Below are 144,179 nucleotides of genomic sequence, written 5' to 3'. Positions count from 1 at the left end.
CTTAACAGCGTGATTTGCCAAGGCAAGAAACTCTGAGCGTTTCAGAAATCCAGAAATCTGGCAGTGGCTTCTGAATAAATTCAATTTTCACCGAACCGCTTTTTGCAAATTCAATGATACTGTATACTTCTGGCCCCTCCTTGGTCACTGTGCTATCTAACCTCCAAACAAGCTTCAATGCCATCCTTCCGTAGCCTCCAACTGCTCTTAAACGCTAGTAAAACCAAATGCATGCTTTTCAACCGTTCGCTGCCTGCACCCGCACGCCCGACTAGCATCACCACCCTGGATGGTTCCGACCTAGAATATGTGGACATCTATAAGTACCTAGGTGTCTGGCTAGACTGTAAACTCTCCTTCCAGACTCATATCAAACATCTCCAATCTAAAATCAAATATAGAGTCGGCTTTCTATTCCGCAACAAAGCCTCCTTCACTCACGCCGCCAAACTTACCCTCGTAAAACTGACTATACTATAGCTTTCAATACTCTACTCAGCAAACTGGATGCAGTTTATCACAGTGCCATCCATTTTGTTACTAAAGCACCTTATACCACCCACCACTGCGACCTGTATGCTCTAGTCGGCCGGCGCTCGCTACATATTCGTCGCCAGACCCACTGGTTCCAGGTCATCTACAAGTCCATGCTAGGTAAAGCTCCGCCTTATCTCAGTTCACTGGTCACGATGGCAACACCCACCCGTAGCACGCGCTCCAGCAGGTGTATCTCACTGATCATCCCTAAAGCCAACACCTCATTTGGCCGCCTTTCGTTCCAGTTCTCTGCTGCCTGTGACTGGAACGAATTGTAAAAATCGCTGAAGTTGGAAACTTTTATCTCCCTCACCAACTTTAAACATTTGCTATCTGAGCAGCTAACCGATCGCTGCAGCTGTACATCGTCTATCGGTATAAATAGCCCACCCAATTTACCTACCTCATCCCCATACTGTTTATATTTATTTACTTTTCTGCTCTTTTGCACACCAGTATCTCTACCTGTACATCACCATCTGATCATTTATCACTCCAGTGTTAATCTGCAAAATTGTAATTATTCGCCTACCTCCTCATGCCTTTTGCACACAATGTATATAGACTCTTTTCTTTTTTCTACTGTGTTATTGACTTGATAATTGTTTACTCCATGTGTAACTCTGTGTTGTTGTCTGTTCACACTGCTATGCTTTATCTTGGCCAGGTCGCAGTTGTAAATGAGAACTTGTTCTCAACTAGCCTACCTGGTTAAATAAAGGTGGTAAAAAATAAAACATTAAAAATGAGGCTCTCTTGTTCAGAAATCAGTCAGTGGACTGGAGGCAGGGCATGAAAGGGATAACGAATCCAGTTGTTTGTGTCCTTCAGGAAAGTAATTGCGCACCCAGCTCACTCCGGTGCTTCGCTATATCACATTTGACATTGTCCGTGGGCTTTAGTTCATTTGCACACAAAACATCATAAAATGATGGAAATACCTGTGCGTTGTCTTTGTTAATGCAGACAGAAAAGAGCTCCAACTTATACTAATCCAGCAGAGGGAGCAGCCCCCTATTAACATCGACGGGACAGTAGTGGAGAAGGTGGAAAGTTTTAAGTTCCTCGGCATACACATCACAGACAAACTGAAATGGTCCACCCACACAGACAGCGTAGTGAAGAAGGCGCAACAGCGCCTTTTCAACCTCAGGAGGCTGAAGAAATTTGGCTTGTCACCGAAACACTCTCAAACCTTTACAGATGCACAATCGAGTGCATCCTGTCGGGCTATACGGCAACTGCTCCGCCCACAACCGTAAGGCTCTCCAGAGAGTAGTGAGGTCTGCACAACGCATCACCGGGGGCAAACTACCTGCCCTCCAGGACACCTACAGCACTCAATGACACAGGAAGGCCAAAAAGATAATCAAGGACAACTACCACCCGAGCCGCTACCTGTTCACCCCGCTATCATCCAGAAGGCGAGGTCAGTACAGTTGCATCAAAGCTGGGACCTTGTTGTATTCGGCGCATGTGACAAGTACAAATGTATTTGATTTGAAATGTGGTGGTGGATCTTTGATGTCATAGGACTATTTTGCTTCCACTGGTCCTGGGGCCAGTTAAGGTCAACAACATCATGAACTTTACCCAGTGCCAGGACATTTTAGCCGGGTTGCCTCTGCCAGGAGCCTGAAACTTGGCCGCAAGTGGATCTTCCAATAAGACAATAAGCACATCAAAAGCCACATAGAAAGGTTTAATTGACCACAAAATCGACATTTTGCTATGACCAACTCAGTCTCTGGACTTGAACCCTATTGAAAACCTGTGGTTGAAGAGGGCAGTCCATAAGCTCAGACAAAGGATATCAAGGATCTGGAATAATTCTGTATGGAGGAATCATCTAAGATCCCTCCCAATGTGATCTCCAATCTCATATTTTTTTTTTAGGAAAAGGCTCAGTGCCATTATTGCAAGATGAGGTATTGATCTATCTTTTTGAGAAAAAAAGATTACTTGTTAAACAAAATCTCTTTCTCTGAGAAATGTTATTAATATATATATATATATATTTTTGGAGCATAAAATAGCTTAGTTTTATTTTCTACAGTATTTTTTGCTCATCTTTATCAAGGGTGCCAATAATTCTGGACTTGAAGCAACATTGTTTCTGCGTCATTTCAATCCCCCAAATTATACATGTTGACGTTGAATCAATGTGGAACACTGATTGGATTTGTATAAAGTCATCAACGTAAGGGAAGTACGTGTTTTTATCACCCAACTCTTAAACAAAATCCAATGACGTTAACTTTTTGCTCGATTCCACGTTGAAGTCCGGTTAGTTGACAACTCAAACAAATGTAAATCAAAACTACACTTTTGAATGACGTCTGTGCCCAGTGGGGTGGTACCTCTCCTCATGTTGCAGTCCTCAGTGTCTCCTTTCTCTGGAAGTTTGACAATCATGTAACCAGTCTGTGAGAATCTTCCCTGTTCTTCAGATCCCCTTGAAGAGTGGATAGCAAGTTGGTCTGGGTGGCAGTGTTTGCCGTGAGCAGTTCTTCGGCAATGTTGTCGATGGGTTTGATATTTACATTTTTTTGGTACCTTTTATGGCTGTCTTGATTTCTGAAGAGCTTGGCAAGAGCCTAGGTGAGTTTCTTTCGGCTTCTTTGTAAAAGGTGAGGTATTTCTAAAATGCCTAAACCTGTTGTAGAAGTTAGTCTCCACTGTCTTGTTCTTGGCAGGTTTTGATGGTTGTAAGTGTTTTCAACCAGTACCTTCCGTAGCATGGGTGGAATTATTACCCCAAGAGTTTCTGTGTGGGAGACAGGGAGTGCCAGCTTTTACTCCAGCCAAGCAACAAGACACATTTTCCTGATAATCGAATCCTAATCTTCATTCATCTCTTCTCATTCTTAAATACTAATCATTTGCAAACCATTGGCCAATGTGTTGTGAAATGGTCTCAAAGTATCCCATTATGTAGTTTTAAGAGTTGTTTTGTGTGCACACAGATTGCCTATTCGTCAATGTTAGGAACAAATGTTTTTATTTTCTCAAGTTGTCTGAAATACGCACTCATTGGAATTAACCAGTGTCAGCACAGGTATCTCCATCATTGTCCATTAGGGCCACATTGTGAAGAGAAGGGTATATCTTGGTCCCTTTTAGTCAGGCCTTCCCCTGATTGCCAGGCCTCTCATTCCAGCGGGGTGCAGAACCTTTCCTCCCTGATTAATGAAGTGGCAGCTCAAGTTTGTTTAATTGATAGCTCATCCACTATTTCCTTCTCCTTTTCAAAAGTTCAATTCTACTCATACAAAGCAATCCATCATTTAAATGAAGTTGACTGCAGAGGTAAATTAAATGTGCCAATTTAAATTAAGACTTCGCAATCTTTGGAAATAGGATCAGGCTGTTGCAAGGCGCAAGAACATGGTTGATTTGAAAGCGCTCTTTCCTATATTATACGACTGAAATCATATAACTTTAACTTTAACCATGGTATGTACTCACCTGTCCTTATAATTTGGTTTTAACAGCCTGACTGATTTGGTGACAATGTGATGCACCCATTGCTAGCCCAAGCAACAAATATCTGGGGTTGATTTTAAAATGCTCTTACAGTCAATTTGATTCCACTAATTGGTATTCATAGCTATGTGAAAGGAGGAGGAGAGATAATGCTGGCAGGCGGGTAATGGAGTGAACCTTCTCATCTTTCTTGTGTCTCTACAACATGTTATAATTATCTGACAATCACAACGGAAATAGCTCAAGCTACCTCCCCCACCCAGCAGAGAGTACATTTTGTGACAGCCTCAAATAAGAGACGGTCAGATTCTCAGACTCGAGACTCAGACTCAGACTGAGATTTAACTTGATACTGTACATTTGTGTAATAATTGGGATAGAGTTAGGTCCATAATTATCGGCACCATTTATTAAGAGGAGCAAAAAAGACTGTAAAAGAAAGAAATAAAGCAAATACTGAGCCATATTGTTATGCAAAAAAAAAAACATTTTAGTTATATAATTGCTCAGAGAAAGATATTTTAACAAGTAATGGCACTTCTGTTTTCAGTATTCTAGCTCCCTTCCCTTGCGAGGATAACGCACTGATCAGATTACATGAAAATAGAGCTCTTTGACCACGCACACCAGTGGTGGGTCTGGCGTCAAAAAATGGAAGCATGTGCAGAAAAGTACTTCATAAAGGATCTACGGTAAAATATGGTGGTGGGTCTTATGTCATAGGGTTATTTTGCTTCCACTGGTCAATTCAAATTGTATTTGTCACATGCGCCAAATTCGACAGTGAAATGCTTACTTACAAAACCATAACCAACAACGCATCTTTTAGAAAAATAATTGTTAGGTAAAAAATAGATAAGTTACAAAAAATTAAAGAGCAGCAATAAAATAACAGTAGTGAGATGATATACAGCGGGTACCGGGGGCGGAGGCACAGGTTAGTTGAGGTAATGTGTCCATATAGATAGAGTTAAAGTGACTATGCATAGATAATAAGTAGAGAATAGCAGCATTGTAAAAGAGGGGGTGAAGGCAATGCAAATAGTCTGGTTAGCCATTTGATTAGCTGTTCAGGAGTCATATCGCTTGGGGGTAGAAGCTGTTAAGAATCCTTTTGGACCTAGACTTGACGCTCCGGTACCGCTTGCCATGCGGTAGCAGAGAGAACGTTCTATGACTAGGGTGGCTGGAGTCATTGACAATTTTTAGGACCTTCCTCTGATGCCGCCTGGTATAGAGGTCCTGGATGGCAGGAAGCTTGGCCCCAGCGATGTACTGGGCCGTATGCACTACCCTCTGTAGAGCCTTGTGGTCGGAGGCTGAGCAGTTGCCATACCAGGCAGTGACGCAACCAGTCAGGATACTCTAGAGGGTGCAGCTGTAGAACATTTTGAGGATCTGAGGACCCATGCCAAATCTTTTCAGTCTCCTGAGGGGGAATAGGCTTTGTTGTGCCCTCTTCACACTGTCTTGGTGTGTTTGGACCATGATAGTTTGTTGGTGATGTGGACACCAAGGAACTTGAAGCTCTCAACTTGCTCCACTACAACCCTGTCGATGAGAATGGGGGTGTGCTCGGTCCTCCTTTTCCTGTAGTCCACAATCATCTCCTTTGTCTTGATCACATTTAGGGAGAGATTGTTATCCTGGCACCACACGGCCAGGTTTCTGACCTCTTCCTTAGGCTGTCTCATCGTTGTCGGTGATCAGGCCTACCACTGTTGTGTCGTCGGCAAACTTGATGATGCTGTTGGATCCGTGCCTGGACATGCAATCATGGGTGAACAGGGAGTACAGCAGGGGACTTAGCACGCACCCCTGAGGGGCCACTGTGTTGAGAATCAGCATGGCAGATGTGTAGGTACCTACCCTTATCATCTGGGGGAGGCCCATCAGGAAGTCCAGGATCCAGTTGCAGACGGAGGCGTTTAGTCCCTGGGTCATTTGATTAGTGATGCGCTTTGAGGACACTATGGTGTTGAATGCTGAGCTGTAGTCAATGAATAGCATTCTCATGAAGGTGTTTCTTTTTTCCAGGTGGGAAGGGCAGTGTGGAGTGCAATAGAGATTGCATCATCTGTGGATCTGTTTGGGTGTTATGCAAATTGGAGTGGGTCTAGAGTTTCTGGGATAATGGTGTTGATGTGAGCCATGACCAGCCTTTCAAACCACTTTATGGTTACAGACATGAGTGCTACGGGTTGGTAGTCATTTAGGCAGGTTACCTTAGTGTTCTTGGGCACAGGAACTATGGTGATCTGCTTGAAGCATGTTATTACAGACAGGGTCAGGGACAGGTTGAATATGTCAGTGAAGACACTTGCCAGTTGGTCAGCACATGCTCGGAGTACACGTACTGGTAAGCCTTCTGAATGTTGACCTGTTTAAAGGTTTTACTCACATCGGCTACGGAGAGCGTGATCACACAGTCGTCCGGAAGCGCCGATGCTCTCATTCATGCTTCAGTGTTTCTTACCTCGACGTGAGCGTAGGAGTAATTTAGCTTGTCACTCACTGGGCAGCTCGTGGCTGTGCTTCCCTTTGTAGTCTGTAATAGTTTGCAAGCCCTGCCACATCCTACGGGCGTTGAAGCCAGTGTAGTATGACATTTGTTTTGTCCTGTATTGATGCTTTGCCTGTTTGGTGGTTAGTCTGAGGGCATAGCGGGATTCTTATGAACGTCCAGGTTAGAGTCCCGCTTCTGGTTGGGGTATGTATGTACGATCACTGGGGACAACGTCATCGATGCACTTATTGATGAGGCCAGTGACTGATGTGGTGTACTCCCCAATGCCATGGGATGAATCCCGGAACATATTCCAGTGTGTGCTAGCAAAACAGTCCTGTAGCTTAGCATCTGCATCATCTGACCACTTCTTTATTGACCGAGTTACTGGTGCTTCCTGCTTTAGTTTTTGCTTGGCAGCAGGAATCAGGAGGATATAATTAGGGTCAGACTTGCCAAATGGAGGGCGAGGGAGAGCTTTGTATGCTTCTCTGTGTGGAGTAAAGGTGGTCGAGTTTAAAAAATAATAATAATAATCTTCCTCTGGTTGGACATTTAACATGTTGGTAGAAATGATGTTAAACAGATTTAAGTTTCCCTGCCTTAAAGTCCCTAGGCACGAGGAGCGCTGCCTCTGGATGACCATTTTCCTGTTTGCTTAATACAGCTCATTGAGTGGGGACTTAGTGTCAGCATTAGTTTGTGGTGGTAAATCGATAGCTACAAAAAATATAGATGACAACTTTCTTGGTAAATAGTGGTAAATAGCTTATCGTGAGATATTCTACCTCAGGCACGCAAACCTCGAGACTTCCTTAATATTAGATTTTCTGCACCAGCTGTTGTTTACAAAGACACACAGACTGCACGTCTTATCTTACAGCAGCTGTTCTATCTTGCCGATGCAGCATCAATCCCACCAGCTGTATTTTATCCATGTCGGCATTCAGCCACGACTCTGTGAAACATAAGATATTACAGTTTTTAATGTCCCGTTTGTAGGATATTCGTGATCGTAGCTTGTCTATTTTGTTATCCAATGATTGTATATTGGCTAATAGGACTGATGTTAGAGGAAGAATTCATTTGGACCACTTTTTTTGTATTTTTATTTTTAATTGCTTGTTCAACAAAATCGTTCTCTGAGCAATTGTATTAGTATAAAATTAGACATTTTAAAATGTTTTCATTGCATGGCATATAGCTCGGTATTTGTATTTATTTTATTCAGTATTTTATTCTCAGCTTTATCAAGGTTGCCAATAATTATGGACCTGACTGTATGTATATTTGTGCACACAATAGTTTAGCAGAGTATAAAAGACATACTGATGGTTTTGATTCAAAGCAATAAACGTTAACTATGTTTATCCACCCACAGTGGTAGCCTAGTGATCAAGAGTTGGGCCAGTGACCAAAAGGTTGCTGGTTCGCATCCCTAAGACGGCTAAGTGGACAAAATCTGCAGTTCTTCCCTTGAGCAAGGCAGAGAACAACAACTGCTCCTTGGGTGCCATTGATGTCCATTACGGCAGCCACTCTGATTCAGAGGTGTTGGGTTAAATGTGGAAGACACACTTTGGTTGAATGTGTTCAGTTGTGCAAATGACTAGGTATCCCATTTCCCTGCGAATCAAATTTTAGTTCTAAGTATTTAGTACAACTCAGAACTGAAGCCTGACATTACATGCCAAACATGTTTTTATCCATAATATATAACAAATCAATTTGCAAGTATGATGATTGCTGTGCCTACGGGGAAGTTTTGTCTTCCTCATATTACTCTGTCAGACTACACCTCTTGAGCATTCTGTGCATATTGAATTAGTTCCTATTAAACAAAGGCAAGTATGGTTGACAAAGGTATTGACACGCCTTGGTCATTGTATTTTGTGTTTTCGTTATATATTTGGTCAGGCCAGGGTGTGACATGGGTTTATGTTGTTGTATTTCGTATTGGGGTTTTTGTATTATTGGGATTCAGGCTGAGTAGGGGTGTTGTATAGGCTTGGCTGCCTGAGGCGGTTCTCAATCAGAGTCAGGTGATTCTCGTTGTCTCTGATTGGGAACCGTATTTAGGTAGCCTGGGTTTCGCTTTGGATTTTGTGGGTGATTGTTCCTGTCTCTGTGTAGTTTCACCAGATAGGCTGTAATAGGTTTCACGTTCCGTTTGTTGTTTTCGTATTTGTATAGTTATTTCATGTATCACTTTTTTCCTTTCATTAAAGACATGAGTAACCACTACGCTGCATTTCGGTCCAACTCTCTTTCCACAAACGAAGAACGCTGTTACAGGTATATTGTATCCTGTCTTTCATGTGCAAAGCATTGCATAGCAGTTTTTATTTTAAAAAATAGTTTTCAATAAAACAAGATACCTAGACAGACAAGGCACATGTGTATGTTACACTACCTAATATAAACTTTGAACCTGTTCAACCATTCAGGTTCTATTCCAGTTATAGACATATAATTGATGTGGACCTTAGTAGGGTATGCAGATAATGAGACAATCAAAGAAGACACATATCAATCAAATGTATTTATAAAGCCCTTCTTACACCAGCTGATGTCACAAAGTGCTGTACAGAAACCCAGCCTAAAACCCAAACCACAAGCAATGCAGGTGTAGAAGCACGGTGGCTTGGAAAACTTGCTTGAAAGGCCAAAACCTAGAAAGAAACCGAGAGAGGAACCAGGCTATGAGGGGTGGCCAGTCCTCTTCTGGCTGTGCCGGGTAGAGATTACAACATAACATGGCCATGATGTTCAAATGTTCATAGATGACCAGCAGGGTCAAATAATAATAATTACAGTGGTTGGCGAGGGTGAAACAGGTCAGCATCTCAGGAGTAAAAGTCAGTTGGCTTTTCATAGCCGATCATTCAGAGTATCTCTACCACTCCTGCTGTCTCTAGAAAGTTGAAAACAGCAGGTGTGGGACAGGTAGCACATCCGGTGAACAGGTCAGGGTTCCATAGCCGCAGGCAGAACAGTTGAAACTGGAGCAGCAGCACGACCAGGTGGACTGGGGACAGTAAGGAGTCATCAGGCCAGGTAGTCCTGAGGCATGGTCCTAGGGCTCAGGTCATTCGAGAGAGAGATGGGAAGAAAGAGACAAAAATATAGAGAGCATACTTAAATTCACACAGGACACCAGATAAGACAGGAGAAATACTCCAGATATAACTGACTGACCCTAGCCCCCCGACACAAACTACTGCAGCATAATAATGGAGGCTGACACAGGAGTGGTCGGGAGACACTGTGGCCCCGTTCGACGATACCCTCGGACAGAGCCAAACAGGCAGGATTTAACCCCACCCACTTTGCCAAAGCACTGTCCCCACACCACTAGAGGGATATCTTCAACCACCAACTTACCAACCTGAGACAAGGCCGAGTATAGCCCACAAAGATCTCTGGCACGGCACAACCCAAGAGAGGTCACCAACCTGGACAGGAAGATCACGTCAGTGACTCAACATACTCAAGTCACGCACCCCTCCTAGGGACGGCATGGAAGAGCACCAGTAAGCCAGTGACTCAGCCCCTGTAATAGGGTTAGAGGCAGAAAATCCCAGTGGAGAGAGGGGAACCGGCCAGGCAGAGACAGTAAGGGCGGTTCGTTACTCCAGTGCCTTTCCATTCACCTTCACACTCCTGGGCCAGACTACGCTCAGTCATAGAACCTATTGAAGAGATGAGTCTTCAATAAAGACATAAAGGTTGAGACCGAGTCTGCGTCTCTCACATGGATAGGCAGACCATTCCATAAAATTTGAGCCCTATAGGAGAAAGCCCTCCCTCCAGCTGTTTGCTTAGAAATTCTAGGGACAGTAGGGAGGCCTGCGTCTTGTGACTATAGTGTACGTGTAGGTATGTACGGCAGGACCAAATCGGAAAGATAGGTAAGCCCATGTAATGCTTTGTAGGTTAGCAGTAAAACCTTGAAATCAGCTCTTTCCTTAACAGGAAGCCAGAGGCTAGCACTGGAGTAATATGATCAAATTGTTTGGTTCTAGTCAAGATTCTAGCAGCCGTGTTTAGCACTAACTGAAGTTTATTAGCCGGAAATTAGAGCATTGCAGTTGTCTAACCTAGAAGTGACAAAAGCATGAATACATTTTTCTGCATCATTTTTGGACAGAATGTTTCAGATTGTTTTTCTTGAAACAGTCTTGATTTTTTATTATTGTATTTTTATTTCACCTTTATTTAACCAGGTAGGCTAGTTGAGAACAGGTTCTCATTTGCAACTGCGACCTGGCCAAGATAAAGCATAGCAGTGTGAACAGACAACACAGAGTTACACATGGAGTAAACAATTAACAAGTCAATAACACAGTAGATAAAAAAGGGGAGTCTATATACATTGTGTGCAAAAGGCATGAGGAGGTAGGTGAATAATTACAATTTTGCAGATTAACACTGGAGTGATAAATGATCAGATGGTCATGTACAGGTAGAGATATTGGTGTGCAAAAGGTTTGTCAAAAGAGAGATCAGGGTCCAGAGTAACGCCAAGGTCCTTCAGTTTTATTTGAGACGACTGTACAACCGTCAAGATTAATTGTGATATTCAACAGAAGATCTCTTTTTTTCTTGGGACCTAGAACAAGCATCACTGTTTTGAATTTTAAAGTAGAAAATTTGCCGCCATCCACTTCCTTATGTCTGAAACACAGGCTTCCAGGGAGGGCAATTTTGGGGCTTCACCATGTTTCAACGAAATGTACAGCTGTGTATCATCCACATAGCAGTGAAAGTTAACATTCTGTTTCCCAATGACATCACCAAGAGGTAAAGCATATTGTGAAAACAATAGTGGTCCCAAAACGGAGCCATGAGGAACACTGGAATTTACAGTTGATTTGTCAGAGGACAAACCATCCACAGAGGCAAACTGATACCTTTCTGACAGACAAGATCTAAACCAGGCCAGAACTTGTCCCTGTAGACCAATTTGGAGAGAATTTGGAGAGATTTGATGTAAAATAAGGGTTACAGTTCGCAAGCCCTTCAAAATATAATTGGCTACTTATCCATATAACTGTAAATAATGACACAATTCTGTCTTTGGGATGTGGTTAGCAAAACCTCCTCAGCTCAGCCAGCAGAACAGGGCCATCTGTTAAGTGAAATCAAGGAAGCAAATGCATAGGCGAACTGTTGCATAGCATGTATAACATATACAATTAAGATTCACAATGAAAGATCTGTTCATATAAAATGCATTAAATAGGAAAAGGATCAGTTGATGCTTAATGGAAAAGCGATTAATCTAGACTTCTCCTCCTCCCTCAGACAGAAGTCTATTAGGACACTTCAAATTAGTATTTGTATGAACATGCAAGGAACAACTCCACCCATTTTGCCCCATCAGCACCTTGTATCATGACATGCCTACTAAATTGCTCTAAAGCTGTATGTTTTCATAAGACTACTGACCATGAGTTCCTGGAAGTTGTACCTAGAATGTACAGTTGAAGTCGAAAGTTTACATACACCTTAGCCAAATACATTTAAACTCAGTTTTTCACAATTGCTGACATTTCTTAGGTCAGTTATGATCACCACTTTATTGTAAGAATGTGAAATGTCAGAATAATAGTAGAGAGAATTATTTATTTCAGTTTGTATTTCTTTCATCACATTCCAGGTTGGAAGTTTACATACACTCAATTAGTATTTGATAGCATTGTCTTTAAATTGTTTAACTTGGGTCAAACATGTAGGGTAGCCTTCCACAAGCTTCCCACAATAAGTTGGTTGAATTTTGTACCATTCCACCTGACAGAGCTGATGTAACTGAGTCAGGTTTGTAGGCCTCCTTGCTCGCACACGCTTTTTCAGTTCTGCTCACACATTTTCAAGAGGACTGAGGTCAGGGCACCCCAACAACATGATGCTGCCACCCCGTGCTTCACAGTTGGGATGTTCTTCGGCCATCAATACTTTTTCCTCCAAACATAATGATGGTCATTATGGCCAAGCAGTTTCATCAGACCAGAGGACATTTCTGTAAACTTCTGATCCACTAGAATTGTGATACAGTGAGTTATAAGTTAAATAATCTGTTTGTAAACAATTGTTGGAAAAATTACTTGTGTCATGCACAACGTAGATGTCCTAACCGACTTGCCAAACCTATAATTTCTTAACAAGACATTTGTGGAGTGGTTGAAAAACTAGTTTTAATGACTGAAACCTAAGTGTATGTAACTTTCGACTTCAACTGTGTCTCAGGGAACCAGTTAGATTATACAATGAATGCAGAGAATGCATTTGCAGAAAAGTGTATTTGCAATGAAGACAGTCAAATGGCAAAATATACTGTATGTTTAAATTAAACTATTTTTCTGCATATGGCAAATTGTCATGGGCGTTTCAACCAATCAGAGTAATTCATTAAAGATCAAAGGGAGTGTGAAACAGGTAGCTGATGTTACAACAGCCCTAGATGACATGACCGATGTTGAGACACCATTACCCAGCTAATGAGCCCAGATACAGGCAGGTTTTATGGGGAGAGGAGAACGACAGCACAGCTGAGATATACCCATTTCAAAGTAATCCTGTGTGGCTATGACTGGCAGCTGCCCTGGTGCTCGACATGTGGGTAGATGCAGAGAGGCAAGAGCAAGTGATTATGCAAATGAGCAGCCCCTCTTGCTGAAAGATTAAACAGGCCACTGATTGCTTTTAGAGAATCTTCACTGACACAGAGAAGGCTGCTTTTTGCTCCTGTCTGGCTGCAACCACCCAACACCTCTCCTTTTTATTTCAGCGTCAACAGCGCGCACAACGTCTTTTCGTCCGCTCCCTTCTGCATCTTAATATAGCAGCCACAGCATTCAGATTTGTCATCAGACATGCTACAAAACATGAGGGGTCACTGTTCTTGATCAAACAGGTTCATGTGGTTCTTGTCAGTATGTCAAGCTCACCAAAAGAAACAGCATGAAGGAGCTCTGTAAAAGGTGCTGCATGTTATTGACCTCACTAGATATCTTTTCAAGTGGGTAAAAGAACCAAAAGGATCTTTATGGCATTTTATTTTACTCTCCACAAAGAAGCAATCAATCATTTTTTTATATATTGTGTGAGGGACAGCCGTTTCCAGCAGATGTCATAAGAGCATATTGATATTCCTTTCTGGCTAAATTTCATGCTTGAGTTACTGCTTGATATTCTGCTTGTGCATGTTCTACTTTACTAAACACCTTTCTTTGTGGTAATTTGTTTCTCAGGATAACCTAGAATGGGATTATATGCTTTTTTTGTTCATTGTAGATTAGAATCCGCATTTCACTTTGGACCTGCCTGGGTTGATTGACTACAGTGGTTAAGTGGAAAAACCAAGTAAAGCTGTGTAACTTTCTTATTTAGTATCATATAACTACCTTCATAAGACATTTTATGAAACCCAATTCTGGATTGAAGAGGCAATCTAGTTGTCGTTCCCCATATGCATAAATAGTGTCGTTGGATCTAACTCACGTTTAATACAGTAAGGTTTGACAAGACAAAACTGTTAATAGGTATGGTGCTGTCAAGTGATAATGAAATACAAATACTATGAATGGCTCTGTGTACATATTAGACATATTATGCAGTGGTCTGGTGCCAAGTTCAGGGGCAAGCTAATGGCAGCTGTCAGTCATGTGTCACACGTTAGATGACAATTTGTAAACCTTAATATGTTGGATTTTTTCAGTAACTACAAGATATTATACGTATTCTTATCTATCAATATTGTATTCATAGACGTGTCATTTTCATTCAAGCAACAGTTTTTACGACTTTATTTAATTACATTATTTGGTGGCATACCAGGCCTAGTTGAAATGGGGAAAACCATGGAAAGTATTTGAGTTTGTAAGAATTTGGAATGAAGATGTTCTTTGTCATGAATTCATGAAGCCTTTCTATACTTCCTCTATTATTGCTGTATGTTTTTTGGATACAGTGGCATGTAATTCTCATAAATGGCTGGGGGTTGTCTGGTAATTCTTTCTCCTCCCTTCGTTATCTGTAAAAACAGTCAGAAAGCTAGTCTTCCATATAAAATGTCACATTTATGGCATGAGCAGACTGGAGAGGATGAATATTGGCTTTTGTGCATTTCACCCAAGGACAGCCATGAACACAATGCCATGCACATATGTTTTCTCATGGGATCATGCAGAATTTCCGTGTTTACTGGAGTGTCACTTTATGATTAAACTTCATCAGGGTCTCAACATTGTTGGAATCCCAATTGCCCCAGACAAAATGAATTGTAATTATCAAGCCCATGAACCTCTGTAATGAAATATAAATGGCGGAATCTATTGTGGAAGAGGTGAGATGATTTTAATACATGTTAATTCCATAATGAATAAACATATGTGTACTCGCAGTAGCTAAATCGGTACTTAATTTCTATCACAGTGTATTAGGTATTCATTAAGAGTTGTGGAATTGAACCATTGGCTATGAAATTAGCACCATTGGACTGTCTATGTTATTTTGTTCAGAGTATGACCAGGAATAGGCTAAATATATATATAATCTGCCTGCCAAACTGAAAAATCAGCTGGTTATAGGGAACATGACATCAACAGTCATTTTCTGAAAGTGGTGTCATTGAAACATTTTTTAAATTAGTTTAGTTTTTCAAATTATTAGTGTGTATAGCAATGCACATGCAAAACAAAATGAACAGAGTTTGTCTTACACATTCTATCATGTCAGAGTCCTCCAACCATTCTTAGCCAATACAGTTATAGCCGCCCCCTCATAACTATCAATAGGCCTGCATGACAGACAGTATAATTCTAGCCATGCTCTATGTTCTATTCTATAACAAACTGGTATATTGATTACACATAAGCATTCAGTAAATTCAAGCATTCATCCAAATGGACTGTCAAATATACTGTAAACACAGTGTTACATTTTATTATACTGTTGATGTGACAATGAATTACAGTTAGCTAGGGAGATGTCAGTCTGGGTTTGCTCTGCAGTATTCATTTAATTGTGAGAACATATGGCTCGAAGATGATAATGCTATAATTAGGGGTTTTCAATTAACTCTGCAACTCTTCCAACTATTTACTTTTTTCACAACTGTTACCAGTTTGATGCCAAAACATTGACAACAAGTACAGTACACATTGACCTAGTACAGTAAATACAAGTGTGTGTGTGTGTGTGTGTGAACAAATATATAAAGGATATTTCATGCTGAAATCCTCATATTCAACATGGTATTCACTAAGGTGATGGTTTATATTTAGGATAATATTTTACAGCTTTGTCATTAAATGTTTTGTTTTATTTACTATATTTGACATGTGATAAGGCCACAGAGGACCAGAGATTATTACAGACACTTGTGATAATCTAAAGTACCCAAAAGGGACACAAGATAAAATCCTTGAAAGATACCACAATTCTGGTAGTTTACTGGTAAACTTATAAAGTGTCCAGAAATATACATTCCCTTTGCAACTATGCTAGCAGCCATATTTGCTGCTAAGAGGCAGGCAAACTACCTATAAGCTACCTATGATATGTTTTATGGACATACAATGATTCAAAAACTCAATGAGAGACAACTGTCCATGGCTGGACTGATATTCTGCTGGTTGGCGGTGATTCAAAACCAGGTGTTTTTTGGTGTACTGTATGTTTTAGTTTTTTTTTACCCTTATACTGTCACACCCTGATCTGTTTCACCTGTCTTTGTGCTTGTCTCCACCCCTCTCCACGTGTTGCCCATTTTCCCCATTATCCACAGTGTATTTATACCTGTGTTCTCTGTTTGTCTCTTGCTAAGTGTGTTTTGTTCGTCAAGCCTACCAGCGTTTTCCCCTTGCTCCTGTCTTTATCTAGTTTTCCCGGTTTTGACCATTCTGCCTGCCCTGATCCCGAGACTGAATGCCGTTTTGTACTTTATGGACTCTGATCTGGATTACTGACCTCTGCCTGCCCTTGACCTGTTGTTTTGTTTGTCCCCTGTTCTAGTAATACATTTTTGTTACTTTGACGTTGTCTGCATCTGGGTCTTCTCCTGAAACGTTATAGTACGAACTGGCCATGACTGACCCAGCAGACTTGGATCAGCTCCGCAACGCCACCTCCTACCAAGGAGTCACTATTGGAAGGCATGAGGAGTTGCTTTGTGGTCTTATGGAAGGGGTCCAGACCTTGGCCGAACACCATGACCGAGTGATGAACACATTGCTGGAGCAATTCCCGGGTTGTCTGTTAGGCAGACGACCACGACATTAACTTCCTAGCCCCTCAATAACCCGGCTGTTAGCAGCGCCGCCTCCCCGGACACCCTGATTTCCCGGGAACCCGCTTACCTCCACCGGAACACTTCGATGGAGAGTCGGGCATTTCTCACTCAGTGTTCCCTTATCATTGAGCTGTAGCCCTCCTCCTTCCCCTCGGACCGCTCTAAGATAGAGTACCTCATCATGCGGATGTCCGGGAGGGCTCTCGCCTGGGCTACGGCAGTCTGGGAACAACAGTCTGGAGGAGTTTATGACGGTGGTGAAGAAAGTTTTCGATGTTCCATTGTCTGGGAGAGAGGCTGCCCGGAAGTTACTCCAACTTCGGCAAGACTCCCACAGTGTGGCAGACTATGCAGTGGATTTCCACACGTTGGCAGCTGAGAGTACCTGGAACCCGGAAGCGCAGTTTGACATGTTTCTGCACGGAGTATCGGAGGAAGTAAAGGATGAGCTTGCAGCACGGGAACTACCGACTGATCTTAACTTGATCATCACCTTGAACATTCAGATCGATTGACGACTACGGGAGCGAAGAAAGGAGAGGAGGTTTGTTTTCTCTCACCCGCCCAAGGCTTCCACTTTGCCTCCGAGACATCCCGGAAGTCCCCAAAGGCTCCGTTGACGAGAGAATCCGAGGCTACCCGAGTTCCACCGAGAGTCTCCGAAGTCTGCCAACTCACCTCTTCCTGAGCCGATGCAACTAGGCAGAGCTAGGCTGTCCCCAGCCAAACTGCTATACAGGCTACACACAAAGAGTTGCCGGTATTGTGGGACTACTGGTCATTTCGTGGCCACCTGTCCACTAAAAAGACCAGGCTCACTGGTAGAAGCGAGTACTCTAGTGGGCCATACTGAGAACTTTACCTCTTCCCTTACTCGCACCCCTTTTCATGCCATCTTAATGTGAGGGAAACAGTCTAAATCTCTTAGGATACTCTGGGGCCAATGAGAGCTTTATGAAAGCACCCTGGAGTCTGAGCTGGGCATCCCCACTCAGCCCTTCTCCATTTCCATGGATGTTAAGTGCTGGACGGGAGCTCCATAGGCTGGGTCACCCACAATACCACCCCCATCAACCTAAGTGTGTCAGGGAACCACAGCGAGACGATCCAATTCCTGCATGCATGCTTAGTAAGTCTCATCAGGTTCCTGTAGTATTGGGATTCTCTTAGCTCCAGCGGCCCAATCCCCTTATTTACTGGTCTGCTGGTACCATCATGGGCTGGAACACGTTCTGCCATGCTCATTGCCTGAAGTCAGAGCAGCCTGCCCCGGGATGTCTTCCTGGGGGCTTGGAAGTTGCCCCGGACCTCTTCCCCTTACCAATGCCCCTGCTGTGTTCCAGGCTTTGGTGAATGAAGTTCTCTGCGATATGTTGAACCGGTTCGTCTATCTATCTCGACGAGATCCTCGTTTCCTCCCACTCCGCCCAAGAACACGTGCTCCACGTCCGACAGGTTCTCCAATGCCTCCTGTCGAACCCGCTTTTTGTGAAAGCAGAGAAGTGTGAATTCCATCGCTCGACCATCCCCTTCCTGGGTTACATCATCGCTGCAGGGAGTGTACATAGTGTCCTGTCCCAGCATTCTGCCCTGGATCTCAAGTTACATCCCTGCACCGCCTTCTCCCATCGCCTCAAGGCCAAGGAGAGGAACTACGATTTGTGGAATAATGATCTTCTCGCGCTGAAGAAGTGTTGTAGGAGTGGAGGCACTGGCTGGAGGGGCCAGAACATCCATTCATTATGTGGACAGACCACAAGATCCTGGAATATCTCCGCTCCGCCAATCGTCTCAATTCCAGGCAAGTTCCTTGGGCCCTGCCTTTCACCCGGTTCAATTTCTCCCTCTCATACCGACCGGGATCCAGGAATGTCAACCCAGATGAGCTGTCACGCCGCTATAGCCCCGCGGCTACACCCCCGGAACCCTAGACCATCCTTCCCACCTTATGCGTGGTGACGGCACTCGGCAGGGGAATAGGGAAGCAGGTTTGTGAGGTGCAGCACTCCCTCTGGGGGGGGTAGATTAACTGGATGTTTTTTCATGATGCTGTCCTCTCCTCGGTCCTGGCGTGGGCCCTCTCCTCCAAGCTTGCCTGTCACCCGGGCTCTCGTCGGACCCTGGCCTTTGTGCGACAATGCTTTTGGTGGCCTACCAAGGTTCCTGACATCTCCGCGTTCGTCACCGCCTGCACTATCTGTGTGCAGAACAAGACTTCCCTGCAAGCTCCGGCTCGTCTCCTTCAACCTCTGCCTGTTCCTCACTGTCCCTGGTCTCACATATCCTTGGATTTGTCACGGGTCTCCCCGCGTCTGATGGCAACACCGCCATCCTGACAGTAGTGGAATGGTTTTCCAAAGCTGCCCACTTCATTCCTCTCCCAAAGCTACCCTCTGCCAAAGAGACGGCCCAGCTCATGGTGCAGCACATCTTCCGGATCCATGGACTCCCAGTGGACATGGTCAACAACTGGGGTCTTCAGTTCTCGTCCTGGTTCTGGAAGGCGTTCTGCACACTCATTGGGTTGTCGGCCAGCCTGTCCTCTGGGTTTTTGTCAACGATCTTACACAAAATACTCTGTAATGTCATTGTTGAACAAGAATAATAATTCTAAAAACATCAGGAAACCCTAAAGCAGGTTTTTCTCTAGGATTTTGCCTCTGCTTAGCTTCATCCCGTTTCTTTTCATCCTTAAAAACTCCACAGTCTTTGCTGATGTCAAGCATACCCATACCATGACGCAGCCACCAACATGCTTGAAACTAAGGAGGCAGTTACTCAGTGATGTGTTGTTTGATTTGCCCCAAACACAAGGCCAAAACATGTATTCCTTTACTTTAGTGCCTTGTTGCACACACATGCATGTTTTGAATATTTTAATTCTGTATATTTGTATTCTTTTCACTCTGTCATTTAGGTCATTATCGTGGAGTCACTACAATGTTGTTAATCCATCCTCAGTTTTCTATCATTACAGCCATTGAACTCCAGCTGTTTTAAAATCACCAGAGGACACATGGTAACATCCCTAAGCAGTTTCCTTCCTATCCTGCAGCTCAGTTCAGAAGGACAACTGCATCTTTGATGTGTCTGGGTGGATTAGTACATCATCCACAGCATAATTACTAACTTGACCATGCTTAAAAAAGACATTACATGTCTGATTTGTTATTGTTACCCATATACCAATCACCTCCCTTCCTTATGAGGCTTTTGAAAACCTCCCTGGTCTTTGTAGTTGAATCAGTGCTTGAAATTCAATACTTGTATGAGGGAACTTAAAAGTGTTGTATGTATGGGGAACAGAGGAAGGTGTGGTCATTCAAAATTCATGTCAACCCTTATTATTTCGCACAGTCCATATAACTTATGTGATTTGTTAAGCCAAAGTTCACTTCTGAACTAATTTAGGCTTGCTACAACAAAGGTGGTTAATAGTTATGAAACAACTATTTTATTTATTACATTTTTATTCATTATTAGTACAAATTTGGAGAATGTTCTTTTCACTTTGAAATATGTTTGTTTTGTTGTTGTAGATCAATGAAAAAAAATACAATTTAATTTATTTTAATCCACTTTAACTCAACAAACTGCGGAAAAAAGTTCAAGGTTGTGTACACTTTCTAAAGGCACTGTAACCCCTAACCTTAACCACGCAGTAGCATGTCTAAACTAAATCTTACTCTGACCAGATAAAGCCTACATTTCTCAATGTTTAATTTAAAAAAAAATCAAGTTGGTCCATGGACAGAGGTGGTGTAGGAATAACGTTGTCACCATTGCATTCTGCCCTTAAAATGTTCTGGAATCTGCAGTTTTTTCCCTTAATTTTTCACTGCACTTGCATGTTCTGTTGAAAGCATTTGTGAATGAAGGTTAGTCTTATGTAATATGATTCCCGTACATTTGCTGAGCGCTAGCTTTATGGGAGCTGGTTGAGGCCTTCCGTACCGCAGGCCTCTGGGTAGCAATATACAGTACACACATTTTGATGGATTGGATGAAATATATAAGAAACACATTATTGTAGCAGCTCAGATCAGAATTGTTGATTGATTGTTCATGCCTGACTGACTCCGACTGATGTGGTAGGCTATAGACCGGGTAGATGAGTCATGATTCATGGTAAACATTATTAAACAGAGCCAAGGCAGTCCCTTGTCCTTCAGTTTTTGTTTTAGTGTGTGTTTCATAGGAAAACCCTAACTTGGACACTTCAAAGTCATGCTAGTTATAAGTAATATGTCTGTCATGGCACTCATTTTCATACCACAGAGAAACAAATGATGATTGTCCAGTACAGCAGATCATGCAACGTTTTGTACACCTAAAATACAGTTTCCAGATTTCTGTTCTCAAAAATACTTCAACAGATGTCCTGTCAGACAAAATATTTAAGCAGCTTTCCAAGCTGAAAGCACAAGGCCGGATGCTCTGGGTGTAAATTCCTTTTGAAACATAAATATTCTCTATTTACACTCTGTTGTCAATTAAATGCATTGGTTGATATCTGCTTCAGGGCCCAGGCTGCTCGACTTCTACATTGGAGAATGCAAATTCAAGAGCTCTCTTTTTGGTTGTCATTAGATTTGCAATGTGTTCCATTGTGCAATTCCTAGATGTCATAGTGACACCTAGTGTTATGGCAGATAAATTACAGCCTCCCTCAAGGTCACCACAAATCAGTGATTTTGAACAGCATCAGTTTATCATAGTTTTAATGAGAGAGACAGCTAGCGATTCAAAAACATTTGGAATAATTGTTTATTGGGTGTAGTTAATAATTCAGAACTTTAAATCAAATGTGATGAATTAAAATGTCTCCATCATTACAGTCTATGTAAGTCTGCCATGTAAGATGACTTAGATTTCATTATTGATAAAGGTACTGTTTGGGAACATTTAAGAATGATAATGAAGAATGTTTAGTAATCGTGCAATCCTGTACTGTATTCTGGGAGTTTGTGTCTCTCCCCAGTGTGAGTGAAACAGTGTTTTAGTTGAACAGGTCTGAGATCAGCGATTTAATGAGAATAAATGAGTCACACATCTCTACTGCTAATGAAGTCCCGGTCTACTGTGTCTAAAGCATGTCGGTCGAATGAGTTTGGCATTAAAACTCCCAGGCTTTAATTTGCTATTGGTGTCACTATGTTTTGAGGTTTGCCTCATGATGGTGTAGAGGTATTTAAAAATGATACATTTATTTACTTTGTTTATAGATCATTTGTAAATTAGTACAGAACAGTTTGAATTGCTTAAAGTTTTGAGGTCATTTGGGAAAATTGTACTGCTACAGTAATGACAGGTGGGGGGAGGGGTGTTATCCTCAATTAGGTTGACCCTCAATTTACAGCATAAACATTGAGAAATAAATCTTTAGATATGATTTCAATTGCAGATACACCCAATGATTTGAGGCCAATGAGCTTTTCGTTGAATACACTTCTGAAATTGATATCTGTGAATGAATACTTCATAATGGGGAATGTGGCACATAACACTGGTCAATGTTGTTCCTGCTTAGTTGAAGTGACTAATGACCATTTCTATTAATGGAAATAAATGGCTGAACCAGCGCCATAATTCAAAACATTATGAGTGTATCATTTAAGTGCGCCATTTTCCATTATGCCAATGTTAATTATATTTGTCCTCACTCTATTACAATCTAATATGATATATCAAGCTTGAGAAAACATTACACCCACTTAAATGGCTTCAGTGACATTTAAGGTTTTAACAAACTTGTTATCAATATTTGTATCCAAATTCTAATACACAATTAGGATGGCAAGACATTGATTCATGAGTATGAGCCTCAGATTGGCATCAACTGAATTACAGGATGCAAATTATTTGCAATAGTTCCAAATTGAATTAAAACTCGAGCAAGCTCAAATCCGACAACCATTTGTCACGCCTTGGTCTTAGTATTTTGTGTTTTCTTTAATTATTTGGTCAGGCCAGGGTGTGACATGGGTTTATGTTGTTGTATTTCGTATTGGGGTTTTTGTATTATTGGGATTGCGGCTGAGTAGGGGTGTTGTATGGGCTTGGCTGCCTGAGGCGGTTCTCAATCAGAGTCAGGTGATTCTCGTTGTCTCTGATTGGGAACCGTATTTAGGTAGCCTGGTTTCGCTTTGTATTTCGTGGGTGATTGTTCCTGTCTCTGTGTAGTTTCACCAGATAGGCTGTAATTAGATTTCACGTTCCGTTTGTTGTTTTGTATTTTGTAATAGTTATTTCTTGTATCGTTCCGTTTTCCTTCATTAAAGATCATGAGTAACAACCACTACGCTGCATTTCGGTCCGACTCTTTTTCGACAAACGAAGAACGCCGTTACACCATTGCTAAATCATTACCTTTTATTAGTATTTGTCATGTATGTGCTTAGAACACTAGCTTTTCCTAATGAGGATATTACTAACTTGAATTTGCCATTTTCTCCACTAATATGTTTGGCAATACAGTGGCTTGCGAAAGTATTCACCCCACCTTGCCATTTTTCCTATTTTGATGCCTTACAACCTGGAATTAAAATGCATTTTTGGGGGAGTTTGTATCATTTGACTTACACAACATGCCTTCCACTTTGAAAATGCAAAATATGTTTTATTGTGAAACAAGCAAGAAATAAGACAAAAAAAACAACTTGAGCGTGCATACTGTAACCATAAACCCCCCCCAAAGACAATACTTTGTACAGCCACCTTTTGCAGAAATTACAACTACAAGTCTCTTGGGGTATGTCCCTATAAGCTTGGCACATCTATCCACTGGGATTTTTGCCCATTCTTCAGGGCAGAACTTCTCCAGCTCCTTCAAGTTGGATGAGTTCCGCTGGTGTACAGCAATCTGTAAGGCATATCACATATTCTCAATTGGATTGAGTTCTGGGCTTTGACATTTAAATGTTTCCTCTTAAACCACTCAAGTGTTGCTTTAACAGTATGCTTAGGATCATTGTCCTGCTGGAAGGTGAACCTCTGGTCCAGTCTCAAATCTCTAGAAGAGGCCTTCCATACCGCAGCCTCTGGTTTCCCTCCAGAATTTCCCTGTATTTAGCGCCATCCATCATTCCTTCACTTCTGACCAGTTTCCCAGTCCCTGCTGATGAAAAACATCCCCACGGCATGATGCTGCCACCATCATGCTTCACTGTGGGGATTGTTTTCTCTGGGTGATGAGAGGTGTTGGGTTTGTGCCAGAAAAAGCTCAATTTTAGTCTCATCTAACCAGAGTACCTTCGTCTATATGTTTGGGGAGTCTCCCACGTGCCTTTTGGTGAATACTTTAAGCAATGGCTTTTTTTCTGGCCACTCTTCTGTAAAGCCCAGCTCTGTGGAGTGTATGATTTAAAGTGGTCCTATGGACAGATACTCCAATCTCCACTGTGGAGCTTTGCAGCTCCTTCATGGTTATCCTTGGTCTATTTGTTGCCTCTCTGATTAATGCTCTCCTTGCCTGGTCTGTGAGTGTTTGGTGGGTGGCCCTTTCTTGGCAAGATTGTTGTGGTGCCATATCCTTTCCATTTTTAAATAATGAATTTAATGGTGCTCTGTGGAATGTTCAAAGTTTCTGTTATTGTTTTATCACCCAACCCTGATCTGTACTTCTCCACAACTTTGTCCCTGACCTGTTTGGCGAGCTCATTTTTCATCATGGTGCCTCTTGCTTGGTGACGCCCCTTGCTTAGTGGTGTTGCAGACTCTGGGGCCTTTCAGAACAGGTGTGTATATATACTAGGATCATGTGACAGATCATGTGACACTTAGATTGCAAACAGGTGGACTTTATTTCACTAATTATGTGACTTCTGAATTGAATTGGTTGCACCAGTTCTTATTTAGGGGCTTCATAGCAAAGGGGGTGAATTACATATGCACTTTTCCATTTTTTATTTTTTCGAAACACTTTTCATTTCACTTCACCTCACCAATTTGGACTACCAATTTGGACAATTTGGACTACCAATTTGGACTATTCTGTGTATGCCCATTACACAACAAAAATCACTTTAAATTACAGGTTGTAATGCAACAAAATAGGAAATACGCCAAGTGGGATGAATACTTTTTCTGAAACAAGATATATTTTACACTGTGTTGAAGGTTCTTGGGCTGTTTTTGAAAGAAAGTTTGGGTTGTATTTCAGATAAAGTTATGCTTTTTTTATGAAGCTTGGAGTCTTCTGCTTGATCCTATTCTGTTACCATTTCAGATTTTAAGAAACATTGTTTCACATTCAGGTTCTTAGAAACCTGAGCTTGATGCACTGAAACCCTCTGTATAGCCTGGTGTACTACAGCGCTCAAGGCCACATGTAGTGATCTCAGGCCACCATGAGATGGCAGTGTTGATGCACCTTGGTTCTTTGAGTAGGAATCGTCAAGCAGCTCTGATGAATTACTGTGCTATTGCTTTATGTACAGTAGGCAAATGGAAGTATATATTCAGAAGCTTTTCTGCATATTTTTGAAGTACAATCAAACTTGGAATAAGATGCTGTACTGTATGTGCCTTCAGGAACAAGGACATAAATAATCAAACAGACTAGAATAGTCAGAGCGATTGTAACTTATTTCAAGGTTATTTGTCTTCTGCTAAGGCCTGTTCAGACGGCACTGTGAATTGATAAGGTCTGAATGTGAGTCTGGCGCTAGTATGTTTTGCCCTATGGAATCAAATTTCAACTGTGGGGACTCTGGTGTAACCATGTGGCCAGAGGTCAAATAGATTTTGGAGCAAAATGCTGCACAGTTCCACAGTTGCTCCCTGACAACTGTGATGCTTTGTGGGGGGCATATGTTCAATCATAAGGGTGTTTTTGATTGACCCAATATTTATGGACTGAAACAGAAACAGACGTAGCTACTGCGAGTTCAAGTCTGTAGTGATTTATAGTCAGTGTGATTATCCAAAGTCCTTTCATATATTGATTTTTCCAAAATACAGTTGGAGGGTGTAGTGTACGAATGATGTGGAGGTACAGAGGAGACATTTTCTCATTCTAAGGAAGAACTTTAAAACATACGAAAATGGCAGCCATTTTGAACTGACATGTTGATATGTCCATCTTAATAGACAAGGCAAAGTCATGAAGCATCACTTTAGACCAATGATTAGGGTTTTCGCTTCAAATAAGCCCATGCAACCCTGTAGTGAGAGACAGGTCCACTCCATCTTGTGTTTGTTCCTTGCTGTGTGTTGTCAGAAAGAAAGAATCCACCTCAGTGTACCTTAACCAGACCAGATTATGTACAAACAAACTCCCATGGATGATGCTGGCGCATGCATATAATATAACTTACGATGGATTTGCTTCAGTTCAATAACAAATAAATTAACAGAATGCAGTGCCAACATGCCAATGCTATGATTCTAGATGCTTTTGAGTAGAGCGAATCAATGTCTGGCTCCAACAGACTATATTTTATGTACTTAATTTGTACAGAACATGTTTTTGTATATGAATCTTACTCAAGTTCCTATTTAAATTTTTGCTATTCATTTGCATTATTATTCATTGTGCATCCCAACACCAGTCCCAACATTCACAAAATGTTCTGTGCATCTACGATCGCATCTACTAACCCCTTGCCTCATGCAGATCATTTTCATTTTCCTTAATTCCCTCAAAAACCCTGCTCCTCATTGTTTTCACCCACTTAAAGCTGATAATGAAATGTAGGCACTGCCGACACGAGCGATTAATCAGAGCAGATGTGTATCTAGGTGAGTGCCAGAGCCAGGCCTCTGGAGCACAGCCATGCTGCTCGCTCCACTCAGTCTGGCTTCAGGAAAATCTTTGAGTGAGAGGAGCCTGAGCGCAAAGTAGTGCTTCTCACCCACCGCTGTCACCAACACACGCGCCAGGCTCATTACAATTAATTAGCCGCCGCCGAAAGGTCCTCACACTTCAAAAGCCATCACATCTCATCTCACCCAATGCAATAAGCCGCCACCGGGCTGTTGTCACATTTGCTTGCCTGGTAAATCCAGGCAAGCAAATTTCCCAAATTTCCCTGTTTTGGTAGCCTCCATTGAAAAACAGCTTTGGTCTGGTGTGTTCTAGTTGACTTTGCTTGCCTTCTAATACAGGCTAAAACTAAATGTGTAGGCCTAGCACTAGACAAGGGTAGTCTTACTGATGATGATGAGACAGCCTTTAGGGAGGAGGTCAGAGACCTGGCAGTGTGATGCCACGACAACAACCTTTTTCTCAACATCAGCAAGACGAAGGAGCTGGTGGTGGACTACAGGAAACGGAGGGCCGAGCACACCCTCATTCACATCGACAGGGCTGTAGTGGAGTGGGTCAAGAGCTTCAAGTTCCTCGGTGTCACATCACTCAGGATATATGCTGGTCCACACTCATCAACACAGTCATGAAAAGGGCACGACAATGCCTCTTCCCCCTCAGGAGGCTGAAAAGACTTGGCATGGGCCCTCAGATCCTCAAAAAGTTATACAGCTGCATAATTGAGAGCATCTTAAAGTGGCTGCATCGACGCTTGGTATGGCAACTGCTTGGAATCCGACTGCAAGGCGCTACAGAGGGTAATGCGTATGGACCAGTGCATCACTGGGGCTGAGCTCCCTGCCAACCAGGATCTCTATATGAGGCGATGTTAGAGTAAGGCACTAAAAATCAACAAAGACTCCAGCCACCAAAAACATAGACAGTTCTCTATGCTAACACACGGCAAGCGGTACCGATGTACAAAGTCTGAAACAAAAAGGACACAGCTTCTAACCCCAAGCAACAATACTGCTAAATAGTTTGTTAAATAGTTAACCAATTAGAGTTGAATTCGGAAGTTTAAATACACTTAGGTTGGAGTCATTAAAACTTGTTTTTCAACCACTCCACAAGTTTCTTGTTAATAAGGAAGCTGCGAATTTTCGTGCAACATTTCAAAGTCCTGCTACTCATGATGGAATATAGTATATGCAAATGATAAGTATGTGTGTATAGACAACACTCTGAAGTCTCTAAAACTGGTTAAATCGTGTCTGTGGCTATAACACAACGTGTTTAGCAGTAAAAATCCCTCGAAAAACTGTTCTCCAAAAACACCAAAAATATATTACTCCGCCAGCCAATGTATTGTTGAAGACGAACGCAAATACATGAAGCAGCAATGTAAACGCCTACAGCTTCCACGCGATGTCGCCAGTGCTGGCATTTTGAGCAGACTTAATCCTTGGTTCTATTACGTTTTACCCTTTCCTGTTTCAGTTTGTCAACAGGAAGTTATTAAAATGGGAAAGATGGCCGTTGATTTCCAGACTAGCTGCTATCGAATACAAATCGCCCGTGATAAATTGTATAGCTAATTAACGTTTATTACTACCTAAAGTTGGTTTAGAAAGTAGTTTGAAGTGTTTTGTGAAAGTATATAGGCACCTTTTGTCATTTTAAAAAGTGACGTTGCGTCTTGGAAAACGGAATATTCCTGGATCAGACCGGTCTTCAGAAAATGACATTTTGGCTATACAATGACGGATTTAATCGGGAAAAAGACCCAACTGGGATGTTTATGGGATATATAGGAGTGCCAAGAAAGAAGCTCGTCAATGGTAATGAATGTTTTATATTTTATTTCAGCGATTTGGGTAGCGCCGGGCTATCACAAAATCTGTCGTTAGGTGACGTTGAAGTATTTTGGGGGATACATGCTATCAGATAATAGCTTCTCGTGCTTTCGCCGAAAAGCATTTTACAAATCTGACTCGGTGGATAGATTCACAACGAGTGTAGCTTTAATTCAGTACCTTGTATGTGCATTTTAATGAAAGTGTGAGTTTTATCAAAAACTATACGTGGCGCACTTGAAATTTCCGCTGATTGATGTTCCCACAGCGGGAGCACTTCCCCAACAAGTTAAAAAACTATAAATTTATGTCATTTACATTTATGTCATTTAGCAGACGCTCTTATCCAGAGCGACTTACAAATTGGTGCATTCACCTTATGACATCCAGTGGAACAGCCACTTTACAATAGTGCATCTAAATCTTTTAGGGGGGTGAGAAGGATTACTTATCCTGTCCTAGGTATTCCTTAAAGAGGTGGGGTTTCAGGTGTCTCCGGAAGGTGGTGATTGACTCCGCTGTCCTGGCGTAGTGAGTGAGTTTGTTCCACCATTGGGGGCCAGAGCAGCGAACAGTTTTGACTGGGCTGAGCGGGAACTGTACTTCCTCAGTGGTAGGGAGGCGAGCAGGCCTGAGGTGGATGAACGCAGTGCCCTTGTTTGGGTGTAGGGCCTGATCAGAGCCTGGAGGTACTGAGGTGCCGTTCCCCTCACAGCTCCGTAGGCAAGCACCATGGTCTTGTAGCGGATGCGAGCTTCAACTGGAAGCCAGTGGAGAGAGCGGAGGAGCGGGGTGACGTGAGAGAACTTGGGAAGGTTGAACACCAGACGGGCTGCGGCGTTCTGGATGAGTTGTAGGGGTTTAATGGCACAGGCAGGGAGCCCAGCCAACAGCGAGTTGCAGTAATCCAGACGGGAGATGACAAGTGCCTGGATTAGGATCTGCGCCGCTTCCTGTGTGAGGCAGGGTCGTACTCTGCGGATGTTGTAGAGCATGAACCTACAGGAACGGGCCACCGCCTTGATGTTAGTTGAGAACGACAGGGTGTTGTCCAGGATCACGCCAAGGTTCTTAGCGCTCTGGGAGGAGGACACAATGGAGTTGTCAACCGTGATGGCGAGATCATGGAGCGGGCAGTCCTTCCCCGGGAGGAAGAGCAGCTCCGTCTTGCCGAGGTTCAGCTTGAGGTGGTGATCCGTCATCCACACTGATATGTCTGCCAGACATGCAGAGATGCGATTCGCCACCTGGTCATCAGAAGGGGGAAAGGAGAAGATTAATTGTGTGTCGTCTGCATAGCAATGATAGGAGAGACCATGTGAGGTTATGACAGAGCCAAGTGACTTGGTGTATAGCGAGAATAGGAGAGGGCCTAGAACAGAGCCCTGGGGGACACCAGTGGTGAGAGCGCGTGGCGAGGAGACAGATTCTCGCCACGCCACCTGGTAGGAGCGACCTGTCAGGTAGGACGCAATCCAAGCGTGGGCCGCGCCGGAGATGCCCAACTCGGAGAGGGTGGAGAGGAGGATCTGATGGTTCACAGTATCGAAGGCAGCCGATAGGTCTAGAAGGATGAGAGCAGAGGAGAGAGAGTTAGCTTTAGCAGTGCGGAGCGCCTCCGTGATGCAGAGAAGAGCAGTCTCAGTTGAATGACTAGTCTTGAAACCTGACTGATTTGGATCAAGAAGGTCATTCTGAGAGAGATAGCGGTAGAGCTGGCCAAGGACGGCACGTTCAAGAGTTTTGGAGAGAAAAGAAAGAAGGGATACTGGTCTGTAGTTGTTGACATCGGAGGGATCCAGTGTAGGTTTTTTTCAGAAGGGGTGCAACTCTCGCTCTCTTGAGGACGGAAGGGACGTAGCCAGCGGTCAGGGATGAGTTGATGAGCGAGGTGAGGTAAGGGAGAAGGTCTCCGGAAATGGTCTGGAGAAGAGAGGAGGGGATAGGGTCAGCGGGCAGGTTGTTGGGCGGCCGGCCGTCACAAGACGCGAGATTTAATCTGGAGAGAGAGGGGAGAAAGAGGTCAGAGCACAGGGTAGGGCAGTGTGAGCAGAACCAGCGGTGTCGTTTGACTTAGCAAACGAGGATCGGATGTCGTCGACCTTCTTTTCAAAATGGTTGACGAAGTCATCTGCAGAGAGGGAGGAGGGGGGATTCTGGAGGGAGGAGAAGGTGGCAAAGAGCTTCCTAGGGTTAGAGGCAGATGCTTGGAATTTAGAGTGGTAGAAAGTGGCTTTAGCAGCAGAGACAGAGGAGGAAAATGTAGAGAAGAGGGAGTGAAAGGATGCCAGGTCCGCAGGGAGGCGAGTTTTCCTCCATTTCCGCTCGGCTGCCCGGAGTCCTGTTCTGTGAGCTCGCAATGAGTCGTCGAGCCACGGAGCGGGAGGGGAGGACCGAGCCGGCCTGGAGGATAGGGGACATAGAGAGTAGGAGGAGGCAGAATCAGGAGATAGGTTGGAGAAGGTTTGAGCAGAGGGAAGAGATGAGAGGATGGAAGAGGAGAGAGTAGCGGGGGAGAGAGAGCGAAGGTAGTTTTGGCAAGTCGGTTAGAACATCTACTTTGTGCATGACACAAGTAATATTTCCAACAATTGTTTCCAGACTTATAACTTATAATTCACTGTTTCACAATTCCAATGGGTTAGAAGTTTAGACACTAAGTTGACTAAGCCTTTAAACAGCTTGGAAAATTCCAGAAAATGATGTCATGGCTTTAGAAGCTTCTGATAGGCTAATTGACATAATTTGAGTCAATTGTAGGTGTACCTGTGGATGTATTTCAAGGCCTACCTTCAAACAGTGCCTCTTTGCTTGACATCATGGGAAAATCTAAAGAAATCAGCCAAAACCTCAGAAAAAAATTGTAGACCTCCACAAGTCTGGTTCATCTGGTGAACAATTTGCAAATGCCTGACGGTACCACATTCATCTGTACAAACAATAGTACGCAAGTATAAACACCATGGGACCACGCAGCCGTCATACCACTCAGGAAGGAGACGTGTTCTGTCTCCTAGAGATGAACGTACTTTGGTGAGAAAAGTGCAAATAAATCCCAGAACAACAGCAAAGGACCTTGTGAAGATGCTGGAGGATTCAGGTACAAAAGTATCTATATCCACAGTAAAACGGGCCCTATATCGACATAACCTGAAAGGCCGCTCAGCAAGGAAGAAGCCACTGCTCTAAAACCGCCATAAAATACGGTTTGCAACTGCACATGGGGACAAAGATCATACTTTTTGGAGAAATGTCCTCTGGTCTGATGAAACAAAAATAGAACTGTTTGGCCATAATGACCATCGTTATGTTCGGAGGAAAAAGGGGGAGGCTTGCAAGCCGAAGATCACCATCCCAACCGTGAAGCACGGGGTGGCAGCATCATGTTGTAGGGTGCTTTGCTGCAGGAGGGACTGGTGCACTTCACAAAATAGATGGCATCATGAGGTTGGAAAACTATGTGGATATATTGAAGCAACATCTCAAGACATCAGTCTTGGTCGCAAATGGGTCTTCCAAATGGACAATGACCTTCCAAAGTTGTGGTAAAAAGGCTTAACCTCTTCAACCTATGGGGGCACTATGTCATTATTGGATAAAAAAAGATGTGCCCGTTTTAAGCGCAATATTTTGTCACGAAAAGATGCTCGACTATGCATGGAATTGACAGCCTTGGAAAGACAAAACTCTGATGTTTCCAAAACTGCAAATATATTATCTGTGAGTGCCCCAGAACTAATGCTACAGGCGAAACCAAGATGAAGTTTCATACAGGAAATGCCCCAGATTCTGAAGGCGCTGTGTTCCAATGTCTCCTTATATGGCTGTGAATGCGCCAGGAATGAGCATGCCCTTTCTGTCGTTTCCCCAAGGTGTCGGCAGCATTGTGACGTGTTTGTAGGCATATCATTGGAAGATTGACCATAAGAGACTACATTTACCTGGTGTCCCGCCTGGTGTCCTGTGTCGAAATTATTGCGTAATCTGTAGGTCCATGCACGTTCCATTTCTTCAGAAGAGAAAGTCAACTGCCACGATGTATTTTATCTTCGATAGATATGTGAAAAACACCTTGAGGATTGATTCTAAACATCGGTTTGCCATGTTTCTGTCGATATTATGGAGTTAATTTGGAAAAAAGTTCGCGTTTTAATGACTTAATATTTTTTTATTTTTTTTTCCCAAACGTGATGAACAAAACGGAACGATTAGTCGACACAAATAATATTTTTTGTAAAAACAGAACATTTGCTATCTAACTGAGAGTCTCCTCATTGAAAACATCTGAAGTTCTTCAAAGGTAAATGATTTTATTTGAATTATTTTCTGGTTTTTGTGAAAATGTTGCATGCTGAAAGAGAGGCATAATCCTATGCTAGGCTATCAATACTGTTACACAAATTCTTGTTTAGCTATGGTTCAAAAGCATATTTTGAAAATCTGAGATGAGTGTTGTTAACAAAAGGCTAAGCTTGAGAGCAAATAGATTAATTTCATTTCATTCGCGATTTTCATGAATAGTTAACGTTGTGTTATGCTAATGAGCTTGCAAATAGATTTACACAATCCTGGATACAGGTTTTTTTCCGTAGCTAAACGTGACGCAGAAAACGGAACGATTTGTCCTAAACAAATAATCTTTCAGGAAAAACTGAACATTTGCTATCTGAGAGTCTCCTCATTGAAAACATCCGAAGTTCTTCAAAGGTAAATGATTTTATTTGAATGCTTTTCTGTTTTTTGTGAAAATGTTGCCTGCTGAATGCTAACGCTAAATGCTACGTTAGCTATCAATACTGTTACACAAATGCTTGTTTTGCAATGGTTGAGAAGCATATTTTGAAAATCTGAGATGACAGTGTTGTTAACAAAAGGCTAAGCTTGAGAGCAAATAGATTAATTTCATTTCATTTGCGATTTTCATGAATAGTTAACGTTGCGTTATGGTAATGAGCTTGAGGCTGTATTCACGATCCCGGATGGCTCGACGCAAGAAGTTAAGCACAACAAAGTCAAGGTATTGGAGTGGCCATCACAAAGCCCTGACCTCAAGCCTCAAGCCTACATTTGTGGGCAGAACTGAAAAGGAGGCCTACAAACCTGACTCAGTTACAACAGCTCTGTCTGGGGCCAAAATTCACCCAACATATTGTGGGAAGCTTGTGGAAGGATACATGAAACGTTTGACCCAAGTTAAACAATTTGAAAGACAATGCCACCAAATACTAATTGAGTGTATGTAAACTTATGACCCACTGGGTATGTGATGAAAGAAATAAAAGCTGAAATAAATAATTCTCGCTGCTATTATTCTGAAATTTCACATTCTTAAACTAAAGTGGTGATCGTACCTGACCTAAGACTGAAAATGTATTTGGCTAAGGTGTATGTAAACCTTCAACTGTATGTACCTCAATTACCTCGTACCCCTGCACATCGACTCGGTACTGGTACCCCATGTATAGCCAAGTTATCGTTACTCATTGTTTATTTATTCACTTTTATTATTACATGTTATTGATTTCTATTATTTCTCTATTTTCTTTCTCTCTGCATTGTTGGGTCGGGTCCGTAAGTAAGCATTTCATTATTAGTCTACACCTGTTGTTGACAAAGCATGTGATGAATAACATTGTATTTTATTTGAAGGTTATTTAACCCCTGTAAGTCTAAGCCATGGGTGATCATTTATACTATGGATCATTTAGCTATTTGATTTTTAACCTTTTTGTATGTATGTATGTATGTATGTATGTATGTATGTATGTATGTATGTATGTATGTATGTATGTATGTATGTATGTATGTATGTATGTATGTATGTATGTATGTATGTGTGTGTGTGTGTGTGTGTGTGTGTGTGTGTGTGTGTGTGTGTGTCTGTGTGTGTGATGTATATATGTATATACAGTGGTGCAAAAAGTATTTAGTCAGCCACCAATTGTGCAAGCTCTCCCACTTAAAAGATGAGAGAGGCCTGTAATTTTCATCATAGGTACACTTCAACTATGACAGACAAAATGAGAGAATAAAATCAAAAAATCACATTGTAGGATTTTTTATTAATTTATTTGCAAATTATGGTGGAAAATAAGTTTTTTTAATTTTTTTATATAAGTATACAAGCAAGATTTCTGTCTGCCTGAGGCAGATTCCTAATTGGAGTCAGCTGATTCTCGTTGTCTTTGGGAACCGAGGCAGCCTCTGTCCTCCATTTCGTGGGTGATTTTACCTGTCTTAGTGTTAGTCACCAGATAGGCTGTATTAGTTTCAACTTGTTGTTTTTGTATTTTCAGTTATTTCATGTACCACATTATTCTTCATTAAAAGTCATGAGTAACCTACACGCTGCATTTGGTCTGACTCTCTACAAACAACAGACGAAGTTCATTACAGAATCACCAGAACCACCATTCACAGACCGAGCAGCGTGGGAACTGGCAGAATCTGAAGGTGGACGTTATGGACAACAGAAGCAAGGAATGTCGACTGTGGGAGGAAGAAATCGAAGGTGGGCGGCATACCAAGACCACTGATAATCTCCCTTGATCTGGGATTCCCTACAGCAGTGCGAAGAAGGCTACAGGGGAATCGAGTCAAAGATCAAAAGACACGGGGCAAAAACGGAGAAGCGCGGGGGGGGGTTTAAACAGGCAGACAGCTGGGAGCAAAGGGAGAATGAATTATTTGGAGAATGGACATGGGAAGACTTGTTGGATGGTAAAGGTTGTTACACATGAGGAGATATTCCCAAAGATCACCTCCCATGGGAACAGGTGGAGACACTAAGGAGAGCAGAGGTCCGGGAGATAGGAGCCGAAGATACGAGGGAACACGGTTGGCAAGGAAACCGGAAAAGCAGCCCAAAAAAATTTTGGGGGAGCTAGAAGGGAGAATAGTTATGCCAGGTAGGAGACCCCAAAACATCCCTGCTCACCGTTCTAGAGAGACCGGGCAGGCACCGTGTTATGCAATGGGCGCACTGTGTTTTCAGTGCGGGAGCATACCTTGTGCGGACTTACCAGCTCTTCCTATTTGCCGGGCAGAGGGGCATCGAGCCAGGTAAACTTGGGCAGGCTCGGTGCCAAAGCTCCAGTGCGCCTGCACGGTCCGGTCTATCCAGAGCTACCTCTACACACCAGTCCTCCGGTGAGCTCCCTGCACCAGGCTTCCTTTGTCGTGTCCTAGCGCCAGTACCACCAGTTCCAGCACCACGCACCAGGCTTTCCAGTGCGCCTCGCCTGTTCAGCACAGCCAGTGCTTTTCTCCCCTCCTGTGCTATCGGAGTCTCCAGCCTGTTCAGCGCAGCCAGAGCCTTTCTCCTCTCCTGCGCTGCCATAAAGAGTCTCCTGTCTGTCCAGCGCCGCCAGTGCTCCCAGTCGGCCCAGCGCGTCCAGTGCGCCTCGCCTGTTTAGCGCAGCCAGAGCTTTTCTAACCTCTCCTGCGCTGCCGGAGTCTCCTGTCTGCCCAGCGCCGCCAGTCGGCCCAGCGTCACCAGTCTGCCAGGATCCACCAGAAGTGCCAGTCTGCCAGGATCCGCCAGAAGTGCCAGTCTGCCCAGCGCCGCCAGTGCCGCCAGTCTGCCCAGCGCGCCAGTGCCGCCAGTGTGCCCAGCGCCGCCAGTGCTCCCAGTCTGCCCAGCACCGCCAGTGCTCCCAGTCTGCCCAGCGCCGCCAGTGCTCCCAGTCTGTATAGCAAACCGCCAGTACCGAAAATCTGCCCACAATAGTGCCGCCAGTCCTCCCAGCGCAATCAGACAACCAGTCTCTTCCAGATCTGCCAGACAACCAGTCTCTTCCAGATCTGCCAGATGACAGTCTCTTCCAGATCTGCCAGACAACCAGTCTCTTCCAGATCTGCCAGACAATATGCAGTCTCTTCCAGATCTGCCAGACAACCAGTCTCTTCCAGATCTCAGACAACCAGTCTCTTCCAGATCTGCCAGACAACCAGTCTCTTCCAGATCTGCCAGATAACCAGTCTCTTCCAGATCTGCCCGACAACCAGTCTCTTCCAGATCTGCCCGACAACCAGTCTCTTCCAGATCTGCCCGACAACCAGTCTCTTCCAGATCTGCCCGACAACCAGTCTCTTCCAGATCTGCCCGACAACCAGTCTCTTCCAGATCTGCCCGTCAACCTAGATCTTCTAGATCGGCCAGACAACCTGAATCATCCAGGTCCACCAGCCAGCCAGGATTTACCGGAGCCTACTACCTGCCTGAGCTTCCTCTCAGTACTGAGCTTCCTTTCAGTACTAGGCTTCCTCTGTACTGGGCTCCCTCTCAGTACCGGGCTTCCCCTCAGTACTGGGCTGCTTTCGGTCCTGGGCTGCTCCTCTGTCCCAGGCTGCCCCTCTGTCCTGAGCTGCCCTGCTGTCCTGAGCTGCCCTCTATCCTGAGTTGCCCCTCTGTCCTTAAAGCTGCCCCTCTGTCCTAAGCTGCCCCTCTGTCCCAGAAGCTGCCCCTCTGTATGAGCTGCCCCTCTGTGCAAAACAATTCCAGCTGCCCCTCTGTCCCAAGCTGCCCCTCTGTCCCGAGCTGTCCCTCGGTCCCAAAGCTGCCCCTCGGTCCCGAGCTGCCTCTCAGTTATGTGGGGATCAGGGTGAGGACTATTAGGCCATGGTCGGCGGAGAAGGTGGATTATCCTAGGACGCGAAGGGGAGGAACTAGGACATTTATGGAGTGGGGTCCACGTCCCGAGCCAGAACCGCCACCATGGACAGACGCCCACCCGGACCCTCCCTATGCTCTTGAGGTGCGTTTGGGAGTCCGCACCTTAGGGGGGTTCTGCTTTCACGCCTTGGTCATTGTATCTTGTGTTTTTGTTATATGTTTGGGTAGGCCAGGGTGTGACATGGGTTTATATGTTGTATTTCATATTGGGGTTTGTATTAATTGGGAGTGTGTATTATTAGGGGTGTGTCTAGTTAGGCTTGGCTGCCTGAGGCGATTCCTAATTGGAGTCAGCTGATTCTCGTTGTCTCGGGTATTTAGGCAGCCTGAGTGCGCGTTGTATTTCGTGGGTGATTGTACCTGTCTTAGTGTTAGTCACCAGATAGGCTGTATTAGTTTCACTCGTTTGTTGTTTTTGTATTTTCAGTTATTTCATGTACCGCATTATTCTTCATTAAAAGTCATGAGTAACCTACACGCTGCATTTCGGTCTGACTCTCTACAAACAACAGACGAAGTTCATTACAGCACCTGCACTGTGATAGTCTCAGAGGTCCGTTAAAAGCGCAGAGAGCATCATGAAGAACAAGGAACACACCAGGCAGGTCCGAGATACTGTTGTGAAGAAGTTTAAAGCCGGATTTGGATACAAAAAGATTTCCCAAGCTTTAAACATCCCAAGGAGCACTGTGCAAGCGATAATATTGAAATTGAAGGAGTATCAGACCACTGCAAATCGACCAAGACCTGGCCGTCCCCTCTAAACTTTCAGCTCATACAAGGAGAAGACTGATCAGAGATGCAGCCAAGAGGCCCATGATCACTCTGGATGAACTGCAGAGATCTACAGCTGAGGTGGGAGACTCTGTCCATAGGACAACAATCAGTCGTATATTGCACAAATCTGGCCTTTATGGAAGAGTGGCAAGAAGAAAGCCATTTCTTAAAGATATCCATAAAAATTGTCGTTTAAAGTTTGCCACAAGCCACCTGGGAGACACACCAAACATGTGGAAGAAGGTGCTCTGGTCAGATGAAACCAAAATTGAACTTTTTGGCAACAATGCAAAACGTTATATTTGGCGTAAAAGCAACACAGCGCATCACCCTGAACACACCATCCCCACTGTCAAACATGGTGGTGGCAGCATCATGGTTTGGGCCTGCTTTTCTTCAGCAGGGACAGGGAAGATGGTTAAAATTGATGGGAAGATGGATGGAGCCAAATACAGGACCGTTCTGGAAGAAAACCTGATGGAGTCTGCAAAAGACCTGAGACTGGGACGGAGATTTGTCTTCCAACAAGACAATGATCCAAAACATAAAGCAAAATCTACAATGGAATGGTTAAAAAAAAACATATCCAGGCGTTAGAATGGCCAAGTCAAAGTCCAGACCTGAATCCCATCGAGAGTCTGTGGAAAGAACTGAAAACTGCTGTTCACAAATGTTCTCCATCCAACCTCACTGAGCTCGAGCTGTTTTGCAAGGAAGAATGGGAAAAAAATTCAGTCTCTCGATGTGCAAAACTGATAGAGACATACCCCAAGCGACTTACAGCTGTAATCGCAGCAAAAGGTGGCGCTACAAAGTATTAACTTAAGGGGGCTGAATAATTTTGCACGCCCAATTCTTCAGTTTTTGATTTGTTAAAAAAGTTTGAAATATCCAATAAATGTTGTTCCACTTCATGATTGTGTCCCACTTGTTGTTGATTCTTCACAGAAAAATACAGTTTTATATCTTTATGTTTGAAGCCTGAAATGTGGCAAAAGGTTCGCAAAGTTCAAGGGGGCCGAATACTTTCGCAAGGCACTGTATATTATATCAAATATAGAATTTGGCCTTTACTACTGCAGCCCATAGAAACACATTGAATAACACATTCATAAATGGCAAAAAATACGGTCAAAATTTAAATCATAAGGAACAAGGTTTTGAAGTGTCTGTCCTTTATCTTGCACATACAAGACAGCCCAGGAAATATTATGAGACAAAAAAAATAAACGATTTACCCCTTTTTTTGGTATGCACAAAACTACATCCATACTTCCATTACATTTTTCATAACCAGTACTCGTTACCTTCAGACGAGTCCTGTGACACTTGTGGGGGTCGTAGAGCAAAAGGGAAAACACCATCGCTTCGTGAGAATCTCCCCTTTCCGCAATAGTTTGTGGGCCAAACCATTAGGATGCTACAGATGTTTTTGTGAGAAGACTGATTTTCGGTGGTCTCATGGTCTGACAAACACTGCTGTATCTCGGTCACCTTCCACCTCAGCCCACGCTAAAACAGCTTAGACTGATTAATTTTGATTGGGTTTTTAAAAAATGATGTTACTTAGATTGATGCACCAGTGCGTCAATAGACTCTATGGTTTTTTAATATGTATGAAAATGGAGGGGTACCACAGTTTACAAGCACTTTATGTTGAATAACCGTTCATTTTAGTTTGATATCCAGATAAATTAGCTTATCTAAACGGAATCCGTCAACCCCCTTCCCACTGGGCACAGACATCATTTCAACATCTAGTTTTGATTTGGTTGAGTTTTCAACTAAAGTGAAATCAACAAAACCTTTCACCATGTCATTGGATTTATGTTAAAAGTTGGCTGAAAAATACATAATTCCTTGTTGTTGATGTTGATTCAATGTCATTATATATACTTTTTTGTTGTTGAAATTATGTGGAAACAATGTCGATTCAACCCACTTTTGCCCAGTGGGATGTTTGTCATTGCCTTACCATGTAGAATGCTATATACTGTATACTATGGCACACCCAGCAACAACAGGCCAGGTTATTATATATTCATTCCCATTCCTCCCAAGTAACACCCCCTGTGCCCTGACTTGGGATGCTCCCCACAATGAAAGAAGATTCCCCAGTGAGGTTGGAAAGATGGATGGTCTCAGGGCTGGGAGTTGTCATGAAAGGTAAGATCAAAAACACAATAGACCCGCACCCACCTCTCTGCCCAAAGAACTGGGCGGGAGTGGTTGATCTTTGTGGGGGAAAAGCTGACAGGTTTCATTTGTCTGACCATCGAGCTCTGCCAATGGTGTCACATCATATCTCCACATCATCCTGTCACCTCACCAGGCAGACAGCAGGCAGAGTGTGTTAGTGCCATCCATGTTGTTGACTCCATCACATAGTTACCCATGCACACACACACGCGCACACACATGTAACTGATGTGAAAATGGCTAGCAAGTAAACAGTGAGCTAGCAGTGTTGTCGGTGACGTCACGTGCTCTAAAACCTTGAAGTCGTTGTTTTTCTTGCTCTAATAGAACCGCTGCATTTGTGGAGTGATAGGTAACCGTACTTGATGGGTGACTGGTTCGAGCCCATGTTGGGGCAAGGGGAGGGATAGAAGCAACACTGTTACACACACACAGATTACATTGAGTATAGGGATGTGTTTGTGCTGGGTAAGATTGATGTCTGTCTACTGATGTTAAGGATGATATTTTACTTGCCCAACCATTGAATCAAGTTGTTATTCAAGAAAGGTATAGTTATCTAGGTCTATCTGTCACAGATGAAAGGGATGGAGTGTGTGAATGAAAGTGCTGTGACTCATGCTCTCGTGTGTTGAAAGCCCCTTTCTATTATTGTAATGCCTAACCAAGCTCAAAAGGGGTTCTTCTCTCTCTCTATACAATTTCATGTTGGAATGAAAGTCAAAGCTATTGTGGTGTAAAGGCAGTCGGTTACATGGAGCATTCTAAGGTAGTAACTGGCGCACTGGTCCTTAGTTTTGCATGTCTCGTCAAACCTCAGGACCTGTCCACAGTCGTTATAAAATAAATCACTCCAACGCTGTCAAAGCAGTTATTAATGGGGGTATGTATTACTCTCCTAATCAGCTGTGACAATGAACACTTCAGCTGGATCAAGATTAAATGCATGACAAACACTACAGTCTGATAAGTAGATGCCACTAAGACACTTTGTTTTGGCCAGAACTAAATCACAGATTTTATATTTAAAAATTATACATGTTTTCTCCACTTATTCATTTTATTGTCTGGGATAATCTCTTGATTAAGTTTATCATATGTTCGGTCAAGGTTACATTTCATTGGAAATTTGCTATTATTCTGGAGGCAGCAGTCATGTATCTATTTCTTCATTTTTCTTGAATAAACACACTGAAAAGGCACATTGCTTTACCCTGCCAAAAGTATATGTATTACTGTCCATTGTGTGAAATCCCTCAGCTCCGAGGCTAAAACAGATCACTGAAACCCTTTGGGCTCTATTGATGCTCAGCCGATATGCATTGAACACTGATGCATCTGACTATAGAATCAGTTAAATGAAAGTTGATGGTTTTAGAAAGCCACCAAGTGTGAGTAGCATGTACATGGTGCCCTACATTCTCAGTACATCACCTTCTCTGTCACTTTACAGGGCACGCTTACCTGGTAGGGCTGAGTTAACAGATACAAGCACTAACTATCCTATGTGAAGCCTGCTCAGTGGATTTTTGTCACGTTTAAAATTCTAATCATTTACTGAAATGTCAGAACAAGAGAGAAGCTTAATATAAAACCCAAATCCCATTAGAGATGGACCCAGAGAAATGAGGGGAGACATTATGTCGTCTTAGCACAAGACACGAGGAGAGGACTGTTTGATGGGGGTCAGAAATGATGTCCCACAACGTGCACATTTTTCTTTCTGCATCTCTGCCCATCACCTGAAAATCGCCTAAAGTGAAATGTATCATTATAGGATCTCTGTCCACAGAGGAGTGAGGCTAGAAGGAGCAAGTGACTTATCTGCCTCCGACGGTCGTCTTTAGGGTAATATAGCATGCATGAGAAGCTGTTCCCACCTTTTGAATGGGGGTACGTGTCATTCAGTCCCTCTGTAGCCTGCAGACTCTCTGAAGCTGTGGCATAGCAGAGGCAGATAATTAGTCTCCCGCTCCATGTTGGATGTGTTCTATTAGAGTACCTTGATGGCTTTACCACTTTGTCTATCTCTCTCTGTCTTTCTCTCTCACTCTCTCTCTCTCTCTCTCTCTCTGATTAACTCTATTTGTTTCTTTCTCTCGCTCTCCCTCTCCTAGTCATTGACCTTCACCTGCAGAGGGCAAGAACAGATGTGCTCTACATGGTGTGTAATTGGGATGGTACACTCCAAGCTGAGTTTCGAATACTCTATAGTGATTGCACCGCGTGCAATGCATTTGCACGCTGTTTACTTAAAAGCCTTGTTAAATAAGAGACACATCCTCCCTAGCCTCAATGCCCCACCATAGCATATTGTAGTCACAGAATACCGGTACGCTTTCCTCATTCAATTAAGAAATAAATGACAGTGGCATGGGAGGGGGCAAAGTGGTTTTGCTTGCCTGCCTCGTTAAAGAAAGGATTAATTAGAGGACATACACCAATATATCAGGAGAACATGTCAGCTTGGAATATGTGGAGTGATTACCAATCGCAAACCAGCAGTCTTACAGTTAGACGTTATTACTGCCCTCAAAGTAAATTGCTGTAGTTTTATAGATTCTGCGATTTCCCTTACGACATAAACTAATTGATGAATGTGAGTTTATTAAAATGTTCAACCTTCCGTCAGGAAAAAGTCAATTGAAAAGATAACTGTAGCATACATTGGAAGTTCCTGCCAAGTACTCCAATAAGAGCTCCGTTCTACCTCATTGATCAGAACCATTGCTCTACAGCTCATCAAGAGTGTGCACATACATGTTTAGCTGTGACTGTTTATGCTAATCATACATAATACAACTTTTCCATTTTCAAATTCCTCCATAAAATGTAAAGTGGCATATGATGAAATGATTATAAACATTTATCAATTCAATTGATCTTTTTCACATTTACTTTCAATAATCTACATGGTGCATCTGTAAAAACAAACAAAAAATCATTTTAAGGTTTTACACAAGTGCTAACGGTTCCTTTCCTGAACTTATTAAATGTATTTAATGTACAGAGTCCTATCTTACTTTTTAATTAATTCCATAAATCATTATTAATAACCTTTAAAGCTCCCCATCTGCATGCCTGTAATCACCATAGTCAATCTTTGGTGTCAGTTTTGATTGCCAATCCATGTCCTCCTTTAATTGACCTTGTCCACCGAGGAAAGAGCGTACAATATTGCCTTTCCCTTTGGTAGTCCATTCATTTCTGCTCCAAATTAAGAGTGCAGAGAGTTTGTTCAGGAGATTGAATTCAATCACTGTACTTTTTATGGCTGACATAACCAGAGCAATTTCATCGCATTGAACGTATGGGAACTGAGCTATGGTAGAAGTAATACGAGTGTAATATGAAGCTGTCTATTCATGAAGAATGTGTTTAACTGATTATGCAGCTAACCATTATGTTCATCTGCTCACTCTGTTGATAGAAAAAGTTGGAGACAAGCCATTAGGATAGTACTTCAACCCATGGTGAAGCCTGCATCTGGCATGCTACGTAGTTACAGCGAGGCCGATGGTTTTGCGTGGACTCCCTTGGACTCCTTCAGTGTTCTTCGAAATGAATGTTGAAGTGTACCACCTGTGAACCCCAGTGGTTCTGCAGTTGAGCTTTGAGTTCAGGTTAGGCCAATGGAGACTCCTGTCATTGCTGTAACTGTGCTGGGCTGAGTGGAGAACAGGATGTGAGCTGTGTGATTGATTTAAGGAGAAAGGCTCCGATTCTTAAAATGCCATTTAGTGGAAATGGCAGCCGGTAATAAATCCTCGTCAAACCTGGTGCATCCTGTTGGCTCGACTCTGTATCGCGACAGATTTTTAATAAGCACTATGTGGTCTTCTATGTGTGGATCACACACCCCTCTATCTACCCATGCAAATGATGTAAGCAGGCTGTATGTGTATAGAATGAGAATGTGTAGCCATATCATGTCCACTATTCAAGGTGTAAGGTAATTGTTGCTGTAATTTATTTATATTAAGTGCAAATACTGTTTTAGTTGTATAGAAATAATATAGCATTTCAGGTACAGGGAGAGTTCTCCTCACTTCCTGCTGAAGTCACATACTCTAGGGGAAACTCCTTTGTCGCAGTTTGCTGTTTTACTGAATCTGTCAGCAAAAATTAATTGGTGTCCATTTTACCTCCCCTGGAGCTTTGATTTCTGTTAGCAGAAAGATACCCAGGCAAAATTAGATGGTGTAAATAACATTTGCTCCATAATTGCTTCAATAAAGATTAATCACCTATTTTCCATTGTCCTTATGTGAAGGTACAGTGAGGCCAACACATTGGAGACTGGCAAAGGGAAAACAAGTACTGTAGACTTGACCAGTCTCTCTCTCTCTCTCTCTCTCTCTCTCTCTCTCTCTCTCTCTCTCTCTCTCTCTCTCTCTCTCTCTCTCTCTCTCTCTCTCTCTCTCTCTCTCTCTCTCTCTCTCTCTCTCTCTCTCTCTCTCTCTCTCTCTCTCTCTCTCTCTCTCTCTCTCTCTCTCTCTCTCTCTCTCTCTCTCTCTCTCTCTCTCTCTCTCTCTCTCTCTCTCTCTCGTGTCTGGAGGAACTTTGATTGGCAGACAAATTTTATTGGCAGAAAAAACAAGTTTGTTAGGCATGTGAACACCCTGAATAAACTAGTTTCTCACAGTAGCCGGTATAATGATACTGTTCACTGCTTGCCACTGATTTGCACACATATTGTTCATTTACTTTTTTAATTGATTGCCATCTCTCTTTTTAATGTATACTTATTTGTAGTTTTTTTTGCACAGCTCTTTGAGCTGCAAGTTTATCACTTCACTGTCTTGTCATTGCCATTTTAAGAGGTTAGTGTTGTTTTCATGTGTTTTCCATCTCCTTTCCAAACAAACATGCAGTATTCTTTTGCCGGGTGAATTTGGGGTTGAACCCCTCCCTCCCTCCTTGTATTAATAGCTCCTCTGGAGAGGACCTGTACGTCTGGGTGTATCTCAGGAGGAGAAGAGTAAAGCTAAATGAAGCCTGAACTTGAGAACAGGCCTACCTAGCCTCCTTAAGGGGATGTTTGGAGCACATTAAGTGAAACCTCAGTAATGTGAAAAACAAATGGAGGGATGTGAAAACCCCCAGTGACTTTCACCGCCAGCTATGCTCAGCTCCTGCCATAAATCTCACAACCCCTATGCACACTAGTATCTAGACTAAGAAAAGAGATTAAGCAGTAGCAGGATTCCTCCTGCTGGTTTTCTACTGAGTAGAAGGACACTAACATCAGAATGAAATGTCTCATTTGAGCATTTAGCTCTGGCTTAGGCTTGTTGTCCCAGAGCCAAGTGGCTTTTTCATACCTTCAGCTAACTTAGGTGCTATTATCCAGTTATTATGTTCTACAGAGTATTGTAATCCTGTATTCAATGACAGTAGATTGGGTTTGAACATTTGGATAAAGCACAGGAGTGATCCATTTGGAGTAATGAAGATGCATCACTGTAAGACAATTAACAAAACTCCTTGGCATGGTATCCTACCAGGGACTGCTGGGTAAGTAGGGTGCCAGCAGTGTTTCCAAAACAAGCCTTAAATTGCTCCCTTGAAACTAGTAATATAAAAAACTGTAAATCCCAATGTTCTGTCTTAGTAAATCAGACCAGGTTGAGTGACAGACTCTCTTTATTCAGCTAACTCAGTTATCATCTGAAATCCATCATATCACCTGGAGCTGTCCTTCTCTGATCTTCACACTGGTCTTCCAAACTTGATAGGCTGTATTTCTTTCCCTACATTCTAATAAATATCACACACACACACACACTGGCATTGGTGAGTCATTGTTATTTAACCCACTGGAACAAATAAAAATCAACATATTATGAATTGAAGAGCTGTCCACATTGCTTATCCAAAATAGTCAGAAATAAAATTAATATATATAGAGATTTGATATTACACCTTTGCATACACAAATCATTGGCAGTTACAACGTCACATGCCATTTGTCTGCTCAATAAAGTTGACTGAGCAGTTTGCAGATTGTGTATGAATTACCATTTTACTTCTCCCCTGTGGCCGTTGCCTACGCCGATTGGTCAGAGTGGTTTGACTGGCCTCATTTGCTTGTTAATTGCATTTTAGAGTTGAGCTAAAGACCTGTCATCTGTTTCTGTGGTTTCATTTATCTTACAAATAACCGAGAGAAGGTGGATTAAAGTGGCCTACCTGCTGAGGCCAAACACGTTTTTTTTTGTGTGCATGCCATACATACAGGTAGTAAAACTATACACTTCAGTTTTCCTTATTTTGTTGGCCACAAAAAAAAAACACATTATGTAAAATGTGCCAATTCAATACTTTTTTTATTTGTATATACTGTGTGAGATGGTAGAAAAACATGATATTTTAGAGTTGAAATCAATCTGTCCCTAGAGCACGATCTCATACAGAAGTAAAGCACATAAACTCCACATTGAATCTTTGATATGTAGAACATGCTGATACCGTTTTGCCACCAACGAAGAATTGATCTATCAATGAGCTGCGTTTTTGTACAGTGCAAAATAGCATTCTGCAGGCATGTCTGTCTGTCTGTCTGTCTGTCTGTCTGTCTGTCTGTCTGTCTGTCTGTCTGTCTGTCTGTCTGTCTGTCTGTCTGTCTGTCTGTCTGTCTGTATAATCCTTTGCCTTCCATTTTTCAAGTGTTAAGAACTGGTGTCTCTCTCTTTTCACAGCCTATACATAGTGTGCCGTATTATATTTCAATACAAAAGCTCCGAACTCCTCCAAATATGTACTGTACAAACAGCCTATGGAATGTTTTTCTCTTGTTCCAGACAGTGTATCGTCCTACTGTGCACACTGTCCCATTCCTTGTAATTATGTAAATGACACATTAATGAGGTGTAATTGTGAATTCATAAAACAGCAGGGATAATCTGTAAAAAGACGCCACATCTTAATAAAGGGGAATGGGAGCTTCATCATTGAGGGGCCGCAGTGCTAATTGTTTACCCACCACTGTTCCTTAAACACAACACATTCATTTGCAGGTCAGGGGTGTATTTATGACTCTTTGTATCATTTAATGAACTAGGTTAAATGCTTACCATGGTGAGCGTTATTTATATTGGACTTTTTAAAAAGACATTAGGCAACCACAGTGGAGTAGCTGGGTGCTAAATGGCCAATACAGCAACCAGTGATTTAATTAACATGGTCATAGAGAGTACACTTTTTCGTTTTTACCGAATGATCCTTTTGAGCTTCACCGCACTTGGTCACAGTGATTCAAAGTTCTAACCATGAGCAAAATCTGTAACCTGTAACCTGTAAATGTATATTAATAGAGTTGCCATTGTATTGGAAGTATTGTTAGTACTTATTTAATAAACATGTAACCTACTGTAATGCAAAGCTTCGTTTGGGCCACACCGACGATACAGTATAAACACAACAAGCTAGAACGGGTAACATATCTGTAGGTGCCCCTCAATCGATGAAAAAACACACATTTTGTGCCCGTTGTTTACCCTCATCTGTATTCACCAAGAAACATAGATAACTGACGCCAAGTGACTGGCAGGCAGGGTGTGTTTCTGCATTCTTGACACATACAGATGTCTAAAATCAACTACACACGTCATGGCTTTAATTACTTTTGACACTAAATCGATGGGGGCTGATTAATAAGATAGAGGCGGGTGCTAAGGTTGAACCGGGTTACTGAAACGAGAGCTTGCTTAAGGAGACAAACTAATTGTATGAATTATTGAGCAAGCCGTCTGTCTTGAGCAATGATTCAATAGGATTTTACCATACAGCTCGTGGCCTTTAATTGACGTTTTCTTGATCTTTACACCAATGAAAGAAAAATAACCATGCCTGAAGAGTTACACGAAGGATAACTACATAACAGATGTTAATAACAGTATAATACTATTACTAGGCTAATTAGGTCGTCATATGTATACAAGTATACACATCTTAATGTAATGCATGCGTAGGCTACAATATGTACCATTTTCCCATGTGCTGCCTATACATAATGATAAATGGACATTAGTGGGCAAACGCTTCCACTGTCACAATTTTTATACACTTCACTTCTTTAATCAATTACAGGTATGTTTTAATTTGTCATTGTATAAAAGCAGTCCTTTAATAGTCCTGTCTTCCTGCGATGACTTTAGACTCTAATTAGACAGGGTTAACAAAAGGAGAATGACCCATACTCTTCACCCCTCCAAAGGATGTTTTCACTAGCTGGCTTAATGGCCATTCTCTCATTTGATTAATGTGTCCATGTCCATGGGTAATTTTGGCAGGGTCTTGTCTAACATGTCATGAAAGTTCAATTGTATTCATGGCAAGCGGCATTTAATTTAAATGAGCACATTACAATTGCAAATGGTACAGCTATTTTAGAAGTTCATAGTCCAAGAACAGTGTGTTATTAAGATATCCTTAGAAAAAAGAAAGGTGTGTGTGTGTGTGTGTGTGTGTGTGTGTGTGTGTGTGTGTGTGTGTGTGTGTGTGTGTGTGTGTGTGTGTGTGTGTGTGTGTGTGTGTGTGTGTGTGTGAGAGAGAGAGAGGGGGCAATGTTACATTTTCTAATAAACAACATGCATTACTCAGGTTTTCAGGACCCTGTCTTTCAAAGATAATTCGTAAAAATCCAAATAACTTCACAGATCTTCATTGTAAAGGGTTCCAACACTGTTTCCCATGCTTGTTCAATGGACCATAAACAATAAATGAACATGCACCTGTGGAACGGTCGTTAAGACATTAACAGCTTACAGAAGGCAGGCAATTAAGGTCACAGTTATGAACACTTAGGACACTAAGAGTCTAATGACTCTGAAAAACATCAAAAGAAAGATTCCCAGGGTCCCTGCTCATCTGTGTGAACGTGCCTTAGGCATGCTGCAAGGAGGCATGAGGAAGGCAGATGTGTCCAGGGCAATACATTGCAACGTCCTTATTGTGAGACGCCTAAGACTGCGCTTACAGGAAGACAGGACGGACAGCTGATCGTTCTCGCAGTGGCAGACCACGTGTAACAACACCTGCACGGGATTGGTACATCCGAACATCACACCTGCGGGACAGGTACAGGATGGCAACAACAACTGCCCGACTTAAACCAGGAACGCACAATCCCTCCATTAGTGCTCAGACTGTCCGCAATAGGCGGCCACAATGTTGCCTATGGGCACAAACCCACCGTCGCTGGACCAGATAGGACTGGCAAAAAGTGCTCTCCACTGATGAGTCGCGGTTTTGTCTCACAGGGGGTAATGGTCGGATTTACGTTTATCGTCGAAGGAATGAGCATTACACCGAGGCCTGTTCTCTGGAGTGGGATCGATTTGAAGGTGGAGGGTCGGTCATGGTATGGGGCGGTGTGTCACAGCATCATCGGACTGAGCTTGTTGTCATTGCAGGCAATCTCAATGCTGTGCGTTACAGGGAAGACATCCTTCTCCCTCATATGGTAGCCTTCCTGCAGGCTCATCCTGGCATGACCCTCCAGCATGACAATGCCATCTGCCATACTGCTCGTTCTGTGCGTGATTTCCTGCAAGACAGGAATGTCAGTGTTCTGCCATGGTCAGCGGAGAGCCCGGATCTCAATCCCATTGAGCATGTCTGGGACCTGTTGGATTGGAGGGTGAGGGCTAGGGCCATTCCACCCAGAAATGTCCGGGAACTTGCAGGTGCCTCGGTGGAAGAGTGGGGTAACATCTCACAGCAATAACTAAATCTGTGCAGTCCATGAGGAGGAGCTGCACTGCAGCACTTAGTATCTGGTGTGGCCAGCAGCTGCATTGACTGTTACTTTTGACCCCCCATCCTTTGTTCAGGGACACATTGTTCCATTTCTGTTAGTCACATGTCTGTGGAACTTGTTCAGTTTATGTCTCAGTTGTTGAATATTGTTATGTTCATACAAATATTTACACATGTTAAGTTTTCTGAAAATAAACGCAGTTGACAGTGAGAGGACGTTTATTTTTTTGTTGAGTTTATGTAGACCTTCATGTGGAAGCTGCCTTTTTTGTAGTTTTACTGTTCTGCAAGAAGATTATATTATAACCATGTCGAGTGGTTGATATTGAAGTCACATTTTATTCTAGATATTGGCATGACTGTATACAGGGCTTTGCAAAAGTATTCATCCCCTTGGGGTTTTTCCTATTTTGTTGCATTAATGGATGGACATACAATGGACATACACAAAATAGTCCAAATTGGTGAAGTGAAACTTTAAAAATTACTTGTTGTCAAAAAATTACCTAAAATAAAAAACTGAAAAGTGGTACATGCATACCGTATGTATTCACCCCCTTTGCTATAAAGCCCCTAAATAAGATCTGGTGCAACCAATTACCTTCAGGTGTCACATAATTACTTAGATTGCACACAGGTGGAATTTACTTAAGTGTCACATGATCTCAGTATATATACACTTGAAAGGCCCCAGAGTCTGCAACACCACTAAGCAAGGGCCACCACCAAGCAAGCGGAACCATGAAGACCAAACAGGTCAGGGACAAAGTTGTGGAGAAGTACAGATCAGGGTTAAGTTATAAAAAAAATACAAGAAACTTTGAACATCCCACAGAGCACCATTAAATCCATTATATAAAAAATTGAAAGAATATGGCATCACAAGAAACCTGACAAGAGAGGGCCACCGACCAAACACTCACAGACCAGGCGAGGGGGGCATTAATTGGAGGGGCAACAAAGAGACCAAGGATAACCCTGAAGGAGCTGCAAAGCTCCACAGTGGAGATTGGAGTGTCTGTCCATGAGAACACTTTAAGCCATACACTCCGCAGAGCTGGGCTTTACAGAAGAGTGGCCAGAAAAACGCCATTCCTTAAAGAAAAAATTAAGCCAACACATTTGGTGTTCGCCAGAAGGCATGTGGGAGACTCCCCAAACATATGGAAGAAGATACTCTTGTCAGATGAGACTAAAATGTAGCTTTTTTGGACATGAAAGAAAACGCTATGTCTGGCACAAACCCAACACCTCTCATCACCCTGAGAACACAATCCCCATAGTGAAGCATGTTGGTGGCAGCATCATGGATGTTTGTCATCGGCAGGGACTGGGACACTGGTCAGAATTGAAGGAATGATGGATGGCGCTAAATACAGGGAAATTCTTGAGGGAAACCTGTTTCAGTCTTCCAGAGATTTGAGACTGGGACGGAGATTCACCTTCCAGCAGGACAATGACCCTAAGCATATGGCTCAAGCAACACTCGAGTGGTTTAAGGGGAAACATTTAAATGTCTTGGAATGGCCCAGTCAAAGCCCAGGCCTCTATCCAATTGAGAATCTGTGGTATGACTTACAGATTGCTGTACACCAGCGGAACCCATCCAATTTGAAGGAGCTGGAGCAGTTTTGCCCTGAAGAATGGGCAAAAATCCCAGTGGCTAGATTTGCCAAGATTATAGAGACATACCCCAAGAGACTTGCAGCTGTAATTGCTGCACAAGGTTGCTCTACAAAGTATTGACTTGGGGGGGTGAATAGTTTTGCATGCTCAAGTTTTCATTTTTTTGTTATTTCTTGTTTGTTTCACAATAAAAACATATTTTGCAGCTTCAAAGTGGTAGGCATGTTGTGTAAATCAAATGATACAACCCCCCCAAGAATCTATTTTAATTCCAGGTTGTAAGGCAACAAAATAAGAACAATGCCAAGGTGGGTGAATACTTGCAAGCCGCTGTAGGTATGAACAGGTGAATATCAAAATGCATAAAACTTCAAACTAATAGTCATTTTAAATTATTGTACCATTCAGTTCACCTGTAACTTAAGGCATGCACTTTATCTGCTATGTCTAATTTGAAGTGTACTTAACTGTGATATTTATCATAGAAATAGTCGCTTTCAGTGTAGATTGCCTGTTAATCACTTTGGCATTTTTCTCCCTATGCGTCAAATATTTCTTAGTGTTTAGAACTTTCATTTGCATGTTAATGAAGGTTAAGGGCAGAAGCCACTAATTACAATCCAGTAAAGTCCTGCCTAATGGTCCACTAAAGACATAGCATGGCTCCCATAATTCCATTATGCAAATGCTTTTCAGGAGTGAAAACCCATGAAAGACCAAAGCATACCAGACTGTTGCTAGAATCTTGCCATTGGGTAAGTGTACAATGCTAGCAAGCAGGACTCTAACATCTATTAGCCTCAACAGAGAACCAAGCCACCACAAATTAGCTCTTCATAGCATGAACGCATCTAAACATTATTTTGGGGGCAGGTTATCAGCATTCCACCAAGTATTCTCTATTCAGCTCCAAAGCCAAATGTGTCCAATCACATCATTTGTGGAGTGGATGGCTGGTGTTGCATCACTGCGCAACTTATGTTTCTTTGTTGTTGTTGGTCAAATGACTTCAGCTACATAATATAAGGTGGCGCTGCCAGGGACGGATGGCAATGCCTCAACAGTCAAAAAGGCCACACATTAACCCTGCACATCTGCCTTTAGCGAAAGAGGAAAACAATAAAACAGATGAACAAGTCCATCTGGCCAATTATAAATTAAATCCTTGGTGAATTCAACTTGTATTATTTTGATACCTCTTACTATGAGGAACAAATCATCTCTGCGTAAAGGACATCTGCTCCACGGGAAGTGAAATCCTACAATATCTGGAGAATTGTTGCCCTCACTGATCAAGACAACTTTTCCAACTGTAAATATTAAAGCTTTAACCTTGCCAATAGGGGCTATGAGTGGTAAAATTGCCTTTTGGCTTGATGAGAGCTACTGTTGCAATGCGTTATGACTGAATAACCTTATTGTCAAATGTGATCCCTTTGGGTGATTTAAATAGCAGCTTCTTGATATTATCAAATGGTCCTTTAGTATTGGCATAGAGAACAGGACCCAGCAGCTAATGTTCGCTCATTCCTTCCGAAAACAAGCAACCAACTTAGTACTGCTGTTGTGTTGCATGTTGTTCACACTGCCTATTGTATTTGAACAACTCAAAGGGATACAAAGGACAGTTTGTTTTACTTCGAAACTTTCCCTGGTATATTGTTAATTTTGGATTTATAAGACCAAACTTTATAAGAATAAATGTAGTACTTGCTTAGTTTAATGGATGATACGTCCCAGTCCATGTCACCACAGAGCTAAAGAAGAGAGATTGTTAACTTCTCTCTCCTCTCCTTTGCAGTCTAACCTGAAATGCTGTGGGTCTCAACTTGTTCAATCTGAAATGCGATGCTGTGTGCAGAGCAATGGCCTTACCTTTAGAAAGTGCTGCCGTCTATCATTTTGCTCAGTCCTTCTTCATTATCATAGAGGTGGAGAGGCTCATCCTCTCACTTATTTCTTTGTCTCGTTTAGGTCTGTCAAATCGTTTTTTTTGCTTGTTTTTTTGTTCATTTATTTTTAAATATTTTTTGTAATACTTTTGTGCTAAGTGTGTCCAGTTCCTTCATAATAGCAATGAGTCCTTTAATCAATTATTATTTGGAACATTAGATTGAAAAAAAATAGGCCTAGTGTTAATCTTTTGCCAGCTGACCCTTGGAAGAGCTTACATTTAGCATGTTCTACAGCTAGGTTTGTAAAGCTACCGGCAATTTACCAAAGTTACCTGAATCTTCAGTAGTTTTGGTAATTAACAGAAAACATATGGAAATCTACCATACGTTTGGTAATATATACTTGGATAACTGTAAATATATGCATATAATGTAGTATACATTTATTATATATGTGTCCATATTGTCCATGAGTTTCTAATAAATAGACCGTATGGTTAGAGAGAAAATAGCCTATTTAATGAAAAAGTCTTCAAACAATTTACTTTTTTCACAACTGCCAACAGTTTGATGCCAAAACATTAACAAAAAATACATATTAACATAGTCAAATAAATAAAATTTTGCAAAAAGTTTAAAGCATATTTCATGCTGAAACCTGCATAATAAACACCAATGGTAGACACAAAGTAGATCATTTATATATTTAACAGTTCTGTCATATTTTATTCATCTTATTAAATTATCATATATTTTACATGTGATAAGGCCCGAGATAATTACAGGCGCCTGTGATAATCGGAAGTACCCAAAAGGTCCACTGCATGTCTTGTGATAGATTGCTTAAAATGTTAAATACACAGAAATTCTGGTAGTTTACTGGTCAACTGGTCAACTGGAAAGTTTCTAGTAATATACCCTCCCTTTGCAACCCTTCCTACAGCAATGCGTGCTTGATGCAACCCTAAAACAAATCAACAAGTCAATAAACAAGTATACTGTCAGCCATCCCACACACCTTCTCTTGCCCAGATGGACAGCATCCATCAATGAGAGCTGTAGCATTTCTCAGTTGAATGCTTCTTGTTCGGACCACAATGTCTACTTGAAAGTATTATTTACGGTGTCTCAGATTACTTGAGACTAATATGCTGATGTCATGGAATTAACTGATCCGCTGCTTTAGGCTATTCTTGCGTTATGATTTTCACATGGCATGTGCTGACATTCTGTCTGCTTCTACACAGCTCTCACAGTACTCAAGTGGTTACCAAAGCAACCATAACATATAACATACATGGATGGGCACAACCCACCTGTAGATATAAAATAATATTCATATTTTACAGTTAGAAATGGATCTGTGGAGTTTCTGTTATTGTTTGATAACTGAAACCGTGAAGAGATTAAAGGCTTTGGGCTGACACAGGTTGGATTAGACCACGGTTGAACTGCCTCTTGAGTGTCTAAATGTCTTATTCAAATTCCATACTCAGCACCTGAAATGGTTGAAAATGTATTTATTGCTTTCTTCTGTTATATACAGTACAAGACTGTATTTTCAAAGCTTGACAAAGTTTGTTAAATGGTATTCGTTTTCGACATTGGGAAACCAGCGTGCTATTCGGTGGGAACAACTGAACAGACAGTAATTAAGCTTTTTGAGTTTGACTACCAGGTCCAACTTTAAGCGGGAAACCAATGCCATTTTGTAAGACAATAGTGAATGTCATCCAACTATCAAGCACGCCAACTCCCCCAAGCTCAAATTGTAATACAATACAAAGGAACCACTAGGTTGGGTAGCAGTGCTGATGAGAATCAGCTTAAACAGCTGTTGTGTGGCCATGGGTGAGCGACAGCCACTCAGTGTCTGACACTCTCCAACCTCAGTGACGGCTTAATGGTGTCAACAAGAGAGAAAGGGTCCAGACTGCTGTATCTTAACAAAATCTTAGACCCATCACACTCAGTAATTGCAGAAGTGGCTTTGGCAGTATGGAAGCTCAGCTTCACTCCACTTGACCGAACGGGTCAACGGAAATAAATTACTTTCCCCAGACCAGGCATGGATCTGCCTCGTCTTCTGTGTCACTGCCATATCCGTTGGTCAAGGACAGGGAGGCTCACTCTGCAGCGCTGAAACACAGATAAAACAGACTGTTGTTAAAACCACCTTTTTACTCTGTCTCTCAACCCAGCTGTCTTATCTACTAGCAGCCATCCATCTGTGCTCCCCCACCCACCACACATAAAGTATATGCAGTGATTAGCATAGCTGTGAAAACACGGGGTGAAGTGCTAGTCCTATCAGTCATAGGGTTTGTTTACAGGTGCAACAATGTTATTCTTACACAGTTCTCTGCACATCTGGCAATATAAATGTTGAGATACATCTAAGGGGTATTTGCTTGGGTGTGTAGTGTTCACACCACACTATAAAGAGCCACTCCACTTCCCACCCGAGAAATAGAAAGCAGGCGGAGGTGCTGGCACAAGCAGACATGGCAAGTGGCACAGCAGATGGCCTTCCGCTTACCACCATTTCCTTTCCCATAATGCTTCGGGTGCGCAACACACACACATAGCAACGTCCCTTGGGAGGAAGTAGCTACAGGAGACTCATGTATATGGACTGAACAAGGCCCAAACACTACAGAGAGCCTAATTATTTACCAAAATACCCAGATCTGGTGCCCCATAGATTTTTGAGAGCCGACACAGGACAAGTTGGAATAAAAAACACTGAGTGAGTAGACCGGTGCGATGATGCCTTCTTCCTGCCGCCACCTGCCTCGTTATCCGCCTTGCCCTGTGCCAGGGAACCGGACGACATATCCAGTTTGAGCTTTTCATGATGTTCCCCTTCTCTCTGGCTCCCACAATCCCTGTTCTTTTCATGAGCTGCCCGAGCGGCAGATGGAACACTTCATTTCTGCTCCACCTAGCCTCTGTTTTTCCTTTTGAACAGGTAGAGCGTGACCTGGTTTTACCACTCTGGCCAACTCCGAATGTATTCAGTGACTAGCGAACTTAGCTGGATTGTAGAGATTGGCAGAAATGAGTATCTACAATGTGTTAGGGATTTTCTACGAGTTGTCTGAGTATATTTAGAATTTTCACAATGGTATTTCTGTTATTAATCTGTTTATCACACTGAACCGACTCCATGCATGTCCCGGCTGCCACCACAGTCAGATTGTCTCCAGATGGTGGTCATCTGCTAGTGCTACTCTCATTCATCTGCTGTTCCACTTCTAATGAATCCATTGAAGGCCAGCAGTGTGTCTGTGAATTTCCATTTTAATGCATTCATACATAGCCTACACATGCATCTCATGAAAGGTATTGATGTAAAATATCAAACATTTAAGACATCCTTTTCTTGTAGAATGTTTGTATATGTTCATACTATTTGAACTGGAATAAAATGGAACTGTTTAGGCCTGTACTCAATCCGTAGTGTCCAAGATCAGCATTGTAGCGAGGATGAAATTTACAGGCAATTTTCGATCGAGCCGACATATATGCAGTCTCCGCCAATGTGGAAATATTGCCTTTAAATTTCAATTAACCTACAATGCTGATCCTCTGCGCTACATAGTGAATCCAGCCCTTTGTGTTTGGAACCATTATTTCCCCTCAGTGATTGACTTTATAATTATAAATCCTCTCAATGGGAGGGGCAGGAGAGACGAGGATTTCACACTCCTCAGTTCTCTAATGTTGTTAATGTGATTGGCAAAGTTCTCAATCACAATGTGAGTCAATGTGGGCTGAAAAAAATGGGTAAGTGTTTTGTTATTTCTGCTTTATTTGCTTAGAGACAAAGAGCGCGAGAGAGTAACTGAATGAGGAGTACGTACTGTGTAAAGTACATTGACACACGAGAGCTCCATCTGTTCATCCTACTGCAAGGTATTAGTACAACTGAGCTCAGAGGTACTGTAGCATGAGCTCTCCTGGTAGTCCCTTTAGTTGTCTGTAGATGGCATAGCGGAAAGGACTAAGTTACAGTATAGAATAACAGAGGCAGCACATGGAACCAAAAAAGGCTCTACCTGGAAACCAAAGGGCTTCTTTAAAGGGTTAGGCCAAGTTCAAGAACGGCCGCCATCGTAGCACCCATATAGAACTGTATTCTTAAAATGTTGGTGATGTAACAGTACTAGAGCGCCTCCAACAGTTCCCTATGGAGTTACCTGCTGTAAACAAGCAAAACAGAGGAGTGAATTTAACAGACGTGTTTATTGTTTGAGATCCGGGTCTTTAATGTGTTGTTGTGTCAATAAATTGGATATCTGCTTTCACTGGTTTTGAAAACTATCAGAAATAATCAGCACAACACAGAAGCATTAATGATCACTTAGCAATGGCTGTGGAGGAGAAAGTGCCGCTCTTGGAACTTTCAAAAGCGTTGGCCTAACTCTTTATATACGGTGCATTCTGAAAGTATTCAGACATCTTTACCTTTTTCCACATTTTGTTACGTTACAGTCTTATTCTAAATTGATTAATGAAAAACAAATCCACAGTAATCTACACACAATACCCCATAATAACAAAGCGAAAACAGTTTTTTTTTAACAGAAATACCTTAAAGTATTCAGACCCTTTGCTATGAGACTCGAAATTGAGCTCAAGTGCATCCTGTTCCCATTGATTATCCTTGATATGTTTCTGCAACTTGATTGGAGTCCACCTGTGGTAGATTCAGTTCATTGGCCATGATTTGTAAACATCTCACACCTATCTATGTAAGGTACTACAGTTGACATGTCATGTCAGAGCAAAAACCAAGCCATGAGGTCGAAGGAATTGTCCGTAGCGCTCCAAGACAGGATTGTGTCGAGGCACAGATCTGGAGAAGGGTACCAAAACATTTCTGCAGCATTGAAAGTCTTCAAGGACACAGTGGCCTCCGTCATTCTTAAATGGAAGAACCTGACAGAGTTTTCTGCGGAGAAAAATGGGAGGTAACTCCCCAAATAAAGGTGTGCCAAGTATGTAGCGTCATACCCAAGAAGTCTCGAGGCTGTTGTTACTGCCAAAGGTGCTTCAACAAAGTACTGAGTATTGGGTCTGAATACTTGTGTAAATGTGATGTTTCAGTTTTTTATTTTTAACAATTTCACAATAATGTTTGAAAACCAGTTTTTGCTTAGTCATTATGGGGTGCTGTGTTTAGATCGATGAAGAAAAATAACAATTTAATCCATTTTAGAACAAGGCTATAACATAACAACATGTGGAAAAAGTTGATTGGTCCGAAGACCGTCTGAATGCACTGTACAGTGAGCTCCAAAATGATTGGGACAGTGAGACATTCTTTGTTGTTGTTTTGGCTCTGTACTCCAGCGTTTTGGATTGGAAATTAAACATTGACTATGAGGTCAAAGTGCAGACATACAGCTTTCATTTAATTACAGCACTTTTGTACCTAGCCCCACATTTTAAGGGACCAAAAGTATTTGGACAAATTCCCTTATGTGTATTAAAGTAATAAAAACTTGAATATTTGGTCCTATATTACAAGCACGCAATGATTACATCAATCAAGCTTGTTGGATGCATTTGCTGTTTGTTTTAGTTGTATTTCAGATTATTTTGTGCCCAATAGAAATACATTGGAAATAATGTATTGTGTCATTTTGGGGTCACTGTTATTGTAAATAAGACTAGAATATGTTTCTGAACACATCTAAATGAATGTGGATGCTACCATGATTAGGGATAATCCTGAATGAATTGGGAATAATGATGAGTGCGAAGGTTTCAGATGCACAAATATCATACCCCAGAGACACGCTAACCTCTCCATTAAAATAACAGGGAAGGTTAGCATCCACATTACTGTAGAGGTCTTTAGAAACACATTATATTCTTATTTTACAAAGTGACTCCAAAACAACAGAATACATTATTTAGTGCCAAATAGAATAGAATGGTAAATCATCTGAAACACAACCAAAACAAACAGCAAATACATCCAACACATTTTTTTTGAGTCACAAGCTGGGTGTAGTCATTGAGTGCTACGAATAGGAGACCAAATACTACATTTTTTTACTACTTTTAGTACACATATAAGAGAATCTGTCCTAATACTTTTGGTCCCCTAAAATTGGGGACTATGTACAAAAAGTGCTGTAATTTCTAACAGCACTTTAACCTCAAGGTCATTGTATCATTTCAAGGTGCTGGAGTACAGAGCCAAAACAACAAAACATGTCACTGTCCCAATACTTTTTGAGCTCGCTCTATATGGCTCTATTTTCTCGTATGGGGAGAGCCAAAGAACCCGTTTTGGGTTCTAGATAACACCTTTTTTCTAAGCGTGTACAGCCCTGCTGTGTATAGGTGTCTCCTCCTTTGAGGTGATAATTCAACAAGGCTTATTGATTCTGGTAGGAAACATCTGTAGATAAACTGGTTACAGCAGAAGACAGCAAAAGATCTGTGCCGTACATGTCAGAAGTCTCCAGAGTATATGACAACAGAGAGTGAGAAACTTCAAATATAATTCACTACACCGAAGTGTAAGTAAATTGCAAAAAAATTGCAACACACAACCCTTGCAAACATCGTGCAGCAGAAGACACATTGTTCCCTGAAGCCATGTCTATTCCACCCCACAGTTCACTGTGGGAGCACAATGCTAAAGGGCTAAACCAGATATACTGAGGAAGAGTGGAAGCCTCTATCCACCAATGTTTTACAAACACTATGATTAGAGTCCATGATCATATGGCATAAATCAGGAAGAACTGAGGTTGTTAAATAAATCATGGAACATTAGAGGGGGCTATTCATTTTTTTTTATATAACGATGCCAGGTTTATAATCATCCCACATTTATCACAATATAAAATGCACAATAAATGAACTGTATTTTTTTCATGCTCTCATTAACTAGTCTGTGATGAGGTTGAGCAGTAAATAAAACATATTATATAAACATTTTCTGTCAAGTCAGGTCAGGTCAGAAGAGTTCAATCATTCCTCTGCAACAGATCTGTGTGATCTGCCACGTGAGATATCCCTGGTGTGACTGTCATACCACACCGACGTAATTGGGCTTGTGTGGAAAGGCAATGGTAAACATGAATGTAACGATGCGAAGGGCGGTTGGGATTGACCTTCAGAGCGGCTGCCTTGGGCACCTTGCTGTGCAGGCTGTCATCGGCCACTCTGACACCAGGTTTTTCTTTGGAGAGTAATCAGATTTTGGTTCCCACAGTGCTTTGCATGGAGGGCACCTTACCAAGAGATCACAGGTTCCTTGTTTAATCAGGGTGATCCTTATTTCTCACACTGATAAGGCCAGGTGAGCAGTGCCTCTGGACTGCACCACATACTGTAACAGTGATTACTAAACATGTCCAGCAAGGATAAAGCATTCAGCCTACTGGGTAATTTTTGAGGCTTGGTTCAGAAGATGAGGAAGATATGTTCAGATACGTGATGGGCACTGGAGAGACAACTAAGACAATTCCATGGCATATCAGCTCACTGTCAAATGCAGGGCCTGGACCTTTGTGTGCATATGAAGGATGATTATGCATTATTTAGACACAAAGGTGTCAAATAACTGATCATGTAATACAGAGACGTATATTTAGAGAGACAAACTTTTTAAATGTGTAATACTGTTCTTATTCTAGACATTCAGTTACATAGCAATGTTTACATATTAATTTTAAATGGAGAGCTAACATGGCTGCCATATAATGTTGAGGTGTCATGTAACTGCATCATATGATACAGAAACCCCATTGGCCCAACTCCCTAAATAAGCTGTATGGCTCTGATGTAATATAATTCAAGATATCCCATATCTATAAACATATATATTCCTGACTCGGTTATGAAATCAATCGGATCCCTTTTAATCGGCATTTTGAGGATTTTTTTTGGTGCAAATGTGGATGTAACATGGGCCTTTGTGACTCCTTGCCCATTGCACCAAATCTCCACTCCATCTCCATCAGCCTGCATGGGGAGTATTAATGGGACGCTTTAATGGCCCTTACGCATGGTTTACAATGGCACTTTATGATGGATGTTAAGGGACTTAATTGGGAATAATGAGCCCGTTATTGGGACATCACTCTCTACCATGCCAATGAAATGAGATAGCGCCACATAGAACCATAGCATTCCAAAATGTGTGTCAGAGGTGTTAAGGTACTGTATCTCCCCCGTTACACGTCAAGCAAACTTACTGTGGAGCCACAATATTGAATGGGTTACAATCTTTGTATCCCATGCATCGACCAATTTACAATTGCATCTTCTCTTTGCACCCACTACCGGCCTTTTAAAATGTATGACATATAGACGAAGGAATTGTTAGGTGAAAGTTAGATCAAAATATTAAATTGCCTTTGCTTACTTCATAATATGTACACTATGATAATCTAGTGTAGTATAGATCACATCATAGTGGTTGTCCCTGTACACTGACTACTTTCACCCGCTCAATCTTAATTAAGAACCTGAGATGGTTCCAACGGTTTTATGAAGTCAAATGTATTGATTTCCCACCCACAGCAGGGAATTTTCACACATCTCTCTTAGTATTGACACTTGGGGATGATCATATCGGTGACCTCTTCTGCTCTTCACTGCGTACCATCGCTGTTGGTCTCTGATGGAAAGCATTCTTCCCCTCTGCTTTGCTCTGGAGAGGAATCACGGATATTCTACCGCTAAAGCTGTCAATAATGTTTGTCTGACAATGTCAACAATGTCTATCTGACAAGTCGGAAGCATCAAGCATGACAATCATTTTGGGCTGGTAATCTAATGCCCTGGCTCAGAAAAAAAATAAGATACAATTATATATATATATATTTGTGCAACAATATCAAACACAATAATCAAATAATCTATCATGAGAACAGGCTATGCTGAAGTAAAACAGTATGATAGTGCTGCTTTCTTTGGCTACATTGGTTAACATATTCCATTGCCTTAATGTCTCGTACCATTCTATCCCTAGTCACTGTACCTAAAACCTCTTGGGCACTTCAACCTCCCTTCCCCGTAGGGCCAGTATGCAGAGGGACAGCTTGATGGAGTGGAGTGGACTGGGAGAGAGACAGACCAAACGGCTGAGAGACTTCAAGTGTGACACATTACCCTTAGAGCTGGAGCAGGGGCAGTCACATGAAACCTATTAGCGGAGGCATCTACAGTGCACAGCTCAGCGGCATGACCACCCCCATGCTCTTCCCCCAGCCCTCCACCGGCGGTCCTTGTCACCCCGTTCCCACCGATTAGGTAAAAGGAGCACATGGACTCCATGAGGATAATCCACTACAACAAGTTGGGTCGCGCTCCATTAACGACACCCTCATCTCACATATGTCGATTTACGAACATCAATGTATTTGGAGAGGATGTGTTAAATTCAAACATCAGCCTGTGATTACAAAAATATAGAATTTCCTCTCACTTTTTAATACATACAGTATTGCTAGGAACTGACATGGATCATAGCCTAACCCTTTATTGCGGTAATATTGCACGAATGAATGTGGCGGGATTTTATGATCTTTACTGTATATTGTGCTGCTGGTGGGAGCCTGCACTACTAAAAGGGAACAGGGAGAAAAGTATGTTTTACTGCCCCCATGTGGATTTTCCAAAAGCGATGGAGTTCTGTGTGGATTTGCATACATTTGTATTTGCAGGGTGTATTGTGAACAGAAAGGTGTAAAGAGATTATGCCTCTCCTGAAATGTTATAGGATTGTTGTGAGCTGTTTTTACCCACTACCCATCTCAAAAGAGTGTTAAAACACTCTCATAGGAACTATAGGGGTTCTTCTAGTCTAGTGAATGAATCACTCTGTCACCTGCTCAATGACTAGTGTAGTGTTTCACACTGCTCCAGACGAAATTCACACTAATATCACAATCATGGGTTGAGATGGTGGCCTACCTTGACACATGACCAAACTCAGCTACAGCCAATGAATATAAACCTGTAGCATACCTCCTGAAGTATCTTACAGTACGGTGATTGATACCTGGTGTAGGGATGACTAATCGGCTTACTGATATCTGTTGTAGGGGAAGTCTCTAATCTGCAGCTTTCTGCTCTGACTGTCGGTGTGGTGGTATATGTGTGGTTAATCTCTAATGGTGACAGGCTTTAGATGATTGGGGAGGGAGACAGATCATGCATGGTGCCTTTTATGGATGATGATCTTACAGAAAGACAGGGCAAATTAACACTTGAATCATTAAAGCAGTAATTTGTTGTTATGATTTTGTTGTTATTACTCTGTTACTCTATTACTCATATTTAAGTCATGCCCCCCTCTGTCTTTGATTTTCCTAAATAAGTGTATGTAATCTTAACATCACAAACAGAAATGGAGCTATAACCGGAGTTGTATACTACGATGTAAGCTGGATCTACTCAGGCTTTTATGGAGCTAGCCAGCTTCAGTAAACTTCACATTCCAGGCCAGGCTTTGACCGTACTACCGCGGTGGATATTGTTTGTCGGCTAGCCGCTAACTCCAGCAGGCTTGCAACTGTGCGTGCATTTTGCACATGGCGAGTCAAACGCCAAACTATTCCTTGAGACAATGCTGAACTATCAATCCATGGTTGAGTCAGTACAACATTTTCATTTTTTCCCGAAATGAACATGAAAGAAAAGTTATCTTGCAAATTCAGCAGGCTTTGCTGTGAATAGGCTATTAGAAGTGCCGTTTTTCCTTCATTACATATCGTTAATGCCGTCTCCTACATATGAGTGTCAAAACCCATGTTCCGTTACACCATAGCGTATGTGTAAACAGTATTTTTATGTTTTATATATATATATATATATACACTACCGTTCAAATGTTTGGGGTCACTTAGAAATGTCCTTGTTTTTGATAGAAAAGCAATTTTTTTTGTTCATTAAAATAACATCAAATTGATCAGAAATACAGTGTAGACATTGTTAATGTTGTAAATGACTATTGTAGCTGGAAACGGCTGATTTTTTATGGAATATCTACATAGGCGTATAGAGGCCCATTATCAGCAACCATCACTCCTATGTTCCAATGGCACGTTGTGTTAGCTAATCCAAGTTTATCATTTAAAAGGCTAATTGATCATAAGAAAACCTTTTTGCGATTATGTTAGCACAGCTGAAACTATTGTCCTGATTAAAAAAGCAATAAAACCGGCCTTCTTTAGACTAGTTGAGTATCTGGAGCATCAGCATTTGTGGGTTTGATTACAGGCTCAAAATGGCCAGAAACAAAGACCTTTCTTCTAAATCACGTCAGTCTATTCTTGTTCTGAGAAATGAAGACTTTTCCATGAGAAATTGCCAAGAAACTGAAGATCTTGTACAATGCTGTGTACTACTCCCTTCATTGAACAGCACAAATTGGCTCTGTTTGAGAAACAGTCGCCTCACAAGTCCTCATCTGGCAGCTTCATTATATAGTACCCTCAAAACACCAGTGTCAATATCAACAGTGAAGAGGCAACTTGTGAGGTGTCAGTTTGCGCTGTACTGTGAATAGCGCAAACAATGTCAACACTGTATTTCTGTGAAGTTATTTTAATGGACAAAATGTTTTGTTTTTCTTTCAAAAGCAAGAACATTTCTAAGTGACCCCAAACTTTTGAACGGTACTGTATTTATTTTTTATTCACTATATTAAATTACCTTTGTAATTGTGCACAAATTAATGTCAGACATGCACCTACCCCAATGTTCTGTTGCTGATGACAGCGATGAATCCAAGAGCAGATTTCAGGAGCAGGACAAGACATACTATTTTTGACTGATGACTGATATAATGGCATATACAGTAACAGTCAAAAGTTTGGACCCAAATGCATAATGAGTGCTCTAACTCCCCCTTGTGGTTGTCTGGAGCATTGAAGCCGTGACGCTGGGTACCTCTAAGTCCCGCGGTGTAAGCTCGCAACTTTTAAATGAGGAACCACTGTACTCATTCAAGGGTTTTCTTTGGTTTTACTATTTTCTACATTCTAGAATAATAGTGAAGACATCAAAACTATGAAATAACACACATGGAATCACGTAGTAACCAGACAAGTGTTAACCAAATCAAAATATATATTTGAGATTCTTCAAAGTAGCCACCCTTTGCCTTGACAGCTTTGCACACTCTTGGCATTCTCTCAACCAGCTTCGCCTGGAATGCTTTTCTAACAGTCTTGAAGGAGTTCCCACATATGCTGAGCACTCACTCGCCTTCTTAGTCAAATAGCCCTTACACAGCCTGGAGGTGTGTTGTGTCATTGTCCTGTTGAAAAACAAATGATAGTCCCACTAAGCGCAAACCAGATGGGATGGTGTATCGCTGAAGAATGTTGTGGTAGATCTGCTGGTTAGGTGTGCCTTGAATTCTAAATAAATCACTGACAGTGTCACCAGCAAAGCACCCGCACACCATCACACCTCCTACTCCATGCTTCCCGGTGGGAACCACACATGCAGAGATCATCCGTTCACCTAGTCTGCGTCTCATGAAGACACGGCTGTTGGAACCAAAAATCTCAAATTTGGACTCCCCAGACCAGGACACCTACAGATTTCCACCGGTCTAATGTCCATTGCTCGTGTTTATTGGCCCAATCAAGTCTCTTCTTATTATTGTTGTCTTTTAGTAGTAGTTTATTTGCAGCAATACGACCATGAAGGCCTGATTCACCCATTCTCCTCTGAACAGTTGATGTTGAGATGTGTCTGTTATTTGAACTCTGTGACTTATTTATTTCGGCTGACATTTCTGAGGCTGGTAACTCTAACAAAGTTATCCTCTGCGTCTTCCTTTCCTGTGGCGGTCCTCATGAGAGCCAGTTTCATCATAGTGCTTGATGGTTTTTTTTTGCGCTTGAAGAAACATTCGAAGTTCTTGACATTTTCCAGATTGACTGACCTTCATGTCTTACAATGAAGTATTGTCGTTTTTCTTTGCTTATTTGAGCCGTTCATGCCATAATATGGACTTGGACTTTTACCAAATAGGGCTATCTTCTTTACCAGGCATCCCCTTCAGTGCTCAGTTTTCCCCACCAAGTCTGTCGCCAAACAATTAGATTTGCTGGTTTTAAGCCTTAAACTTGTTGTAAATCCAGCCACAGTGTCCGATTTCAAAAAAGCTTTACGATGAAAGCACACCAAACGAATATGTAGGTCAGTACCTAGTCACAGAAAAACACAGCCATTTTTCCAGCCAAAGAGAGGAGTCACAAAAAGCAGAAATAGAGATAAAATGAATCACTAACCTTTGATGATCTTCACCAGATGACACTAATAGGACATAATGTTACACAAAACATGTATGTTTTGTTCGATAAAGTTCATATTTATATAAAAAATTCTCAGTAGTTCCAAAACATCCGGTGATTTTGCAGAGAGCCACATCAATTTACAGAAATACTCATAGTAAACATTGCTAAAAGATACAAGTGTTATGCATGGAATTTTAGATCCACTTCTCCTTAATGCAACCGCTGTGTCAGATTTGTTTAAAAACTTTACGGAAAAAGCAAACCATGCAATAATCTGAGTATGGCGCTCAGAAACAAAAACAAGCCATGCAGGTACCCGCTATGTTGTGGAGTCAACAGAAGTCAGAAATAGCATTATAAATATTCACTTACCTTTGAAGATCTTCATCAGAATACACTCCCAGGAATCGCAGCTCCTCTCACGTCTCTCCTCAAGGGTGATCCCTGTAGGTTGGTGTGGGGTCCAGAAGGGACGTTTGGTAAAACACCCAGATCCAAAGATATCCTTTGTGGTGGAGGTAAACACTTCAGAGCTGGGCATGGGGGCATGGGGGCAGTAATCCGCAGAAATTCTATCTGTTTGCGTATAGCTCCAAGAAATTGTCTCCTGCAGAGAGGAATTATGATGTCAGTGATCGAAAGCTCCTGGCGGTGAAGTTGGCATTTGAGGAGTGGAGACACTAACTGGAGGGCGCCAAGGACCCGTTCGTCATCCTCACTGACCATCGGAACCTGGAGTGCATATGGACAGCAGAAGCTGAATCCACGCCAAGCAAAGTGGGCCTTGTTCTTCACTATATTTGACTTCCTGCTGACCTATTGCCCAGGTTCAAAGAACACTATGATTCGGGAGAGGGTCCTGTCTAGAATGCACCCATAATCCCTTCCACTCGAGTTGTAGCCTCTGTGGTCTGGGATGTAGATGTGGACATCCGACAGGCTCTGGAGAGGGAGACGGCACCCACTACCTGCGCTCCTGAGAGCATCTACATTCCCAAAAAGATAAGGGATTGGCTGCTGACCTGGGCGCACACAGCTGTCGTCATGCGACATCCAGTATTTCTTGCACTACCCAATCTATCTCTGAGAAGTATCGGTGGCCTACCTTGGCGCAGGACGTTAGTCGCTATGTCAACTCCTATCCCGTATGTGCTCAAACCAAGTTTGAGGGAAACTCCTTCCCCTTCCTGTGCCTCAGGATCCCTGGTCTTATCTATCAATTGACTTGGTCACTGATCTCCCCTCCTCTCATGGTTTCACCCCCATTTTGATGGTTGATGGTTGGAAATATTTTCTAAATCCTGTCATTTCATTCCTCTCTCTAGTCTCCCTACTGCTCTCCAGGTCACTGAGGCACTATTCCAGCAGGTCTTCTGGAATTATGGCCTTCCGGAGGACATCGTCACCAACCGGGGGCACCAATTTACATCATGGGTATGGAGAAGCTCAGGGTCACGGTCAGCCCTCACTTCCAGGTAAAGGCCTCAGTCCAACAGACAGGTGGAGAAGATGAACCAGGATCTGGGGAGGTTCCTGAGGAGTCACTGCCAGGACCGGCAGGGAGAGTGGGCCCGATTCCTTCCATAGACGGAGTTCACCCAGAATTTGTTACGTCATTCCTCCACCAGGCTAACTCCCTTCCGGTGGGTTCTGTGTTTTTAGCCGGGACCCCGGGTCAGACAGAAGGTTGATGAGTGGTGCAGGCGCGCAGAAGTGGGAAGCAAGGCTCACGTGAGACTCCAGCGCGCCGTCCACCGTCAGAAGGAGCAGGCAGACCGCCATTGCAGTGAGACTCTTGTGTTCCATCCTGGGGATCGGGATGGAACGGTCCTGGGAATAATCATTACGCGCACCAGCAATTCATCATTAAGCACACTTGGACTCCATTACCTCCCCTTTATCTGGCACTTCTTTAGGTTACTACCCCATGCAATATTGTTTCTGTTGTTCATGTCTAGACGTTACTCATACGTTGTATTATTCCATGTTATTTGTTATATTAAACTTACCACCTGCTTCTTGACTCCCAGCGTCTACGATACAGGTGACTACATGATTCCATATGTGTTATTTCATAGTTTTGATGTCTTCACTATTATTCTACAATGTAGAAAATAGTCAAAATAAAGAAAAACCCAAGAATGAGTAGGTGTGTCCAACATTTTGACTTGACTATTACTGTATGTATCTGGCTTATGTGATTATGATGGTCATAATGCTTCTTCACAGTGTCATATAGTGTATTTTCTTAGTCCAAGTAAAGTGACACAGGATGGTCATAATGCTTCATGACAGTGTCATAAAAAACATGAATGTAAAGAATGAATTACAAGAAAGGATTTAAGAAACAAACTTTAAAAACGAAAGGGCACTCTTATGTAGGTGTCAAAACAGCCATAAAATAACGCATGGGAGCAAGACATCGTGGTCCGGGGCTGGTTTTCTTTTTGTAGTCTGTGATTGACTGTAGACCCTACCACATACCTCTCGTGTCTGTGCCATTGAATAATGTATGTCACAACAGGTGTAAATATATGGGTCATTACAATGTTATGTCAGCTGGAACATGACCAAATACAAACAGTGTAGCTATTCCCTCCGCAAGGCAATCAAACAAGCTAAGCGTCAGTATAGAGACAAATTTGAGTCACAATTCAATGGCACAGACATGAGAGGTATGTGGTAGGGTCTACAGTCAATCACAGACTACAAAAAGAAAACCAGCCCCGGACCACGATGTCTTGCTCCCAGACAAACTAAACAACTTCTTTGCTCGCTTTCAGGACAATACAGTGCCACCGACACGGCCCGCTACCAAAACCTGCGGGCTCTCCTTCACGGCAACCAATGTAAGTAAAACATTTAAACGTGTTAACCCTCGCAAGGCTGCCGGCCCAGACGGCATCCCTAGCCGTGTCCTCAGAGCATGCGCAGGCCAGCTGGCTGGAGTGTTTACGGACATATTCAATCAATCCCTATCTCAGTCTGCTGTTCTCACATGCTTCAAGAGGGCCACTATTGTTCCTTTTCCCAAGAAAGCTAAGGTAACTGACTATCTAAATGACTATCGCACTGTAGGACTCACTTCCATCATCATGAAGTGCTTTGAGAGACTAGTCAAGGACCATATCACCTCCACCCTACCTGACACCCTAGACCCACTCCAATTTGCTTACCGCCCCAATACATCCACAGACGACGCAATCGCAATTACACTGCACACTGCCCTAACCCATCTGGACAAGAGGAATACCTATGTAAGAATGCTGTTCATCGACTACAGCTCAGCATTTAACACCATAGTACCCTCCAAACTCATTATTAAGCTCGAGACCCTGGGTCTCGACCCCACCCTGTGAAACTGGCTCCTGGACATCCTGACGGGCCACCCCAGGTGGTGAGGGTAGGAATCTCCACCCCGCTGATCCTCTACACTGGGGCCCCACAAGGGTGCGTTCTCAGCCCTCTACTGTACTCCCTTTTCACACATGACTGCATGGCCATGCCCGCCTCCAACTCAATCATCAAGTTTGCAGACGACACTACAGTGGTTGGCTTGATTACCAACAACGATGAGACGGCCTACAGGGAGGAGGTGAGGGCCCTCGGAGTGTGGTGTCAGGAAAATAACCTCACACTCAATGTCAACAAAACAAAGGAGATGATCATGGACTTCAGGAAACAGCAGAGGGAGCAGCCCCCTATCCACATCGACGGGACAGTAGTGGAGAAGGTGGAAAGTTTTAAGTTCCTCGGCGTACACATCACAGACAAACTGAAACGGTCCACCCACACAGACAGCGTGGTAAAGAAGGTGCAGCAGCGCCTCTTCAACCTCAGGAGGCTGAAGAAATTTGACTTGTCACCGAAAACACTCACAAACCTTTACAGATGCACAATCGAGAGCATCATGTTGGGCTGTATCACCGCCTGGTACGGCAACTGCTCCACCCACAACCGTAAGGCTCCCAGGGAGTAGTGAGGTCTGCACAACGCATCCCCGGGGGCAAACTACTTGCCCTCCAGGACACCTACACCACCCGATGTCACAGGAAGGCCAAAAAGGACAACAACCACCCGAGCCACTGCCTGTTCACCCTGCTATTATCCAGAAGGCGAGGTCAGTACAGGTGCATCAAAGCTGGGACTGAGAGACTGAAAAACAGCTTCTATCTCAAGGCCATCAGACTGTTAAACAGCCATCACTAACATTGAGTGGCTGCTGCCAACATACTGACTCATCTCTAGCCACTTTAATCATAAAAAATTGGATGTAATAAATGTATCACTAGCCACTTTAAACAATGTCACTTTATATAATGTTTACATACCCTACATTACTCATCTCGTATGTATATACTGTACACTATACCATCTACTGCATCTTGCCTATGCCGTTCGTCCATCGCTCATCCATATATTTTTATGTACATATTCTTATTCATTCCTTCACACTTGTGTGTGTGTGTAAGGTAGTTGTGAAATTGTTAGATTACTTCTTAGATATTACTGCATGGCTGTAACTAGAAGCACAAGCATTTTGCTACTCTCGCATTAACATCTGCTAACCATGTGTATGTATGTAACAAATACAATTTTATTTGCTTTTATTTTGGTGTCAAGTAAGTGTTTCCCAAAAGTTTTACTGTGCGTGAACTTTCTAATACATTTTGCCATTACTAAATGTGTAATGTGATAAATGTTAACATAAAACATTTGATTAAGAAAATATTTAATCATTTGTCTTCCTCAAATGAAAGGGATCTTTGCAAGTGACAGAATTTGATTTCATTGGTCCTCAACTCTCGGCTCAGTCATTTAATTCAGGGTAAGTGGAGATAGCCGTGAGTTAGCCTGCCCTGGAGCAGGTTAATTAAGGATTCGTTGCCAGAGAAATGTACCTGGCTAAAAGGTTAACCACTTTCATGTGACCGGTTATCCTGAGTTGAACTCAACGTTGACCAAAGTTACTTCACTAACTCCTCAAACCCGGTACACAGTATACCCCTCTGGTGACAAGCCGGTAACAATGCTACAGGCCGGTTATAAGCACAAAACGTCATCACTGAGAGAGCAAACCCTACATCTCAAGCAAGAAGCATCAGCAATGCACTCACCAGCTCTTGTTGTTTATGCGACATGGACATGCTCCAACTGATGCCATTGTGTGAAGATGCACACCATGTAAGTGCAGGAGGACAATAATTGACTATTCTGACTGCTGTCATATCGACACTTCAAATCAAATGGGTCACATGCTTCGTAAACAACAGATGTAGACGAACCTTGAAATGCTTACTTACGGGTACTTTTTTAGCAATGTAGAGTTAAATATATATATAAAAAATGAAATAGTAACACAAGGAATAAAAACACAGTGAACAACGAATAACAATGACGAGTAAAAATAACATGGCTATATAGAGGGAGTACCAGTACTGAGTTGGTGTACAGGAACGTAAGGTAATTGTGGGTACGGTTAAAGATACTGTAGGTAGGGTTAAAGTGACCAGACAACAGCTATTTAGCAGTCTTATTTATCAGTCTAATGGCTTGGGGGTAGAAGCTGTTCAGGGTCTTGTTGATTCCAGACTTGGTGCATCGGTATCGCTTGCCATGCGGTAGCAGAGGGAAACAGTCTATGGCTTGAGTCTCTAAAAAAATGTTGGGCCTTCCTCTGACACCGCCTGGTATAGAAGGCCTGAATGGCAGGGAGTTCGGCCTCAGTGCTGTACTAGGCCGTACTCATCACTCTCTGTAATGCCTTGCCGTCGGGTGCCGTGCAGTTGCAGTACCAAGCGGTGATGCAGCCAGTCAAACTCTCTCAATTGTAGAGCTGTAGAACTTTTTGAGGATCTGAGGGCCCAGATCACACTTGCCGCCTATAATGATGTGTAGGCTACTGAGGCCTACAGTTTCTAGTGTTAAACCTTTCTTTCTTTCTTTCAGTCTGTGGAATAAGAGGAATGATATTCATGTGTTCATAACCACGTTGACTTACTGTAAATGTACTTTTTGTCATCATGTTGGTAACACTTTACTTTTAATTGGTTTTATACCTATGTGGTAATACTCTACATGGTAATACTGTACATACTAAAATATTATGTAACAACATTACGTTGCTTTTTTTGGCAAGTGTACTTTATTTTTTGTTCTCTCGATACAAAAAGTATTACTGTGTTCAGTAGCTTTTGCATTTTGGAGAATGTTTGGATTCCTGATGGACCACATTGTGTCATTGCATTTGCATTGGATTTCTATTGATATAAACTAGGTAAGGTGTTTGTTTACTGTTGACGGAACAGTGATTAACAAGTATTTACACTAATCTTTGATTTCCACTGGAATAGAATAAAGGTAGCATTGTGTTAATGTTTACTCCGTTTATTAATACTATGTAATATGGCGATGAACTCTGCATCTGTACACGAATGATATGTCGTTTTTCTTCTTCTAAAAGCATTCAATTGAAAGGTTTATGACTCCTCTTGAAAAAACGGCTTGAAGCTGTCAGGGTCTGTGCCGCGATAAAAACCTGGAGGAGGAGAATGACACCTTCACAGTGTCATATGAAAGAAATCAAATTCTCCCAGGCCCACTGTATGGAACAGATAGGCTTCCATTTCTCCCCCCACAAACATTCCATCATATTAACTTATTCAAATAAGAAGTCGAGTCACAGCGTTTGAGCCTAGACCTGTCCAAAAGAGCACAGCTCAATGAAAGAAAATCGAGGTGATTGTACTTTGGAATTAATGCTTTTTTATCTCCTCCACCTCGCCATTGATTCATAATGAAAATGTAGAAAGGGGGACAGAGAAAGTGGAAAGAGTCTGCAAAAGACTGAATGTGCTCATAGAAGTGAACAGCTGACTTATTGACCTGATCTAATGATATTGAAGGCCAGCCTGTCTCCTAGAGGGAGTCTTTATGCTTAACTGTCAGAGTTTGTGGCCTTTCCACTTTTCTTTCTCCTTTTTTCCTAGCCATTTCTTTTCAGCAATCAGGACCCCCAATCAGAGAGGTGAAAGGTCACCTGCTGATCTCTGTTTCACCTGAATATCATTGTCAGCTCTGTATAGTATGTGCGTATATGCCATTTCAGTGCCCCCATTTAATGTAGCTCAGACTTGATGACAATATATAATATATTATTCTGAGCATGACTGATTGCGAGTCATGGCAGAGGTTAACAGTGGGAGTCAGAGCACCAGTATACTAGTAAGCAATGGTCTACCCTTCAAACCTACAAGATAATGAAAAGCTGTGTGACTCATCCACTGTTCACATTTTCCGATTTTATTTCCTTACTTTTAATTGTTTCTTGTGTTGGAGACTTTCTTTTTTAAATTTGAAAACAGCCTCTTTTTCAGTCCCTCAAGAAGAGAGATCCCATGCTGTGTGGCAGATTGAAGACAACACATTTGAAAATCAACTGCTTGGCTAGGTAATTTGGCTAATGGACTAATCTGAGCTCAACTTTGTAAATGAGGGTTTTATGAGGTGACTCAGGGAAAACATTCCACCAATGTCATGGATGATGAACATGAAATTGAGCAATCACATTGAGAGAGAAACTCTACCGTGCCTGAGGAGAAAGAAGCGCTTGGCTTGTGCCACTTTTAATAATGACACAGTACTAAATGTAATGTATGGATATGGTAGAATCTCACTTCTGTGCTTCAGTAATGTATTTCAGAGAGAACAGTGTGAGCAAGATGATGAGCAGGTGAGCTGTAGATCAGCTTCTTTTATTCTATTCTATTAAGCGTACAGCATACAGATGCATTGTAAAACATAGAATGACACATCGTTTTTTTTTGAGAATGTGTTTCATGTGCAATGTTTAATTTTAGACCAAAGTTTGGCCTTGGTGATTAATGATTGTTCCAATGCTCCAATTGTCCTTCCAGGACAATCTGAACCCAACGCCTTTGTCCCCCAAGGGATTGCAGCTGACCTAAAACTTGCTATAAATGACCAATGCCAACCGATGTACTAATAATGTTAGAATACTATACTATTCTATAGTGCAAGTGGGTGCAGCTTTGTTTTATAAGGCACATTTACATTAGGAACAACGTAAAGTTAGAACGTTTTTGACAAAAACAAATGTAAAAAAACATTCAACCAATAATCACCAATCGGTCTTTATTACACATTACAAACCTGCCAGCATGAGCACACACATCCATCACACAGTCAAACTCTCTTCTGTTGCCGCAATCTCTTGAGATCAAGAGTCGTAGAAAAACCTTCTGTATAACACCCTGTTACACTGGGCAAAGCGACAGAGAACAATATGTCTGTTTTTATTTAGAACTAACCAGCAATCTGATGCATGTGGACAGGCCGGTGGCTGCAGTTGCATTTACAATCTCAGGGCTTGAAGAAAGATTCAAATTGTCCCATCTAGAGGTCAAAGCACTCTCAATGTAAAGCCTCGTATTTACTTTGTTTACCTGCTGACTGGATATTGAAGATCCGTGTCCAGTCTTTTAGCGATCAGCCGGTGATTGGCAGAAAAGTAGTTACTCTGTGTACATGGCCGTCAGATCAAGGGACACACTGTCCTTGACCTCAAGTCTAGCTGAGTTGCATACATTTGGTAGTTGTGCCCTCAGTATCAGGCATTCAGAGGATTACTGGCTTTTGTTTTATCAAGGCAACATAATCTACAAGAATGGGAATAGGAAAATAATGACTCCAAAACAAAAACATACTTCTGTACAATGGGTAATGACAATTTGATGTTGAATGTTCAAACAAATCACTGCAAATTGCTCTCAGTGTCTGTTCTTTCCTACGTTAGTTCAAATACCATTTCTATTATCTTGTAACATTTTTGTTGTCATGCAGGAACTTCTGAATGATAATTGAATTATTCGGTTGAGTTGTGAAACTCTTAGAGTTGTTCATTATATGCATTGAAGGTAGTTGATGTCTTACTATTCTTCACTGTTGAATGCATATATCAAATACCTATCAGATATCATCAGTCATTCAAATCAGGTATTCAAAGGGATTCAATAAAAACCTTGAAATAATAGCCAGAGGGTGTGTTTTAAACCAAGGGGTTGTTTTCCCCCACTTGAATAACCCAATACCCTTTCTAAGTGTTAACTTAGTAAACAGCCAAGTGACTCCTTGTTCTGCAGCCTAGAAGGTTGCTGAATGGTGTGGAATGGGAGATTGACAACCTGAGGAGAGACACCTGGGGAGGGCAGAGTGGGGAGGGGGGAGAGGATGCTGCAGGTATTGCTCTGATGGCAGCCGGACCGCAGTTTCCTGCCACTCAAGAGCCTGCTTGCCCCTGCAGGTGGGCCTTGAGTGTTTTCTGGTGCCCCCATACCTCGGGCACACGCCCACCTCCTCTCACGAGTCAGAGTGCCACCTGCAGCTAAGGCATGAGCCCTACCTGTCAAACACATCTAACTTATTAGCACTAGCAGAAATCAACTGACTGTTCTCTGTTCGTGGAGACAATCCTGTCTACTTCCCTACTGTGATTCAAAGTGAGTGTTGGTATGGTTGTATTTGAATCTGAAAGCCTGTGTACAGTATTTTTTTAATGCATATTTCTGTTTATTTACTCTTCTGTATTTTTGATTTTTTCCTATATTACATTTGTATGAATTTAATATATAGGAATGCATTTAAATGTATGTATTTTGCATATTTTGTTTTCTTGTGTGTTTGAGCCAAATAAACTGTTTGCTTCCCATTCCCTAATAGCATTTGTCATCTTTGAGGCCAGACTGAGGTATCACATTCTACCCATGCCATACCTGACCACACTACTAAAACACTCTAATTTGCATTTAGAGTGAATGCAATGCTGCCAGTGGTTCTGTGCTGCTTGGACAAAGCCTCTTCTTGCAGTTGTCGTAGCAGGGAATGAAACAATAGTCATTTGCGTTGGGTGTGAATCTTGACATCCTCATTTGGAAGTATTTTGGCTGCATTTCTGAGCTAATAACCGTTTATTGTTAAAGCCGGAATCTATAGCGGTAAAACTGCCATGTCCATTTGTGATATTACAGCAACAAAGACACTAGTTTGGAAATAAACATATTTTCCCTCGGACATCATTGCACATCATTGCACGTGCAAAAAACAGCAGAGTATGTACAATTTAGAAAATATTTTTTTACCACAATGCTGGATGTACATTTCCTAAAAACAATAACAAATGAGCCTGTGGCGGCTAGTGGCTTTGTTTCGCCTATGTTCCGCCTAAGTGGACAAGTTTATGTCATTCTAAAATCATCATCTCAACAAGACTAACCTGGAAGTCCCTAGTTTGAAAGGTTCAAGGCAACGTAGCCTGATGAAAACCACCATTCATACAAAATAAGAAATATTGTACATTTAAAACCAAACGGCATATCAATAATAAGTACAGTATCTTAAAACGTTTCATTTTGCAGATTGGGTTATTTCACCTGTTCTGTTTTGGCCGTGCTGGGTCCTAAGCAACAGTAACACCTGACATCATGCCGAATGACTACCCTCCTGCCTCTGACAGATGAAATAGGAATCACTCCAATGAAATCAACCCGTCAATCTGTCACTGTAGAGGGATTGGAAAGAATTCCACAATAGACAAGTGCATCTTTGCACATGTAATGGAACAGCAGTCTGTACCATTGACAGGGCAGATAACAGAATGTGAATAATTTATTTGTAGGTGCCATCATCTCTTTGGCTTTTAGTCTTAGCCCCACTGGTCTTACTGTGACTTTAGTTGTGTAACTGAATATAGGAGTCAGGGTGGTTTGTCGTGGCTGGATACACTAATTGGTAACAGCATCTATCGTCTGAGGGTTTGAATTTTCCGGAGGGTTATTATTCAAATATGGAGTGGCACTAGAAAATCAATTGCAAGTGTCACAGATTAAATTGTACACATCATTCCAACGGGTCCCTTGAGACAGATGCGGTAGAAAATACCTTACTACTGTGGATAGTAATGAGGAAATTGTCCCTCCATCTGATCCATGCAGACTGCTTAGCCAATGTGTGTCAGGACTCGGTAGAATGTACAGCACATACGAATAGAGCCATATAATAGAAATGCACCTTTATTTGATGTACTTTAAAGAGCCACTGAACACGCATATTGGCACGTGTGTTTTGTTGTTGCTCATTTTAAAAAACGCGATTTCAGTCTCGGAGCGGTCCTTCCTGACCGATTCCGCGTTTGGTTAATTATGTTTGTCCCCATGAGGCACTGTAGACACGGCAGACTATATCAGTTCCTCAAAATCCCTCAAGATCTGTAATTAATTTTGACATTTTTTGCCAAGGATGTTTAAGTTGCAGAATTTTGCATCAAACTAAGGTCTTTGGTGCAGTATTTCTCAAGTAAAACAATTAACGAGTTGTACTAGGGATGGATGGAAATGTACATAATTGGTAGCTGTAGAAAGATGAAGGGTGGTCATGCTTTTTCAATATCAGTCAATTGGAGGGTTTAGTATTTTTTTTTAAATCTAGTCCAGGGTAGGGTCATGTTATTTGTGTTTTAGAATGTTTGCCCGATGACACCCCTCATCTCTGATTCTAAGCTGAGCGCGCAATATCAAGTGTGCCTATAGGCTATTTAGTGTGGTCTCAATCAAATTGGCTATAGGCTACGAAGTGCAAGCTCGGAGAAGCACAGAGCAAAGTTATATTTCTTTGATAGCTGCTGGGATGGTGTAAATACAACTAGGCTCCATTACAATGGATATTCCGACCCTGAGCCCTGGGCTGCCTCTGATCTTGTTGAGCAAAAACATTTTTGTGTGCTGCTTAACCAATGCTGTTCTGTGTAGGTCTACAGTGAAAGTTCAGGAAGAGAGTCAAAGGCTTCTTCCAATTTTTTTCATTTATTAGGCCTCGTCCAGATAATGCAATATCTCGCGGGTAGACTACCCTATAGCCTATTTTCTGTTCAGTTTGAGAAGGAGAGCACAGAGATGAGAAGGAAGACTGGAGGTCAACTTTGATAGCTTGCTTATACTATCATTGATTTTAAGTTAAAAAAAAACAATATGTTTCGTGCCCAAGATGTATTTATCAGACTTATAAGACAGATTCAAGTAATTTACATAGTGTTGCTGAAACTTGAACCAGCAGCCGGGGCACAATCAATCAGAAATGGACAGCTCATGGGCTTTGTGTTGGAGCCTATTTCTTCCTATTTAGGAAATAAGAGGTTGGCCTACCTGTTTTACAGACACAATTTGGCTGTAGCCTGCTATATCCATAGATTTGTCAGCCAATTCCTCCACCCACCATGCACTCTTTAAATAACCTACCAGTGAAGAGCTGTTAAGTTAATACCAGGACTCGAATTGAGGGGATATGAGAAGGTATGCCAAAGTGCTACTTTTATTGAAGGAAATGGCAAAAAAGCACAGGCCTACCACTTGTTAGTTTAAGATTTTGAAGAAACAGAGTTTTGGTCCGTGATGCCTTTACAAACAAGTTGTAATATACCCGGGAACGACGTGACCCTGATGCATATGGGGATATCATTGTTTCGTTTCTTTGACATTCAGTGGCTGAGCTACAACCTTCTATAGCTAAGGAGACAAAAAATGTACTTTGCTTTGGAAGTAATCTAATTCCGTCACTATCAATTGATTAAGTTGTTCACTTTCTGTACAATAGAAGATTTTTAAACCCATACAGCTTTTAGGGAAACAATTGTGACCTTCTCTTGTTGTGTAAAGCTATGGAAGAAGAGTAGCAAGCAGTAAAAGCTTAAATTATTTTTTCAGTGTCTTTAGGCCTAATCTGTCAAAATTCCTGTGTTGCCATGTAATGCTTACAGGACAAAGGTTTTAAAACTGCATATCTAAGGCTCTTGTCTGTCCAAGAAGTGAGGTTAAATGGTAGGCATGTTCTCTGCTTTCCACTTTATGTTTTAATTATTATTTGGGGTATAGAGGGGGGTATAGAGGTGGGGTCACTTTTTTCAATTGTTCAGTGATGGGTTTAGGTAAAATATATTTTGCTGGAGGGACATACATTTTAATTTCAGAGAGATCTGATTTACTCCATGTAACCCTTATTATGAATAATGTTCACTCCCTTATGTAAACATTGTTGGGCTGCTGGACATGTCTATACCACTATCTATGCTATAGGATAGAGAGCAATCACTAGAGAGCAATCACTACAGCTCTTCCCCCCATGTTAGTGGGCAAATGTACATCGTCAAATCAAATCCCAACGTTAATTTACCAGTTGTGAAGCATGGATGTTCCAAACTCTGTTTTAGTCATGACTGACTTGAAAAAATGATTCTATTTACAATTTATATTGATACCACATAGGTCGTTTTCAAAGGGATTTGTTGCTTTTTAAAGGCAGTCGCTCTTTAAAATAATATGTTTCAGGTAAGATCCAGATGCAGACAACGTCGAATTAACAACAGTTTATTAATCCAACAGGGGCAGGCAAAAGACAGGTCAAGGACAGGCAGGGGTCAATAATCGGTGGGGCAAATTTACCGGACGGCAGGCAGGCTCAGAGTCAGAGCAGGCAGAAAAGGTCAACATCTGGAAAACTGGAGAACAGGAACAATAAAGAGACAAGAACAGAGGGAAAAACGCTGGTAAGCTTGACGAAACAAAACAAACTGGCAACAGACAAACAGAGAACACAGGTGTAAATACACAGGGGATAATGGGGAAGATGGGTGACACCTGGAGGGGGGTGGAGACAATCACAAAGACAGGTGAAACAGATCAGGGTGTGACAGTAACCCTCCCCCTCTAGGGGTGCCACCTGGAATCCTACCTGGGCACATACCTGGTTGACTGGGGTGTCGGCGTTGAAACTCCGCAATGAGGTCTGGGTCCAGGATGTCCCTGGCGGGGACCCAATACCTCTCCTCCGGGCCATAACCCTCCCAGTCAACCAGGTACTGGAACCCCCTGCCCCGAGGGCGAACCTTCAGGAGACGCCTCACCGTGTATGCCGGTTGGCCGTAGATGAGCCAGGGACAAGGGGTAGACAAAGGGCTGTGACACATGGGTTTATCTCTGGACACATGAATGGTGGAATGTATTTGAAGGGTACGGGGCAACAGAAGACAAACAGCAGAGGGGCTAATCATTTTAGAGATGGGAAATGGACCAATACACCAGGGGGATAGAGTTCTGGGCGGCTTCTCTCCTGGAGAACTGGGCATCAAAAACCTTCTTTAGCTCTCCCACGAACCCCTCCAGACTAACGCATTTGGCCGGCTGTTTTTCCCATACAGCAGTAGCCCAGGTGAGAGCCCTCCTGGACATCAGCGTGATGAGGTAGGCTATCTTGGAGTGATCCAAGGGGAAGGCGGAGGGCTGAAGCTCGATATCGAGGGCACACTAAGCTAGAAATGACCGACAGGTGCTCAGCTTTCCATTGAAGCATTCCGGGGGAGGTAAGTGGGGCTCCCGAGAAGGTGGAGTGACCGATGAGACGACCCTGCTCACAGCTGAGTTTATAAGAGGCTGTTGGGTTACCACCGTGGTAGGCAGCCTCCCAGACAACCCGTGGAATTGCTCCAGCAAAATGTCCAACGCCCAGTCATGGTGTTCAGCCAACGTTTTGAACCCCTCCATAAGGCCACGAAGCAATTCCTTGTGCCTATCTATAGTGGCTGACCCGGGTCTGCTGGGTCAGTCATGGCCAGTTCGTATTATCATGTTTCAGGTAAGATCCAGATGTTTAATTAACAACAGTTTATTAATCCAACAGGGGCAGGCAAAATACAGGTCAAGGACAGGCAGGGGTAAATAATCTAGATAGGTGGGGCAAAGGTACCGGACACCAGGCAGGCTCAGAGTCAGGGTAGGCAGAGGTCAGTAATCCAGATACTTGGGGCAAAGGTACAGGACAGCAGGCAGGCTCAGGATCAGGGCAGTGATAAAAGGTCAAAACAGGAACAATCAAGAGACAGGCACAGAGGGAAAAATGCTGGTTGGCTTGATGAAACAAAACGAACTGGCAACAGACAAACAGAGAACACAGGTATAAATACACAGGGGATAATGGGGAAGATGGGTGACAACTGGAGGGGTGTAGAGACAATCACAAAGACAGGTGACATAAAAAGAATTATGTCCCCAACTGAAGGACATACTATATAAATATGAGGATGCCATTGATATTCCCCATACACCATGCAAATGGTTGATTAACTCTCCTTGATATACCCTTAAACCGGTGTTCAACACTTGTTTGGAGCTGAGACACCAGAATGTGATTATTTGCGTTCCTAAACAAACATCTGATTATCTCCTACGTGTTAGTCAATTTTGATTTGGACTTTACAGAGGAACTGAAACCTGAGTTGAATACTGTAGATAATCTGATTAAATTGCTCCTTAAGGCTGTTACTTTGAGTCAGCGCTTTATTAAATGTATGGGGACAAAATGTGTACCGCTGTGTTCAAGTACATAAAAGGAAGACATCTGTTCACAAGCATTAGCATTCTACGAAAAACAATCATTGCAATTAAATGTTAAGGTATAATCATTAAATCGCTTACACAGGGTCAAAGTAGTGTCCAGGATACAATTATGTAAATATTTTGAGTTTTGGTCTTGTGCTTTTAAATGCTTTGATTGTTGAGTTGTTGTCAGATTTTCCCATTTAAACAGTGCATGCAGAAACTATTCAGACCCCTTGACTTTTTCCACGTTGTTACTTTATAGCCTTATTCTAAAATGGATAAAATAAAAAATGTTCCTCGTCAATCTAGACACAATACCCCATAATGACAAAGAGAAAACAGTTCTTTTGACATTTTGACATATTCATATACGGTATTTTTTTAAATACCTTATTTACATAAGTATTCAGACCCTTTGCTATGAAACTAAAAAACAAACTCAGCTGTTTCCATTGATTATCCTTGAGATGTTTCTACAAATTGTCCACCTGTGGTAAATTCAATCGATTGGATATGATTTGGAAAGGCAAACACCTGTCTATATGAGGTCCCACAGTTGACAGTGCATATCAGAGCAAAAACCAAGCCATGAGGTCAAAGGAATTGTTCGTAGAGCTCCGAGACTGGATTGTGTCGAGTCACAGATCTGGGGAAGGGTACCAAAACATTTCTGCACCATTGAATATCCCCAAGACCACAGTGGCCTCCATCATTCTTAAATGGAAGACGTTTGGAACCACCAAGACTCTTCCAAAAGCTGGCTGCCTAGCCAAACTGTGCAATCGGGGGTGAAGGACCTTGGTCATGGAGGTGACCAAGAACCCTGATGGTCACTCTGACAGAGCTCCAGAGTTCCTCTGTGGAGATGGGAGAACCTTCCAGAAGGACAACCATCTCTGCATCAGGGATTTATGGTAGAGTGGCCAAACAGAAGCCACTCCTCAGTAAAAGGCACATGACAGCCCGCTTAGAGTTTGCCAAAAGGCACCTAAAGACTCTCAGACCATGAAAAACAATATTCTCTGGTTTGATGAAACCAAGATTGAACGCTTTGGCCTGAATGCCACCATAACGTCTGGAGGAAACCAGGCAGTAAAGCATGGTGGTGGCAGCATCATGCTGTGCTGATGTTTTTCAGCAGCAGGGACTGGGAGATTAGTCGGGATTGAGGGAAAAATAAACAGAGCAAAGTACAGAGAGATCCTTGATGAAAACCTTCTCCGGAGCACTCAGTACCTCAGACTGGGTCGAAGGGTCACCATCCAACAAGACAGCGACCCTAAGCACACAGCCAAGACAACGCAGGAGTGGTCTCTGAATGTTCTTGAGTGACGCTGCACTTGACACATTTATGAAAATGCTTATTCCAGCAACTAATACGCATTCACCCATCAAGAAAATGACTGTGAAAACTATTAAATCCCTGTGGATTGATGAGGAATTGAAAAAATGTATGGTTGAGAGGGATGAGGGAAAATAAATGGCAAATAAGTCAGGCTCCACAACTGATTGGCAAACGTACTGCAAATTAAGAAATTGTGACTAAACGGAATAAAAAGAAGAAGAAACTACACTATGAAAACAAATGTCAAAGAATGATTGTAAAATGCTTTGGAGCACCTTAAATTACATTTTGGGCAAAAATGCAAACTCCACTCCATCATTCATTGAATCAGATGGCTTACTCATCACAAAACCCACTGATATTGCCAACTACTTAAAAACATTTTTTTGGCAAGATTAGCAAATTTGGGCATGGCATGCCAGCAACGAATGCTGCCACTACACAGCCAAGTATATCTGACCAATTACGAAAAACAAGCATTGTAATTTTGAATTCCATAAATGAGTGTGGAAGTGGTGAAAAATTGTTGTGTATCAACAATGACAAGCCACCTAGGTCTGACATCTTGGATGGAACATTTCGGAGGATAATAGCAGATAATATTTCCAGTTCTATTTGCCATATCTTCAATTTAAGATTACTAGAAAGTGTGTGCCCTCAGGTCTGGAGGGAAGTGAATGTCATTCCCCTGCCTAAGAATATTAAAGCCCCCTTTACTGGCTCAAATAGCCAACCAATCAGCCTGTTACCAACCCTTCGTAAACTATTGGAAGATATTGTGTTTGACCAGACACAATGCTATTTTACAGTAAACAAATTGACAACAGACTTTCAGAACGCTTATAGGGAAGGACATTCAACAAGCACAGCACTTACACAAATAACTGATGATTGCCTGAGATATATTGATGATAAAAAGATTGTGGGGGCTGTTTTGTTAGACTTCAGTGCAGCTTTTGACATCATTGATCATAGTCTGCTCCTGGAAAAACACATGTGTTATGGCTTTACACCCCCTTCTATATTGTGGATAAAGTCTAACAGAACACAGAGGGTGCACTTTAATGGAAGCCTCTCCAACATAATCCAGGTAGAATCAGGAATTCCTCAGGGCATCTGTCTAGACCCCTTACTTCTTTCAATCTTGCAATTGCAATTGCAAAGTCCTTCTTTTTTGCGGCACCTGACCACACAACTGAATAGTAGTCCAGGTGCGACAAAACTAGGGCCTGTAGGACATGCCTTTTTGACAGTGCTGTTAATAAGGCAGAGCAGTGGGAGCAGCACTGTTGTATTCATATGTTTTGACCATGACAGTTTACAATTCAGGGTTACTCCAAGCAGTTAAGACATCTGAACTTGCTACATTTCCACATTATTCATTACAAGATTTAGGTGAAGTTTAGGGTTTAGTAAATAATTTTCCCCAAAACCAATTCCTTTAGTTTTAGAAATATTTAGGACTAACTTATTCCTTGCCACCCACTCTGAAAAATAAGACCCAGTGGCAAGCTCCGGCGGGCCGCCTTCAAAGTTGCAATTGGCTCCGAACAGAGCAGCACAGCTAGCCCTTAGATGTACACATTAATAATATGCATCACTGCTTGTATAGGTGAGGGATATTGACAATTTGTTTAAAAAAACAGACAAAAATACACATTGTAGAACAGCGGCGGGCTGTGAAACAACACAAACATAAGCACAGACACATGCATACAAACACACAATAACGAACGCACTGTACACACATGGATTTTGTGTTGTATATTTGGTAGTAGAGATGGGGCTTGAGGTCAGACTCTTAATGTGTTGTGAAATCTTTTGTGAATGTATTGTACTTTTTTTGGTATAACTGCCTTAATGTTGCTGGACCCCAGGAAGAGCAGCTGCTGCCTTGGTAGCAACTAATGGGGATTCATAATAAATACAAATACAAATACAACTGGTGACTTTAAATCAGGTACAGAGTTTGGACAAAACTAAGGATGGATCAACAACATTGTAGTTACTCAACATTACTTACCCAATTGACAGAGTAAAAAGAAGGAAGCCTGCACAGAATGAAAATATTCCAAAACATGCGTTCTGTTTGCAAGAAGATAAAAAAGTGTTTTGTTTGTGGGCAAATCCAATACAACACATTACTGAGTTCCATTCTCCACATTTTAAAGCATAGTTATTGTATTCCTGAAGGACTGGGGAGTTTTTCAGTGTAAAACATTTACGGAATGGAGCTAAGCACATATCACTTCTCAGGATATGACCCAAATGCAGACACAGGTTGCGGGATAGTGCAGTTCTCAATAATTTATTATAACACAATGCAAAGGGCAGGCATTCTGGAAACAGAAGACAAAGGACAGTGAGACACAGGTTTTATCTTGGACATGTGAAACGTAGGATGAATACAGAGGGTGAGGGTCAACAGAAGATGAACAGCAGAGAGGGACTAAGGATTTTAGAGATGGGGAAAGGGCCGATGAAATGGGGGGATGTTTACGGGACACCACCTTGAGGGGCAGGTCCCGAGTGGACAGCCATACTCTCTGCCCAAGCCGATAGCGGGGAGCAGGGGTCTGGTGGCGATCCATTGTCACTGATACCTGGATGTGGTCTTTAAGAGCGGCCCTGGCTCTCTTCCAGGTATGGTGAGAGTGGCAGATGAAATGTATGCTGACTTTTTCTTCTTGCTCAGGGAAAAGCGGGGGCTGATATCCCAAGGAACACCCAAAGGGCGAGAGACCAGTGGCCGAGCGGGGAAGGGTGTTACGTGTGTATTCCACCCACACAAGTTGCCAGCTCCAGGTGGTGGGACAAGGCAACGAAAGGACGTCTCCAGGTCCTGATTGGCTTGCTCCGACTGGCCATCAGATTGGGGGTGGAAACCAGAGGACAGGTTGGCTGATGACCCAATGAGGAACGCATTCCGGGACCAGAACTGGAGACCACGATCAGAGACCATGTTGACCGGACATCCATGGATCCGGAAGATGTGCTGCTCCATGAGCTGAGCCGTTTCCTTGGCTGAGGTTAAATTGGGAAGGGGAATTAAGAAAATCTATCCACCACCATCAGGATAGTAGTGTTGCCTTCTGTCGGGGGAAGCCAGTAGCAAAGTCCAGGGATATATGGGACCTGGGTCGGTGAGGAACAGGGAGTGGTTGAAGAAGGCCAGCTAGAGCTTTCCGCTGAATCTTATTTTGTGCACACACAGTGCAGGCGGCGACGAAGGCAGATCCGTCTTGAGAAATGTGACCATTCCAGGACAGGGGAATGGGCAGAGTCTGGGAAAAACATCCAGTTAGCCAAACCCCCCTTCCGGCTGGGAATGCTGTGCCTTAGGAGGGAGGATGGTCTCGGGTCAGACAGAGTAGCAGCGGGGCAATACAACTGTGAGAGTGCGTCAAGCTTCACATTCTTGGACCCAGGGCGGTAGGAGAGAGTGAAATTGAAATGGTTGAACAACAGGGCCCAATGAGCCTGCCTAGAGTTGAGGTGCTTGGCGGTGCGGAGATATTCCAGATTCTTATGGTCAGTCCACACTAAGAATGGGTGTTCTGAATGAATGGGTGCCCCCTCCAACCAGTGCCTTCACTCCTCCAACGCCATCTTGACGGTGAGGAGTTCTCAATTTCCCACATCATAGTTCCTCTCAGCAGGTGTAATTGGAGATTGGAGAGGAAAGTGCAGGGGTGCAGCTTTTGGTCCTGGGCAGAATGCTGGGACAGGATGGCCCCCACTCCAACATCTGAGGCGTCAACCTCCACCACAAACTGACGGGACAGGTCCGGATGGATTAAGATGGGAGCTGTAGTCAATCGAAATTTGAGGTCTGAGAACACCTGGTCAGCTGCTGGAGACCACGTGAAGGGAACCTTGGAGAGGTGAGTGCTGAGAGGGGGGAAACCAGGATGCTGTAGCCCTGGATGAAGCAGCGGTAGAAATGAGCAAACCCCAGGAAACATTGTAGCTGCACTCTAGATGTGGGTTGAGGCCAATCCACCAGCGCTCTCACCTTGTCTGGATCCATCTGTATATGTCCTGCAGCGATGACAGATCCTAGGAAGGAGATGGTGGAGTGATTCACGCTTCTCCGCTTTAACGAAAGCTGGTTCTCCAGGAGACGCTGAAGGACTTGTTGGACGTAGAGGATGTGTTCTTGACCTGAACGGGAAAAGACAAGGATGTCGTTGAGGTTGACAAACACAAACTGGTTCAGCATGTCCCGCAGCACATCGTTGACCAAGGTCACCCAACAACAGGGTGGCATGTAGAGGAGTGCGAGTAATGGGAGATTGGGAAATCCAAGTACAGCTCACTAGTACTCGTACCTACTGATGGAACTGGTCTTTTTAACGGACAGGTGGAAATATAATGTCCTGTTGTCCTGCAATACAGACAGCTCCTGGTGTTCAGATTGCTTAAACGTTCATCCGGAGACAATCAAGCCCTTCCCAGGGATCTAGAGGAGGCGAATCAACCACCCTCTGCGATTCCCGTGAGCGTTCAGGTGACATCGGATTCTCTCTGAAATGACTTCGGGGGTTTCCGGGATTCCTCGGAGACGAGGTGGGAATCGAAGGCGAGCGAGGGCGACAGGGAACAGATTCCCTCTCCCTCCTACAACCTCGTAACCATCCTTCGACTTGGATGGTCAAGGCTATGAGGGAGTGGAGATCCATGGGCAGCTCACGAGCTGCAAGCTCATCTTTGATCACCTCCAATAATCGGTGAAGGAACATGTCGAACAATGCTTCCGGGTTCCAGGCACTCTCAGACGCCAACATGCGAATATCCACTGCGTAGTCTGCCACACTACGGGAGTCTTGACATAGCTGGCGCAGGTTACGAGCAGCGTCTCTCCAGGACAACGGAGAATAGAACACCTACTTCTGCCACGAACTCCTCCAGACTGAGGCAAACGGCTGTTGCTCCCACACCGCCGTAGCCCAGGCGAGTTTCAAACCCTTCCCTAAACCCAGGGTTAGGCCAATTGTGCGCCACCCTATGGGACTCCCGATCACAGCCGGTTCTGATACAACCCGGGATCGAACAAGGGTCTGTAGTGACACATCTAGCACTGAGATGCAGTGCCTTAGACCGCTGCACCAGTGGAGCCCAGTAAATTATGTACTCTAGAATTGCATGAAATGCATATGCAAAAGGCATTTTTTATGGACCCTGCAGAAAAATTTCCCCATGTGTGGAAATGCCCAGAAACACCTCTGCTCAACTGTAGCCTATGCCATATCACCAATGTTTTTATGGTGTTATTATAAAAGAGCTTTTTCTCCCAGAATAAAGTCCCAGGGCCTATGATTTATTCATCCTACCCTGAAGATACCTTTCTAGCTAATAGGCTATGTAGGAGTTTACACTTCCTCTTCCAATGAACTGTGGGGAAGTCAAAATAATGAAACTGTCCACCAAATCTATTAAATTAAAAAAGTTGATAACTATTACTTGTCATTATCTTTTACCTGATGATAAGACAAGATGTTACTTTTTTTACTAACATATGACGGGGGTCCCTGGTTCGCCTGCTTGCCTAGGTGGGGGTCCCTGGGCAAGAAAAGGTTGAAGACCCCTGGTCTAGAGAGACTCTTATGAAGTGGCTTCATGTTCTTCGTCTTCGAAGTGTATATTGTATGTACATACATGTAGAGAGAAGGAAAGCTGCCTATGTAATGGATCTAAAACACCTGATTCTTCCTCCGACATGGCAGAAGAAAAAGCCCTACATCAGTTTAGACACGAGTGGATGCTCTATGTCTGCGGCCCGCTGCTTTCCTCGTTTTCATAGCGAGGAGCACTTTTTGTTTTTTGCAAGTCTGTGTGTCTATGAAGGAGCTGTACAGCATCCAAAACCCAGCATGAGAGCATTTGATATTCATAGAACGAAAGCAGAGAAAGTGAAACAACAGCAGGGACAATGCTTTATGCGTGATATTACACTGTAATTATGATATGGATGCAGTCATAGAGAAATCATGATACACACTTGGTGAAGGCAATAATCGTGGACATTACTTGGGTGGAGGCACTTCAAAGCCCACCGCCTATGTGCCTGCTCACCATTTGGCACATTGTAGGATCAGACACACAGTGATGCATCTCTGATTTCTGGTAGAAAAAGAGAGACTCATACTGGGTATTGACAGATATATTTTGATTTTTTGTTTCCCATTAATATTAACTGATCAGAGAATGGGATTTTTTTGTGGGATGTTCAGAGAAACCATCAGAATTATCAATCCATCACCCTCTCAATATGCAGAGAGAGAAAGAGAGGAGGTTAGGTGGTGGACATGGAGACCTTCATGCCGACAGAGCAGTATGCCTCTTTTATCAAAGATAAGTAGTATTGATTTACTTTGAGACTGAAAATGGGTTGGTTTTAAGAGCTGACATTTAATAATCTCCACCTAATCCATGTTTTGCTGGGAGCTACTTGAGATCTTGGTGAGTCCTCTATTGTTTCTCTCTTTTCCCCCATGTATACTGTGTATGAATGATTACAGTGGTATACATACACCTCTCAGCGGGTTATAATAATGGGAGCCAACAGTAAATGGTGCTTTATTTTATATAGCGACATAAGAAATGCTATTACCAGCACTTAGTTTTATTACTTGACAACATATAGTGAAATACACATATACTAATGTATTCACCTAGGTATCCTGGCCTACTGTCAGGGTTCACGGCAGGGATTCAGGCCTTGACCCTGTCCATTAACGAGGTGGAGCATTCTTGCTGCTGCCCTCAGTACCCAGTGTCTCAGTGGAGGCGCACTGAAACACAACACACCAAATGAGATGTGACTTGCACCGTGATACTGTTCTATTTATTCTGGACGACATTGAGCGAGATGAAAAAGCGCTCACCTGCTGCTTGATTAGGTTTGGTGTCTATCCAGCCCGTGGAGGACTGCACAATTTTCACCCTCAGATTCAAGGGTAGGAGTCATGCACCCCTCCCCTAAAACGGAACCAAAACAATAGCTCATTATCTAGTGTGAAATTCCATCTCTCATATGTGAGGTGGGAGCGTAGCGAAAAACATGTTAGAATCTGTGTTTGAGTGTGTGTCTTGGCTTTTATTTTCACTGCAGGCTTGCTCCCCAGGGTTTGAGCAGAGGCCCCTCGAGTAGGTTGCAAGGGGAAATCACAGCAGCCAGTCTCCATCACTCAGCCCTTGTTGAGGCTGTTTTTGTTCCCCTTCAATTGATGCAGGTTAAGAAAAAACACAGAAAGCGTGAGTTTTTAAGAGAATGGCTGCAGCAGGATTAATGATCAGAGCAGCAAACTTGGCTTTTGCTTGCATCAGGTAATCAATGATGTTCAGACAGGCAGATGGGAGGCCAGTATAGGGGCTCGGTGATAGCACGCAGAGCAGTAGCAGTGACTAACCTCCCTTCATTTCTCACTAAGACAGAGGGCCTGGGCTAACCAAACAGACAAGGTTAAACACTGCTGATACCAGAGTTGAATCACGGGGGCTTTACAAAATCGAATGATTATATTACATTTCTTTCTAGGCCTTATTGTGGAATGTAGCATAAAAATGATTGTGTTGTTTATGATGAAGAAGATCAACCATTAAGTACCTATATTTTGGTATGATATGATAAGATATATTATATAATCTGACAGTACAAAGCAGCTAAAAATGGCAGTGTATGACAACAAACAGACAAGTCATCACACATAAATTGTTGTAACACTGCCTGCCATTGTTTGTGGAAAATGAATGCTCAATATCTCAATGTGGAGCATCTGGTGCATGTAATTGGATTATAACAAGTTAAAGTCAATTCAAAGATTTCAGTCATAGAAAGTTTCTAGAATTTCAAACACACTGGGCTTTGATTGACGTGACGGTTTGTTCAGTGTTTAATTGCATTTTCATAGATCTCCTGTCATGTTGACTAAATTTTGTGTTTATTGCTGATTCCTTTCCTAGCTTTTCTTTGTTCTTACTTCTGATGTTCTAGAAAAGTACCTGCTTTCATTTTCCCATTGCAGTCAAATTCAAATGAATAAAAATAAATGTTACAACTTCAAAGCTATTTTCATGTTTATTAGATGGCTATGGAGTATGAATAATGTTTACAGAATGACTGTCATTAGCCTAATTTGTGTCATTATACATTAATTGTATAAGGTTAGAACATGCTGCAGGTGGAAAACAGTTAAATATAGCTTTTCTTTGTTCCTACTTGTGATGTTCTGGAAAAAGTATACTGCATGTATATGTGTATTAGTCCTGAAATGGCCCATAGTGAATCTTATCTTGAATCACAATGTATATACAGTACCAGTCAACAGTTTGGACACACCTAGTCATTCAAGGGTTTTTCTTTATTTTTACTATTTTCTACATGGTAGAATAATAGTGACAATATCAAAACTATGAAATAACACATATGGAATCATGCAGTATCCAAGAAAGTGTTAAACAAATAAAAATATATTTTAGATTTTAGATTCTTCAAAGTAGCCACCCTTGACTTGATGACAGCTTTGCACACTCGTGGTGTTCTCACAAACAGCTTCACCTGGAATTCTTTTCCAACAGTCTTGAAGGTGTTCACACATACGCTGAGCACTTGTTGGCTGTTTTCCTTCACTCTGTGGTCCAACTCATCCCAATCCATGATGGCATATCGCTGCAGAATGCTCTGGTAGCCATGCTCTTTATGTGTGCCTTGAATTCTAAATAAATCACTGACAGTGTCACCAGCTAAGCACGCCCACATCATTACACGTCCTCCTCCATGCTTCACGGGATCGAACCACACATGCAGAAATCATCCGTTAACCTACTCTGTGTCTCAAAAAATATAGCAGTTGGAACCAAAAATCTAAATTTTGGACTCCCCAGACCAAAGGACAGATTGCCACCGGTCTAATGTCCATTGCTCGTGTTTCTTGGCCCAAGCAAGTCTCTTATTATTATTGTTGTCTTTTAGTAGTAGTTTATTTGCAGCAATATGACCATGAAGGCCTGATTCACGCATTCTCCTCTGAACAGTTGATGTTGAGATGTGTCTGTTATTTGAACTCTGTGACTCATTTATTTTGGCTGCAATTTCTGAGGCTGGTAACTCTAATGAACTTATTCTTTGCAGCAGAGGTAACTGGGTCTTTCTTTCCTGTGACGGTTCTCATGAGAGACAGTTTCATCACAGCGCTTCATAGTTTTTGCAACTACACTTGCAGAAACGTTCAAAGTCCTTGAAATTTTCCACATTGACTGACCTTCGTGTTTTAAAGTAATGATGGACTGTCATTTATATTTTGCTTATTTGAGCTGTTCTTGCCATAATATGGACTTGGTCACTTATCAAATAGGGCTATCTTCTGTATACTACCCCTACCTTGTCACAACACAACTGGCTCAAATGCATGAAGAAGGAAATACATTCCACAAATTAACAAGGCACACCTGTCAATGGAAATGCATTCCAGGTGAATATCTCATGGAACTGGTTGAGAGAATGCCAAGAGTGCAAAACTGTCATCAAGGCAAAGGGTGGCTACTTTGAAGAATCTCAAATATAACATACATTTTGATGTGTTTAACACTTTTTTGGTTACAACATGATCCCGTATGTATTATTTCATAGTTTTGATGTCTTCACTAGAAAATAGTAAAATAAAGAAAAACCCTTGAATGAGCAGGTGTGTCCAAATGTTTGGCTGGTACTGTCTTTGACTAGGCCTGGAATTATTATATATGAGGTCATCTGAACTTTTAGTTTTTACATCAGTTGACCCTGGAGTTCCATCCCGGATTTCTGTATGTGAAGGCAGCTCATGTGACTGTGATGAAGCGCCCATTAATTTGAGCATGCTGACCTTACAAAGGAAAACTGTCTCAAACTTAGTCAAATCTCAGAAGTAGCATAGGATCAATCGAGCTGACTCAAGCATTTTACCAGTGTGATTCTCAGCCAAGGGTGTCAGTGCATGATAATACCGCCATCTATCATGGTGATGAGACTAAGTATTGGCTCCCTGTGACAGACGCTGAGGAATGGGACTCCTCTAAGACAGACTTCACAGACTCACTAGATCAGCAGCCTGGCTCTCTCACAAAATGTCGCAATCCATCCCAAATCCATTCAAGAACTGGAATGAATAGCCAGACCTCGTTAACGCTTTTTTATTTTCATGCATTACTTTATATATTTAAATTGAGAACTATCAAATCATGTTTTTTTTCTGTGACTGACATTGATAAGAAATCAACACTGTTCATAACTTTGTCTCTAGAGCCTTTTTTCTCTAATTTGGTTAGGTCGGGTTGTGACTAGGGTGGGTACTCTAGTTTTTGTATTTCTATGTTGGCCTGGTATGGTTCCCAATCAGAGGCAGCTGTCTATTGATGTCTCTGATTGGGGATCATATTTAGGCAGCCTTTTCCCACTGGGTTTTTGTGGGATCTTGTTTTTGTGTAGTTGCCTGGGAGCACAGCATTTGCTGCACGTTTCATTTGCTGTTTATTGTTTTGTGAGTTTCATTTAATAAACATGTGGAAGTCTATGTACGCTGCGCCTTGGTCCGAGTATGATCACCACGACGATCGTGACAGATATGGTGGTGATATAATGAAATACAGTGGAACAGAGGATGGAAACCTCTCACAATGCAGGGTTGGTAGTGCTGTCACTACCTTCAGTAGTTTATGGTTACAATCAGAACTCAATTAAGCTGTTCCTTATTTATTGACATTCCTTGCCTGTGTCCCAGTAATTAGTAATTTAAAAGGAATCGACATAATGACTAGGTAGACAAGACGTGTTTTCTGATATGGATTGTTTTAAGAAAAGCCTAATTGGAGTAGACTGAGAGCAGAATTCTCAATAAAAAAAGCAATGAAACAACTTAATGCTTGACATCCCTCTGGTAGTATATCTCTGCAGAGAACTGCTACTCCACACTGGCTATCACATCTGGCAATTTGAGACACAAACAGAACTTACCATATTATTCATCATTGGTATATTGTCTGTTGTCTTGTCACTTCAGTTCTGAATATTATCACCCTTGAAATTGCGTCAAACCACACGTACTTGTAACATTGAATAGTTAGCAAAGAAAAGGTTGAATATTCTAATAGTTTGAATTTCTTTCTGATTAAATTACGTTTCACTGAATCTTAACTGCTTTTTGTGAACCTACTTATGTGCTCCGATTTGCAATTTGACTGAAATTGAAAATATAATTGTATTATATAAATAACTGAGAAAGACAAACAAGCATTTTTCACTTAGCCTACTTTCAATTTGGCTTTACAGTGCCTTCGGAAAGTATTTCAGACACCTTGACTTTTTACACATGTTGTTACGTTACAGCCGTATTCTAAAAATGGATTAAATAAAAACAAATCTTCAGCAATCTACTCACAATACCCCATAATGAAAAAGTGAAACAAGTTTTTAGAAATGTTAGCAAATTTCTAGAAAATTATAAAATAATAATACCTTATTTACATAAGTATTCAGACCCTTTGCTTTGAGACTTGAAATTGAGCTCAGGCGCATCCTGCTTACATTGATCAACCTTAAGATGTTTCTACAATTGGAATCCGTCTGTGGTAAATTCAATTGATTGGACATGATTTGGAAAGGCACACACCTGTCTATTTAAGGTCCCACGGTTGACAGTGCATGTCAGAGCAAAAACCAAGACATGAGGTCAAAGGAATTGTTCGTAGCGCTCCGAGACAGGATTGTGTCAAAACATAGATCTTGGGAAGGGTACCAAAACATTTCTGCACCATTGAAGTTCCCCAAGACCACAGTTGCCTCCATCGTTCTTAATTGGAAGAATTATGGAACCACCAAGACTCTTCCTAGAGCTGGCCAACCGGCCAAACTGAGCAATCGGGGGAGAAAGGCCTTGGTCAGGGAGGTGACCAAGAACCCGATGGTCATTCTTACGGAGCTCTAAAGTTCCTCTGTGGCGAAGGTTCACATTCCAACAGGACAAAAACCCTAAGCACATAGCCAAGACAAAGCAGGAGTGGCTTCTGCACAAGTCTCCGAATGTCCTTGAGTGGCCCAGCCAGAGCCTGGACTTGAACCTCGATCTAACATCTCTGGAGAGACCTGAAAATAACTGTGCAGCAACGCTCCTCATCCAACATGACAGAGCTTGAGAGGGTCTATAGAGATGAATGGGAGAAACTCCCCAAATACAGGTGTGCCAAGCTTGTCATACTCAAGAAGACTTGAGGCTGTAATAGCTGCCAAAGGTGCTTCAACAAAGTACTGAGTAAAGGGACTGAATACTTATGTAAATATGATATTCAATTTTTTTATTCATATAAATTAGCAAAAATTTCTATTTTTTTTAAATATATTTTGTCATTATGGAGTATTGTGTGTAGATTAATGAGGGGGGAAACAATTTAATACATTTTAGAATAATGCTGTAACCTAAAAAATCTGAAAAGAACAGGGGGTCTGAATACTTCCCGAAGCACTGTACATGCAAACCAGTGTCTAAAAGAGTCAAGGTTAAGTTATGCAATGAAGGGGGAAACCGAAGACGTGTATACCATTTCACCAATTCAATGCTGATAACAGATTTATACCTCTTTAATACCTCTATCCTGGAATCAATTTCTTTTTAGTCCCAGTTAAAGGTAAAAGGTCATATAATAATTAAAGTCATCAGGTGCTGTGAGATTATTGCTTAAATTCCGCAATCAGTGCTAATTTATCAAACTAAGTGATTTATCATATTTAGTCCCCTCACAGTTTGCATGTATCTTGTCATAATTAATTATTTGTGGGATAAATTGTGGCCGTAATAATAGTGATGACAGAAAAGGAACCGTGCCACAGATGAAGACTGATGACAGATTTAAGCATCGGACATGACAGTCGGAACGTGGCAGAGATTGGATCCGTAACCCTCTGAGCAGATAATAAATTATCTCTCTCAAATTAAGTGATTGATTTGCAGGGGTAGCTGCCGCACCTGGAATGGGTTTTCATACCCTTGTATTTTACTGTGAAGGTGGCAAAATACCTCTTCCACTCCGAGAGAAAACCAAGCTGCCGGATGAGCAAAGGAAGAAGCCATGGCGTTAGCTCAACAATCTGAACAGGTCAACAGTCAGACTCCTACAACCTTCAGAACTGTCATTCACAGTAGTCCTGACTCTCCCCCCTCACACTTGCCAACCTGTCTCTCTGCCCTGCTGGCCACACACAGAAATGTCTGAGGGGAAACTCCAGGGGGTTGATGGAAAGTTATGACATGTGACATCAGAGCACAGTTCACCTTCAGACAAATGGAATCTGTCAGCTTTCCCCTCAAAGACTGTCTGATGTTTTCTATTGCTGCTTGAATGCATCTGCCTTTTACCAAACATCTACTGTTTACTTCTGTTGCTTCAGTCTCACCTCTCATGACAAGCGATCCCAGGAGAGTCTTGACTTCCTTCTTTTCACAGGTTCTTTCCCGGCGACTGGGCTTTCATTGAACGAGGTGGGCCTCCGTTCTCTCATCACTAACTGAAAGTTCACAGTATTGTAATTAAGCAAGGCAAAGCTCTATGGAGGACTCCTGGGAATACTGATCTGGTTGAATCTCTCTGTATGACACTGTCAGCTCCCATAATCCAATCATGTGTTAAATATGAAAACTTGGTGGATTATCTCACCATATACTTAATTTGTGACAGTATATTCATACGAGATCTGTTTGGACTGCATTATACCATGAATAGATGTCAACGACTGTCTTTGTTTTAGCATGAACACAAGAGATTATCCATGTGATCTATAACATGTCCCAACACTTCTGATGTGTATTTGTTATCTTTCAGCACATTACCCAAAATGTATTTGTGTACTTACACCATAACTCAACTTGTTGATTCTATTGGGAGTCTGAAAGAATAGATTACATTGGCACATGTTCCCTCACAGTAGGCCTACATAAATGTACAAAGTAAGTAACATTAATAGGACAAACGTTTCTTAATTAATACTCAGAATTTATACACACATAATAACCATCATATTTAATGTGCTTGCTCATGAGTTAAGCTGTGCCACATACTCGTCTCCTGAATGATTATGATTATCACTACAATCTAGTCTAATCCATCACTGTCATGTGCCAGTTCCATCTTCAATTAGATCAAATAAAATAAAAAATCACAAACACTGATGACTAATAAATCAATTATGGTCCATTGCAGTGTTTCTCCTTAATCCATTTTCATGTAATTTACTGTTGATGTAGGATGCACCCAATACTAGTTTGGATAAACTGGGGCCTTTCAATTGTCGTGCTTTGCATTTGTTGAAGTGCACATTAAGTAATTATAATCCCTTTCATCCCTTTACTCAAAAGTATCAATATAAAGAATGTCATGTTATGCTAAGGATAATAAGTGATGGTCAGGGGTGTAAAGTACTTAATTAAAAATACTTTAAAGTAAAACTTAAGTTGTTTTTTTGGGGTATCTGTACATTATTATTTATATTTTTGACAACTTTTACTTTTACTCCACTACATTACATTAAATGATGTACTTTTTACGCCATACATTTTTCCTGAAACCCAAAAGTACTTGTTACATTTCGACTGCTTAGCAGGAAAATGGTCCAATTCAAACACTTATTAAGAGAACATCCCTGGTCATCCCTACTGCCTCTGATGTGGCGGCAGGGTTGTGGAGCAACTGTAATCAGTTACCAGCAAAAATATTGTAATCAGATTACAGATACTTTAGAAAAACTAGATGATTACTTCGAGGACTACTTTTACATTTCGAAAGGTTGTTTGCTGAAAAAAATATTGGACACTTCTATATTTTCTCAATGACATTCAAATCAGCATTGAAAAAAGATGCAAGTTTAAATTTGTTCCACCTGAGCGAGTCTGACCACAAGTCAGAGACCACTATGATCACACACCAAATGTGTTTGATAGATCGCTGGAAAAGAGCAGGAATAGAGCAGTATTTTCACTTTGGATGAATTGCGTGCCCATAGTGAACTGCATCAAAATCTGTCCTAAATTGCTAATATATGCATATTATTATTAATATTGGATAGAAAACAATCTGAAGTTTCTAAAACCGTTTGAATTATGTCTGTGAGTATAACAGAACTCACAGGGCAGGCAGTCTTCCAAACAAGTTTTGAAATCCTGAAAGTTGGGACAACTTTGATGTCATCGCCCCCTCCCTTCCCAACAAGTTATGGATCTGGAAACACTTCCTACGTCTTCCACTAGATGTCCTCAATTAGTAGAAAGTGTAAAGGAGCATTTGCTGTGAACTCTGACCTAATGGGAAGGAAAGTAGTTGATGTCGCAAAATAATGCCATTTTGTTGTGGCGCGTTTGTCTTTGAGTGCTTCGGATGTTCCAATCAGCCCCAGATGAAAACGAATGATCCGGTTGGAATGCTATTGGATATATATAATTATAACATCCTGAAGATTGATTCTGCACTTAGTTTGACCAGTTTCTTCGATCTGTAATATGTCTTTTGGAATTTTTGGAAGTTTTCATGCAAAGTTATCCAGGACCAGAAGTCATTTTTTGGGCATGTGAGCTGAAAGTGGTAGCAAATGCTGCTACTTGGACACTAGAATTGAACATGATGAAACAAAATGATTTATTGTTGAACTAGGACTCCTTGCACTACATTCTGATGAAAGATCATCAAAGGTAAGGGAATATTTATGTTGTAATTTTGTATTTCTGTTGACTCCAAAATGGCGGAGAAATATTGTTACGTCTGAGCGCTGTCTCAGATTATTGCAATGTTAGGCTTTTTTCTGTAACGTTAAAAAATAATGTGAAACTGCGGTTGCATTAAGAACCAGTGTATCTTTAATTATATGTAGAACATGTATCTTTAGTCAAAGTTTATGACGAGTATTTCTGTTATCTGGCGTAGCTTTCTATAATTCCTCCGGATATTTTGGACGATTTTCTGAACATGGTGTCAATGTAAACCGAGATTTATGGATATAAAATGCATATTATCGAACAAAACATAAATTAAGATTTTCAAGAGGGTAATGATTGATTTTTTTTATCCTGATTTTGTGATTTTTATCTTTTGCTGGAAAAAAGGCTACGTTTTTTATTTGGTTTGGTGGTGGTCTAACATAAATATATGTTGTGTTTTCGCCGTAAAACATTTTCAAAATCTGACACGCTGGGTAGATGAACAAGGTGTTTATCTTTCATTTGAGGTATTGGACTTGTTAATGTGTGTAGGTTAAATATTTCTAAAGAACATTTTTGCATTCCCTGCGCCACCTTTTCAGCTGAACGGGGGGGTGGAGTTCCCGTAGGGGAACCCATCGCCTCAACAGGTTTTAAACGGTCTATCAAACCTTGTTTTTGAAACAGTGGACAGCCAATGTAAAATGTGCTCTTGCAATAGGTGCGTAGTGCGGATCCAAGCCTATGGAATAGAAGTGGGGCTAATTCACGCTGATAAAAAAAATACACCCATAGGCCTAATGGACACGTGCAAACTTGCACACTTTTTATAGACTTAAAGGGGCAATCTGTAGTTGCTACATCAATTTTTGGACTTCTAAATTATATATATTAATGTAAAGATATCATTGAATTATATTATTATATGTAATATAAATCGATGGGTTAGAAGAACCCTACGTAACCAAATATTAAAGTAGCATTTAAAAACCATATATGGCCAGCTAAGTAAACTTTAACATTGATTTATACTGCAATAGATGTCGTTCAATTGCTAAAATACATTTTTGTCTTCATCTAATGCCTCTTAAGGGAAAGTAATCAGATTACATTACTGAGTTTGGGTAATCCAAAAGTTACGTTACGGATTACAATTTTGGACAGGTAACTAGCAACTGTAACAGATTACATTTAGAAAGTAACCCAACCCTGTCTGGCAGACTCACTAAACACCAATGCTTCATTTGTAAATGAGTGTTGGAGTGTGCCCCTGGCTTTCTGTAAACTGTAATAAACAAGAAAATTGTGCCGTGTGGTTTGCTTAATATAAGGAATGTGAAATTATAAATACTTATAATTTGAGCAATAACACAATAACATATTTGAGCAATAACACAATAACATATACTTTTGATAATTAAGTATATTTAAATCCCAATACTTTTAGACTTTTACTAAAGTAGTATTTGCTGGGGGACTTTCACTTTTACTTCAGTCATTTTCTATTAAGTTATCTTTACTTCTACTCAAGTATGACAATTGGGTATTTTTCCACCACTGGTGATAGCCTTAAATAGAGCTCTAGAACATTGCAGCTATACATCATTAAGTCCCCTGATGGCCAGTTAACAGAATGTCATTGAACCCAAAGATGTGTATTGATTGCAACTAAGCCCTTGGACAAACACGCCTTTCATGTCCAAATTTCAATAGATGATAAAGAATCAGACAAACCAAATGAGACGATAATCTTCCTCGTATCAATTTTCTGAAACTCAACAAAGTCACAATCTAAATTGGCTGCATCTGCTTGATCTGATAAACAGTATGTGAACAACACACACACACACACACACACACACACACACACACACACACACACACACACACACACACACACACACACACACACACACACACACACACACACACACACACACACACACACACACACACACACACTGTAGACTTCTGAAGAAAATCTGAATGCACTGACTCGGTGTCCCAGAAGAAATGAGAAGCTTTTATCAGCTGCAGTTGTTGGTGACAATTAGTATCAGTAGTATGATATGTCCGGGATCAGGGGAGGAGGTTGGAGGTGAGCGGTCCCGTTCTGGAGACGGTGCTCTGTTCAGTGGCTGAGAGCTTTGGACCACAGCCAAACTCTCCATTAGAGAGACGCGCAAGGTCACTCCACTGGGCTCTCCCCGTGCCAAGCTGCCCTGGCTCAGGCCTCTGCTAGAGAGATGTGGGCTATGCTCCAGCCCATCTGGGACAGGCTCCATGGACAGAGCCAGAGGTCACTGGACAGACCTAACCTAGCCATTGTCCAAAGTCTGGAGGTCGCCTGGGAGAAAGTAATAAAAAATAATACCAATTTTCCCTGTCTATGCAGGAAGGGTCCAGCTGTGCAATATAAACAGGTGGCCGTGGAGGTCAAAGAAGCCATTGGAAATACATCTCTTGGCTCTTGGGCATGCCCAAAAAGACAAATAATACTGCCAAAATTATATTTGTTAGCCTCTGACTAGTGCTTTTCATATGTATTTATTGAAAGGAGAGCCCCTTGTATGACCTTATCCAGACAAGACCTATATGCCATGCAGGCTTTCTGCCAAAGGCTCCATAATTGAGTCTGGAATAATTCCATAAGGATAGCTGATAGAGGTCAAAGACCAAGTTCACTGCCACTTGGACCCCTTATTAATGAGGAGATCACAGCCTTTGGACATGAGTATAAGGCACAGACCTTTCAATTTGAAGAGAGGAAGAGCTGTCTGTACATTAGCTTGGATTCAGACTACCCTACAAGATATGAATCTTGGGATCACGCATTTATGATATAATATTGGTTGGCAGTGCCTGTTTCAGTAGATTGACTCTTCAACACTGAAAAGAAGTCTATTTTAGAGAATGTGAAAGCATCTTCGTGGAGTATGCGTGATGTTCACTGTATTTATTGTAGCTCACAGTCGCAAGAAATCTAGTTTTCCAGCCTTTAACTGTAATATGATAGGGTTCATCTGCATAACTACGGCGGTGAATTATTAAGCTCTTCACTGTGGATGAGTGAGTCTCATTATGGTTCCCTCAGTACTGCAGAAAGATAAGCATTGCTGATTATTCTAGAATTTCCCTAGCTTCGGATATGCCGTGGAATGGGGAATTCACTTGTACGACCTGACAGATAAGACGGAGAATGTGTATTTCGATGTTCTTTCAGGCTCTGGGAACGGATGCAGAAGAAAAGGTAAGCAGTGTGATTCAACATTTCACTCTATGCAGACCGTACAGGCTATATAGTGATAACTTTTCAAAGTGAACAAAGGCATCAAAAGGCTCTGGAGACCCAGGGATTATTTAAATACTAGGTGTATTAGAAGCTCGGGCGTGCCTTCCATCCCTTAAGTCATCAACAAAACCTGCTCTACTTCTTCACTCTGTCTGAGCAGTGTGTATACTACTGACAAAAAGGAGAGAAGAAGATAAAGAGCACACTCACTCAACCAGGCTTTAACAGTATTACTGCATACTATACAAGAAAATCATGGAGGGGAAGGCACCATTCAAAGATAGGTCTGCCATTCCAAAGTCGATGTAAAAAAGAGTGACCAGTTATAGGGTCAATTCCATCTCATCAGATTGCCACACGAATGGATTTGATGATACGATTTGTTTCATTATGCCAATCTCCAAACAGCGACTGAGCAGACCCTGAAGTGTGTGAACCAAATACAAAATAATGTCTTCTTTTTGGGGATTTCAATATTTGAAGGTCGGCAAAATAACGTTTTTGACAGATGTTCCTTGTTTACTTTGAAATTTGAACATAAAATTGTTCAAACTGAGAGATGAATTGCTTGTTGTTGACTCATTATTATTGAAAAAAAAACGTTAATGAACATCGATAATGGATGTTGTAATTTTTTTTTTTATATTGCATGATAAATCATTCCAGTTTTTGATTGATTAGGATCATTACCATAATTGATTACCACGATAATCAAAACGTGACTCCATCAGTGAGTAGGTTTACACATACACAACGGGTAGAGATTCATCTGACGTGTTCTGCTCAGTCTGGAACATAGATGTCACAGGAAATTTGCAACCTACGGGGGGGATGTTTTTATTCTGACCTCTAGCTAAATGAACGATTGTCCTTGATCGGGTATGCACGGGAAATGGATGCATAAAGTGTAGAAAAAAAGAATCATGCTGTCCTGAAGGTTAATTTACTCTTAACTCTTAATAAGTGTACATCTGTGGGGACTTCATTATGGGGACATGCTAGATGCAGCCGACGACCAGATTAACCTTGTGGAGGAGGCACGTTTTCTTTCGCAACCTCCATCTATCTCCATACCAACACAATCGTCATGGGGTGTCTGACGCACGTGCTCGCCAAACATCTGTAGCAGACTAGGGGACTAGAACAATGGGAGAGTGTATCAGCATACAGAAAATGGGATGTGTGCTACCATTGTGGTTATAGTTTGGATTTATAGCCTTACACTTAATGATATCCTTAGTAGAAAAGTATAGCAATAGAGATAATGTAGTTCCAGATGTACACATAAAATGTTTGCTATTGCTGTATACTAATGTTTCTGCATAAGTGTAAAATTCCCTTGACATAGATTGCCTTGATTAATCAGGGGTGTGTCTTTACAACTGTCTGTGTGCAGTATAATACAATAATAAATTATAGTGGTTTTAACAACTGCTGAGTCTAGATTTACTCAGTGGATCTGTCTGTCTTTCCCACACTTACCGGGAAAGTTACAGCAAGGTTTTGCATTTTGAAACAATTGATTAATCAATTGATTAACCATTTATCAGTCAGCAATGCAGTTTGGTTCTCTTGCGACATGCATACCAACCACCTGGATTCCCCATGATAGTGAGAAATGAACACCATTTCATCCACAAGGTAATAACAGTGGAATATTGGCATTGAGGCTTTGCTGCAGGGTAAGAAAAACAACACATTTGTCCACCATTAGGAAAGGTGCTGATGCTTCAAAGTGTCAAAGTGAGTTTCTGTTGATGTAGCTTAAGGTTATGGTTTGGTCCCAGGGGAGATCAGGATCAGATTATTGAAATAATGCGTTTGTTCAGGATGGGAATTTATAGCCACAAACTGTCCATATTCATTTCTGAGAGCCAGAAATCTGCCTTCCATTTAATGTGAAAATGATGTGCGTTCTGCAGTAACAGAGATATAATTGACCCAGGCTCTGCAGGAGACATAGAGAAATGGGATTGACGTCCCACAGAGAAAATTCCTCCTCCTATGTGGTTTTCCCCCAGACTAAATACACCCCTCACCCCATTCCTCCTCCATCACCATCTATCATCTTATTTTTCTCCAAACGGTGTGGAAATGCTGGAGCTCTGTGCGTGTTCCCAGAATCTTGTGAGTTCTACCATAGGAACAGTAACGCCTTTCTGTGTTGCCTCACCTCCATTGTATCATATTCAATGTTTTCTAATGCTGCAATGTGTTATCTACCAAGGGTTAATAACCCTGCCCATTTATATAACCCTTATGAGTATTCTATAAAGTTGGGATATGTTAGCCAAAACCTTTAAAAAAACTATTTGATGAGCGCTCAAGTTAGATGACATGGACAGTGATCACTTCTGAAATAAATAATGAAGGTGGCGTTTTGCTCTTGGGGGAAGTCTGTCATGTGAACTGAGCTCTGAGCACTGTTACAGAACGGAAGCAGACACTTACACCGAGTGATTTGCTCCCACTACACAGGTACCATTGTAACTATTAATATGCATATGGGAAATGATTAAATGCCGCATAGGTAAAATGTGACAGGCTATAATAAATTAAAATTATAACCGCATATATTCCACATCTATTAATCATTTAATGCTATATTAATGACACATTTATCAGATGGGTGCAAAATGAAATATTAAACCGGTGGACCAACATTGCATAACTAAGTCATAGATTAAGGCAATCATGAAACCTTTACCGAGACAGTAAACAGGCAACTTGATACTCTAGTTGGCCCGGCCCCCAAAGTCACTCTTATCAGCTGTTGTTGTCTCACCTACTGTTTTAGCTACTGTTTTAGCTAGCTCTCCCAATTCAACACCTGTGATTACTGTATGCCTCGCTGTATGTCTCTCTCAAATGTCAATATGCCTTGTATACTGTTGTTCAGGTTAGTTATCATTGTTTTAGTTTACAATGGAGCCCTTAGTTCCACTCTTCATACCCCTGATACCTCCTTTGTCCCACCTCCCACACATGCGGTGACCTCACCCATTACAACCAGCATGTCCAGAGATACAACCTCTCTCATCATCACCTAGTGCCTGGGCTTACCTCCGCTGTATCCGCACCCCACCATACCCCTGTCTGCGCATTATGCCCTGAATATATTCTACCATACCTAGAAAGCTCCTTTTATTCTCTGTCCCCAACGCTCTAGGCGACCAGTTTTGATAGCCTTTAGCCGCACCCTCATACTACTCCTCCTCTGTTCCGCGGGTGATGTGGAGGTAAACCCAGTCCCTGCATGTCCCCAGGCACCCTCATTTGTTGACTTCTGTGATCAAAAAAGCCTTGGTTTCATGCACGTCAACATCAGAAGCCTCCTCCCTAAGTTTGTTTTACTCACTGCTTTAGCACACTCTGCTAACCCTGATGTCCTTGCCGTGTCTGAATCCTGGCTCAGGAAGGCCACCAAAAATTCTGAGATTTCCATACCCAACTATAACATTTTCCGTCAAGATAGAACTGCCAAAGGGGGAGGAGTTGCAGTCTACTGCAGAGATAGCCTGCAAAGTAATGTCATACTTTCCAGGACCATACCCAAACAGTTCGAACTTCTAATTTTGAAAACGACTCTCTCCAGAAATAAGTTTCTCAATTTTGCCGCCTGCTACCGACCCCCCTCAGCTCCCAGCTGTGCCCTGGACACCATTTGTGAATTGATCGCCCCCATCTAGCTTCAGAGTTTGTTCTGTTAGGTGACCTAAACTGGGATATGCTTAACACCCCGGCAGTCCTACAATCTAAGCTAGATGCCCTCAATCTCACACAAATCATCAAGGAACCCACCAGGTACAACCCTAAATCTGTAAACAAGGGCACCTCATAGACGTCATCCTGACCAACTGGCCCTCCAAATACAACTCCGCTGTCTTCAACCAGGATCTCAGCGATCACTGCCTCATTGCCTGTATCCGCTACGGAGCCGCAGTCAAACGACCACCCCTCATCACTGTCAAACGCTCCCTAAAACACTTCTGTGAGCAGGCCTTTCTAATCGACCTGGCCCGGGTATCCTGGAAGGACATTGACCTCATCCCGTCAGTTGAGGATGCCTGGTCATTTAAAAGTAACTTCCTCACCATTTTAGATAAGCATGCTCCGTTCAAAAAATGCAGAACTAAGAACAGATATAGCACTTGGTTCACTCCAGACCTGACTGCCCTCGACCAGCACAAAAACATCCTGTGGCGGACTGCAATAGCATCGAATAGTCCCCGCGATATGCAACTGTTCAGGGAAGTCAGGAACCAATACACGCAGTCAGTCAGGAAAGCTAAGGCCAGCTTCTTCAGGCAGAAATTTGCATCCTGTAGCTCCAACTCCAAAAAGTTCTGGGACACTGTGAAGTCCATGGAGAACAAGAGCACCTCCTCCCAGCTACCCACTGCACTGAGGCTTGATAACACGGTCACCACCGATAAATCCATGATTATCGAAAACTTCAACAAGCATTTCTCAACCCCCCCGCAGCTACTCGCCCAAGGCTCTCCAGGTTCTCCTTTACCCAAATCCAGATAGCAGATGTTCTGAAAGAGCTGCAAAACCTGGACCCGTACAAATCAGCTGGGCTTGACAATCTGGACCCTCTATTTCTGAAACTATCCGCCGCAATTGTCGCAACCCCTATTACCAGCCTGTTCAACCTCTCTTTCATATCGTCTGAGATCCCCAAGGATTGGAAAGCTGCCGCAGTCATCCTCCTCTTCAAAGGGGGAGACACCCTGGACCCAAACTGTTACAGACCTATTTCCATCCTGCCCTGCCTATCTAAGGTCTTCGAAAGCCAAGTCAACAAACAGGTCACTGACCATCTCGAATCCCACCGTACCTTCTCCGCTGTGCAACGGTCACGGGTGCACCTCAGCCACGCTCAGGTACTAAACAATATCATAACCGCCATTGATAAAAGACAGTACTGTGCAGCCGTCTTCATCGACCTTGCCAAGGGTTTCGACTCTGTCAATCACCATATTCTTATCGGCAGACTCAGTAGCCTCGGTTTTTCTGATGACTGCCTTGCCTGGTTCACCAACTACTTTGCAGACAGAGTTCAGTGTGTCAAATCGGAGGGCATGCTGTCCGGTCCTCTGGCAGTCTCTATGGGGGTGCCACAGGGTTCAATTCTCGGGCCGACTCCTTTCTCTGTATATATCAATGATGTTGCTCTTGCTGCGGGCGATTCCCTGATCCACCTCTACGCAGACGACACCACTCTATATACTTCCGGCCCGTCCTTGGACACTGTGCTATCTAACCTCCAAATGAGCTTCAATGCCATACAACACTCCTTCCGTGGCCTCCAACTGCTCTTAAACGCTAGTAAAACCAAATGCATGCTTTTCAACCGTTCGCTGCCTGCACCCGCACGCCTGACTAGCATCACCACACTGGATGGTTCCGACCTAGAATATGTGGACATCTATAAGTACCTAGGTGTCTGGCTAGACTGTAAACTCTCCTTCCAGACTCATATCAAACATCTCCAATCGAAAATCAAATCTAGAGTCGGCTTTCTATTCCGCAACAAAGCCTCCTTCACTCACGCCGCCAAACTTACCCTAGTAAAACTGACTATACTACCGATCGTCGACTTCGGCGATGTCATCTACAAAATTGCTTCCAACACTACTCAGCAAACTGGATGCAGTTTATCACAGTGCCATCCGTTTTGTCACTAAAGCACCTTATACCACCCACCACTGCGACCTGTATGCTCTAGTCGGCTGGCCCTCGCTACATATTCGTCGCCAGACCCACTGGCTCCAGGTCATCTACAAGTCCATGCTAGGTAAAGCTCCGCCTTATCTCAGTTCACTGGTCACGATGGCAACACCCACCCGTAGCACGCGCTCCAGCAGGTGTATCTCACTGATCATCCCTAAAGCCAACACCTCATTTGGCCGCCTTTCGTTCCAGTTCTCTGCTGCCTGTGAGTGCAAAAATCGCTGAAGTTGGAGACTTTTATGTCCCTCACCAACTTCAAACATCTGCTATCTGAGCAGCTAACCGATCGCTGCAGCTGTACATAGTCTATCGGTAAATAGCCCACCCATTTTTACCTACCTCGTCCCCATACTGTTTTTATTTATTTACTTTTCTGCTCTTTTGCAGACCAATATCTCTACCTGTACATGACCATCTGATCATTTATCACTCCAGTGTTAATCTGCAAAATTGTAATTATTCGCCTACCTCCTCATGCCTTTTGCACACAATGTATATAGACTCCCTTTTTTTCTACTGTGTTATTGACTTGTTAATTGTTTACTCCATGTGTAACTCTGTGTTGTCTGTTCACACTGCTATGCTTTATCTTGGCCAGGTCGCAGTTGCAAATGAGAACTTGATCTCAACCAGCCTACCTGGTTAAATAAAGGTGGGAAAAAAAACGGATTATAAGGAATTCCTTTGTGTTCTCTTAGGAATGTCTTCTTTGTGTTGCTCTCCACATCACCCATTCTGTCACACCTATGTGAAGGAGAGGATCTGTTGTGATAACATCCTCTAGGTCTGATATCTGATTGGAAGTTAACTCAAAAGTAATCCTATTGGTCAACAACTCAGATTTTTTTAATCTAAACTTATTCAAATGGTTATAAAGTGTCATTGCCACTTTCTCTTTGTTCCTGACCTGTGGTGGTGAGATACCTAGACTGTCTCTCTCCCTCTCCCATGAGCTATAGGCTGTGGCACAAGCCAAGCCATCTCTCTCTCTCTCTCTCTCTCTCTCTCTCTCTCTCTCTCTCTCTCTCGCTCTAATCAGGCCTTTAATAATGCCCTGTAACGCTTGTTAATGTTTTGTTACTTAATCTTTATGCCTTTCATAAAGGTATCATTCATTTTACAATCATAATACATCTTTGCCATTGATATAGACAATTCTATAGTCTCTTGTGGCAGATCCCCTAGCAGTTAAGAGCGTTGGGCCAGTAACCGAAAAGTCACTGGTTTGAATCCCAGAGCTGAGTTGATAAAGAATCTGTTGATGTGCCCTTGAGCAATGCACTTAATTCTAATTGCTTCTGTAAGTCACTCTGGATAAGCAGTGGTGGAATAATTACTTGAGTAAAAGTAAAGATACCTTAACCAGCTCGGGAGTTTAATTCCTCTGCTGGTAGCGTGACTACAGCTCAAGCTCATTACCATAACGCACAATGCGCAAAAATATTCCTAAAAATATTTAACCTCCACACATTAACAAGTAAAATAGCTCAAATGAAAGATAAACAAGTTGTTTATCTAGCCAGCAAGTCAGATTTCTAAAATGTTTTACGGCGAAAACATAGCACATATTTATGTCAAACCACCACCGCAGACATAGCTCATTAGCATAGCCAAGTAGGAAAAAATATGCAATCAACAAACGCAGGATTAAAAGAAAAATCATTTCACTAACCTTTTGAAATCTTCATCAGATGACAGTAATATAACATGTTACACAGTACATTCATTTTTTTCAATAATATGCTATATATATCCATAAATCTCTGTTTACAATGATGCATCGTTCAAAAATGCTACCCAAATGTCCTGAGAAATGACGATAGCCCGGCAGATAACGTCAGCTAACAAGGAATACACATCATAAACTTTGACTAAATATGCATGTTTTACATATGTATAGCAAGATACACTTCTTCTAAATGCAATTGCATTGTTACATTTAATTTTAACGTTACATTTTGCGTTCACTAGACTATAATATGGAGTCGGCGCTCCCACAGTAGCATAATGACTCCTCTATCTTGGAGTCGACAGAAACCCAAAATTAATACATTAAATATTCCCTTACCTTTGTTATTCTTCCATCAAACAACCTGTAAGGGATTATACTCACCAAATTAGCGTTCAGTTTTCAAGTCTGCGTCTTTCGGTTCTCAAAATAGCCTGATTTTGGTAAAAATGTAGTCAAAATTGAAGTGGTTGCGCACCAAAACTTCGAAAGTATATATAATATGTCCAGTAAACTTGTCAAACTAACTTCATAATCAAGCTTTAACATGTTATAAAGGTGTACAGCAATTTTGAGAACAAACAGAAACACAAGCACTGTTCAATCGATCTTGGAAAAGAGAGAGGACTTGACCATTGCGCACAGGTTTTTTTGAGTGACTGAGAGCTTACCGTGTGCCAGAGGGCGATTCTCAGAATGAGAAGTCCCATTGAAAGCTGAGATCACGCTGAACACGGGGAGACTGTTCCGGGTGCTGTGACTGTTTGTGAAGGGTGTTTGCGATGAGGGCAAAGGTGACCCAACTTTTCAGATGAGAAGAGATATTTTGGGAAAATGCAGATTTTGAGAGTTCTGCTATACATAGAGACATAATTTAAACGGTTTTAAAAGCTTTAGAGTGTTTTCTATTTATTTGCATATATTAGCAACTTTTGACAAAAATGTATCATGTTTTATATGGGTACCCAAATCCTCCAGAAGGGGCAGTAAACCGTGGTATCCTGAACAAAGGTGAAAACTAACCAGTAAAATACTACTTTAGTAAAAGTACTTTGTTTTAAATATACTTAAGTATCAAAAGTAAATGTAATTACTAGAATATACTTAAATATCAAAGTAAAGTGTAAATCATTTCACATTCCTTATATTAAACAAACGAGATGGCATGATTTTCAATTGTTTATTTGCGGATAGCCAGGGGCAGACTCCAACACTCAGACATAATTTACAAAAGACACATTTGTGTTTAGTGAGTCTGCCAGATCAGAGGCAGTAGGGATGACCAGGGATGTTCTCTTGATAAGTGTGTGAATTGGTCCATTTTCCTGTCCTGCTAAGCATTCTAAATGTAACAAGTACTTTTGGGTGTCACGGAAAATGTATGGAGTAAAAAGTACATTATTTTCTTTAGAAATGTATTGGAGTAAAGTAAAAGTTGTCAAAAATGTAAATAGTAAAGTACAGATACCCCAAAAAACGACTTAAGTAGTACTTTAAAGTATTTTTACTTAAGTGCTTTACACCACTGTGGATAAGAGCGTCTGCTAAATTACATAAATGTAAAACTATTGCTAGATCATCTTCATAGAGTCAGATATTCAGTTTCATAGACCTTGATCATATTAATTGCATATATTTATTACGGGTCCCATGTGAGGTACAGTATATACAAAACCTATATATGATCAATATTATTGCACTACAATAGCATCAAATTATGTACAATTTTAAACAATTTGCAGATTGACATCTTCAACTATCCCTTAAATATTAGTTTTGTTAAGCATAGTCCTAAAAAAACACATTTGAAAAGTGAAACTGTGCCAAAAAGACAAGGAAACCAAAAAATTCACAACTCAACGCACACATTTTTAAGAAAGGACTAATCGATCAATCTCAAACATCAATATCTGTTTGCATCCCTTTAACCGCATACGTTTGCCAACTAATGAAATCTGTGCATGGCTCCCCTCTTATCGATTTCAGAGAGCTCTAATTTGCCGCTTGAGATCTGGCAGCTCTCTCTCTCTCTCTCTCTCTCTCTCTCTCTCTCTCTCTCTCTCTCTCTCTCTCTCTCTCTCTCTCTCTCTCTCTCACACACACACACGCACATACAAATAGTAGACTAGCATTGGGCACAACATTGTATTGCAGCTATTGTAACATGGCATATGATCCTGTCTGGAGCTAATTTTCAATTTACACACAGTATATGAAATTATTACTTCATTATCACATTGGCCATCAGCATGTCTCTCTTGCTATCTTTCATACCGAACAGTAGACCATGTTATTGAACCCTCCAGCCTCAACAAAAACTCATGTCTCAACTCTGCACAGTTCAAGTGACCCTCCTTCTGCCTTATTCCTCACCCTTGCATCAGTCGGGTGTCACACCACTGCTTGACGTCTCACCCTCACATTAACATCTTGGCCTCATATATCAAAAGCTTTTCCCAAAGAGATCAGGCTGAAAAGGTTTTGGTCAATGTGGCTTGTAGTAATGGAAGAGAGAGAGAGAGAGAGAGAGAGAGAGAGAGAGAGAGAGAGAGAGAGAGAGAGAGAGAGAGAGAGAGAGAGAGAGAGAGAGAGAGAGAGAGAGAGAGAGAGATCCAACAGCCAAGATCAGAGGGAATTAGACCACAGGGAAATGTTATGAAATAAACGCTGCAGAATAATGCAGCGTAATAAACCACCGTCTTCTTTCATTAAGGTGGCTTTAAAAGCATTATGCAGTGTAGTTATAAGTCCTTCAAGGGTGGCTCAACGCATGATGGAAGCATCACTAACTGCCAGCTGTTTGGCATTCAAGGAAGGAAAAGCTCCTCCTGCTGGGTCTTGTGCAGGTGGTTTCCAAATAAGACAAATAAGACATAACATGTCAATTGGACTATGTCAAGCATAATATTCCTATAATGCATAATCTATTGCAATCTTTAACATTATTTCAGATTTTTTTCTTCTATATTTGTGCCCAATGCTTTGATAGACATTATGTGGTAGGATATGTTTTTAAGAGTATATTAGTAACTCCACCTGCTATTGTGGCATCTGGAGCCGTGGCCTGTGGGTTTTATGAGAGAGTGCCTGGGGGTGCCGCTCTCGGCCACGGCATGCCATAATTAAAGTCGTGGACTCTGTTAATACATTCAAATAAAGAAAGAGGTGGATTTACAGTCGCTCCATGCTCACCATGCTACCTTGTGCACACCATGCTACCATGTACTCACCATGCTACCATATACACACCATTCTACCATGTACTCACCATGCTACTATGTGCACTCATGCTTTTCAATGTAAAATATCATATTAAATGGTTTGCACCAACCCCAAGGCTTTTCATTTAAACTAAAGTGGGCCATGCCTCTATGTTTTAAAATGGACTGGAATGACTGAGAGTAATGGAATGCAATGGAAGGGGGTGGGATAGCATTCCTCGAAGCTCGGATTGGCAGGAATGTTACATAAAAAAAAAAGAGAGTGGTCACATTGCCATTCACATGTGGGTGATAATTGATAGTGCAGGTGACAACAGCTAACCCTGTTCCAACAGGAAACCACAAATAGACGTTGGTGCAGTTATCTGCATGGGCATTTTTGCTGCTGCTGTTGTTAATCTGCAAATACTTAAGTGCTTTAAATGTTTGGTAAGTGGGTCAGTGAGTCAGACGGTTCTTTTTCACTTCTCTGCATGACTTACAGCACAGGGGAAATAGAACATGTAGAGAACAAGAGGAAAACCAGCCCTTGTGAAAAAGGGAGTTGTGAAAAACGGCTAGTTTTGGCCCAATTACATTCCCACCTTGGCTGTTGCAACCGCGGGTTAGGCGCTAAGGCTGTGTTAATTACGTGTTAACTCTGAGCCTGGAGCTTTTATCAGCTATTCTCTATGAATTAGCAGAGACAGTGATGACGGGTTGGAGGAGGTAGCAGCAGGAAAGAACAGGAGGCCGCAGTGTTGAGATATTAGCAGGCCTGATACTGTTGCTCGAGTGGGCATGCTTTTCACATTTTACAGTTTCGTAACTTTTCTTTTTGCCATTTGTGTGAATTGTCTTTACCACCATTCCAGTCTCTGATAAGCAGAAAACAGATGGGTGGTGGGATAGTTGGTTTTAAACTAATAAACTGTCTTGTTGATTGCTTATTGCAAGGGCAATGAAGGTCATACATAATATAAATATAACATGTTACTATTAATAGTACTCTCAATTACAATCATTGCATAAGGTGTGATGAGTTACCCTGGACATGAGTTGTTGAGTGTGGCCCAATACTGATAGGCAGCATATGTAAGTGGAGCTGGGATAGGTTCGAAGGGTTATTTGTTGTTTGTGGGCTGAATTGTAGTGTCCCCTGTCCCCTTTCACATTCATATGATCTGTTTGGTAATTCCCTGCCACTCAAGCTCCTTGAGAGAGAGAGAGAGAGAGAGAGAGAGAGAGAGAGAGAGAGAGAGAGAGAGAGAGAGAGAGACAGAGACAGAGACAGAGACAGAGACAGAGACAGAGACAGAGAGAGAGAGAGAGACAGAGACAGAGACAGAGAGAGAGAGAGAGAGAGAGAGAGAGAGAGAGAGAGAGAGAGAGAGAGAGAGAGAGAGAGAGAGAGAGAGAGAGAGAGAGAGAGAGAGAGAGAGAGGGAGAAAAATGGAATCAGTCGAGATGATTGCAAATTGTCTGTCTAATGCAGCTGTCTAGGAAGCCATTACAGGTGACTTGTTATCAGTCACGTGACGTGAGACACAGACCAGCCAGGCGAGTTCCTCATCTCACTTCTCTCTCAGTATGAGACTCCGTTTAAGAGTATCAGGCGATCACATGTGACCTCACCACTTAAAACCCCTCTGTCTCCCATTTTTTTTTGTCTCCTCAATGTATTCGTTTCTTATTTTTTTCTCATCTTCCCTGCAGTGTGGCGCTCTGGCTCCTGCACAGCAGCTGTTGTTTAGTGATAGATCAGTGAAGCAAAAAATGATGCGGGTATAAAAAATAGATCTTGAAGTAGCACTGCCTCCCCATTCTCTCCCCCTTTTGTTCTGCATTAGCAGTGCAACCTCTGGGATTCATTTAGCGGTAATCATTTGTTACTGAGGGGCAGGATGTCTTTCAGGCATCAATGATGAAGTCACCTTTGAAAGGGGTGTAAATGAGAGAGAAATAATTTCCTATCTCCTCTCCCTGGATAAAAATTGATTCACTTGAACACAATAGAAAATAAATGTCAAAACATGGAAGACAGTATTCAATTTATCTTCCATTACCATCATGCTCCATCAGTTTTGCTATTGTTGAGACGGCTTGTGCTAGTGTGACAATGATGTGTATCTTGATAAATAATATTGCAGATATCCACTCAAATTTGAGTGGTGTCATGCTCACATGTTCAAACTTCTATATGCTAGTTGACAATTGCCCCAATGATAAAACAACAAGATAAAACTGAGCTTATAGGTACAGGTATAGCAGTTTCTGTCCCTGCAGTTAATTTCTATTGTCACGCGAACCACGTGCCCTCTGAATCTGTATGTACTGTATGATGTGTATCCAGACTGGAAGACACTTAGCATTAAAAGAGCCCCTCAAGCAAAATGTGCGGCACAAACTCCCTGTCATTAGTTTGACATATCTTGTGACCGGTGAACTGAAGTCTTGTCATGCACTGGTCATTTTCTGGGCTCTCTGCACAGGTGTGACGGCTCCTTCATAGGCTTTCTTTCTATAAATACAAAAAATCGCCCTGCAGATGTGTTCACTGCTTTTTGAGAACAGCAGGAGGCACTGATTGCTCCCCGACACATCCTTCACTTGTCAGTCGTCTCTCAGAGTGCTCAAGGACTGTCCAAGGAAACTCAGCATTAGCTACAATGACTACCAATAAGCAAGAGATTATGAACGAAGGAAAAGCTGGATAGCCACTTATCCCTGACCATGAGCTCTGATTTTGAGGATAATTATGCTGGTGATTGTAGTGAGTCCTCCCTAATGTTATCTGATGTATTCCTAGTGTCATTCCCTTGTCTGGCAGTAAGCTTAGATCTCTGAAACATACAGAGATGACTAAAAGGAAAAGCAATAATAAAGCAATCTCACCACAAGGAACACCCTATAGTTCAACATGATGAAAGGGCATCAAATGGTTTCAGACCAAAGCAACCACAGCCCTCTTTTTCAAACTGGTTGCTGGGAATCCCAGGGGATAGTTGGAATATGTGTTTGATTCTTCTGGGATCTCCAGGCATCAGACATGTGGTGTTTGATTGCCTTGCAGCTCCTCGCAGGGGAGAAAATGAGGTTGAGGTGGACCACTCTGTATCACAGACCCATTCTGGTTGAAGTGGAACCCTGACCTCCAGCTGATTTCTAATGGATTTCAGGAGTCACCAGCAAACACACAGCTGGTGTCCAAACAAACTCATCAGCACACTCTGGATTTGCCCTCTCTTTCTCCACTTTTCTTTTTGACTGCTACCGCCTTTAACCAAAAGCTCAACAATATTGCTATATAGCATCATTTTTTTCAGGGGGGGAGGGGGGGGTTGAACTGAGCCCTTTTCAAGTTTTCTGCAGATGTGTTTTCTGATAAAATAAATGCAAATGACAAATACAACTGCACTACTGTGAGAGTCCCGTGGCCCATTTCCAGACAATTGAAGCAAGTGTCACACATGGAAATGGGCTTGTATAACATTTATGTTTCTTGTCACACGTCTCGAATATCTCTTTTAAATAGTAGCTATTTAGAGACATTTAAATAATCCGTAATAAGCTTCATATTTCTGGATAGCTAAATCATGCATTTATTTATCTGGAATCATCACAGTGGTGGATATGAAATGTATTTCACTTCGAGTTGTGCTAAAGAGCCAGGACAGGAGTTCTCGCTCTCTACTTTATGATTAGTGGTCCTCATCAATCACTGTCCCCAGGGGTAGCAAAGGCTGTTTCAAAGCCTCACTGGAAAGAGGTTTTGGACTGTTACTTTTCCACTTTTTAAATGTTCCTCTTGTAACTGAGAATGTTTGATTCCACTAGTTGACCTCTAATACAGTAGGTTATATTTTAGGGCATCTCAAAAGTAGGGTACTTCAATGAATAATCAATGCACATCACTTGTTAAAGGACAGCTGCACCCAAACGTCAACGCTGACATCATTAGAGATGTAAATGCACAGAATGCAGATGATCCATTTATGATGAAAAAAAATATCAGACCCCTGCAAAATATCGGCAACATATTAACATGCTTGAACATCAATCAGTCTGTGAGGTAAGGAGTTGTAGCACTATACCCTCCACAGCAGTAATGACATGACTGTGTGTCCCTGGCTGTGTCCCTCGGATTGGCAAGGCCTTGCGTTTTGTCTCATACAAGTCGAAGTGTATTGATTCATTCTGGAGGGGTTTGCTCGCCCCTAGAGATTGCTGCACTCAGGTGGTATTATCTTCAGTTGGGATGTATTCATGGAGTACTGTACTGCGAGAGGACGATGCAGCCAGATTGGTGTGAATGACTTTGCTGCTTATCCCAGAAGCAGAGGAGTGCTGTGATGTACTAGAGATCCCATTATCCTTTGAGGGTATCGAGTAGGCTTCTTCAGCCCAAACAGTCAGATATTCCCTTTCTTATTTTTCTTCAAGCAAGACCCAAAAATTCATTGGACCTGCATTGACGTCAGTTGTAACTGTAATTTAGTCAGCTCCTGAGTGCTGGTTTATCATCTCTTGATTTTGAACCGCTTTTTGACAAAAAATGGGTCCCTCTCATATTGTTGTCCTTGCATGTTGCGAATTGACGAGTTTAATCAAAATATATACCTGTTTTCTTATTATGGAAACCTGAATAGCAGCTGGACTGCTCAAGGTTTTTTTTCTCAAAACACATGAAGTGAAACAATGCCGGGTGGAGGTGGAGAGACAAAGACCTATTCTTCAGTACACAACTTGCTAAGATGTCTGCATATAGAGAGCTTCAATTACTTCCACACATACTCTAGCAGAAGTATTCTCAAGCCACAAATCTAAGACTTCCAGGCAATACATGTTGGAGGGCACTTTGTAAAGGTAAATATGCCAGTTGTTTAGGAGTGTTGCCGTGTGTTTACACATACATTAGTATATTGCCTCAGCCCATAACATTATCAAATCAAATTATGGCATGGCATTTTTGGAGATCTTTTATTTTGTATTTTTTTATATGACAATAGACATGAGTCCTTTCCCATCATGAAGTATGGTGTTTTCCTTTGTAATTTCAGTGGAAAGAGAAGGTAAAGGAATAAAGGACATATCGGTGGATAATGCCGACAAACAACATTGGGTTCTTTGCAGCATACACTGGAACCTTGAACAATATGAGAACCTTAAGAAATAAATTCCCATATATTTCAAAGTGCTTTCAATCGTGGTTTATGCAGTCTTTAACCCATATCCCAGGGACCCCATGCTGATCAGGGAAAATAAGGACTCAAGAGCCTACCGTCCGCCTTCCTTTCTCCACATCAAATGGAAATGGAGATAAAAGCCTGTCAGAATGCACTTCAGCACAACTTGCTCCAGTCAGACAGAAATGCAATAGTGACATCCTCCATATCTGGTCCGTACAATGTAGCAAGCTGACAACCAACACACTTTTTGTAAAACATTTTTTATGGGATTTAAAGCATATTTATCTTCATATTGTATTCTCTTTTTCACAATACCTTTTAGCAGTTGTATTGCAGCTATAATTTAGTGAGATTCTTTTTGATAACAGGAATGAAAGCTTTTAAAAGTTTGCTCTTGGAGAGGAAACTTGTTTGTTTCATTTTCTTACAAAAACCACACTCCATCCATCCATGTGGCTTCAAACTCGTGGGCATAGCAAGCATTAGATGGACTGGAAGAAAAGCTCTTTACCTCACACCCAGGACCCTTAAGTGGTCTAGAAATAACAAAATGGGCTACCTCTCTACAGGGATATGTGCTTACCTACAAACTGTATTATTCTTGCAATCCACGGTGAGTTATACAGGTAACTGCCGTAATTTACTCAAAAAACTATACTTGAGTAAATGAGGAATACAAAGTATATTGAAAGCAGGTGCTTCCATACAGGTGTGGTTCCTGAGTTAATTAAGCAATTAAACACCCCATCATGCTTAGGGTAAGGGCTATGGTTAGGGTTAAGGGTTTTGTGTGTGTGTGTGTGTGTGTGTGTGTGTGTGTGTGTGTGTGTGTGTGTGTGTGTGTGTGTGTGTGTGTGTGTGTGTGTGTGTGTGTGTGTGTGTGTGTGTGGACGTGTTTAACTATACTTGTGGGGACCAGAATTAGTGTTAGGGTTAGAATTAGGAGCAAGGGTTAGGAGCAAGGGTTAGTTTTAGGGTTAGGAGCTAGTGTTAGGTTTAGGTTTAGGTTTAGGGTTAGGGTAAAGGTTAGGGCAAAGGTACTGGTTGGGTTAGAGTTAAGGTAAAGTTTTTAGGTTAACTTTAGATTTAAGTTTAGGGTTAGGGTTAGGGTCAGGGTTAGGGTTAGGTTTAGGGTTAGGGTTAGGGGTTAGAAAAAATATGATTTTTAATGGGACTGAATTGTGTCTCCACAAGGTTAGTTGTACAAGACTGTGTGTGTATATATGTGTGTGTGTCTGCTTTCCTGCGTGTTTGTTATGACTGGAGTGATATAGTATGGCGTTGAGGTTGATACTTCCTGCACTTTCACATATTCCCGGCATTCTCCCAAGGACGGACAGCGACAGAAAGCAATTGCTATTAGTGCGCATATATAGTGCTAGTGGATAAATATAGGTGGCTTTTAGCAGATGAGTCACAGCGCCGTCAATTAAGATTAGGGCAAGTGCTATCACAGTGTCGTAAAGAACAAGATGATGGTGCTCCTTCAATGTCAAAAGTAAGATGAAAGGTCATTTTCGAAAATCAAACAAACCAAACAGCTCATATACATAGCCCATTGCAGTGATAAACAGCTCTCTCTACTCAACTGTGGCTTGATCAGGTTTGGGGAGTAACCGATTACATGTCATCTGTTACATGTAAGGGATTACAAAAAATGGTAACTGTAATCGGTTACATTACCAGCCAGAATAATTGATCAGATTGCAGATATTTTTGAAAAACTAGATGTTTACTTTGAGGATTACTTTTAAATTCAGAAAGGATGATTGCGGAAAAAAAAGTATTTGACCCCTCTCTGTTTTCTCAATGACATTCAAATCAGCATTGAAAAAAGACGCAAGTTTAAATTTGTTCCACCTGAGCGAGTCCGACCACAAATCAGAAACCACTATGAGACACACCAATTGTGTTTGATGGATCGCGGGAACAGAGCACAATAGGCATTTGTAGGCTACAGTACAAGTTATGTCTTCCAACGGTGCGACTTCTGTCAGCATCCAAAGATTATTCAACTTTAATAAATGCTTGGAAGGAAGGATGACAGCAGATATGAATATGAATTATAATTGATATCTACAGAGAGCATTGATGTGAATCACACTGCTGCTCTCTCATTTAGGTATTTTCACCTTATGGATGTGGATGGTTGTTCACAAATCTAAATGTGTATTTGAACCCAATAATAATTGAATTCAAGACGTTTAAGATGCCTATCAATCACTCTTTTTGAAACCAGTGGACAGCCAGTGAAAAATGCACTCTTGTTAATCTAACTGCACTGTCCATTTTGCAGTAGCTGTTACAGTGAAAGAATACCATGCTATTGTTTGAGGAGAGTGCACAATTTTGAACATGAACAGTTATTAATAAACAAATTAGGCACATTTCGGCAGTCTTGAACAGAAACAGAAATGTAGAAATACAATGGCTCATTGGATCAGTCTAAAACTTTGCACATAAACTGCTGCCATCTAGTGCCCAAAATCTAAATTGCTCCTGGGCTGGAATAATACATTATGGCCTTTCTCTTGAATTTCAAAGATGATGACACAAAACAAATGAAAAGAACGGTTGTTTTTTTCTTTGCATTATCTTTAACCAGATCTATTGTGTTAAATTCTTCTACATTCCTTTCACATTTCCACACACTTCAAAGTGTTTAATTTTAAATGGTATCAAGAAAATGCATATCCTTGCTTCAGGGCCTGAGCTACAGGCAGTTAGATTTGGGTATGTCATTTTAGGCAAAAATTTGAAAAAAGGGGTGATTAAGAGTTAAGATTACATTATTGAGTTTGGGTAATCCAAAAGTTACGTTATTGATTACAATGTTGGACTGGTAACTAGTAACTGTAACGGATTTCATTTAGAAAATAACCTAACCAGCCCTGGGCTTGATCATATTGAGTGACAGAGCTCACATATGATTGCAGAAAATAAATGTAACAAAAATAGTGCCATGACATGAATCGGCATCAGTTCTTTAGACTGACCAACCCATCCTCTTCTCATGAAGCAATCAACATTCAAAATATCCCAAAACTCATCAATAGTCTGTAGGGCTGCCATTGTCCCTTTCATCCTGTCCTGTTTTCAGGCTGCTTGGAGAAGCAGAATGGCAGTAATCCCTATGCCAGGCCAGTGGGACCAGGACAATGTTCAGCCCCACATGTCTCTGGCGGATTCCAAGTAAAGGCCATCACTCTCCTTAATTAGGTCTTCTCTTTTGGGCTGTGACTAAAATCACCTCTGTGGCGCTTTCTTCCGTCAGATCACACCTAATTTTAATTAGGCCCCTCGGAATATTAGCCAGGGTCTTTGTTCCGCTTCCTCTCATTAAGGAACCAGACAAATGAGTCTTTAACTTTATTATACATTTTCTCTCTTCTCTCACTCCGCCCTCCATCATTTTACCCAACTAGGAGGAGGGAGAGGGAGGAATCTCCTCAAGTAGGATACCAAATGAGGCTGAGAAGGAGAGAGTGATATACGATCAGCCTTTGTTCTCCTTAACCTAAGGTAATTAGAAATGTCAAAACTGATCTCACCTCTCAACATTGGTACAAAACTCCATCCCCATCCCTCTCTGTCTGCTAGCTAGAAGCTATTGTTGGACACCTCGTCACCTGTTAGATACAGATTCCTGCACCCGCAAGTGATCTCACATTTCTCTGATATGACAGAGCCAGCATCAAAATGCAGGGAAAAATAGTTTATATGGGCCGAATACTAATTCAGGATCTCCCCTTAGTTTCATGTGAAATTATGTATTGGTGTCAATGAGGGATTTGCCAGAAATCCTAGTTGCATGTAAATCTGAACTTGGGATGGTTCCAAAAATATTCCATGCTGGATTGTGTGCATATGTGTAGGCATATACATTTACATTACATTTAAGTCATTTAGCAGACGCTCTTATCATATATATTCCCACAAATAAATGTGTAAGCTGACATTGCAAGAAATACAGATTCTTATTCTGGAATTATACATTTTATCTCTGTGATTATGTAGAGTACCCCAATGTTCTTGTGTAAGGGGTGTGTGTGTGTAATGTGTGTGTGTGCTTGTGAGTGTGTGTGGGGACCACAAGGTGGGTGTTTGAGTAATAGATGCTGGTGTTCTGCCAGGTCTGTACCCTGGTGTTCATGAATTATAAAGCTACGAGCAATCACGGGTTTTACAGAAATTAACCAAAGGAAGCTGTATGTGTTTCGTAATTGGGTCAGTGGTTATTTTCTGCAACACACCTGGGCTTTCAATAAGCGTTGGGTGTCAATAATTAATGTCTCCTGTCCTGCAGAGGGTGTACAGTAACTCTGCCATAACACAGCATATCTGTGTACATTAGCATACCCATGATGATAGTCATAAGCTCAATGTTAACAGTTGAGTGCCACTTAGCCTCCTTTCCTTATGTGTTTCAGCCTGGATACGGGGGTCAAAACAGGATGGAATGCATCCCTCTTAATCTCTTTATTTATTCATTTTCAATCATGGGTCTGAACAGTGGGGGAAGGTCCCTGTCATTTTCATTACAGCCTATTTTTGCTGGGAATTCTTTTTGAGGGAATTTCAAATAATGTAAATGTAATCTTATAATATGGATTTGCAGAGTGCAAAAAAAACACCAAAACAGAGCTACATTTTCTGTCTGCTAAGAAACATAATATTTGCACAAAAAAATATTGTATTACTCACAATATTTGCAGCTGAATATACATCAAGATCTTCATGTTTATGTTGTCCATAAGATGGCAGAAATACTTTAAAGGGATAGTTCACACTAAATTACTAAATTACATATTGGTTTCCTTACCATGTAAGAAAGAAAAGGAGAGACCCTTGAAATGCAACCACTGGTTGTTGTTTAGCGAAAGTATTCTCAGAGCAGTTTTGACCCCCTTTTTGACCTAGACTTGGCGCTACGGTACCACTTGCCGTATGGAGCAGAGTGAAAAGTCTATAACTGTCACGCCTACTCCCGCGGCCCATCATTACGCACACCTGTCACCATCGTTAAGTGCATCAACGCTTCATGAGACTCACCTGGACTCTATTACTTTATTGATTGCCTCCCCTATACCTGCCACTTCCTCAGTTTCTTCCCCATGTCTGCATTAATGTAATTTTGTTCCCCCCGTCCAGACGCTGTTCTTGTTTTGTTATATGACCGTTTATCCATTAAATCTTTGCTCCCTGTACTTATTTCTCATTTTCCCGCGTCTGTTTAAAGATGGCGCCAAATAACATGGCTGAAGTTTTCTCCTAACCAATTGTGCTTTTTTGTTATTGTTTTGGTGTTTTGTGTAACTTATTTTGGTGCCTATTTTGTACATAATGTAGCCGCTACCTTCTCTTATGACCGAAAATAACTTCTGGACATCAGAACAGCTGTTACTCACCGCAGACTGGAATAAACTTTTTCCTTTAACGAGTCCGACGAGAAGAATATATTGCTTTCACTGGAACAGGCCCAGATCCCAGTCATTTGCTTGAAGAAAAGATGCAGAAAAAGGGGCCGCAGTTCGGGCTGCCTTCTGAGAATCCTTAGGAGAGCGAGTAAACTCCCACTTCCAACCGTTCAACTTGCTAATGTGCAATCATTGGAAATAAAATTGATGACCTACGATTAAGATTATACTACTAATGGGACATTAAAAACTGTAATATCTTATGTTTCACTGAGATGTGGCTGAACGACGATATGGATCATATAGAGCTGCCAAGATTTTCCATGCACTGGCAGAACAGAGAAGCTATGTCTGAGACGAGGGGTGTGGGTGTGTGTCGATTTGTCAATAATAGCTGGTGCACAATGTCTAATATTAAAGAAGTATCTAGGTATTGCTAGCCTGAGGTAGAATACCTTATGATAAGCTGTAGACCACACTATCTACCAAGAGAGTTCTCATCTATAATATTTGTAGCCTTCTATTTAACACCACAGAACGAAGCTGGCACTAAGACCGCTCTCAAACAACTTTATAAGGCCATAAGCAAAGAAGAAAATGCTCACCCAGAAGCGGCACTCCTAGTGGCTGGGGACTTTAATGCAGGAAACTTAAATCAGTTCTACCAAATTTTTACCAGCATGTCACATGTGCAACCAGAGTCAAATAAAATCCTTGACCACCTTTACTCCACACACAGAGATGCACTCCCTGTTCACACACGACTGCGTGGCCAAAAATGACTTCAACACCATCATTATGTTTGCTGATGACACAACAGTGGTAGGCCTGATCACTGACAACGATGAGACAGCCTATAGGGAGGAGGTCAGAGAACTGGCAGTGTGGTACCAGAATAACCACCTCTCCCTCAATGTGAGCAAGACAAAAGAGCTGATCGTGGAATAGAGGAAAAGGAGGGCTGAACAGGCCCCCATTGACATCGACTGGGCTGTAGCGGAGTGGGTCGAGAGTTTCAAGTTCCTTGGTGTCCACATCACCAACGGACTATCATGGTCCAAACACACCAAGACAGTCATGAAGAGGGCACAACAAAATATTTTACACCTCAGTAGACTGAAAAGATTTGAAATGGGTCCCCAGATCCTCAAAGGGTTCTACAGCTGCACCATCGAGAGCATCCTTTCTAATCGACCTGGCCCGGGTATCCTGGAAAGACCTCATCCCGTCAGTCGAGGATGCCTGGTCGTTCTTAAAGAAGTAATTTCCTCACCATCTTAAGCATGCCTCTTTCAAAATATGTAGAACTAAGAACAGATATAGCCCTTGTTTCACTCCAGAACTGACTGCCCTTGACCAACACAAAAACACCCTGTTTTTTAATAGCATCGGATAGTCCCCGCGATATGCAACTGTTCAGGGAAGTCAGGAACCAATACACGCAGTCAGTCAGGAAAGCAAAGGCTAGCTTTTTCAAACAGAAATTTGCATCCTGTAGCTCTAACTCCAAAAAGTTTTGGGACACTGTAAAGTCCTTGGAGAACAAGAGCACCTCCTCCCAGCTGCCCTCTACACTGAGGCTAGGTAACACAATCACCACCGATAAATCCATGATAATCGAAAATTTCAACAAGCATTTCTCTACGGCTGGCCATGCTTTCCTCCTGGCTACCCCAGCCCCGGCCAACAGCTCTGCCTCTCTAAAGTCTTCAAAAGCCAAGTTAACAAACAGATCACTGACCATTTCGAATCCCACAGTACCTTCTCCGCTGTGCAATCTGGTTTCCGAGCTGGTCACTGGTGCACCTCAGCCACGCTCAAGGTCCTAAACGATGTCATAACCGCCATCGATAAAAGACAGTACCGTGCAGCCGTCTTCATCGACCTGGCCAAGGCTTTCGACTCTGTCAATCACCGTATTCTTATCAACTTCGCAGATAAAGTTCAGTGTGTCAAATCGGAGGGCCTATTGTCTGGACCAGTCTCTATGGGGGTACCACAGGGTTAAATTCTCAGGCCGACTTTTCTCTGTATATATCAATAATGTCGCTCTTCCTGCTGGTGATTTCCTGATCCACCTCTACGCAGACGACACCATTCTGTATACATCTGGCCCTTCTTTGGACACTGTGCTATCTAACCTCCAAACAAGCTTCAATGCCATACAACACTACTTCCGTGACCTCCAACTGCTCTTAAACGCTAGTAAAAATGCTTTTCATCCGTTTGCTGCCCGCACCCTCCCGCCCGACTGTCATCACTACTGTGAACGGTTCTGACCTAGAATATGTGGACAACTGCAAAAACCTAGGTGTCTGGTTAGACTGTAAACTCTTCTTCCAGACTCATTTTAAATATCTCCAATCTAAAGTCAAATCTATTATTGTCTTTCTATTTCGCAACAAAGCCACCTTCGCGCACGCCGCCAAACATACCCTAGTAAAACTGACTATCCTACCAATCCTCGACTTCGGCGATGTCATCTACAAAATAGCTTCCAATACTTGACTCAGCAAACTGGATGCAATCTATCACAGTGCCATCCGTTTTGTTACCAAAGCCCCTTATACCACCCACCACTGCGACCTGTATGCTCTAGTCGGCTGGCACTCTCTACATATTCTTCGCCAAACCCAGGTCATCTACAGTGGGGAGAAGAAATATTTGATACACTGCCGATTTTGCAGGTTTTCCTACTTACAAAGCATGTAGAGGTCTGTCATTTTTATCATAGGTACACTTCAACTGTCAGAGACGATATCTAAAACAAAAACCAGAAAATCACATTGTATGATTTTTAAGTAATTCATTTGCATTTTATTGCATGACATAAGTATTTGATACATCAGAAAACCAGACATTAATATTTGGTACAAAATCCTTTGTTTGCAATTACAGAGATCATACGTTTCCTGTAGTTCTTGACCAGGTTTGCACACATTGCAGCAGGGATTTTGGCCCAATCCTCCATACAGACCTTCTCCAGATCCTTCAGGTTTCAGGGCTGTCGCTGGGCAATACGGACTTTCAGCTCCCTCCAAAGATTTTCTATTCGGTTCAGGTCTGGAGACTGGCTAGGCCACTCCAGGACCTTGAGATGCTTCTTACGCAACCACTCCGTAGTTAAACTGGCTGTGTGTTTCGGGTCGTTGTCATGCTGGAAGACCCAGCCACGACCCATCTTCAATGCTCTTACTGAGGGAAGGAGGTTGTTGGCCAAGATCTTGCGATACATGGCCCCATCCACCCTCCCTTCAATACGGTGCAGTCATCCTGTCCCCTTTGCAGAAAAGCATCCCCAAAGAATGATGTTTCCACCTCCATGCTTCACAGTTGGGATGGTATTCTTGGGGTTGTACTCATCCTTCTTCTTCCTCCAAACACGGCGAGTGGAGTTTAGACCAAAAAGCTCTATTTTTGTCTCATCAGACCACATGACCTTCTCCCATTCCTCCTCTGGATCATCCAGATGGTCATTGGCAAACTTCAGACGGGCCTGGACATGCGCTGGCTTTAGCAGGGGGACCTTGCGTGCGCTGCAGGATTTTAATCCATGACGGCGTAGTGTGTTACTAATGGTTTTCTTTGAAACTGTGGTCCCAGCTCTCTTCAGGTCATTGACCAGGTCCTGCCGTGTAGTTCTGGGCTGATCCCTCACCTTCCTCATGATCTTTGATGCCCCACGAGGTGAGATCTTGCATGGAGCCCCAGACCGAGGGTGATTGACCGTCATCTTGAACTTCTTCCATTTTCTAATAATTGCGCCAACAGTTGTTGCCTTCTCACCAAGCTGCTTGCCTATTGTCCTGTAGCCCATCCCAGCCTTGTGCAGGTCTACAATTTTATCCCTGATGTCCTTACACAGCTCTCTGGTCTGGGCCATTGTGGAGAAGTTGGAGTCTGTTTGATTGAATGTGTGGACAGGTGTCTTTTATACAGGTAACGAGTTCAAACAGGTGCAGTTAATACAGGTAATGAATGGAGAACAGGAGGGCTTCTTAAAGAAAAACTAACAGGTCTGTGAGAGCCGGAATTCTTATGTCATGCAATAAAATGCAAATTATTACTTAAAAATCATGCAATGTGATTTTCTGGATTTTTGTTTTAGATTCCGTCTCTCACAGTTGAAGTGTACCTATGATAACAATTACAGACCTACATGCTTTCCAAAATCGGCAGTGTATCGAATACTTGTTCTCCCCACTGTAGAAGTGTATGCTATGTAAAGCTCAGCCTTATCTCAGCTCACTGGTCACGATAACAACACCCGCTCCAGCAGGTATATCTCACTCATCCCCAAAGCCAACACCTTCTTTGGCCGCCTTTCCTTCCAGTTCTCTGTTGCCAGTGACTGGAACGAATTGCAAAAATCGCTGAAGCTGGAGACTTATATTTCCCTCACTAACTTTAAACATCAGCTTTCTGAGCAGCTAACCGATCGCTGCAGCTGTACATTGTCCATCTGTAAATAGCCCACCTAATCTACCTATCTCATCCCCATATTGTTTTTATTTACTTTTCTGCTCTTTTGCACACCAGTATCTCTACTTGCACATAATCATCTGCTCATTTATCACTCCAGTGTTAATGGCTGAGCTGGCTGAGGCGTGGGAGCCTGACGAGCCGGCTGAATCATGATGTGGGATGGGAGCCTGCCAAGCCAACCGAGGCAAGAAAACTTCTCGAGCCAGCTAAGGCATGGAAGCAGGACGAGCCAGCTGATTGACCTCCGGTTCCTTCAGCAGTGGCACCCGGACCATTCCCATTTAAAAACAACAAAAACTCCCTGATGCTTCCAATATTGATGTCTGCATTCTGTGCGAACAAATCAAATCAAACTTTATTTGTCACATGCGCCGAATACAACATGTGTAAACCTTCATAAAGTGAAATGCTTACTTACAGGTCCTTAACCAACAGTGCAGTGCAAGAGGAGTTAAAACAATATTTACCAAATAGACTACAGTAAAAAATAATAATAAAAAGTTAAACACAATAACAATAACGAGGCAATATACAGGGGATACCGTTACCCAGTCATGATGCAGGAGTACAGGTTAGTTGAGGTAATTTGTACATGTAGGTAGGGGTGAAGTGACTATGGATGGATAATAAAGAGCAAGTAGCAGCACTGTACAGAAGAGAGGGGGTGGAGGGTCAATGTAAATAGTCAGGTGGCAATTTTATTAATTGTTCAGCAGTCTTATGGCTAGAAGCTGTTGAGGAGACTTGGCGCTCCGGTCCCGCTTGCCGTGCGGTAGCAGAGAAAACAGTCTATAACTCGGGTGACTGGAGTCTCTGACAATTTTATGGGCTTTCATCTGACACCGCCTGTTATATAGGTCCTGGATGGCAGGAAGCTTGGCCCCAGTGATGTACTGGGCCATACACACTACCCTCTGTAGCACCTTACGGTTGGATGCCGAGCTGTTGCCATACCAGGCGGTGAAGCAGCCAGTTAGGATGCTCTCCATGGTGCAGCTGTAGATCTTTTTGAGGATCTGGGGACCCATGCCAAATATGTTCAGTCTCTTGACGGGGAATAGGCATTGTTGTGCCATCTTCATGATTGTCTTGGTGTGTTTGGACCATGATAGCTTGTTGGTGATGTGGACACCTGTTCGGCCCTCCTTTTCCTGTAGTCCACAATCAGCTCCTTTGACTTGCTCACATTGAGGGAGGGGTTGTTGTCCTGGCACCACATGGTCAGATCTCTGACCTCCTCCCTTTAGGCTGTCTGTGTTCAAGCCTACCACCGTTGTGTCGTTAGGAAACTTAATGATGGTGATGGAGTTGTGCTTGGCCACGTAGTCGTGGGTGAACAGGGAGTAGAAGAGGGGACTAAGTACACACCATTGAGGGGCACTCATGTTGAGGATCAGCATGGCAGATGTGTTGTTACCAACCCTTACCACCTGGGTGTAGCCCGTCAGGAAGTCCAGGATCCAGTTGCAAAGGGAGGTGTTGAGTCCCAGGGTCCTTAGCTTATTGATGAGCTTTGTGGGCACTATGGTGTTAAACGCTGAGCTGTAGACAACGAACAGCATTCTCACAAAGGTATTCCTTTTGTCCAGTTGGGAGAAGGCAGTGTGGAGAGCAATTGAGATTGAGTCATCTATGGATCTGTTGGGCTGGTATGCGAATTGGAGTGCGTCTAGGGTTTCCGGGATGATGGTATTGATGTGAGCCATGACCAGTCTTTCAAAGCACTTCATGGCTACAGATGTGAGTGCTATGGTCATTTAGGCAGGTTACCTTGGCATTATTGGGCACAGGGACTATAGTGGTCTGCTTTAAACATGTAGGTATTACAGAATCGGTCAGGGAGAGGTTGAAAATGTCAGTGAAGACACTTGCCAGTTGGTCTGTGCATGCTCTGAGTATATGTCTTGGTAATCCTTCTGGCCGTGCGAGCCTAGTGATTTTTGACCTATTTTAAGATCTTTATTACATTTACATTACATTTAAGTCATTTAGCAGACGCTCTTATCCAGAACGACTTACAAATTGGTGCATTCACCTTATAACATCCACTTTATCACATCGGCTACCGAGAGCGTGATCACACAGTCGTCTGGAACAGCTGGTGACCTCATGCATGTTTCAGTGTTGCTTGATTTTGTACATAATGTTTCTGCTACTGTCTCTTATGAGAATTAGTCGACGAGTTGGTAACCCGCCTCTGCCATCTATCCTATTAGCCAACGTGCAATCACTGGAGAATGAACTGGATGATCTCCGTTCGAGTGATGCGAGCCTACCAGACAGGCTGAATGCCTTTTATGCTCGCTTCGAGGCAAGCAACACTGAAGCATGCATAAGTTACAAACAATGTGAAATAAACACACAAAACAGCACAATTAGTTGGGATCCTGTAAAACAGCATCCATCCCCTCCGTCGCTATTATCAGGTCTAGCTAGGTGGCTCGGTTGTTAAAGTTAGTTAGCTGGATAACTTTAGCTAGGCTATGGGTTAGTGTTAAGTTTAGAATTAAGTTTAGGATTTAGGTTAACGGGTTAACTTTAGGGTTAAGTGAAGGATTAGCAAAAATGGTTAAGGTTAGGGTTAGTGGAAGGGTTAGTTAACATGCTAAATAGTTGCAAAGTAGCTAACAATTAGTAAGTAGTTGAAAAGTTGTTAATTATCTAAAATGCTATGGTGAGATGAGATTCAAACTCACAACCTTTGGGTTGCTAGACATTTGTGTTATACACTCACCCATCCACCCCAAACAACCACTCTACTTTAGGTTTTGCCTTAATAGGGCATTGGGCCACCACGAACTGCCAGAACAGCTTCAATGTGACTTGGCATAGATTCAGCAATTATCTAGAACTCTATCGGAGGGATGCAACACCATTCTTCCATGATAAATTCTGTAATTTGTTTTTTTACTTTTAGGGATGGAAAATGCTGTCTCAGGCGCCGCTCCAGAATCTCCCATAAGTGTTAGGTTGAGAGCTGGTGACTGACACACACACACACACACACACACACACACACACACACACACACACACACACACACACACACACACACACACACACACACACACACACACACACACACACACACACACACACACACACACACACACACACACACACACACACACACACACACACACACACACACACACACACACACACATCCATGTAGGATGAAAGGAGATCAGGTTTATACAAGCTCATGGCCATTCTCACTCACACATGAAAATATTCACACTTACTAATAAATAAATCTGTCAGGCCCAAAGCTTTTTGGAAAAAGGGATTTAAATCAGATTTGTTTGAGGGCGATGGATATGTTTTAAAAAAATATATATTTAGTTGATGGTTGGTCCAAAACTCAGGGTTTGGTATTACCTTAGGTTCTGTTTCTGTGCAGTACCTTAAGATGATTTACCAATTACCGTCACACTTTCTGAAGATTTGCGAGGTGAAAACACAAATGTTGCCCAGATGTGCATGGAAATACCACATTTTAAGACACCAAACTGAGCAATACATTTCAAAGTCTGAATGACTGCTGAGGTCCGATCCAGTCTGTTGACAACTGCAGTTATTGTTTTGAAGTTACAGTTGATTGATCTCAGTAAAGCCGTGCCCTAAAACCGCTCACGTGTGACTTAATATACTCCAAGTCTGTGATCTGTCAACCTTCGAGGGCTACAACATTTTACAAAGACCTCAGATGAGAAATTGATCTGACAACCATTCAAGGATAAATCATTTCCACAAGTTAATTACATTGAACAATTTACATGCATGAAAATCTGAAGCATCCGTGCAGTGCGGTGGAGCCAGGTTTCTAAAGATCAAAGAGCTCAGTGAGAGTAAATGTTTCTCTATTTTTCTCTGTTAAAGTATTGAATCATGTCTCAGACAATCCTCACGTTAACCACATAGTCAAACATAGCTAGTAAAATTTGGATGATAGAGAGCCAAACTAACCAGTTTATGTATTTATTCTGCAATCTTGGTGGAACAATTTACAGTCCATTTTTCATTTGATTTGTGTGGTTTAATTACACTGAAGATAAATATGGAAATATCCTGTAAGTGGCTTTAATCTGGTCAAATTTTTCAATTTGTGCCATCCTTGAGAATAATACAGAGAGAGGTATGAGTTTTTATGGATAGCTAGTCAATAACATCAGCATGCACTCCTCTTCTTGGCTGGGATCCAACCTGTTAATACCATTAAAACAATATTGGTAAAAGGCTCTGTGCTGGCAGTGGCGAAAATCTATCAACTCTGTTTGATCAGATTGGATTCCCTGTGTATATGGGAACATGTGTTTCCACACTCCCCTGGAGTAGCTGTCACTTTCAGACATGATGGTTCTCCCTGGGCAGAGAGCACCCATGGCTGCTTACAAAACATGTATTGTTTTTTAGTGGAAGGTAGTCAGAACCCCCTCCCTCTATCCTCCAAACCCCACTAATCAGTGGCAAAGCTATATTTAAGTGCTTCCTGTTGTGACCTGTTCATGACTGACACTAGCATTTAAGAAATACAATGAAATGTGCACAGTATCATCAGGGTGGAGAGGAAGAGTGGCGCGTAACATTTTAGTCTGAGCGTGCCACTAATATTTCCTCCCAGAACATGCTGTCATCCACAAGCCAGCACCCATCTCAATGTCATCAGTCATGGGTGAAATAGTTCATTCATGGTTGATGAGCCCAGTGGGTGGTCACCTGGTCCAATGAGAGGGCCTGATAATGAGAACCAGAGGTCCTACAGAAGAATGCTCCAATAGAGGCTGGCAGAGTAGTGCTGTGGTAAAGGTCAGCCATTAACGACTTGGCCTCATGACATCTATATCAGTTCACATCAGTCAATGTGGGTCTATCATCAACACATCGCTGCCAGGCATTTATCAAGGGGTCAAGTCCAATGATGTTGTAGCAAACAGAAGCACAACATCACTCACCAGTTTGTAAGAACAGTGATGGGAAGCAAATTTGAAGCATTTAGCGGGGAGGGAGGGAGGGAGGGAGGGAGAGAGGGAGAGAGAGAGAGAGAGAGAGAGAGAGAGAGAGAGAGAGAGAGAGAGAGAGAGAGAGAGAGAGATCCAACAGCCAAGATCAGAGGGAATTAGAGAGAGAGAGAGAGGGAGAGAGAGAGATTGTACCTAATGTAAAATACTAGTGTTGTTGTTAATTTTACAAACATTCTTTAGAAAAGTGAACATTCTCAACTGTTATCATAGTTGAGAATCCTTCCCTGTAAGTGATGAAGCCCACAGACATTTGTAGGTTTGTATAGTTAACCAAAATTTTACTCCCCACATGAAGCCCCTTTTTTCCCCCTAAACCAATAATCCTGCCCTTTCCTACTGGGTTCACTTCCCCCTCTTTCCCACGGATCAGAACATCCCACATGTCGGTATTTGGAAACCTTTTTATTTTTTCATATAATACCTATCAGAGCAAGTCGAGTCTTCCAGCAAGATATTAATATTGAAAAGACATATGCAGGTGAGAAAGTGGTAGAAACAGTCGCTGTGCAATGAAAAAAGACAGGGGCGGGGTGAGTAAGGGGAGAGAATAGTTGTGTTGATGCTTCTTGTGTCAGATTCAAAGGGGATTTTCACATGAGTCTGTAACAGTGTGTTCAAAGACCTTATTACAACGCCATATTAGCATTCATGTGCCATTCAAAATGTAAGTCCAACACCTGCATGGGTAACAGGACAGAATTTGCGATTAGGTGAATAGCGGACGTTCACAAAACAAAGGTACACTTCTTTGGAAAGGAATAGATTATAATTTATACAGCTGAAGCTTTCCACTTGTATTTACCGTCATTGAAAGAGAGAGTCACAAACACTGTTTATTATAAAATGTCAGAGATTAAGCATACAAATAAGTATTGGAGAAGTTTGTCTCCAATTAGAGATGTTTCTGAACAGATCATGTATCAATACTTGGATGATGTATGTATTTTATGGAATCTTGTTTTCTTTACTTATGTTTTTGTTATTTCTACACTGACTCAAATTCATAGCAATGGATTTAGTCTATTTTCACCCTCAGGGTGTAGTTTGTTCACTTAAGCATGCGGCAGCTTCCGATGGAGGGCTTTGATGCAACTGTGCTCGCCTGGTACACCCCACAAGCTTTGTGGTGCTTCATTAACTTTTTGTTGAGTTCACTGCTACGAGTTCATATTGTTGCGGGCTGTGCATTCAACTCAGCTTCATGTGCTGCCGATGGCTGAACACAGTCAGAGCCGGCTATGGTGACAAGCACATACCACTCAACTCTGGCTGGTGAAATCGGCAGTCCTGAGACGTGCATGTCTACTTACCTGCAGCAACTGACCTCAAAATAAGACAAAAATTCTGTGTCGCTGTGGACATTTGTGTCAGACAGAGAAAGAGAGAGAGAGATCAACTTGCGATGTTAGAGGACATTACTTCTGTAATTACGATGTACAGTAAATGACAAAGCATATCTGAGGAATTAATGATATACAAACTGTGCATTCAAATGTAAAAAACAATCTAGCCACCTTGTAAGTGGTAACCACAAACGTAGATTTCCATACCAACCAGAACCATCAACCAGTAACGTATATTTAGCCTGGCACCAGGAACAAACAGAGTGAGGATGCCGACAGTTGGCTGGATCAATAAGGCGGGTAAGAAGAAGTGGGTATAATAGAGATTGCATTCCTAAATGGATGTGAGATGCTTCTGCTCCAATCCCTTTCAGTGATAGTCAGTTTGGCTGAGATTGGGGCACGAGTCTCTCATTATGTCATTCATATTAAATCCCACCACTAAGCCTTGGGAGCAAACTATGCAATACAGAGAAAATTGGTCTGTTAATCTACAGTTTACTCTGTTGATGAAAACTCTTCTTATTGCAAATTAAGGGCTTTTTGTAAAGCTCATTATTTGTTTATCATTACCTTGCCAATAAAAATACAACTTATCCTTAAGACTTTTTAAAATTAAATATTGCAGGAAATGTCCTTACAGAGTGTCATTACAGAGTTGAGTACCAAACCAGGATAATGTACTACCACTGCTGTTGTTGAACTGTTTATTCTGAACCCCCAAAAAAACACTGAACAAAAATTTAAATGCAAGATTTAAAGTTTTGTCCCATGTTTCATGAGCTGAAATAAAAGATCAGAGAAATGTTCCATATGAACTAAAATCGTGTTTTTTTCCACACGCTGGAGAAATGTGCTCTTTATGTTGTCATGACTGTCTTGATCAGGTCAGGTTACAGGAGATCACGACCCTACAGATTATCTCTCAACCCCAACAAAGGAGGAGAGATCTAGGGGTCTGAAGACGTGGGGGGTTTTATGGCCCCCAGGCCCTGGTAAATCTCAGGCCACAGACAAATTCCTTTGTCCTGTCACTATGAAGAACCAGCCTCAGAACATTAAACATGAACTAAAGGGACTTTGGAACAATGGTTTCCGTCAGCCACAATGGTGGTCATGATGATAGATGGACTATGAAAATGTATGTCATTTTTGCTATGTTATTACGAAAACATTGTAATGTGAACGGTTTTCCTAGTATATGTTTGATGATTATACATTGTACGTTGTATGGAAAATATCCAAATCAAAGAGAATGATTTTTGGTAACGATGAAATTGTAACGGCTTTCTTCGTTTGTCAAAAGAGAGTCGGACCGAAATGCAGCGTGGTGGTTACTCATGACTTTAATAGAAAAAGTGACACATGAAATAACGATACAAAATACAAAACAACAAAACGGAACGTGAAACCTAATTACAGCCTATCTGATGAAACTACACAGAGACAGGAACAATCACCCACGAAATACACAGTGAAACCTAGGCTACCTAAATACGGTTCCCCATCAGAGACAACAAGAATCACCTGACTCTGATTGAGAACCGCCTCAGGCAGCCAAGCCTATACTAGACAAACCCCTAATCAACCACAATCCCAATGCCTACAAAAACCCCAATACGACAATACAATAAACCCATGTCACACCCTGGCCTGAACAAATAATTAAAGAAAACACAAAATACTAAGACCAAGGCGTGACAGAACCCCCCTAAGGTGCGGACTCCCAGACGCACCTCAAAACCATAGGGAGGGTCCGGGTGGGCGTCTGTCCATGGTGGCGGTTCCGGCTCGGGACGTGGACCCCACTCCATTAATGTCCTAGTTCCTCCCCTTCGCGTCCTAGGATAATCCACCCTCGCTGCCGACCATGGCCTAATAGTCCCCACCCAGAACCCCACTGAACTGAGGGGCAGCTCGGGACTGAGGGGCAGCTCGGGACCGAGGGGCAGCTTGAGACTGAGGGGCAGCCCGGAACTGAGGGGCAGCCCGGAACTGAGGGGCAGCCCGGAACTGAGGGGAAGCCCAGTACTGGGAGAAAGCCCAGTACTGAGAGGAAGCCCAGTACTGGGAGGAAGCCCAGTACTGAGATGAAGCTCAGGTAGGTAGCCGGCTCCGGTAGATCCTGGCTGGCTGGCGGATCTGGAAGATTCTGGTTGACTAGCAGATCTGGAAGATTTTGGTTGACTGGCAGATCTGGAAGAGACTGGTTGACTGGTAGATCTGGAAGATCATGGCGGATCTAGCTGCTCTATGCAGACTGACAGCTCTGGCTGCTCCATGCAGACTGACAGCTCCTTGCAGACTGACAGCTCTGGCTGCTTCTTACAGACTGACAGCTCTGTCTGCTTCATGCAGACTGACAGCTCTGGCTGCTCCATGTAGGCTGACAGCTCTGACTGCTTCATACAGACTGACAGCTCTGGCTGCTTTATGCAGACTGACAGCTCTGACTGCTCCATGCAGGCTGACAGCACCCTGCAGACTGGCAGCTCCTTGCAGACTGACAGCTTCTTGCAGACTGACAGCTCTTTGCAGACTGACAGCTCTGGCTGCTTCATGCAGACTGACAGCTCTGGCTGCTTCATGCAGACTGACAGCTCAGGCTGCCCCGAACAGGCAGGAGGCTCCAGCAGCGCTGTAGAGGAGGAAGGCTCTGTTAGCGCTGAACAGGCGGGAGACTCTGACAGCGTAGGAGGGAAGGAAGGCTCTGATAGCGCTGAACAGACAGGAGACTCCAGCAGCGCTGTAGAAGAGGAAGGCTCTGATAGCGCTGAACAGACGGGAGACTCCGACAGCACGGGAGGGAAGGAAGGCTCTGGCTGTGCTGGTGAGGCGAGGCGCACTGAAGGCCTGGTGCGTGGTGCTGGAACTGGTGCTACAGGATCGAGGACACACACAGGAAGCCTGGTGCGTGGTGCTGGAACTGGTGCTACAGGATCGAGGACACGCACAGGAAGCCTGGTGTGGGGAGCTGCTACCGGAGGACTGGTGTGTGAAGGTGGCACAGGATGGACTGGACCGTGAAGGTGTACTGGAGAGCCTGAGAGCAGGACTGGCACAGGACGTGCAAGGCTAGGTAGGTACACAGGAGGCCTGGTGCGTGAGGCTGGCACATTTTTCACCAGTCGACTTACACGCACCTCAGGACGAGTATGGAGCGCTGACCCAGGTGCCATTAAATCCCGACACGCTCCGTCGGACGAATATCGTACCTATAGCACCATGCTAGCAACTCCCTCATTACTCTCTCCTTTCCCCATTAACTCCTTCACAGTCTCTGCTTCGCTCACCTCTAACACCGACTCTGGTTCTTGTCTCCTCCTCGGCTCCTCACGATAAACAAGGAGAGTTGGCTCTGGATAGACCGGACCGTGCAGGCGCACTGGAGCTCTTGAGCACCGAGCCTGCCCAACCTTACCTGGCTCGATGCCCACTCTAGCCCGGCCAATACGAAAGGCTGGTATGTGCCGCACCGGGCTATGCACCCGCACTGGAAACACCGTGCGCTCCATAGCATAACACGGTGCCTGCCCGGTCTCTCTAGCCCCCCGGTAAGCACAGGGAGTTTGCGCAGGTCTCCTACCTGGCATAGCCATACTCTCTTTAAGCCCCCCCCCCAATAATTTTTTGGGGCTGCTTTTCGGGCTTCCTTGCCAACCGTGTTTCCTCGTATCGTTGGCTCCTATCTCCGGCTGCCTCTGCTCTCCTTAGTGCCTCCAACTGTTCCCATGGGAGGCGATCTCTTCCGGCCAGTATCTCCTCCCAAGTGTAACAACCTTTACCATCCAACACGTCTTCCCATGTCCATTCTCCGAATAATTCATCCTCCTTTTGCTGCTCCAGCTGTCACTGCCTGTTTCCACGCCACTCGGTCCGTGTGTGGTGGGTGATTCTGTAACGGCGTTCTTCGTTTGTCAAAAGAGAGTCGGACCGAAATGCAGCGTGGTGGTTACTCATGACTTTAATAGAAAAAGTGACACATGAAATAACGATACAAAATACAAAACAACAAAACGGATCATGAAACCTAATTACAGCCTATCTGGTGAACACTACACAGAGACAGGAACAATCACCCACGAAATACACAGTGAAACCCAGGCTACCTAAATACGGTTCCCCATCAGAGACAACAAGAATCACCTGACTCTGATTGAGAACCGCCTCAGGCAGCCAAGCCTATACTAGACACACCCATAATCAACCACAATCCCAATGCCTACAAAAAACGCAATACGACAATACAATAAACCCATGTCACACCCTGGCCTGTACAAATAATTAAAGAAAACACAAAATACTAAGACCAAGTTAGTTGTCTAAAATTGGATTTGAGAAAAACCTAGCCCTTGTCTCATTAACTTGGTACGCCCAGAGAATGGCCCTAAAGGCGGTTACGCCCACTTCTGACCCAAGGGTATAAAACCTGTGAGTATAGAATTTACGACAGGACTACATGACCCCAGCTGCTGCAGGGTCGGAAAAGTTAACCAACCCAGAACGCAACGCAAGTTTGAGGACAAAGAAATCCTTTCCTACCCAAGCTACGGATGAGTAGCTGTGTCTAAGCGGATGAATTCAAGTTGAACCACCTAGCCTCCATCTCCCATCGAATCGTGGTATCTAAAGGGTTTCATTCCTATGCTGTGAGCTCTGAGCTACAGAGCTGTCTGGCCTCAGAAGACCCCTTCCAGAGAAAGGGGTGAGGGAACAGACTCCTAAGCCAAAAGGACACTGACATCAGGAGGACGAGCAGGGAGGTGCGCAGGAGAAGTGCGTCTTCGAACAGCAGAACGGTCCACGCAGAGAATCCCCGGAGATCATCACCACGTAATTATATCATTATATTCTGACCCACAAGAGTGGTAGTTTGAGGCAAGGCTAGGGTTAGAATAACATAGCTGACAAATTCACCAAATGAATATTTATCTTGTGTACTTCTTTTTTCTCTCTCTTTTGAAATTCCCATTGTGGGTAACACGCGCCATATTGTGTTGGCCCGTTATACTAAGTTCTAGTCAATAGCCTATAATGTGTTTTGTCTATGTGTATCTTTTATCATCATTTTAGCTTTTTAGTAAATAAATATTCAACTAAGATTGGTGTGGTGCGAATTCATTCGTGAGACCCGGGGCCGTGCAGATTCAAGGGCTATACGACATTCAGATTATGAGACTAATAGAGGCAACTGGTTAATTAGCGACTGTGGTAAAATCGATATTCTGATTTTCTTTGAGTTAATTTGGGAAATAGAAACTCACTAAAAAACAGTTTTCCCATGGTGCCGAAGGTTAATGAGTTAATAATTGCTTGATTCAGTTAATCAACATTGTGAACAGAATGCCCCATGGTGGCGGTGGGATTATGGTATGGGCAGGCATAAACTACGGACATCGAACACAATTGCATTTTATCGATGGCAATTTGAATGTACAGAAATACCTTGACGAGATAATGAGGCTCATTGTCATGTCATGCATCCGCCACCTTCACCTCATGATTCAGCATGATAATGCACAGCCCCATGTTGCAAGGATCTGCACACAATTCCTGGAAGCTGAAAATGTCCCAGTTCTTCCATGGCCTACATACCCGACATTTCACCCATTGAGCGTGATTGGGTTGCTCTGGATTGACGTGTATAACAGCTTGTTCCAGTTCCCGCCAATATCCAGCAATTTGCACATCCATTGAGGACGAGTCCACAGACCACAATCAACAGCCTGATCAACTCCATGCGGAGGAGATGTGTCATGCTGCATGTGGTAAATGGTGGTCACACCAGATACTGAATGGTTTTCTGATCTAAGCCCAATTTTTTTTTACGGTAAATGTGACCAACAGATGCATATCTATATTCCCAGTCATATGAAATCCATAGATTAGGGTCAAAAAAAAATTTCAATTGACTGATTTCCTTAATTAAATTAACTGTAACTTAGTAAAATCTTTGACATTTTTGCACGTTGCGTTTATATTTTTATTCAGTGTACATAATGTCAATAGGAGAGTCAAACAGTATTGGTTGTCCTAAAAAACATTGGGTCCAATTTACCTACACAAATGTATGGTGCAAGTGTAGCAAGGTAATGTATGTTTTGCCAGTACATGTAGCAGCATTCACTGAATTGTTGAGGTCTGTTTGTCAGTGTTTAGCAGCGACATTACGAATAAAACAGTGTTTTGTCCTGTCAAAATACCTCACATATTGCCACCCATAATGTAACCAGATGAGGCTCCTCAGAGGAGGAAGGGGAGGACCATCCTCCTCACTGAATTTCATAAAAATAAAAACAGTGAAAGAATTAAATAGTTATCCGTTTTAGATAAAACTATACTATATACATTCACATGTCACCAAATAATATATTAAAACACACTGTTTTGCAATAAAGGTCTAAATTAGCCTCAAAAGCACTCTGTAGGTTAGCACCATTGTGTAGCCAGAGGACAGCTAACTTCCGTCTTCCTTTGGGTACATTGACTTCAATACAAAACCTAGGAGGCTTGTGGTTCTCAACCCTTTCCATAGACTTACACAGTTATTATGACAGCTTCCGGAGGACGTCCTCCAACCTATCAGAGCTCTTGCATTATGAACTGACATGTTGTACACCCAATCAAAGGATCAGAGAATTAATCTAGTACTGAAAGCATAAGCTACAGATAGCTAGCACTGCAGTGCATAAAATATGATGAGTAGTTGACTCAAAGAGAGAGAAGGACAATACTTGAACAGATTTGAACAAACATTTTTATTTTATTTCTTAAAACATGAAGGAGAAGCAAGAGAGGGAGAGATAGATTTTTTGTTGTATTCTTTTTTCACTTTAACTTTCACTAACTTAGCTAGCTTGAATGCAGCTAGCTAGTTTAGCCTATTCAAACACCTGGTTCAAACAGAGAGGGATGATGCTATGTTAGCTAGCTGGCTCAGGCTGTCAGACACTGGAACTCTTCCAAGTTAGAGTAAGCTTTTGACTTTATTAATTTATTGCCACTTTGGCCTGCCGGTGTAACTGCTAAACTGCTTGCTGCCGACTGTACATTGTACTGCATGATTGTAGGGGTTTACTAACACATTAGTAGTAGCTATGTGAGTATGATGTTAATATGGTGAAAACTATGTAGGCTGTGTGTAGTGGTTATGATATGAAGGTTTGGCTTAGAACGTTTTTTATTCGCCTGGTCTCAAAAAGCTGATGTGTTGTGCACGGAAGTCCACAAACAAAGTAAAAAGGTGAGAGCAGAGCACATAGATTTGAGAAGTAATACAACAAACAAAAGGATCATGCTTTTTATGTGGTTGCTATGTAAGTGAACTATGTTTGATCAGGGCGTGTATTCATTCTGCCGATTCTGTTGAAAAAGGTTTCTTAAACGTAAGCAAACGGAACAAAACGGGGATAAACTTACCTGAATTTGTCCAATATAAACTCTCATTTGCAACTTTTGGACTAACGATTACACCCTAGATCAGCTAGATGCAGGCTAGAGTGTGCAAGGCAGTATTGAATGTGTCAATGTCTATCACCTTGATTACTCTAATGTCACTCAACCTGTGCACATTTGTTGTAAATTCATTCATAGGCTAGATTGTAGCAGCCTCATGATGGATATAGGGAAATTTGAGTATCATGTAGTAGCCTAAACCTATCGATGTTACATTGAGCTGGGTGAATGGAATATGAATGACAGTCATCCAATATCCTGTAATAGAAATAAGGCCATGGTCATTAAAAAAAATTGCGTCCTCCCTCATCTTAAACGGAACCGACCGCCACTGATTGTAACCCATTTATAGTGTAATGTTAGGTTATATACTATCAGCAATCATGGGTGATACAGTGCGAGAGGAGCTTTGGACCTCAGCAGTTTAACCATGGGTGGTCCTTGATGTTCACTGTGATCAGAGAGTATGAGACATCTCAACATGGAGAGGAAAGCAAGATAAACAATGATCAAAGTGGAGAGGAAGAAAACAGCCTGAACAGTAACAGAGGATATGTTGCAAATGAGAGTACTCTTAATTAGTGCCAGACGAAATCGATGGTCCGCCCCCCACCAATGGCAACCTGGTCTCAAAGCATTACGTATTATTCTATACGTATATCCGAGACCTTCCATTTAGTATGATATGTTACGTTTCATATGATATGTATTAATTTGTGGATTCCATCATTCATTTTGTACAATATGTTACAAATTAAAATTTCGTATTAATTATTATAAATATGCAAAAGTACAATATGTTACACATTTTATAAATGTACGATATGTTCCGAATTCATATTGGTTGTTGATAACATTGTTATTGTTCAGGTTAGGGTTGAGGTTAGGAGTTAGGTTAAAGGGTTAAGGTTAGGGTTAGGGGAAGGGTTAGCTCAAAGGGTTAAAACTTCTTCGGGATTGGTGGCTCCCTTGCGGAACGGTTGAGTTAATGTAAGCTAATGCGATTAGCATGAGGTTGTAAGTAACAAGAACATTTCCCAGGACATAGACATATCTGATATTGGCAGAAAGCTTAAATTCTTGTTAATCGAACTGCACTGTCCAATTTACAGTAACTATTACAGTGAAATAATAGCATGCTATTGTTTGAGGAGTGCACAGTTTTAAACGTGAAAGGTTATTAATAAACACATGAGGCAGATTCGGGCAGTCTTGACACAAAATTTTGAACAGAAATGCAATGGTTCATTGGATCAGCCTAAAACTTTGCACATACACTGCTGCCTTCTAGTTGCCAATAAATTGCACCTGGGCTGGAATAATACATTATGGCCTTTCTCTTGGATTTCAAAGATGATTGTACAAAAAAATACATTTATTTTTCTTTGTATTATCTTTAACCAGATAATTTGAGTTCCTACAAACTTCAAAGTGTTTTCTTTCAAATTATATAAAGAATATGCTTATCCTTGCTTCAGGGCATGAGCTACAGGCAGTTTGACTTGGGTATGTCATTTTAGGCGAAAATTTAAAAAAGGGGCAGATCCTTAAGAGGTTTTAAATGAATGACAGAATGCAATATGGAGTTTTATTAAATAGTTTGGGGCATGGCCTTGTCTCAGAGGAATGCTTCTCGGAACCAGATTCCAATGACAGGTAGCGATTTGCTTGGCAGCTGGCATATATTGTATTGTTTATCAGAAGATTCATTTTTTCTCCTAATGCAGGAATGCAGAAATGCTCATGCATTGGATATGTACAACCTCAAAAGGGAACAGAGCTGCAATTTAGAGTGCTAGACCATCATCTCCCATAACCACAGCTGCTTAGAACGCTTTACAAACATCACTAATTTAGACTCCATGGCATGTTTAATGAATGTCTCCTACTTTGAACTTTAACATAAAACATTGATCTCAAAATAAGGAAGAATAATTACTTTACCCAAGGCAACCCTGGGGTTAATTATTATTGAATATTAGCAATTATAAGGGGATGTTAGTTTCTTAGGTGAGAGTGATACATTTGATATGTTTTGAGTTTTCAGATTTTTCACTGGACACATATCCCTTTGCAATTGACACAATTGCACGGGGGTTAGCAGGAATGTGTTTCATTCTAAGCAATATGGGGTCCATGCAGTAGAATAACCCCCCTTC

General features: G+C 42.1%; 1 long non-coding RNA gene across 1 annotated transcript; it reads right to left on the bottom strand.

Moving 5' to 3' along the window:
* Positions 1-54,936: 54,936 nt before the first annotated feature.
* On the bottom strand, positions 54,937-110,657 carry LOC127907427 (uncharacterized). The gene is made up of 3 exons (XR_008064396.1): positions 110,579-110,657; positions 110,247-110,271; positions 54,937-55,499 (listed from the first exon to the last, which is right to left on the bottom strand). It is a non-coding gene; the product is annotated as an uncharacterized LOC127907427 (long non-coding RNA).
* Between the last annotated feature and the right edge of the window lie 33,522 nt (positions 110,658-144,179).

Source organism: Oncorhynchus keta, chromosome 14 (genome assembly GCF_023373465.1).
Source record: "Oncorhynchus keta strain PuntledgeMale-10-30-2019 chromosome 14, Oket_V2, whole genome shotgun sequence".
NCBI classification, from domain to species: domain Eukaryota; kingdom Metazoa; phylum Chordata; class Actinopteri; order Salmoniformes; family Salmonidae; genus Oncorhynchus; species Oncorhynchus keta.
The sequence above is the reverse complement of the archived record's forward strand: the minus strand, read 5'-3'. Positions and strand labels throughout refer to the sequence as shown.